At 38.9% G+C, this 114,267-nt stretch overlaps 1 protein-coding gene and 1 pseudogene across 1 annotated transcript; both read left to right on the plus strand.

Annotated features, from left to right (window-relative positions):
• The first annotated feature begins 14,871 nt into the window (after positions 1 to 14,871).
• Positions 14,872 to 87,182, plus strand: LOC108698661. The gene is made up of 19 exons (XM_018230317.2): positions 14,872 to 15,365; positions 37,690 to 37,763; positions 40,302 to 40,738; positions 61,793 to 61,893; positions 65,380 to 65,446; positions 66,250 to 66,296; positions 67,491 to 67,641; positions 67,929 to 68,060; positions 68,372 to 68,554; positions 69,640 to 69,732; positions 70,310 to 70,396; positions 71,590 to 71,623; positions 72,255 to 72,344; positions 73,251 to 73,352; positions 73,615 to 73,653; positions 75,032 to 75,048; positions 75,345 to 75,623; positions 81,312 to 82,617; positions 83,801 to 87,182. The coding sequence occupies exons 1-19, from the start codon at positions 15,280 to 15,282 to the stop codon at positions 86,443 to 86,445; spliced, it is 5,970 nt and encodes a 1,989-aa protein (XP_018085806.1). The 5' UTR covers positions 14,872 to 15,279; the 3' UTR covers positions 86,446 to 87,182.
• An 18,642-nt stretch (positions 87,183 to 105,824) lies between these two features.
• LOC108698662 lies at positions 105,825 to 111,703 on the plus strand (annotated as a pseudogene).
• The last annotated feature ends 2,564 nt before the right edge of the window (positions 111,704 to 114,267 follow it).

A 114,267-nucleotide genomic window follows, 5' to 3' on the forward strand; every position in this document is an offset into this window, starting at 1 on the left:
TTGCCCATGGTCTTTAATTGGCCCTGACTGTCCATCATTTAAATCATTTGCTGCCCATGTGAAGCTTACAGTCTAGGGTTCCAATCACATTCACACACTATGGTGGCAGGGACCAAATAACCTGCCTGAACTTTTTTTTATAGTGTGAGAGGAAACTGGTGTGCCCAAAAAAAAAAAGAAACCCACATAGAGGGTAGAACATACAAACTTATTTCTATATATTGTACCTATATAACCAGCTGCAAGAATTAAGTCCAAAAATTAGTTTTGGTAGTGAATAATTAATAACTATAATAGAAACAATTATTCATTTATTTAGCTGGTACACTTCACTTGGCAATGTGGTAGTGTTTTTGCACCCAAGATAACCAGTACAGATAAATAAAAAGTAGGTAGTGTTCACCCTCTCCTGTAATCTTGCAGAACACAGAATCCATATATTATCTTGGCTCATTACAGGTAGGCAACACAGTCACTGTTTGGGAACATCATTGTCCTAAGATATGCACAAACTGACTAGACATGCACTTGGGTTGCTTGGCTTTGCAGATAATTGTTTGCTAATGACAGTGTAAGTTTCACCACTTGGCCTGAAACTTTCTCTTATCCACACAGTGATTGCACACAACAATAGCTTCTCATATTACCTGCTCTGCCTTATGCTTGCATGTGTCTTTTACCCTTGTCTCTTCCTCTTGTCACTGTCCTTTGGTCCCTCCATTATAATCTTCAGCCCTATTCTCTATTCATTTCTATGCATTTCCTTTCCAGCTGCTCCGTAAGAATCTGACACAGAATGACTACAGCAGCTGGAGGTAAAGTTATTCCAAAATTTCCATGAAGCTGATAATATCCGTCTGTCTCCTTCCACATTGCAAGCATACTATGGGCAATACTAGAAAGTACAGGGCTCTAAATACACACTCTGCCCTTACAAGACATTGCCTAACTGACTGAAACATGATCAAATCCAAAATGACACAAGGATTTTGCTGCCATAGTTCTCAATTGTCTAAAACAAAAAACGGTGAAGAGAACATTGCAGTTATTACACATCATTTCAAGAGGATACATAGTCCAAGTCATAGTCATTTTCATCAAGTACACAAGAAAGTAGGCATTAAGATTTTGAGGTTTTGTCCTTTCTTGTTCTACTGGTGACTGGCTGGTCCTCTGTAATTGTTTTTTCTTAAAATTTTGCTGCCAGAGGTATGTTCTGTGCTGTATTGGGCAAATCTCTCTCGTTATAGTCAAAGTAGAAATGCATTTGCTGTGCAGCTATTCTGTTCACTATACAAAGTACACTCAGGTTATTAGCTTTATCATCTGCACTGCCCTTCCCAATGCTTTCCTGACTCAGTTTACTCCCAACCCTCTTTTAGCCTAAATTTATCTATACTAGGTCTGTATATGTTGCTAGTGGCTGTCAATTAACTGAATGAAAAGCATTTAAAAAGCTAAAGAGCCTCTATTCTTTGGAAGATGCGTCATGCCTGACAGCACTCAACCCTATCCTCCTGGTGGCGAGAATGGGGTTGAGTGCTAGGCGTGTCACTGTGGTAGAGCATACAGTGTTTCTTATGTAACTGTGGCCATTTAAACATCATAAAGTGTATAGGACTGGCAGTGCACCAGTTGAGGGCATATGACTGTGAATGAGCATTCAGACACAGTAACCATGTACATTATACTGTGAATCTACTATACTGTATTCAAACTGGACATGGTTGGCTATGTAAGTTTCAGTATATAGATTTGGCAGTGCATGGGGGGCTGGTAGAATAACTTTTACTAATAACTTTTGCACTGCCAGTCCTATACAGTAAACTGTAGCTGACTATAAAAGCTATAAAATGTTCTTCTCACACTCCATAACATGAAATGAGCTAGAAGTTACTTTAAAAATGTTTAAGGTGCCAACATTTCAAAATCTCAAGTTCTGCCTCTTAATACTGCTAAATACACTGTTAAACTGTTAAAATTAAACCTCCCTTTCAAATGATAACATGCAGCTACTAAATATCTTGGTGTTAAAGGAGAAAGAAAGGTTAAAATTAAGTAAGCCTTATCAGAAAGGTCCATCTAAATATACCAGTAAACCCTCAAAGTACTGTTGCTCTGAGTCCTCTGTCAAAAGAAACACTGCATTTCTTTCCTGTCTGCAGCTGAAACCTCCTTGCCCCGTGTGTGAGCATGCTCAGTTTGCTCCTCTCCCCCCCCTTTCTCTGCTGTAATCTGAGCCCAGAGCCAGGACCGCCATCAGAAATCGCAGCCCCCATTCGACAAAATTTCCTGGGCCCCCTGGGCTGCACCCACCGCAAGCCCCACCTACAGGTCCGCCCTCCCCACCCCACAGGTCCGCCCCCACCACACAGTAAAAAAACAAAAAAAATATTGGTGGCTAGGGTTCCCACATGTTAATAAAAAATAAAAATATATTGGAGGTCAGGGCCCCCCATAAAAAAACATTTGTGGCCAGGGCCCCCCCATTAAAAAATATTGGTGGCTAGGACCCCACATGAGAAAAGAAAAATTGGTGGCCAGGGCCCCCCCCCATTATGAGAAAATTGGTGGCCAGGGCCCCTTAAACGTCCATGCCTTCCCGAAATCAGCAGCTCTCAGAAAGATGGGGGGCCCGGCTAATCAAGTAAGTGTGGCGTGTCAGGGCCCCCCTTACCCTTGGGCTGTCTACAACTCTCCCCCCTGTCCCCCCTGATGGCTGCCCTGCCCAGAGCTATAAGTGAGCAGGGAGAGACTCAGGCAGGAAGTGATGTCACACCAGGCTAATACTGCAGCTGATATTCTAAACAAACAGAGAACTTCTAGAGCTTTTTACTTTAGGTATGGTAAAACATTCTACAGAATTCTACAGAGTAAATATAGCATTCTAGCTTGCACTATTGTAGCTAATCTATTAGCAATAAAATGCCTCTGTAGCTTTCCTTCTCCTTTAATGTAATGACTTTATATTCAACTTTGTACAAAGGAAACTCTTAAACATATTCAAAACTGGTCAAATAAGTTTATTCCAATTATTCCAGACAAATTTACTTATTTTAGCTTGAAGATAATTGATATGCTTTACATGAACTGCTGTGAGTAAGGTACAGAACAGATACAGGATCATTGCAGTAAGACCAAGGGCAGATGGAGTATTGGCTGCACTCCTCTCAGACTGCATATTTTTCAGGCTGAGAGAAGTGGATACTCTCCGTGCCCCATCTTCATTGATTTGAATAGGAACCACTTGCATGCAGTCACACGCAGCAGAGTAGAGGTCGGCCTTTATAAGCGAAAGCAGGCATTTTCAGGCTGACCTCCACTCTGCTGCTTGTGACTGCATGCCAGTAGATGTTATTCAAATCAATTAAGATGGCGAACGGAGTGATCTGCATTTTTAAGCCTGATAAAAAATATACAGGCTGAGAGAAGCTAAGCCAATGCTCCATCTACCCTTGGCCTTACTGCAAGGATCCTATATCTGTTCTGTACCTTACTCCTAGCAGTTAATGTAAAGCACACAAATAATCTTCACACAAAAACAAGTAAATTTGTCTGGAATAACAAGCCTCCCCATATCAACAAACTTACAATGTACAACACTCAGATTAATAGAGGCATTCTGAAATGAATCACTTACTATAAAGCAGCGTGACTCTCCCAGACCACATGATGGCATTTACCCAAGATTGAAAGCATGTGGGTACTAGAGCACTTTTGGCTCAACCCACTTACTTAACAACTTTCTTGTGAATGGACAAATCTAAACATAAATTGCTTAATATTACCAGCTTGGTTTTAGCCCATACCAAACAACCATGGCAAGATAAATGCAAAATTCAACTGTAGTCCTAGCTTGATTCCTTTACATTGAAATTCCAATTTCCACACTTACTCTCCCCTACTTGGATCTTTTTATTTCATTCTGGAAATCTGCTTACAGTGCACCTAGCAAACAGTTGCATCAGTATACAACTCTTATGGGTAGGAGTCTCCAAAATCTCCCATTAAAGAATCAGCATTTAAAGTTATATCACCCTCAAAGAAGAAAAATAAATTAAATCTTTCCTTTCACCTGACATATTTCCAAGGTTGTATAGAATTGGGAAGCTTTATACATGTTTGGTGAAACTGCTATGGGGACCTTCCCCATAGGCTAACATTGATGCTCGGTTGGTTTTAGGTGGCGAAGTAGGGGGTCGAAGTTTTTTTAAAGAGACAGTACTTCGACTATCGAATGGTCGAATAGACGAACGATTTTTAGTTCGAATCGATTCGAAGTCTTAGTCGAAGGTCAAAGTAGCCAATTCGATGGTCGAAGTAGCCAAATAAACACCTCGAAATTCAAAGTTTTTTTTATTCTATTCCTTCACTCGAGCTAAGTAAATGTGCCCCTTACTGTTCCCTACCCTTTAAATGTTAATATTCTCTGCAGTATTTGTTAGCAATACGGAATACTGATGGATGATCAAAGATACTGTATGGGGCTTATTGTGTTAACCTTTTAAAAATGAATTAAAAGAAGAAAAAAAAAGAACCCCTCTTCCACCAGTGTTGAAATTTCACAATGTTATCTAAAAAATTACTGAATAAGGTACCACTCTTATTTAGGATAAATGCCACTCCCAACTTAATCTCAGTATTGTGATTAGCCCATTTTTGTATTAAAGTGCTAATGCATTTGTATTGATGAATATATAAAAAACGAACTGGAGCATATTTGATAGTACCTTAAAAAACTATGTACATAACAGTGCTGGGTATAATGAAATATGACCCGTTAATTGATGAGTTCAGACAATTAATGATTTATAAAGTGCAGTGCTTTTAGTTAAATCAATTCATAAATTTTCAATAAATCAATCAATTCCGTAATAGTTTAGATTAATAGATGAATAAATGCAATGCTAATAAATAATTGTCCCATATGATAGTGATTTAATAAATAGTAAAATTCATTGTGACCAATTAAGTATTTCAGGATAAATTCCTGAAAAAAAAATTGTTCGACTATTCGACCATTTGATAGTCAAAGTACTGTCTCTTTAAAAAAAACTTCAACTCCCCTGCTTCGCCAACTAAAACCTGCCGAACATCAATGTCCCCCAAAGGTCCCCATAGGCTTTCTAACAAATTTCTGATCGAAGGAAAATCGTTCGATCGATGGATTAAAATCCTTCGAATCGTTCGAATCGAAGGATTTAATCGTTCGATCGAAAGATTATTCCTTCGATCGTTCAATCGAACGAATTGCGCTAAATCCTTCGACTTCGATATTCAAAGTTGAAGGATTTAACTTCGACAGTCAAATATTGAGGGTTAATTAACCCTCGATATTCGACCCTAAGTAAATGTGCCCCTTAGTGTCCTGAAATATGGTCACCATATAGAGTATGTCTCCCTCTCTTTCATTTATTGCTTTAATATTTTAAAGTGCTGTCATTTGCAGCATTACGTTCCAGCTTTTGATATCATACTTGAGCTGTTATTATAACCCATTCGCCCATTCCAATTTCTCCATGGTTTTCATATTTAGTATATTGGGACACTTACTTGTATATATAGCCAGCTTGCTCCTGTTGACAAATAAATTATGCTTGTGCATGTCAAACATTAGAAACAGTTCCTTGTATATGTATTATTTAAGGATCGGTAATGTAGGATGATGTGAAGGTTAGAGCAGGACAAACATGGTAAGCAGGTGCTAAGTGTCAGGACAGACTTGGTAAGATGCCTTGAATGTCAAAGCTGGTCAAATGTGGCAAGAAGAATTCCTGTTAAGAAAAAGGTCATTGCAGGATGTATAGGGGGTGGGTGAGGCCTTTTACATGGGCAGTGTTGGAAGCTTGCTGATGTTTAAAATGAAAGAATGTTGGGTTTAAATACAAACATTAATGTACTTTTAGAAGACAAATGTGATGCCTGTTTTTCATAGGAAGACGCCTACAGAGTTCACAGAAACCATATTACTCATCCTAGATGTTTTCTGAAAACAGATTTAATACAACAGGCTATTTCTAATGCAAAATGGCAGTTATGCCAGAGATCCTGTGGTGCCCCTCTCTTCTTATGAATTGTGCAAAAGGCGCTACTCTGTTATACATTCTGCAGTGAGATATTTGCTGCCAGTTCCTTTGCTGTTTCTTGTAGTAAATAAATATTATCCTTGTTTTATTGTTCACTGGTATGCTATGGTATTAGAAGTCTGTGGGTGTATGCTCACTTAACAGTGCTGCTTCCTATAAAATACAAGCAGCTAACTTGGTATAAATATGTTGTATTATAGCCTTGATGTGCCACTCCTTTTGTTTTGTATTTCTGTTCTTGCTTCCAAATGCTTCCAATGTTCAGCCTGATGTTCTTTGCCTGCAAATATCTTTCTGTGGCTTTGGAAAGTCTATCCTTAGTGTAGTGAAATCTGAGTGGCTGACAGTTCTCATTGCAAGTGGGGGGGGGAGCGTGTACATTCATTTGGACCTTGTGTTCATGAGGCATAGTTACTGTGCAGAGCACTGCTGGGTTGTGTGTATAGGGAATGTATAAATAGTAGATGGTGTAGGCATATGTCATGGAACTGGTTTGCGAGTCTCCTATATGGAAATGTAGACAACTGCGATAGGGGAATGCAATAGGTTTTGTTAGCGATAAAAAAGTTTGCAAAGACCATTGTAAATGTTAATACTAACCTTTATTTAGCGATGTATTATTTTCCAGCAAATGATTTTACATAGGGGCAAATTCACCAACCTTCAAAAATTCGTCAGTACTGGCTTTGTGCACATCGCAACACGATGCTAATTCACGAAGATCCAAAGTTGCGCACAGGGTACTGCTCAGCAGTTCGAAGTTACGCTAGCGGTGATACAATGTCCGTATATGCTGCAGCAAATACATTACACAAGGCCAGGGAACCTTAATAAAATCGTATAAATTTGTTATAATGCCCTACACATGTGCCCACAGTATAGTTTAGGTGCCATATGTTAGCAAATGTAGGTGGGAAAGGAGTGTATCCCCAAAAAAAAAATTACGATCTTTTTCAGTCTATCACCCTTTAAATAGGAAAAAATGCCAGCGTTTTTTGGGACTTAGAAAAATTTTCAACCATTGTAGAGGAACTCCTATCTACTCTATTGCACTTCGCCTGTTCTGATGTGGCGAAGGCAAGTCTGGCGATAGAGGTAACGGTCAGTAAAATCAAAAACGTAGTGAATTTGCGTAGTAACGCTCTTTCCCCAGACCAAAAATTCGCCTGGGGTTAGAGTGCGAAGTTGCGCCAGAGTCTATCTCCTTGGGAAATTACACCAGCTACCGTTAGTAAATCAGCGAAGTGCTGAAATGATGTCACGCTGGCGAATTCTCACCAGCATTTGTCACTTCGCCCTTTAGTAAATTTCTCCCATTGTGAGTAGTGCTAAATATTCGAAAAACATAATTGTAAACATTGCTTGCAATTTTTTAATTACATTCCCCCTTTAGACTCTGATTCCCAGGCTTTTGGCTAAACCAAATGTCAGCATGCTTAGGTTTAATGAAATACTAGAAGAGCATGACAAGTGCATATACCATTAGGGTTGCTGAAACTCTGACCTTAAGCGAGAGCTGCTGAGCTGAAAGCCTTGTGTTATCAAATATCAGTCTAAAACTGACAGTATAGAAAGTTAATATAAATTGTAAAGTACTCTGAACAGTGTGCGGGGGGCAGGAAGGGGTTGTGTGAAAATTTCTTTCCCCAGCCACCCGACAGCATCAACTCCTCGAACTGTGGATCTGAATTCTGAGGGGCCATGGACCCCTTGGCCCCCCTGGTTCCAACACACAACTAATCAATGACAGACTAGCTATCAGTATCAGAAACTGCTGCCTTAAGGGACTTGCCTTGTTGTCATTTAAAAGAACATTTGGATGAGATGTTAAAAAAAGAAGATGGGACGGAAATGGTGAAAGCTGTCCTTTTTTTGTACTTTGTGGTGCATGCAGACATATGGTAAATATGAGTTCTGTGTGCAAATGATGTGTGCTCAGATAAAGCAGAGTGGTGTTTTTGCTTTGAGAAATGCTCAGTTGAATCAGATGGCATTGAAGTGGGTATTTGGGGAAAACATGTGACCATGCATCTCCTCCTGTTGCCTACACTTGTTAAATATTTACATAGGTGTTTCTGCTTCCTTGCAAAAATCTGGGTCCATTATGTTTGTAGTCTCTGTTCAGTCTAGATTTGTAAAGTGATTCAATTTACTTGGTTTGCTATTCAGTTGTATTTGGTTCACTAATATGTATCATGTGATTTTGTGCTCCTCCAAGTCCCAAACTAAATACCTGAAATCATAAAGAAGATGACTGCTCATAGAGCCAAGGAACTTCCATCTCTTCTCCTTCATTAGCCTGTTCTATCTTCATCATACCTGCACTCTCAACACCAGATCATAAATTCTGCCTTAACCACCTTGATTTTACATTCCTGAATCATATACAGTATTTTTCCAAAATATATGGTAACGGCTCAGTGTGTAAAGTGCGATTTTGGTAGCAAGTCACTGTACTTTTTACCCACAATGCAACATTTCCCCCCAACAGTAATTGCCATCATGAGGGGGTGAGGCATCTGTTGTAATTGTATGTAAAACTTAGGTTAGAGTCACACAGGGCTGAAATCAGCTATCTGAAATAGGCTGGCTGATTTCTGTCCCTACTGTGAGTAGTAGCCTCCTCTCTTTTTCAGGAGTGGCTTGGCGTGAACAGCACAACCACAACTCATTCAACACTTCTGTGGAAAAAGACACTAGGCTACTGCTCGCAGTAGGGGCTGAAATCAGTCAGCGTATTTCAGATAGCTGATTTTAGCCCTGTGTGGCTGTAGCCTAAACACATGTAATTGAACATGAATTTCAATGGCAATAGGATGCAATTGTGCAGAAAACCACCAGTATCAGGATTTTGGCGAAATAATGTCTGCATCCTATTCGTACAAGTACGCTTCTATTTTGCACAACTGCAGCCATGTTTGTGATCCCTTATATTTTAAGGTCCCAGAAAACCAAAATTCATTAAACTGCAGCTTTCTGCAATTTTGCATTACATTTACTGTATTCCCCTGAGAACAATAAAAATCAGAGTTTAACTGTACATACAAGATTTATAGTTTCCATTTTCGTTTGAACAGATGTCTCTTTTAACTTAAGACCATACACTGGCTCCAGTATCACACTCCATGATCTCACCCATTGGTCAAATGGACAGATACCATATACTGTAAGTGATCATACTGTACATGTATATGGATGCATTTACCAGGCTGTGCTATTCATACTAATGGTCATAATATTAAACTAGAAGATCACCTGGTATACAGGTCATTCTTAGTGGACTTATACAAATGTCAGCCAGCAGAAATGCAATAAGCTTGTCCTGGGAGTCCAGATCCAGACTGGGATTCAATATAGGCCCTGGCATTTCAAGTACACAGAGGCTCAAACAGCCCGTACAAGCCCAATAAATAATGACTGACTATAACATATTTGGCCTATGGCACTTGCCAGAACTCACAGAATTTAGCCACATAATATAAAGATATAAGAGGTCACATTGTGCAATGTCAAACACTTTGAAGGTATACAAACACATACAGATGCTGCAGCATCTCTCTTTAGAACTGCTTATACAAAATTTCTTGTATTATTCACACATGACAACAGTGGCCAATGCTGGCTGGATTTCCCAAGTAAGTAACAACCACCATTACATTCTCAATTATAAATAGCAGCTTGTTTATCTGTAATATTCTTTCCAACCTATTTTTTACCAGAACACCCATACAGATTAGCAGTGTATCTAGCAGTGAATTATTTTTAAACATAAAGCATGGGAAAGTAAGCCAGACTAGAGAGATGAACTAAAATATGTTAATCATGAGAGTGGGACTTCATATGTGCATATTACTCAAATTTAGCTCTATTAGTGTTTCTACCTTCCCTCCACCAGTGGGGTTGTGTCTCTCAGTTGTATTGGTTGATCACAAACATGCCTCTTATGAGCTTGTCATTTTATAGGTGCAAAAAGAATGTCTGTAGGTACAAGGTGTGATCCCTGTACTCCAGCAGGTGTTACGGTAATTACAGGACTAACTGATACTCCACAGTGCTGTATTCTGTGCCTTGGACTACATGTGCTAATACAGGTACAACCTGCCTGGGGTAGACTGTAGAGGAGGATCCTTTTAAAAGGGTTGTTCACCTTCCAAATATTGTTTTTCATTTCAGTTGTCTTCAGATTGTTTACAAGAAGAAGAAAACAATTTTCAATTGCTTACCGTTTTTAATTTTTTTACTGTTTTTCCAAAATTGAAGTTGAAAGTTGAATGTTCTTGTCTCTTGTGTTTGAGTCTGGCAGTTTGTTGATCCAGGTACAGATTCTGAACTGGTACAATTTGCAATATTAGTTGATACATTTCTCAGCCGTACCTGTGGAATATTAGCAACTATTGAATCAATTATAAAAGCTGCCATTAATGAAACACAGGGATTCTGCTTAGCAGGGACAAAGACAAGAAATATATCAACTAAATGTATCAATTTAGAACAATTACTGTGATCCCCCCTACCCAGAGCTGTTGTTACAACTCAACCTGGTAGTCTAGTGGGGGGATGGCAGGGACGCCTGCCGCCCCCTCGGCGGAGACGCCCGCCGCGTCCAACATCTGTGCCGCAGGCTCCTTTTCCCTAGGGCGCGCGAGCCTCCTTGTGACCTAAAGGCGCGCTGGTGTCATCAATGGCGCAAAATTTAAAAGGTACTTAAAGAGACAGTTTCTTTTGACACACTGCCCGTTATAGGAGTTTGTTCCTGGTGCTATTTTGAGCTTGTGCTAATCTGTTTTGAACCTGTTTGATTCCTGTTGTGACCCCTGCCTGGCTTTTGACTATTCTGACCTCTGGATTCTGACCCTTGCCTGATTACCGACTACCTCTTCTGCTAAATCCCTTCTGATTGATCTTCCGGTTTTGACCCTTGCCTGCCTGACTACGCTTATTCTCTTTTTGTGCTGATACGCTTATTCTCTGCCTGCCTCGACCCAGCCTGTCCTGACTACGATTCTGTCTTACATCTTGTACCACGACCTTCTACCCAAAAGACTTTACTTACAGTTGTGCCCCTTCGCTTGTTTAGAACCTTTCGCCTTGCACCTCTCATTTTAAGACCTGGCGGCATCTGAGTAGCTGAGGGCTCCTCCCGAGGCCAAAGGCAGCTGCTACAGGCGGAAGCACGAGCCGAGACCAGGGTGCTTGGCATTGGTTCTAGATTCAGGGTGCCAACCGTTACAGCTGCTTTAGAAAGGCATAAGAATGTGAAAAATGAAGCTTTATACTTCAATATAAAAAAACAGAAATAGAAAAATAGCAAGTAATTGAAATAAAATATTTATTTCTGGTGAACTATTTAAAAACAACTGAACTGAAAAAAAGTTTTGGAAGGTGAACAACCCCTTTAAAAGACAACAAAAACCATTGGTTGAGCACCCACCAGTGAACCTCGGAGTGCTTTATTGTAGTGCTCCAGCACTGTTTGTCTCCTTCTCATATAGATATCCCTTGTACCACCCTGGGCTGGATTCATGCACAGTATAGTACATTTGGTGAGTCTTTTGTATTGCACATATACCCACCTTTAATCACGAAAGGGATAACTGGAGACCAGTCCAAGCATGGGGTGGGAACTACACAAAAGTGGCGATGTTACAATGCATCAGGGGTATGGCGAGTTGTGCGTATGGGGCTCCACTATTCCTGATGGCAATTCTATGTATTTATACATGTTTAATATATTTAGGCGTATAGAGGCATAGAGGTTGTGAAAAATACTTACACATATAATTATATTAATATTATATATTGGTGTATTTCAGTGCTGTTTTTACACAGTTTCAGAACTATGACCAATGGTGTTAGGTTGGCCATATACGCACAGATTTTGTGACCGCCCTTATCGGCTTTAATGAACAGACAACCCATCATTGGGTAACAATATGTGAGGAGACTTATGGCGTATCTTTGTATCTTTATATTAACAGATGGCTGTCTGTCCCTTTATTTACTTTTGCATTAAACCCAACCCTGCTATGCATTGTGAATATTTGTTTACAGATGATTATCTAACTGTACCATCCGCTGCATGATTTCATTGTTCCGTGACAAAAATTTTAAACTTGTTTGATCGGCTGTTGGGACGATGTTCATTAAATGATTGTAAATGTTACAGTTGTTTGCACCCCATCAATGTAATGATAAGTAGAACATTTTATTGGATCATCCTGGCATCTGTCATTTCACGTGATGAAATCTGCCAATATATGACCACCTTAACTTGACATCCATAAGTCCCCATACAAACCTCCCCACCATGCTCCCTCTGAAAGTATACATATTTGCATGGTCATAGAGGAAGAAACCCAATGTGAGTATTTTACTTGGCTTCCTCTCAACCTGGGGCCCCAGAGCTGGGGGTCTGCTAACCTTTTGTTATGCCACTGAATATGCCCCTTTGTGTCAGTTTTTAAAAACTATACATTTCAATTAAAAAATGCTGCAAAAGTATATAAGTGGATAATTATGTATTTCCCATGAAAACATATAATACACTTTAACTCTTTCATTTTAAAAAAAAAGATCTGTTTTTATGAATTGTTTTTTGTTTTCTGGCACATATATGTGTGCTGGGCAGCAAGGCTGTAATTGTATTCATTTTAGGGGATCCTGGCTTTAGGCTGCTATTGTTTGTTTGTCTTTACCTCTGATTTATTGTACAGAGCTGCTTTGTGGAAAATGTTGGTGCTTTATAAATAAACTAAAATAATTGATGGAAAATGTTATATTGACCCTATGCTGTGGTAAGACAGGATGTCATTGTATCCATTTACTGCAGTTAGCTAAGCGGCACAGAATGCAACAATGGGCAGCTAGCAGCCCTCCAGATGTTGTACCAGGGAACACCCAGGGAATTTTAGTTCAGCAACATCCAGATGTGCTTCGGTAATAAATATGATTGATAGACATTGAACAGTACATACAAGATCGGTATTTAAATCAGTTATTCTAAGTGTCCTTTAATATGCCAGTGAATGAAAGTGACCCTCTTATGAGCCCAGCTGCTACTGAGATGCACATTGTACAATGCATTGTTTCCCTTTATACTGTGAGCCAAATTTCTATAGAACCAGCTGACCCAGGTTGAAACTTATAATGATAGGTACCAACTGCATGCAGGGCTGGTGTGAGACTACTCAGATACTGTGGTCAGACTGGGGGGTGGGGGACATTGTTACTTTCTACATTCCTGTGAGAAGTTTATTTGCTTTCTGTTTAATAGCTGGTCTGCAGTTCAGCATGTCTGACCCTGCACTGTAGGTTGCATAATACACATAGAGGGCTTTGCTTGTTGCACCAAACTTGGATTGGGACTTTGTAGATTCTGGCAAATGCCAGGAAAGGGCTGGATTTAGGGGTAGACAGCAAAGGTCGCTGCCTAGGGCACCAAAGGGTAGGAGGAACATTTCTAATGAAGAGAATGAACAAAGGATTGGGTTGGTGAGCAGGAGTACTTCTTTTGGCACACCTACTTCTTGGCCTGGTTCTGCCAGAGGAGCTTCTGTAAGATGCCATAAACAGTGACATTTTATTTGGCCTGTAGGGGACTGTTTGGAATTCCAGGGCATGTTTTAAATCTCAGTCTGAACCTGTGTGACACAAATCAATTTGTCTTGCCTGGGGCCAATCCTGCCATGAGGCAAGGTGAGAACCTCAGGAGGCAGTAAGGGTCCAGTTTCCAAGGGCAACAAATCCACACTCAGCACTAGCGATGTGTGTCCCCCAGGTCCGGACTGGCAATCTGTGGGTTCTGGCAAATGCCAGAGGGGCTGCTGTAAGTTGCCATAGACAGTCACTATATATAGGGCTGGTGGGGGCTGTTTGGGCTGCTGTGTGGCCTGTTTGGGCCTCTGTGTACCTGAAATGCCAGGGCCTGTTTTGAATCTCAGTCCAGGCCTGTGTCCCCCTAACCTTTTCTGATGCGAAAGTTTTAGGGTTTAGGAAAGTCCATATTGTATTGGGCCATATACAAGTGCCTCAGCTAATAAATGTGATCCCACATTCAGGGTTGCCAACCTTGCCAAGGGGCGATCTTGGTCCCTCCATTGCCTGAGGCAGCTTGCTGCTGCCCCCCTACCCCTGCCCGCTCACCTTTTTGCACCAGAGGCGGTTGAGGGGAGGTCCACAATGTCGTCAGAGCGGTTCAGGACACAATTTTGCTCTCTGAGCTAGAAGAGCCAAATTTCCTTTATATTTTTCTTAAAGTTACATGGAGCAGCATCTCCCCTGGTAACTAGTGGGGTGCTGACTCATTGGTACAGCTCCCCTGGCCTTGCTGACCCTTTTTATGAGAATGGACAGATAGGTAGTATTCTGACTGAGATGTTATTATGCAGAAGCATTACTCAAATAGGGAGTTGTGGCTAAGCCAAAAGGAAGGGGGATATGGAAATGGTATGGATATGAGAAGTAGGGCACTGAATGTTCACACTGTTTGTATTATAGTAGTGAATATTTCACTGACCTCTGTTTTCCTGACCTACAGGCATGAAAACTGCTTTATAATGTGTTGATGCTGAGAAGGCAGATAAATTTGTAGAAGTGGCTGTGTCTCCCTAGGAGACAGTATCCTATACCCATCTCCACAGTAATCAAATCAATGAAAGAAATAATTTAAAAATGACTGTGGTCAGTAGTTGTACTACAATTCCCTTTTTATTAGGGTACTTCCATAAAATATAGTTTTAACTACTGCCGACTGTCCTTTTCTATCTCTTTTATTTCATTGGTCTGAACAGGCAGATGACTTAAGGTATGTGGGCTTGCAGGCTACTGGAGGTGGCTGCTCTGGCATTGGAGTGGTTAAGAACAGCAGGAAACTTTCCACTTTCCCCTCCTGTTTCAGGCCAGTCTCACCCTCTCAGCTGTTTCTCCCTCCCCTCACTGCTCCCCTCTCTCCCTCCCCCTCTCTACTTCTCTTTCTTTCTCCCCTCCCTGCCTGATTGCACAGCCCCGGCCCCTGATTTCCTCTGATTTTGGACTGTTCCTTTCTTATTGCACAGACACCAGTCCCCTTCCACTGTGCACAAAGGGAAGATGTCCCCCCTGTCAATTATAAGGTTTGGGATGTGGAAGCTGGATTAGTGGAACAGGTCACTTATTACCTGACAGTGGAATTTGGAAAACACTTGAAAAAAGTTGGATGTGCTTTGTGTCAAAGGATGTAACTTTGGGCATCTCTCAGACAGGGGACTTTCCTGCTTGGGCATTAGGTGCTGCACAGATTGGGTAAGTACAGCACTGTACATACAGTACAACATTGAACAGTTTGATTAGGGTTCCATCCCACATACAGAGACACAGAGATGTTCATGTTTGGAGACATAACTGTTGGGAAGCTGGCAGGACTTTTAGTCAGGGCTTGGCATCTTGTTACTGGCGCTTGGCAGTGAGACACAATGTGGAGACAAGGCAGGACAATCCTATGGTCCAGAGTGAATGGCCTTGAGCGCTCATCACATCTTAAACTAATCTCATGGAGTGTAGTCGCATTGCTTCATTGCTTGTTCTATATTTGCTAGGTCCCTTACCTGCCCATTGGTCTGGCTATTTGGCAAGGCTGTTTGGTACCATGAGATAGCGAAGTACCAATGTACCCAGTTTATTGGCTGCGATTATTTTTTGTGTTGGTCTCTGCATCCGATGTGTACTTGCAATACAGGTGAGGTGTTAAATATTTTCAGTGTATATTTCAGGGGTGTCCAACCTGTAACCCCCAGTTGCTGGGGGATGCTAGGATTTGTAGTTTAACTACAGCTGCAGACTAGACTAAGTCAGCTAATGCATGTATTCCTCCTACCTCAGTATTGGGTCTCAGTCTTCCAGGATTTCCAGGGGCACCACTTCTCCAAACTAGCTTGTGGAGTTTGGCTAGAGAGGGAACGGGTGTCCACCTGGTGGCACCCAGCTGTGGCACTGTAACTGTCAACTGCAATGGATTGTTGGGAGCTGTAGTTCAGTAATACCTGGTCTGTTTGAACACACTGGATTGGACAGCATAGAACTAGTGCTCAACCTTTCTATTTGCTTTCACTGGTTTTATGCAAAAGTCTTATTTTAATGTGCCCTGTGTCTCCTTATATAAACTTTGTGCATGCAGTCTTCCTCCATCCATTGTTCTCTCACCGGCCCTGTAACTTTGGCGAGTGCCCTCCCATCCTCCCATACAAGTCTTTGTACTAACAGCAGGGGAATGGAAAAAGTTATATCTGCTCTTCCCCTCCACTTCAGACATTTCACTCTCTAGTCTAGAGCTTGGATTTTTCACTGGTTCTTAGATATTATTTACCATTTGTTGCTAGTAATCGCTTGATGTTATCAATATCATTTTAATAATTATAGCCTTTCTTAGTAAGAAGTGAAGGGTCTCTTTCCTAGTAGCCTAGTCTCTTTCCATAGCCGTCCATTCTAGCCTGTGTAAAAAAAACAGTGAGTTCATAAGGCTAGCCCTGTAAGCATCCAAGGCTCAGTCCACATGAAATACATCAGAGACAGACACACATGTTCTCAGTGGGGGGACATAGCCCGTTAACCTATAAGGCTAACACCATAGCACCCCGATTCACCCTATCCAGAACAAAAATAATTCTCAGATACAGAACTAATATTAAAAGCTGAAAGTGAGACTTAACTTTGTTTTCTTTTAGTAAAATATATGAACTATGAACTGTATCATTGTAGGAGGAGCTTTTAATTAATTTAAAGGGGGTTATGGTAAAACAACTTAAACAGCATTGTGACCCAATTCTGAGTTCTGACCATATTTTAGAAACACCCAAATCCACCCATCATACCTATTGTTGGCTTCAATTGTCATCACATAGCAAAAGAAACACTATAATGACAGTTTTAAAATATGTAATTTTTTTTTAAAAAAAGTGTTTCTTTAAAGGAAAACTATACCCCCCAAACAATGTAGGTCTCTATGAAAAGATAATGAGTAAAACAGCTCATGTGTAAAACCCTGATTCATGTAAATGAACCATTATCATAATAATATACTTTTTTAGTAGTATGTGCCATTGGGTAATCATAAATAGAAAATTGCCATTTTAAAAAATAAGGGCCGCCCCCTGAGATCGTACGATTCACTGTGCACACATACAAACCACATGTAAGGTCACATGAGCCAATTAACAGACAGAGTTCTGCCTTTTGCTTCCTCACTTCTTCCTGTTACAGCTATTGTTGTAGTATTTCTGGTCAGGTGATCTCTGAGGCAGCACAGATAGAGTCACGAAATGGTGGTTCAAGGCAAGAGATGTAAAAGGGCAATATTTATGTAAATATATATTCCAGTTTGGTAAGATTCTTTAATATGTCATTCAATTTGATATAAACTATCTGTTGCTTAAGTATTCTTTTTGGGGCTATAGTGTTCCTTTAAAAACTAACAAAAAAACCCATAAATGCCTGGTACATTATTGTGATGATAGTTTGCTTCACTGAGTATGCCTAATATTATGGAGTTCATTTTCCGGAAACCTGTTATCCAGAAAGCTCAGAAATGCCGGATGGTTGTCTTCCAAAGACTCCATTTTATCCCAATATTCCAATTTTTTAGAAATAATTTCCTTTTTCTCATTAATAATAAAACAGTACCTTGCAGTTGATTCAAACTAATCCTTATTAATCCTTATGGTCAAGGCACACAGGCAGATTCGGGGAGATTAGTTGCGCGGTGATTAATCTCCTCTTCTTTGGGGCGAATAATCTCCCCGAACTGCCTCCCCTGCCTTTCCACTGGCTAATCACCGGCGGGATTGTACTCGGACCGATTTATTTTCCGAAGTTGCCCGAAGTTTCCTCGTGAGGCAACTGAATGGGGATTTGGAGTTTCTAATATTATGTACCCTAAATATTCTAAACTGCATACCTCCCAACATTTTGGAAATGGAAAGAGGGACAAAAAGATTTGGTGCGCGTACCGCGGCAAAATCTTTGACCATGCCCATGTTGTGGCCATACCCTCTAATTACCATGTTTATTTTACAAAATTTGACAGGTTATAAAAGTTTGAACACATGTCTGTGGTTTTTATGTTTTATTACAGTTTTGCTAATGAAGGAGAATTGCCCTTTAAGCTGCAAGTCACCATTTCCCCAAGAGACCTGCCTATCTTAAATTGTTACAATTGTTTTTTTGTTTATCTTAAATTGTTATAAAAGTATCCAAGTGCACCTGGCACATATTCTGGGCTCTCTGCCAAAAGCCAATTAAGTTATAAACATTGTATCTTTTTCTGGCTGTTCAGTGTGGAGATTAAAGCAAAGTTGCAACATTTCAGTAAGAAACTGGAACTGTGGGCTGAGCTGTCAAAATCGGGACTGTCCTCGGAAAAAAGGGACAGTTGGGAGTTATGAAACTGTCTTATATGAAAATGTGTAGTTTATGATAATTTGTGCGTGTGAGGAGAAAATAGAATACTGCCCTAGAGACCTGACAATCTAAATGAGAATGTGTGCTAAGGAGTTTCTTAAATAAAAGGCCCTGGGTCGGTGCTTGGCGGATGTTGAGAGGTCGTGCATTCCTAAGGAGTGGGATAATCAATGAAAATGTTTGTAGCCGTGAACGGACCATAAAAGTATGCCAGTGGGGAAACAGAAGACAAGTGTGGAGCGAGAAGAGACCAGAAAAGGCGGAGGAGCGGGGTTTTCCCATTCTTATTCCCCAACAATCTACCAATATTTTTTCACTTATTGGAGCCAGACTGAATGTAAGGGAAAAGTCTGCTCCATAACAGTACTTAGATGTTCTGCAGCCAATGTTACTGCTATATGGGATTTCAAGGAAAAGTAACTTTTGGTTTTACCTCTCTAGGGGCCTAGGAGAGCCCTGAACTGGACAAGGTTACAAGGTCACTGTGTAGCACTGACAGCAATTAGCAATTTGAAACCCTTGAGACACAAGGAGATTTTGTTTTAAGTAGGTAAAAGTTCAGCATCAGCAGCATGGCTGTATGTAAATGCAACAGTAGGAGGGAGAAGTATTTAGGTGCTTCCCAGTTTATGGGGTCTATGTACCTATAGGGATGAAAACATAAGTGTTGGGACATGCCAGTCTTATAGCAGCCATTTGTGATTTGGGACTAAACTGGAATGGATTTGTACTAGAGAAAATATCAATACTAAAAAGAGAACATTTTTGGTTTGCCATTAAAATCAGTGGCTGCTTGCACAGCAGTATCAGTATCAGAGGAGAAAATTAAATTTGTGGCATTAGTCTTAGGCCCATGGTAAATTGGTATTTTGAACACTGCTGTCTTAGTGACAGCATTTCCCCCGTCACAGGACAGTGACAGGTGAACCTTAAGTGTATTTTAAGATTTATGTATCATGGGCAGGGACATCTAATACTTAATTCTATAACTCCTGCTTGTGCCGTAGCTTTTCCATGAGAAAAGCTGCAGCATTCAAATTATCTTGTGAGACATTCATTGGTGCTCTAGAAGGAAACACTCATAAAATTAGTGCTATTAAAAATATTTATATTGGGTCTGTGCTAACCAATCTCACTGTTTATGGGGTCTTTTCCTTCCTCAACTAACGGCTTCTCTTTTTTTGTGTGTAATATCCTCAGCCCCAGCTGCATGTGTTTGGAAAGCATTGATATTACTTACACATTCCATGGGAAGACAGAAGCCACTTTGGGGTAAACTTCAGACTTGTATAATTGTTATGTCTATACAGTCCCTGTTCAGCTTGTGTAAGTCAGCAGACAGATACAGTAACCGCATACTGGCCGCCTGAGGTGGCAAAATTTTGCTGTGCTTGGGGTACACACAGGGCTGCTATCAGAAATCACAGGGCCTCATAGGACGTTTCCTGGGCCCCTCCCACCACAGGTCCCACCCAACACCACAGTAAGAAGGCCACACAGACAGTAAACCAGTAAAAAATACTTTTGGTCAAAGGTCAAAGGTCTCCTACACAAGTTTAAAAAATGGCCAGGGTCCCTTCCTAAAAGTTAAAAAAAAAAAAACAATGGTGGGCAGGCCCCCCTACAAGTTGAAAAAAATCATTGGTGGCCAGGGACCCCACATAATATTAAAAAATCATTGGTGAACAGTGTCGCCCCTACAAGTTAAAAAAAAAAACCTTGTTGGTCATGCCATCCCCCACAAGTTAAAAGAAACATTGGTAGCCAGACCCCCCCTACAAGCTAAAAAAAGACTTCATAAAAACATTATTAAAAAAAACATTTATTAAAAAAATTGTGGGCAGATCTCCCCATTAAAGTTTCTTTAAAAAAAAAAATTAAAAAGAAAATTGGTGTTCAGTGGAACTTACCTTTAAAATATGGCAGATGGTCTTCTTCTTCCTTTGCAATGTCTTCTCCCTCTTCAGTTAGTGGTCTTTTTATTCACCTCTTCTTCTGTGGATTCAAGGGGGGCCCTGCTACTCAGAGAAGCAGGGTCAGACTGGGAAGCCCACTGGGGCTACTGTCTCAGTGCCCCATGCCACAACTTTAAACCCCCCGCCTTCCCATCCCCGCTGCACTGCACGCACTGTGTTTTTTGCCGCGACCGTTGCGGATAACAGAACGGAGGTCTGCGGCTTAGTGCAGGGAGTGGGACTGAGCCAATGAGAGTTGGGGCCCACTGTTTTTTTCCAGTATCCCGCCAGCCCAGTCCAACCCTACAGAGAAGTGCAGTAAAGCTCCTTAAAACTTGAAAGCTACAGGGCTCAGGACAACTGTGCCTCGCTGATGGTGGCCCAGGGTACACATAATAATAGTGTATATTGCTTCTAATATTCTATGAAAATGTGGGGCACAAAGAGCTGTGCAAAGATAACAGTCACAATCAATGAAAAATGCAGTAGATAAATTCAGTAATTCAGGTTTTTACCATTTTTTCTCAAGAGACTCTGGTTTAGAACCAATTGCGTTTTACATTCTACGGTGGATGTCACAGACAAAGTTAAAAATGATAGCAATAAACGAGTGGTTACATTACTTTGCGCATCCACCTAAAATAGTATGACTTTCCCAGGAATCAAAATTTGTAAGATAAATAGCAAATGTAAAGCAGATGTATGTATGGAGTAAATGAACATTTTCATAAAACGTTACAGCAGAATTCCCTCACTGCTAATCTTTCCCTTGGCCCCAAGATGGGAGAATGATGATATAGGAGTTGATATTTCCAATGGAACATGCATTAAAACATGGTAGTTACTTTCATGGATTTCCAGGTTTTGTTTTACCTTGTTCTAAAACTGGGGACTCTCATTCATCCCTTTTTTGTTGTGTTACTTGTATTGGTCTCAAAGAAATATTAAGAGATATAGATTTACCGGTGTTCACATTGCAAAATCTCCCTTTGCTTTTTATAAATGTGTCACCACTGGCACACATAGACCAATGTTGACCATACCTAATTTTGTCCGTATGCAATATGACCCGTGTACACCAATGGCTAATTTCCATTTAACCATTACAAATGCCATATGGTATATATTAAATGCATAATGTTCCATATAACCCAAGACTTCATATATTATTACATAATAACAATAAGAGGGCCTAACAAGGGACAACTGCAATAAACAATTTAAATATCAATAATAAATATTGAAAGCAGTATCTGTATGTATTATACTAATTCCACTGCTGTTTGTCTGACTACAGAAACAGTATTTCAGAAATCAGTTCTTGTAAACCATTTGACATATTTATCAAAGAGTGATACTAGAGCTCGCCACAGTGCACCACTCTCTGTTCATTTCTATGGGATCTTAGAGGTGTATTCACAAGAATTAATTTTGATAAGTCAGCCCCTAAGAGACAGCGATTACAGTCAACAGTATGTTTTCTTTTATTATGCAAATAAATTTGGGTGGACATCCCATTTAAGGCCTATGGCACACTGGACATTTGAGTAGTGGCACAGCCTTCTATGTTATTTCTCTTTTGCCAAAAGAAATGTGTTTGACATCTATCCAAAAACGGTGTATAACATTTAAGAAAATAGGGAGCTGTTGTGATGAACAGATAGGCTGTATATTTCTGTGATCTCCCTTACTGGCTTCACAACTGTCCTAAATTTCTGTTCACTAGCTTGTGGGCATTGCCAGCTAACAAAGCATGCTGAAATGGCACCTTGACGTTGGCAATTGACGTTCAACATTATAGTTCCCTAATGTATACTGTAACTTAGTGAACTCTCATTAGGTCTAATTCACTAACAGGTGTAGAGGACAATTCACTAGCGAACGAGACCATCCCTATTGTACGTTTGCATCCTATCACCAGGTGACTTTTCTTTTATTGAACGTTACCTGTTTCACCAGAGATACTTCGCCACCTCAGACCAGGTGAACTGATAAAATGAAGCTACATCTTCCTCAATCTTGAGATGATCAATTATGTCTTTATTATGGTTCCTTGGACATTTGTAATAAAAAGTGGCCACTTCAAGCATTTGCAAAAACATCTCTAATAAAGACGTCCATGCGACTTTTATGTACCAGCCCTATTCAATTGACCTAAGCGTAAGGGGACTAACAAAGTTTTGCTAGGCAGAAATGAGCACTAGCGAAACTTCACTAGGAAATGCTTGTACTGCCGAAGTAACGCTAGCAAAAAGTCGCCAGCGTTCGGCTGCTGAGATGCAACTTCGCATTTTAGTGAATTAGTGTAGTGGTAACTAACCAAGAGTGCTGATAAATAGACCATTTTCTAATTGAACAAGTGTTTGTGTAGCTCTGCCTGGCTTTTTGCTTTTTAATATGTTTGGTGGGCAAGTATATCAATATTTCTACTGATGATACTAAATTGGGCAAAGCAATACATTCTATGCAGGATGGTGTTGTTTTGCAGAGAAATTTGACTAAGTGGCCCGTTTAAGATTTAATTTTTAACAAAGAAAAACTTCAGAAGCTTTTAGGTACCAGAGTTTCTCTTTGTTCCAAAATCCTGTTTGGGAAACTTACGAAGATTTACAAGCTGTTTTAACACAAAACCCAGCATGAGTTAGGAAGCTCATGCAGGGTTTCAGATTGCACTTACCGAAAAGGACAAGCAATCTTGAATGGGTCCCTAAATATTGATAAATGTAGGGTTATACACTTCAGGAGAAATAACACAAATGCTAGTTTAACGCTAAAATGGCAGTGTGTTGGGGGCCTCCTCAATTCAGAAGCATTTGGAGATTTTTGTGGATAACAAACTGTTTAGGTAGTGACCCTCAGTGGCTACTAAAACAAATAAAGTGCCGTCTTGCATAAAAAAGGCCATTAATATGAGAGCATCTTTATAAGTCCCAGTTAATGAGGTTGATATAGTGCAGAGAGGTGCAACTAATCTGGTAACAGGTATAGAAGAATTAAACTGCTAGGGTTCTTTTCTTTGGAGAAAAGGCACTTGCAAGGGGACATGATTTCTCTTTACAAGCACATTAAAAGCCATTATAGACAGATAAAGGAGATCTCTTTTCATGTAAACAAAGGACAAAATGTTGCCCCTTTCAACGGGAGAATAGAACTTTCATTTGAAGCAGTGAGATGGTTTTTCACTGTGAGGTAAAATTGTGGAATAACTAGCTTGGTGATGTTGTAATGGCAGAGTTTATTAAAGTGACTTGGAGGACTCTTTGAAATAGCATAATATCCAGGGCCGGATTTCCGTGCCTGGCGCCCCTAGGCTGGCAGGTCGTATCGCCCTATGTGGCCTCGCGACCTATGTGGCCTCGCCACAAATCCGGACCTGATAATATCGAGGTTATTTTAATTTGCTTTTTATCTGTACCGTCTTCATTTTGTAATTTGCTCCCATGGCTGTAGCACACATTGGCATCATATATACCATGCAGACTATTTCTTCACTGCCTACCATGTTATATTGAAGTTCATTGGGGTATTCAGTGTTCTCCCTAGAAAAATAATAAGAATTGGTTGGGAAAAATATATAAAAATGTAATAGGCCTGTATATGAATATGTATATATTTATGCATTTGGAGGGGTTGAACGTGATGGACTTTTGTCTTTTTCTAATCCAAATAAACTATGTAACTATGTTAATGGGATCCTGTCATTGGAAAACATGTTTTTTTTCTGGCAGCCTGCCAGAAAGCATTTCTCTCCAAAAGTGCAGGCACAAGTCACATGACTTGGGGCAGCTGGGAAATTGACAATATGTCTAGCCCCATGTCCGATTTCAAAATTGAATATAAAAAATCTGTTTGCTCTTTTGAGAAATGGATTTCAGTGCAGAATTCTGCTGGAGCAGTACTATTAACTGATTCATTTTGGGGGAAAAAAATTTTCCCATGACATTATCCCTTTAAATGCTTTGATAACTGAGCTAATTTGAATTTTGGCGAAAAGTCATAAATGTGAAACAATACTTGTTAAAATCAAAATCTTAAGGGGAAAAACTATTTGAACTTTGTTGAATCTCAAATGTTTTCCAGAGCAGTCACTGATGAGCAGCATTGTGTGTTGGATATTAAAGGGTAATAAGCGCTGCAATGCACTCGCATTGCATATGGAATGAAGGTATGGCAGTCAGTAATAGTAAACCATGTTCAGTCTTCTTTACGAAGCTTGGAATGCTAATAAATATGTGAAGCATAATGTTAGGAATTGTAGTTAAGAGCAGCATGACATTGGCATCCCTGTATAAACCAGAAATAGCAATCCACAAATTACAATCCTCCATGTCTGAACCCAGTGCAAATGCTGCAGGGCCCTTTGCTTTGTTCCTCATTTATGCTGGAGTTACGTTTATTTGTGTAACAAACTCTAGTTGTAACTCAAGTAACATCAAGTTATGCAGCTGGAAGAAAACTGTTGCAGAATGGGAGCATTAAATGTAACAGTACGAATATGTATTATTTTATGGCAAGTAGCATAGTAACAGACCACTTAACTACACAGCACTATTCATGTCAATATAATGATACAATTGGAAATCAGTTTAAAGGGGTTGTTCACCTTACTACACATTTTTCAGTACAGTTGGTTTCAGATCATCAATGCTGTAAACTGTTCTGAATTGCTACATCAGTTGATATTTTTCTTTTCTTTGTCCCTGTTTTTCAGATTTCCTAAGTTTCATTAAAGGCAGCTGTTATAATTGATACAATAGTTGCTTAGATTTCACAGATGCTGCTAAAAAATGCATCTGCTAATGTAGCAAATTGTAACTGTTTGGAATCAGTCCTCGATTACTGAGTTGCCAGACTCAAACACCAGACACAGAAACATTAAACTTAAATTTTGGGAAAACTGAAAAAACAAAAGATTGAAGGTGAACAACATCATTAACATTGTGGTGATAATTTATTAATCCTAAACTCAACAAGATTAGGGGGCAGGTACTTGAACCAGTGCAGTGCACAATCATTCATGTTTAAGATGTGGATCAAGCAGACTAGCAGCTTTTTGCCACCCCCAAGAATTGAATAGTGGAGCAAGCAGGGATGTAAATTTGAGGGCCTGGCCTGATTTTGCTCCTGTTGCAGGTCAGCCATGGGCCCCTTCACAAAAAAAAGGGTGACTACCCAGGAAGTAGATTTCCACATGGCCCCCTGCACCTCCGGGCAACTTCACAGACACAGGGTCTGCTTCCTCGGTAGCTACTCCACTGGCTGCAAGTCAGAAATGCTACAAACCAAGCCACAATTCACCTCAGGAGGTTTATACTGGGGAATGTTGTTATAGGACTGATATTCAGATTCCCTGACTAAAATCAGCATATACACTGGCACTCAGGTGGTCTCCTGCAGATTATTTATACTTTACATTAAGTTTAATATAAACTGTTTCATTATAGCTTACACCTGGGAATAGAAAGTGAGCAGTTTCTCCCTTCTTGCCACATTATATTCAGTATATTGCAGTGAGTGTATTTTTTTTTTTTACTAAACTCCTCTCTCACAGGCAGTAAAACAGGCAGTGATTGATTCTTTTGACTGTGTAAATAAGTTGGTTAATATATCTGCCATATGTATGGAATTATGTGCGAGTGAATGGGCACCTATTGGAGTTAGCTTTTACTCCACTAGAGGCTTTCCCCACAAACATTTTAACAGAGGTTTTTATGATATCTGATCTCAGAAGTATTTTTGGAAACATATCAGATTTTTTGAACACAGTCTAATTGTTACCATATATGGTTGGGTCAGAGAGCATGATCTTAATTTTTGTGTAGAAAAGAAGGTTCTGTGTAATGAAGGCCAAGGTGACTGTGTGTGCTGCACAGCTCTGTGTTTTGGGGCCCATTGCAATTGTGTGTTTTGTTTGTTTTGAAACTGTGTTTCGGGTGTGGGAGGTTTAATGGTGACTGAAATGGTACTAAATTGGGAGGCCTTCAGAAAAACACTTAACAATGTTGGTAATGTTGAAAATAATAAAAACAATAATCCAGTTTATCTTGTATCCAGACACACACATTTATGCTTCTGGGCCAATTAACTGTATTCAAAGTAAACTGCAGCTTTAACAGTACAGATATAGGAATGCTTTTAGTGAGTCTAAAGTTGCTGTAATCAGGCCTGGATTTGTGGAAAGGCCACCAAGTCCCGGGCCTAGGGTGGCAGAATTTTAGGGGGCAGCATTCTGCCCAAACCACACCCACATTGGTTTAGAAGCAATGGGGTTGCACAGGTGATACAATTTTTAAACTTCCTGTGCGCCAATCCTCATTGCTCCAAATTTTTGCATCAATAAAGGGGAAGGGATGGAGGCGACGAACGACAGCTGCCCTAGGGGCACCCGCTATGTAAATCTGGCCCTGGCTGTAATGCCCTTTTTTTATGTTGTGCATGTTTAGGAGCCACTAAGTCAGGCTGATTTACTAAGTTACAAGTACAAAACATGGGCAAATAAACATATTTTTGTTACCCGAGTACCCCCCATTATAATGTTTACTGCAATCCTGCACAAATCCTTGATCTCCCAGTTACAATGACCTTTGAACATTCTGCCATAAAGGGTACAAATCAACACAACGTGCACCCATCATCATGGTTAGGTCCATGGGAAACCCTTGAGTGTACATTTGCAGAATTAATAGTGCCCTATTAGTGTAATAGTGACAATAGTGACTAGCAAATGATCTCTGTGCTGTAGAAAACAAGATGCAAAAGATAAAAATAACTTTGTATTCTGAAATCCAATGCAGATGAGTTGTGACATACATGTCCTGGGACATAAGATGCATGAGTAATGCACAGCTCTGTGTCTTTTGTAATCTCACACCATTCGTTCTTTTGGGATAGACATTGTAGCATGGTGATCGGTTTAAAGCTGAATGCTGCATTTCTGGAACATATGAAGATAATATTTCACCTAACAGGTCACATGTTGCAGCTGTGTTCCTCTAGCATGCAGCTTAGAGACAGAAAATAATGTATGGCATGTGCATAAATGCCACACACACAGTAACTACACTCAATGCTAGATGTTAACTAGAACTGTAAAGTAAGGTACTGTACAGGGCGCTGATCAGTTCAGTAGGTGCCATGAGATCTTCAGCATTAGTTAACAATGCTCACAGAATTTAACAATGAGTCTGACCATTCTGTTATATTTATAATTATCATAGCCCATTGATTTGAATCCAATCAGCCATTGTGCGCCCACATACAGTGGAGCTGGAGCTGAGGTCAACCCGGAGGCTTCAGCTCTGTGTGTGTGTGAGTGCACATAGGCTGATTGGATTCAAATCAATGGAGCAGGGCACTGAGCAGATCTGCTTCTCTCAGTCTGCAAAAATACACAGACTGACAACAGCCAGAGCCATCAGCCTGTTTGCCCATAGCCTTATGCAGCACTTTCCAGAAACTGTTTATTGTTTACCTCCAGTCTGGAATGACACTACTCTTAATGGATAATACGAGACAATAGGATTCATGGTTTAGTCACAGAATAGGTGCTGATAAGGAGCAAGGAAATGTATATAGTATGTGTCATGGAAAAATCTATACCATAAAGGAAAAATTCATAATATAAACTAGTGGAAAAAAAAGACGACAGCAGATTAAAACCAATTGGTTCATCTTATCTACCCTTTTTTTTCTTTAGTAATGTCTGGAATTTAACTTACTCACAGGAAAGCCATGTTTATCCAAAGCATTTTTACCACCCTTTCAGTAATGCTTTGTATTAGCACTATTTCACTTTTAATCTTTCCAGATTTTTGGCATGGCTCCTTGTTCTTTTTCTCTGCTTGCTCAGTCTCAGTACCCCTCTAACTATAATAGTTTGTCATAATAATTAAATGTATTTTCTCACCTTGTGTCTCAACCATTTCTCCTTTTAGATTTTAAGCTTTTTCGGGCAGGGTCCTTTTGTATCGGTTATTGGTTGCTTTGTATATAATTCTGTATGTTCAATGCATACACCCATTTATTCATTAAAGTCCAGATAGGGGAATTGGGTAGAGGCTCTGGCCTAGCCACTCGCTCTGGCCTAGCCACTCGCCAGTGAAATAGTCAAAAATAAATGGAAAGCCAATACCTTGTCTGCTACAAACGGGTGAATCCCAAACTTTATTCCATGGTGCTCACAACACTTCAATGTTCAAACGTTTCGGGACTGCATGGCCCTTCCTCCTCGTCACTGAGGAAGGGCCATGCGGTCCCGAAACGTTTGAACATTGAAGTGTTGTGAGCACCATGGAATAAAGTTTGGGATTCACCCGTTTGTAGCAGACAAGGTATTGGCTTTCCATTTACACCCATTTATTGTACAGTGCTGCAGAATATGATGGTGTTTTATAAATATGTTTTTATGTAAAACAAGCATTTAAGATTTGATAGGTATATTGTATTGCCACTTATCACACAAGGTTGCAATTGTCTGTTGCAATGACATGTTAGCACCAAGCACTCAAGGCACATGCATGGGTCTCATCACTTGCCCCAAATGCACATGGGTCAAATTATTTCAAATTATTTTTCAGGCCCCCAAAGTGTCTAGATGTTGACCTGTTTTACCAACACTTAGGGGCAGATGTATCAAGGGTCGAATATCGAGGGTTAATTAACCGAATATCGAAGTCGAAGGATTTTGCGCAATTCGTTCGATCGAACGATTCGAAGGATTTTAATCCATCGATCGAAGGATTATCCTTCAATCATAAAATTGTTAGCAAGCCTATGGGGACCTTCCCTAACATTGGCCTCGGTAGGTTTTAGGTGGCAAACTAGGGGGTCGAAGAAATTTTTAAAGAGACAGTACTTCGACTATCGAATAGTCGAATAGTCGAACAATTTATAGTTTGAATCGTTCAATTCGAAGTCAAAGGTCGTAGTCGAAGGTCGAAGTAGCCAATACGATGGTCGAAGTAGCCAAAAAAAACATTCGAAATTCGAACTATTTTTCCTTCACTCGAACTTAGTGAATGGGCCGCTTATTGAAATTCTATACGAATTAGGACCTCATGTGGCCCCCGGCAGCCGCAGGGTCTGCTTCTTCTGTAGTTACGCCCCTGGTGAGGAGCATTACCAGCAGCACAGATTTATTTAGCCCAAAAACATACCAGATAAGGCAACATTTTGGGCTTACAAGGCTCTTGATATGGCTTGACAGAGCTTGATTAAGGGCCTTAGGCCTGAAACATTGCCTTATCCTGTATGTTTTTGGGCAAAATCAATCTGTTTTTCACCACTACAATTTACACAGTGTGCTGCTGGTAATTCTCGTTTGCATATGGCTATGGCTCCGTGGCAGGCATGGGTCCTCCTGTACAGCACCTGACACCACAATAAATGTATTGAGCTCTGCAGGCCTTAGGCCTGAAACATTGCCTTATCCTGTATGTTTTTGGGCAAAATCAATCTGTTTTTCACCACTACAATTTACACAGTGTGCTGCTGGTAATTCTCGTTTGCATATGGCTATGGCTCCGTGGCAGGCATGGGTCCTCCTGTACAGCACCTGACACCACAATAAATGTATTGAGCTCTGCACAAAACTTGTGTTGATCACACCGAGATATGCCAATACAGAGATGCAAACCTGCAAGAAGTACAATTTGGGATGACTTGTGGCACGCGCAGCGCACTGCTGAAAATTTGTGGCCTCAATGATGACATTATGCATGTGTATGGCCCCTCCATGGTGCTGAAAGCTCTCTGCGTATATACACTTCCAAAAGCCATGGGAATGGCATTGTGATTGGAGGCTGGGGAGGGGCCTAAAACCAGATAAATCCCTGGAAAACCAAGGGGGTTGATATGCTGTATTTTTCCTGAATTCTGCTGGGGACTTGCTACCAGTTTAGCCAATCAGCAGGTTGTAGCTACTGGTGACCTGTTTAAAAGCAAACATCTTATTGGTTACTATGGGTTATACATGGGCAAATCTGTGGCTTTTATTACATGTGGGTATGTATTTTAATATTTTGTTAATAGGGGGGTGAAATGTAATAAGAATAGTTAGGGAAAGGCAAATAAAGGTAGTGCAAATAGTTTTGCTTTTTGCCAACCAATATTTTCCGTGGAATGCTACAAAAATAAGTAGGAAATAAACAGAAAGTTTGAAAGTTTGTCCTTTTTACATTTTTGCATATATATATATATATACACACACACACACACACATATGCTGGGGCACCATCATTTTCTAACTAGCGCCCCAAGAAAGCTTTGTAAATTGTATTAGCCTACATGTGATTTATGTCCCTCGTTTGCCTGTAATTATACAAACATTAGGAAGCCAGTGGTGCAGATCAGACAGTAGTAGACCTTAATTCAGAAAACAGAGTTACTTCTTTGTCTGGACATGTATGCTTATTTATTTAGTGACATATTTAAACACTAGGGATGAAAAACTCATGAATGAAAGTAGCTTAACAGACCAGTATAGGACAGGAATTTCCATAAACCTTTGGAAGTGAAAAACAGTACCTTTGGAATACAATATTCACTTAAATGGGAGATATACCTTACCATGTGTAATAAACTGAGAAATTTAGGTCATTTAGGATATTTATCCACCCTGCCCAACTCCCCAGTCAGTATTTTCCCATATATAATAATACACTATCCTATCTAAATAGGGAGATTTGGGGTTATGTATATGTTGAGTATATCAGCAAATTACACGCTAATATAAATTGGGATCCTATTGTACATTTCCATCTTTGTATTATGAAAGTACTATAAATGTTATTTGCATTAGAGACTTTTAATTGAAAAACATATATTTGTCTTTTCTTACATACAGTATTACTTGTTTGCTTGAGTCAGCTGGATTCCTCAATATAAAAGTAATATAAGGTGCACGTACCATCAGTGGTCCATCCTCCACCATTGATCCAAAAAAGAGGTTTTCGTACAGCACCAATCAATTTAAAATGCCTTTATTGGTACATTTTATGGCAAACAGCCTGGCCTGCGACGTTTCAGGCCTTCAGGCCTTTTATCAAGCTCTTATAGCTTGATAAAAGGCCTGAAGGCCTGAAACGTCGCAGACCAGGCTGTTTGCCATAAAATGTACCAATAAAGGCATTTTAAATTGATTGGTGCTGTACGAAAACCTCTTTTTTCTTACATACAGTACCATTTGCTTTTTAAGTAAGCTGTTCAGTTAGGTTGTATTTTTCTTATTGTGTGTGTTTGTGGAGAGATAGTGTGCTTGTTTTCCTGTGGTATTTGGTTAATGTGGTGTTATTGTTGGGCCAAATATACCAGCAGATTATCATCGATAAGGGGAAGAGCATTGTCTGTTCTCAGTCTTCAAAAATCAATGACAGGAAGAGCTTCCTTCCCAGTCTGGCTCAGTTTTACAGTGTAATCTGCCTATTTCCAATCAAGCACCCAGCATGCTTCCTTCTGAAATCAAATATACAAACAATTTGAAGTGTATAAACACAGGCCTAGTTTACACAAGGGCATATCCTACTGTTCCCCCTATGATGATACACAGTTGCATCTGTGACACCTATAGACATGTTCATAACACAAACTCACTGTATGGGGCAAATTCACTATTGGCCGAAAATACGCTAGTGACGGCTTTGCCTCACTTCGGCAGGCGTAATTTCGCCAGGGCTGCGCAAATTTATGAAGATCTGAAGTTGCGCACAGGTTACTGAACGGTTGCAAAGTTGCACTAGCGATAATAAGATAAGCAGTCCGAAGTTACGCTAGCGATGCCTAATTAGCATCAGTGTGTGCAGTTAAAGTACAATGGACGTATATGCTGCAGCAACTACATTACACTACACAAGGCCAGGGAAACTTAATAAAATTAAATAGAGGTCTTATATCGCCCCCTACACATGTTCCCACTGTATAGTTTAGGTGCCAAATGTAGGGGGAAGGAGGGTACCCCAAAAAAAAATTACGTTCTTTTTCAGCCTATCACCCAGTAAAAAGTCAAAAATGTTTTTTGGGACTTTCAACTTTTTTTTGACAAACTCCTATCTACTCTATTGCACTTTGCCTGGTCTGAGCTGGTGAAGTAAAGTCTGGCGCAAGAGGTAACATTCAGTAAAATCCGCAAGTTAGTGAATTAGCGTAGTTACATCCCTTCGTCAGAGCGAAACCTCGCCTGGCGTATGGGTGCGAAGTAACGATAGAGTAGGTCTACTTCGCTAGCGAATTTATGCCAGCACCCGTTAGTAAATCGGCGAAGTGGCAAAATGACGTCACGCTGGCGAATTTTCGCTAGCATTAGCCAGTTCGCCCTTTAGTAAATTTGCCCCTAAGTCACTTTTCAGCTCAGTTTAAATACATATTTATTATTTATATAGTGCCGACACATTTATGTAGTGCTTTACAAAATGTATACATGATTCACATAAGTCCCTGCCCTAGTGGAGCTTACAATCTGAGGCCCTTATCATAATTATTTTCTTGAGTCAACTCAGGCTGAAGTGCTACCCACTGAGTAACTAGAACACACAGTGGCGTAACTAGATGTTGCTGGGCCCTACAGCAAATTAATTTTAGGGCCTCCAACATATCCAGTGTTTGTCCTGTTTTACCAATATATGTTGAAATTGCTCATCATTAAGAGCCTCATGGGTCCCCCTGTACCTCCTGGGCCCTCCTGCAGCCGCAGGGTCTGCTTCCTCTGTAGTTACGCCCCTGAGAACACATAAGTAAGTGTTTCACTATGCAGTGTTAAATTTATAACTCTAAACAGTCTCTTGTTCTGAGAGAAGAAGATATCCAGGAGAATGAGAATAGAGAAGTGTCCTTTGGCATTGGCAGTGTGGAGATCCCTGGATAATCCCTGTGCTTTAGGTCAATCAATGGCACATCTGCACAAGTGTTCACACTTTAGTGCTCACTACAGAAACACCTGCACCCAGGGAAGCTGCACTTTGCTCTTCATCCCAGCTTAAAAACCCAGCAGGAGGAGCAGTTTCATACTTAAAAGACAACATTTAGTTTAACAAGGTAGCATATAAAACAAAATTTGAATCAAAAGTATCATTATAGTTTATAGTATAAACAGAGTTATGTGCTTATGTGCCTATAACTCTGTAAGTTACAAAAAATGAAGTGCATATATGCACAAATAGGCTTTGACATGCCCCTACCTTCCAAATCATTTAGGACACACATGGCACAACTGGCAGGTATTAAATATAGGGCTCTCTTCCACCTTCCATGTAAATTTGTTCCTCTTAGCACTCAAGTACTTGTACTTATTGTAAATGAGCTGTAGCATCTTTTTCTCATACACACAGACACAGACCCAAACCAACATTCAAACACACACACTTTTCCCTCTCTCATAAACCTACAGTTGCAAACATATTGTATAACGTCAGAGCCTTCATTATGCAAAGACATACAGTAGTGCAAACACATAATAATTTCTCAATAAGCTGTTTATAGAGCCACAATTGTGAAATTTTATCTGCTGCTCAGTGAGACCTTTGCTTTATAATGGAGAGGGAGGGAATAGAATTTGTCGTCAGAGAGGAAGCCAGAGGTCTTCAACCCCATGAAGTACAGAATGAGAAGAAGGGATCTAAACGAGTTATTTAGAAGATTTATACAAGGAAGAAGGAGGTGAAGGGGCATGAGACTGTGGCTGCGAAGTGCATCACTTACCCGTGTTAACTATAATATTTATTTCACAGTAATACGCTGCGCCACATATTTGTTCAAACCACAGAAAACTGCAAAACCTTTTGTCAATACCTTATGTTTTTGTAATGACAACTTGCAAAGAAAACATCTGACAGAAGACAGGGAACTGCAGAAACGCAAAGTATAACATGGACAAGAAACAAAAGGAAATTGAGACAAGCAGAAGCAGATAAAGAAACAACCGGGAAGACAGGAGCATTAGACAAGACAGAGAAGGCAAAGCTAGAAATGCTCCATATCCTGAGCTTAGTTCAGGATTTGGCCAAATCTAAGCCCCTCCCCCTTTTTTGTAGAATTGAGCTTTAGCAGAATCTGAGTGCCTTGTTAAACCACATTGGAACTCTAATTGGCACATTGCTTTCTAAATTATCTATTTAATTATCATTAAGTGACTTTAGATCAGAAGTCAGTTCCTTTTGGGTATTGCTAATTTGCATATGCAAATTAGGGTTAGGATTTGGTTCTGTATTTGACCTAATTTTATGTGATGGATTCAGTTATTTGTCTGAATCCAAAAAAATGGGCAGATGACAAAAAAGAACGATGACCAGTAGAACAAGCAAAGTAGGGATATAGTTGGGATTGTGATTCAATATCTAGTCCTTCTATTTGGGCTCAGGCATAATGTTCATTAACCAGTGCTTTCTTGGTGTGATGAAAAGGGCAACGTTTTTGAAACATTTGAGAACTATTGTATTTCTGGCCAGGGAGAAGTGTCTGTCTCGTACAGGTAAATGTTTAATGGGAATTAGTAAGGGCCTCAATCATACCCAAGACACAAATATTGGGAGGGTACAGACATACAGGATAGAGAGCAAAGTCCAGTAGGCAGCTAATTTTAGTTTACTTAGTTTATTTTTTTCTCTGATATAGCATCAGCGTGGTAATCATGGGCCTGTAAGTCTGACACCTGTTGTTGGGCAATTGCTGTTGTTGACGGTCTGTTAACAGATCAGATTACTGGCTATGTTCTGGAGAATAAGTCGTTATCAGCATGGCTTTATAAAGGTCAGATCATGTCAAACAAATGTATATGCCTTTTTATTACATATATCAAGTACAAAGTACTAAGTGGAGTTACTGCAGATGTGATCTACTTGAATGTATCTACTTGATAGTTGCCCGAAGTTTCCTCACGAGGCAACTTCGGGCGACTTCGGAAAATGAATCGCCGCGTGTGATTAGTGCCAGCGATTTTTCATTTTAGCCAGCGCAGAGTGAGGGAAGGCGTTTGGGGAGATTGGTCGCCGCAAAGACGAGCCGATTTGTCGCCAGGCGTCTAAATCTCCCCAAAACGTCCAGTGTGGCCTTACCCATAAGGTCTGTTGGTCTTGGTGATGTTTTTTCTACATTGATAGAGATCTGGCTTGCGCAGAAAGTAGTTGACAATGTTATGCTTTCAGATTGGACTGGTGGAATGTTGTAGGGTTCTCTATTGTATCCATTTAAACTTAGTTTGTTTATAACTTGAATGAGATCAGTAGAGATGTAAAAATATGAAGGCTATATTTAACCTTAGCACAAGGACACAAGTGGCGTTTTGTTGTGACAGCAAAATGCTTTAATAAAACCAAAATACTCGAGTTGCACCATCACATGAAATAAACAAAAATACAAAGGCTGTTGAGTGTTTTGTCTGCAGTGACAAAACAACATGTATTATTGCCCTTAACACAAGTTAGTTATATCCTTATAGAGAAGGACCTAGGGGTACTTGTGGACAATTACTGTACCAAGCAATGCAAATTAGAAGACTGTACTGCACATGTGTCCAAAGGGGATGAGAGATGGAGAGGTCCAGTGCCAGGCTGCCAGGAACTGGTCTGAATTTTTCCTCCTCAGAGGTAAACTGGAGAAGTAATCAGTAGTTAGTTAGCTTCACTTGGCAAAAAATGATAAAGCTAGTGGCATGCTGAGTGCGCTACTAGCCTCATTCACTATGTAACTATAGACAGTAATGGTATTTTTGGAGAAAGGAGGCTGTGTAGCATTTTGCAAGACTGCTTTGTGTGGAAGTTACTATATCTGTGTATGCTACTGGAGAAAAATAAATCCTGATTGCACAGCGTGTTTTAAAAGAGGGGGTTGTGAGGTCTTTACACCAAGAGCCATAGATGGGAAGAGGAGATAGTGAGGACATCATTACTCTAGAAGCCATCTCTAAGCAGGGGAAAGCAGGAGCAGTGATGTGTTTACAGTAAACAGATGATGAATCATTAATGAATTATCTTTCTCCAATCTCACACAGTGAATCTATCACCAGATGTTGATAGTTTCGGGGGAGGGACAGCTTCTTCTCTCAGAAATGCCGAACACTTTTTCCGAGGGTCTACAGGACATTCACCCATGGACACACACTAGCAATGTTTTTTTATTTTCCTGGATTGCAAAGGGGTAGGGTTGCTATCTCTCGATAATGCAACAGCTGCTTTTGGGTCAGTGTATGATTAATGCAGCATTCCTCTGAACAGACACCCAGCCTCCCCTAAACATCCCCTTCCCATTTCTGCTCTTCAGTTAACCCCTCCATTGTTGTTTGGACCATGTTTACAGATTTAGTGGAAGCTCAATATGTATGCAGTTACTCAATGTTAAAATAATAAATGGTAGCAAAGCTTTCCCTGTATTTCTTTATTCTTCCTCTGTTATGTCTTAGAGCTATATTTTTTTTCTTACTTTGGTATATTTATCTTAGTTATTATTATTAATATTAACACATATTAGAGCTCCAAAATATTCTGCAGTGCTTTACAATAAATGGGTGTAAATTATGAACATACCTACAAAAATCAACTGATAATTGTATAGACGGCCCTGCCCAAAAGAGCTTATGTAAAAGAAGAATTGGTAGGAGACATGAGAGTGAGGCACCCTTAGTTCTTAAAATCTATTATTTAATGACTGGGGCACCGTAGGATAAAGTGACTAGTCTGAAATCAGGAATTTAATACGGCCTCCCAGGTTTAGAGACAGGGTTGTTGCTCATGTTCATTTGCTGTGTTTATTTCCACATTTCCCCTAAGCCTTTACTGGGATGAGACAGACCCCCTGGGATAAACTCTACAGCCATCAGTGGCTTAGCTGAGGGAGCGATTTCCTCTCCACATAGGCACTGAGCTTTGTATATATATCTTATTGCATGTATCCCACAGCTGGATAAGAAGGGTGACTGACAACAGATATCCGGCCACAATTCCTAATAATGACTCACGGTCTATTCACAGATTTGGGGCTTGCTTGTTAGTGGGGTAGTAACTTATTGCAGCTTTCATATCTGTCTCATGATGTCATGAAGGTAATGATTTTACAAGTCACAAAGAAGTGAGGTAATTGTAAAAAGGAAGATATCAGCAGCAAGATGTACTGTAGTTTGAAAAACTGTGTGAGATCAAGATGTTATTGTAAATGCTGTTCTTCCCCTATTCAACTTATAATAACCATTCTTTGTATTTGCATCCAGCATTACAATCTCCTTTCTTTCTGTTTAACAGGGCCGGGTTACATTATAAGGTCACCATGCCGGAAGGAGTCTCCAGGGGCAGCAGTAAAAGAGCATGTAAACAAGGTGTGTCCATTGTATCAATAGTATGAACCCCAACAGCTTCACACTATCTGATTTTATTGTGTTATAATTACTAGCAAACTGCAAAGCAGAGCTTGAAGATAATTTCTAGAAATTATTTCATATATTGAACCCAAAAGTCTTTCTTATCACTAGGTGGCTCAATGAAAAATGGCACTGGCATTCATTTACTAAGAGTGGCCGAAGTACAAAAGTTTGGGCAGTTTGCTATTTTGTTCCACAATGTTACATTTTTCCCAGTATTCAATCATCATTGTACTCAGTTGCCCACCACAAAATTCTACCACCAAAGCTAGCTGAAAGCACTGGGTTAATATAGTTTTATCTTGTTTAATCACTTGTAAGATTGTCAACTTGTTGGTTCCATGTCATTTTGGGCAGGTCACCCAGGTTTGGGCTCGGTTCACCCAAATCACAATTAATAGGTGCAGTGGCATGTGCGTGCTAAGAGCAGATATTTGAAACTCCTGTTGAATTCAGATGGAACTTCTGAGTGTGCTGGAGCACTTATAGCAACACTGTGGTGTATCCAGGATTTAAACCTCTGCTTAAGTAGGTGCCTGATACTGAGACGTACTGAAAAGCAAACCCTAGTTACCTTACTGACATTTGTTAAACAGCAACAAGGAATACAGGATCCAGGATTTTGCTTTGTACTCATGGGTATATGCAGCATCAGGAGGCCATCAAGGTGGTGCAGAGGATCCTTTGTGAAAGTGGAGACAGTGAAGAAGCATAATATAAAGCTGTGCTGATGATCAGATCTACAGTATATGGGCACCTAAGCAGACCTGTCAGACAAGGACCACATTAATGAGCCAATGCTTTAGCAGATGTCTGATTGATATCTAGACAATTTTTATTAGGGATGCACCGAATCCACTTTTTTGGATTCGGCCGAACCCACGAATCCTTTGTGAAAGATTTGGCCGAATACTGAACCGAAACCGAACCCTAATTTGCATATGCAAATTAGGGGTGGGAAGGGGAAAACATTTTTTACTTTCTTGTTATCTGACAAAAAGTCAAGCAATTTCCCTCTTGCCCCTAATTTGCATATGTAAATTAGGATTCGGATTCGGTTCGGCCAGGCCGAATCCTGCTGAAAAAGGCTGAATCCTGGCCGAAACCTGAACCGAATTCTAGATTCGGTGCATCCCTAATTTTTATCCAAGTATCGGTCAGATTGGCCATCGGTTTGGTACGATGTACATAGCAGAAGTAGAAATAACACAGATGTTAAATACATATAAACTCACCAGTAGAAACATTGGGTTTGATTGCCAAGTCCCCAAACATACAACCTAAGGGACCAGAATTAAACCAATAACAAAACATGAGCAGGCACTTAAAAAATACCAACATACAAACCAAATGAAGTAAAACTGTCTTTATTAAGTTTACATGTGTTTAAAAAAAGCCTTACGTGTTTCGTGCTGCAAGCCACTTAGTCATAGGCGCCATATACATGTCAATAAACTGACTCAAGAGGCTGAGATGGCAGCTTATGTCTGGATTGTAGTACATCTACAATGTTTCAAATAAAACTCATTGAACTGACTGGTGGCTATAAAATCATTTAAAGGACCACATCCAATCCATTGTCCTCAAGCTGGCAACCCTTCTGTACATGATATACAGTATTTGAACACTGTTTGCATTACACTCAAAATAGTACTTTGGAATCAGTACAATAATTTTATTTTGTTTTCAAACATTAAACTTAAAAATTTCTGGCTATGTATTTTTCTGTGTAGGTGATGAAAAATGAATTTGATAACAATACACATATCACTTACTGTTACTGTAACTCTGAGTGGTGATGTTTCTAATGAGGTGAGACAATGATAAGCTTGTCAGGCAGTGACAGAAAGAGTTTGACAAACCCCTGCTCTAAAATGTAGAAAAAAACGGAAGCTTATTAGGAACATTTACACCGACAAATGAAAGTGTTTTGATAATGTACTGTTAGCATGCACTGGTATATCTGGGGTGTTTGCTTTAGAAAGACTACAAAGTTTATATAAGTAAGTTGCTTTGTAGCCATGGGGTAGTCATTCAACAATGAAAAAGGAGAAAATACACTGATATATGCATATAAGCACTGTAGAATACAATTGGATTCAACCAAATGTTTCTGTTATCTACTATGTAACCTGTGCCTTTTCCAGTTTGGCACCTCAAAGAAAAAAAGGAAAAAAAATATTTTACTATGTATCACTATGCTGTTAACTATATTCTTGCCTGAAAGCCATACAAAAACATAAAAGGTTAAACAGTGTAACAATTATGCACAAAATTGTTTGCTTATTTTGCCATCTAATTAAAAGGAAGTATGGAAATGAGAAATCACTGGCAACAACCCATCCTCTATATTTGTCTGTCTTTCTCTACCATGTAGAATGCTGTGCAAATCATAATTCTGACTAAAATGATATACCCAAAAGTGGTAATTTTCTTCTTTGTGTTCATGTTTGGAGTTGTGGATTAATACATTTTAATTTTTCTTCTTTCTTCTAGCTGCCCCCAGACCCACATCAGTAAGTTCTTTGAGTGGAATTGTAGACGGGATGTCAGGTAGTTGTACCTCTGTGAACACTGTGTGCTCAGACAGTGACCGGCCAGTCAGCCTTAGCTCTTCAACGTCTTCGGCTTCTTTGCAGGACAGCCATAGTTCATTTGGAAGCAGTGGAGCTCTTGTGTCCTCACAAAGCACTGGCTCTTGCTACCCTCAGCAAAATGGTAGTGACATCAGCCTTGACTTAACTCCTGTGGCATTTTTAGAAGGGGAATCAGAAAGAAGTACCATGGATAGAACTTTTCCTGGCTACACATGTTCTCCAATTCTACGCAAGGCTAGAGATCCAAAGATCAAATTATCTCATGTTGATAGAGTCTTACTTGAGATTCTAGAGACTGAGCAGGCGTACGTCAGGGATCTCAAAAGCATTGTGGAGGTAAGGTTGAATTGCTGGTATTGACTTGGGTTAACAATCATCTCTTTAACCTTCTTTCTACATGTGTTATTTGCTATTTTTATACTTTATAAAGGCAACAATGTAGCTCCTATTTAGTGATGTGCGGGTCAGGAAAAACTTACCCGCAACCAACCCTAACCCACAAAATGTTGCCGTTGTAGGACCCATACCAGACCTGTACCCATGTCTTTTTGCTGGTTCCAAAACAGGGAATCTTCAGGAACAGAGGAGGAATGTACGTCCCCAGTCTGACCCAACCCTAACCTGCAATGGTTGGCCAAATTTCTACCCAAACTTTCAGGATGACACTCACATCATTGTAAAATTTAAGGGTATTAGAAGCCACAGAGCTGTCTTTTTCCAGTGAGGTTTACAGTATACATTTTCTGCCCAATCTATATTTGTTCTGGTAGAGTCTAGATATTCCATGACAATGATAGGGCAGAGCCTACAGAGCGTTGCCAGATTGGGGCATGGTCGGAGCAGACCAGACATATGTCAAAGATTCAGCAAATAGGATGCTCACTATAGTATTCGAACTACTGCATATCAATAAGAGCTACAAGTAGAAAATGAATATCTCAATATAAAGACTATTCAGCCTTAAGGGGAGATCACAGCACATTGCTAAAATCAATAATTGCACAGATTTCTACAGTTTACAGATTTTGTAAATTGTAGTGGTATATCCAAGTAGTAATATATCCAAAAGAAAAGAGAGGCTTGTTTGTATGAGAGTCTGTAATATGCATATGTACAACATTCTGTTTAATGTAATACTTAAGTAAAATAAATAGAAGTGCATATTAAACAAGCATGTTTATATCTGCTTGGGTGTGTCCATTTCATTTTTTTTATGCATATTTAACATGAGCTTGATGTATATTTCATCTAACTGTTTTTTCACCAGCGTGGCTATATACAGTAAGACATTATTGTGGGCAGCTTGCAGCACTTCCCATTGTGAACATCAGGTAATGATCCGTGGTGGTCAGAAGACATTACTTTGATTGGCCATCCTTTTGGAGAAGAATGTACAATATTAGAGATCAAGAGGCAGATTTACTAACGCAGTTGCAAAACTGCACCAATGAAGTTTCCCTTAGCATACAATCAGATCTAGGCTTTACATTTCTAAATAAGTATCATCATTTACTGTTTAGTTGCTGTTGGCAACTGCATTAGCGAGGGACGGGATATGCAGCAGTAGAAAATCAGCTTCCAAACTCTAAGGGGCAAATTCATCAAGGGTCGAATTTCGAGGGGTTAAATCCCTCGAAATTCGACTGGGGAATAGAATCGCATAGAATCGAATAGACAATTCGGGCGAATTTACGCGCTGGCGAATAGTCGAATTGGCGAATATTCGCCAGGCGAATAGGCGCTCGATCGAATATTCGCTCGAAGGATTTTCATTCGATCAAATGCCTTTTTATTCGATCAAAAACTTGGAAAACAAGCCTATGGGACTTTCCCATAGGCTTTTAAAGCAATTCGGTAGGTTTTAGGTGGCGAAGTAGGCAGTCGAAGTATTTTTAAAAGAGACAGTACTTCGACTATCGAATGGCGAATAGTCGCAGCGTTTTTGCGCTCGATCTATTCGAATCATTCTACTCAGGCGAATTTACGCCAATTCGATAGTCGAGGAGCACAAAAATTCGAAGTTTTTTTACTTCGAATCCTTCACTCGAAGTTAGTGAATCGGCCCCCAAGTGTGCCATAGTCTTGTAAATAACTTTAATTGGAATTTCAAAAGAATATCTTATTGCTTTTACAGTTTCCTCTTAGATTGATCATTCCTGCTTTTATACCAAGGGCACAGTCACTCTGGCTTGCTAGAGTACCAGAAGACCTCCCAGTGGGCCCAGACACTAGTGGGTCCCAACGATGGACAATTCCTATCAGTCTATGTATCATCTGTAACATCTGGCACTATGTACATATGCAGTAATTGTTGTGATCCTGGGCCCTGTATTCTAGATTCTCAGGTGGGCTCTAGAAGGCTCAGTCCAACATGAACACCAGATATTATTTTCATGGCAATTGAAATGATGTTGATGATTTCTTGTGTGACTTACTGTATGAAGTGATCAATAATATTCTGTGAGTTGATTTATTATAATGTTTATGGTAAATTAAGACCATAAACTTGGAGACATATGTAAGGAGGCATGCTACTAGACTGAATATGTCTGTTACTGATCTATTACTCTGCAGCCTTGATTAATTAGCAGAGTGATTGGGGTATGAAAAACAAGTTAAGGCAAAGAACCCTGGGCCATTTCTGGGTAAGTTGCTACCTGAGGCAAGTTTGATGTACTGTTATTGCTACTTTTTATTACTCATTCTTCTATTCAGGCCATCTCCTATTCATATTACAGTCAGTAGCGATCCTAGAGGGGGCGGGCCCTGATGCGTGACATGCAGCCGGGCCCCACCCCCCTCCTTAAGGCCGCATTTTCAGCGGCGAACGGACTGCCAGGGGGCCCTGGCCCGCTTGCACCCCCTGCTCCCCCGGTAGTTCCGCCACTGATTACAGTCTCTTATTTAAATCAATGCATGGTTGGTAGTGTAATCTGGGCAATCTTGTTTAAATTGCAATCTGGAGAGCTACTGAATAAATAGTTAAAAAATCAAAAACCACAAATAATAAAAAATCAAAACATTGTAAATTGTCTCATAATACCACTCTCTACATCACACTTAGGGGCAGATTTATTAAGGGTCGAATTTCGAGTTCATGGGAGTTATTTAAAACTCCCATGAACTCTCAGGAACTCAAAATTTGACCAATTGCAAATTATTGAAAAAATAAAATTTTTGGAACTTGGGTGAATAGGATTGCCTTGCAAACTCGAATCAAAAGGGCCAGTGTATGATAAATTTTTCGAAAATCTAATTAGAATTTTTTTTTTAAAAAAAAAATCGAATTTTAATAATTCCCTAGTTGAATGTGACAGTTTTGGCCATAAAAAAATGTCCCTTTTAAAAAAATGAAATGTTGGAAGGCATGCCTAAATGAAACCATCTGTAAACTAGTACTAGTGACAGTTGTGACAAATTAAAGCCTTCTCTTCAAATCCCTTAGAGGCTAATTTACCAATTGCACCCTGACCACTTTTTAATGGTAATGGCCGTCATAGGCCATTTTGTGTGTGCAGAAACAAGTTATGGCACTGGTTTCACACACAGCTGACCAAAGAAGGTGCAGCTGAAACATCACACAATAAAGAATTACACTTGAAAGGGGAATTTTCGTGAAAATGAAAATGTAATCTAAGCATCAGCATACTGAAATAAGAAACTTTGTAAATACAATAAATTAAATATTCTGCATTGTTTCTGAAATAATCAAGTTTATGTTCACTAATACTCTCTCAGCCAGGCCCGGATTTGGCGAGGCCACAAAGGCCCGGGCCTAGGGTGGCAGAATAATAGGGGTGGCATGCCGCCCAGCCGTTTACCGGTGAGTACATCTCCATATATCTTATAGGGGGGCTTCCTTTCCTAGCAGATGAATTAGAGCTCACTCAAATAACTGATTCCAGTACAAAAATAGCTGCCTTTTGCACAAATTCTGCATGTAGAGAGACAGTATTGCTGGTGATTTTAATAGAGTGAACTCTAATACATCTTCTAGGCAAACGAGGCTCCCCTATAGGATATATTAGATCTAACTGTCAATGATTATCTGACTCCTGCATGAAGACAGAATGAAGAGAAACAGATGCTGTTTCAGAAACTGTACAGAATTTTCAATAGATTGTATTCAGAAAGTTTCTTATTTCAGTATACTGAAGCTTAAACAAACATTTTTGCAATAGTTCCCCTTTAAGATATGATTTCCTAGTTCTTGATACTGTACTGTGTGCATGTGCAACCACAGAAGATGTGAGCACCCACCAATTGAAAATGCTTTGAATAAATGTGTGGATTCAGACAACTAACCAGTGCAATAAATTATGGAGTACACTGATTTGTTTTTTTCTGCACATATACATTTCAGTACTTGCCATCATGTTCGGCACACAGTTTGTAAAAAGATTTTCCTGGCTCACAGAAAAATATAGAGTATGCTTCTGTAATGGTACGTCAGTTGTTTCAAGCTCTTACTTACTCTAAGGGGCCGATTCACAAAGGGTCGAATATCGAGGGTTAATTAACCCTCGATATTCAACTGGGAATTAAAATCCTTCGACTTCGAATATCGAAGTTGAAGGATTTTAGCGCAAATAGTGCGATCGAAGGATTATTCCTTCAATCAAAAAAAAGTTAGCCAAGCCTATGGGGACCTTCCCCATAGGCTAACATTGAGTTCAGTAGCTTTTAGATGGCGAACTAGGTGGTCGAAGTTTTTTCTTAAAGAGACAGTACTTCGACTATCGAATGGTCGAGTGGTCGAACGATTTTTAGTTTAAATAGTTCGATTCAAAGTCGTAGTCGTAGTCGAAGGTCGTAGTAGCCCATTCGATGGTCGAAGTAGCCCAAAAAACACTTCGAAATTCGAAGTTTTTTTACTTCGAATCCTTCACTTGAAGTTAGTGAATCGGCCCCTTAGCTTTCATGGGTTTATTATCTTATAGGTTGCAGCTGGGGTAGAACGAAAAGGGTCTGATGATATGGAGGGCTCTTCAGTGGACTGCTGATTTGCCTAGATTGTGCTCATACAACAGGAAGTAAAATGAAACTTTCAATATTTAGTGTGAAAAATAATAAAAACAAAAAATCCTAATTAAAACAATAGGTAGAAAGTATGTTACGCATTTACGGGATAATTAATCTTGATAAGGGGTGGATACTGTCCATTTAAAGGGCAAAATAAATGGGCAAATAAATGAAAATAATTCCTGTGCTTGCCCATATGGTGTTTTGGCATCTGACTAAATAATTAATCTTCTCTATTTTAATATACGTTTTGGATTGTTGCCACAACCATAGGTTTTATCAGGAGTATATTCTATACTGGGCACTTCAGGAACTGCTGGATCTGCTTTCAATAATGTCGCACTCTTGTATTTGAAGATAAGTATTGGTGAGTGATTGAATAAGTGATGAAAAGAATATCAGTCAAAGAACAGGAATAATTAAAGAGGAGACAGATGCAGGGAACATTCATCTGTGTTTTGATCTTTTCTGTATCCAACTATCTTTTATTAAATCTTCCAAGTTCTCTTGTCTATACTATCCATCATATCATCCAGGGTCTCCCCAATGCTTTTCTTCTGTCATGTCCCCTTTTCAGTTGTCTATCTTTCCTCTTCCTCCTTTCCAGCTGTACATCTTACCTTGGCCCTAATTTTTGGTCCACTTTTCGTGTACTTCATATCCTTTTTTTGTCTACCTATTTTCTGTCCCTTACCTCCTCTTGCTGTAGGGCAACACATGGTGCTATTTGTCTCTCAGCAAATTGTGCTATTTGTTGCTGTTAAAACACTCAAATTGTGTAATTGCTCAAATATTCTTGCAAAGGCATTTTTGAGCGATTACACAATATGAGTGTTTTAGCAGAGCCAATTCTCAGTATTGTCTATTGCAATGTATTTTTTGGCATTTTGTAGCCACAACAAAACCATGAGTGACAAAGGACCATGTGTCATTGCTATTACTATTAATGTTTCCTGGCTTTTATTTACTCTTGTTCTACTGTCCATCTTATCTCCACTTCATTTTCTTAATTCAACTATCCAACTACCCTGTTCTTTATCTTCTCTTGCTTTACTGCCCACCAACCTGTCCTATCCCTCAACTGATTTTGTCTTACTCTTCACCTTTTCAGGTGCTTCATTTGTTATTTTCAACTACCTACTTTCCCTGCTTCTTATCTCTACTTGTGCTACATGTTCTGCCCTATCATCCTTTCCTCTCTTCCTCCTATGTTCCTTTTTATTTTCTTAACTTGCCCATTATTATTATGTTAACATTATTAGCTCTGACATATCCTACAACACTTTGCAGAGATTCACACCAGTTCCTTGCCCCAGGTCCCCAGCATTATATTTACTCAACACACCTAATAACCTAATTTTTTTTTGGAGTGTGGAGTGCTCACATTGCACTTATTAATCTTTAAAGGAGTAGTTTATGTTAATTGTTCATAGAATGCTTGCAATTTAATATACAATTTTAAATTACTTACCTTTATGTTCAGGCCATTTTCTGTTGGCCTTCCAATCTGTTTTTAAAACTACCGTCCAGTTGCTAGGGTTAATTGGACCCTAGCAACCAGATACATGCTGAACCTCCAAACTGGAGAGCTGCGGAACAATTTAGTAATTTAGTAATCTAAAAAACACAAAAATAAAAAAACAATTGCACACTGTCTTGTCTACCCCATATAAAAAGTACATTTTATCCCATTCTTCTTTGACAATTATACCTTCTCCATCATTTATACTTTCTCTTTCCTTTATTACCCTTTCTCTTTTACAGTATCTTCCCTGTTCTGTCTCTTTCTTTCTTTCTCTCTCCCTCCCCCATGACGTTCCAGCTGACATTCCAGAACAGAATTCCTGACCTCTCATCCGGTTTGTGAGAAATGCTCTTATTGTAAACACAAATTTAGCTGTAAATCTGCAGGGGTCCTAAGTTACCCATCTATTCATTTACATTAATTGTTTTAAATCTTTTTATGTTACACACTGGGGTTATACATATACACACACACACACACACACATATACACAAACACACATGTCTACACAAGAGAAATATGCTATTTGCAAAATAGTGGCCATGTTAATGCTATATGCAGTAGATACTGTACACATGGTAGTGGCTTACTGCCCTCTGTTAAAGATGTTGGTGTTATCCATGTCAGTGTTATATGCAGATGCATGCGAATAATGTATATGTTGACACTAAATAAATACATAGTGTGTGTTTAGCATAGTGTAGTCTAATTTGTATGGTAGAATAGCATGTTTATTAGGCTGTAAATGTTATACGCTGAGCAGCATGAACCTTAGTGCAAGACAAATAAAACTTGTTATACAGTATTAAAACACGAAGAGTAAAATGGATAACCATTATTATACACTTTTTATCTTTTTCGTTACAGAAATATACAAGCCATTGTCAGGGCATTATAAATTAGCTTTATGTGTTTGATTCTAAGCTGCACTTGATGCACCTTTTTTTTATGAACCCCAAATGTACCCTAGCTATATTAGACTTTATTTGTATATAAGACTTTCATTTGTTTTGTAGCCCTTTTCTAGCCCATGTATATGATGGTATTTTGTGCTGTGTGTTAGTGATTTTAATGCATTGCAGACACATAACACAAGGGGTTATTTACTAAAACTCGAGTTTATCTAATTTTTTTTATTAAAACAAAGTCAAATTAACTCCCATCCACGAATTTAACTCATTTATCAGAAATTCTTATTAATAAAAAACGATGCAACAAAATCGAGCGTCAATTCAAATCGTGCAACTTTTTCGAAAAGACTCTCTGAAAACACAATTTTATCGAATTGTCGCCACAATGTCAAGAAACATCTTCAGGGACATCTGCCATTAACTTTTACATGACCTCGACAGATTTGAGATGGTGTATTTTCGGATTCTGATTTTTAGCAGCTTTGGGATATAATAAATCTCTAAAAAAATCGAGTTTATTTCTCTCTAATGATTCAAGTTTTTTTCTCAAAAAATTTGAGTTATCCACTTGAAATACTTGACCAGAAAAATTAGAGGTTTAATAAATGGGCCCCATTGTGAAGTAATGCCAGGCTTTCTATCTCTGTTCATATTTTATCTTATTACAAACAGTGGCATCTTGAATAGTTTTTTACCAACTAGGCAATGTGATTTTATTTATTTTTTTTAGTCCGTGGCATGCATGGTATGGTGCTACTCACCCCAGATGGCTTCTTATTCATTTTAATAAGAAGTGCTGAAGGTTCCCTAACCCATTTGGAGACACCAGTCACTGTGCTAGCCTTGAGAGTATATTTATCAAAGAGTGAAGTTAAAGATCGCCACAGTCTGCTAGCCACTCTCCATTAATTTCTATGGGATTTAAAAATCCAATAGAAATGAATGGAAAGTGTCGGAATTTCACTCTAGAGGACTGTGGTGATCTCTAACTTCACTCTTTGATAAATATACCCCTTGGTGTGTGGAGATACATAACAACACAATTGGCCAGGGTGTAGATTCATAAGCACAGTTAAATGTATACAGATTCTGCTGTGATTGTAAATGCATATAAAATACAGCGCCTGTGGTACACTGCATTTATTGCCACGAATTGCAAGAAATGCTTTAATGTTGTTGATACCAATTATAAATGGTCTTGAACTCCATAAAGACTCTCCTAGACTTCTTTTGGGCTACTCCATCCGCTATCCATAGGCACTCACCCGAATCCCTATTTTTTCTCTGCAGCCTCTTTTTCCTTGTGTTACTTAAGGTGATTTGCCTCCAAGGAGTTGTAAGTTCATCTTTGAGCTGAGCTTGCAGATCAGAATGAAGTTTTCCTTTTCAGCTGTGAAAGTTGTGTGTCCTCCCAAAGCTATTTCTCCCCAGCTGTGTGTCTCATCATTGGTATTTGTCTCCAGCAGTGGTGGAGTGGTCTCTTACCCCATATGGTATATCTCCCCAGAAGTGTATGTTGTTTCTCTCTGCAGTGGTGTGTCACTTTAGTGTTATTTATCCCCAACAATGTGATAAATGTATGTAGCAGCATATACTTCTGACGTATTTCCACCCAGCAATGTCAGGGTTTTTTCCACTGTGGTATGTCTTCCTGAATTATTTCTCCTTAAAAAGCTATTTTTTTTTTCTTGGTGGTGTTTTCATTAGTGGTATCTCTCCACAGAAGTGTGTAAATTCCCAGAGGTATTGCCCCCCCCCCCATCAATGTTGGTGGGTTTTCTTCACAGTGGGGTCTGTGGAAAAGTATTTTCCATATATATATATATATATATATATATATATATATATATATATATATATATATATATATATATATATATATATATATATATATATATACACGTGTCCAAGAAATCATCCAAGTCACTCTTGAAGGCATTAATGGAATCTGCCATCACAACATCACCCAGCAGGGTATTCCACAGCCTTACATGTAGAACTATTTTTTGCTGCTTCAATTGAATGTTCCGTTCCTCAAGTTTAAAGGGGTTGCCATTGGTTATTTGATCTTTTTCTGCTCCAGCCAGGTATTCCTGCATGACCCCTGATCGTGGCCGCAAGCAAAAGAAAAGTGGTGCAGACGGGGTGGGGGTTAGGTGTAGGCTGGCGAGTTGAATCCTATTTGCCAGGTTGTTTCTCACCAGCGTTGTTATTAGCCTTTATTTATATAGCACTGACACATTAACCCAGAACTTTACAGTGACTGCCCGTCATTTACATCAGTACCAATTCAAGTGGGCAAAAGCCCCGACAGGTCTGTTTGGTTTAATAACCAGTGCTCCAGATTGAAATTACCAAGGGTGGCAAAAATCTATCCCTGAAAACTTTTAAGAGACATCATTTCCTATTTTTTGTGTGTTCTCTTTACTAGTAAAGCAGCAGGGGTGGAATTGGGTCAGCCGCCTCAGATGGCATTTGGGCCAGGAACTGTTTTTTTCCACTGGAACTTAAGATGTTACATAGTGATGATCTTCCTCAGAAATTCATAAAAAAAGAAACCACTGGTATTTTTAAATGATACTATCATGGTTTCTACAAGGATACAGAATTTTTGAAAGTACAAGCAAAGATACAAACAGTAAGAATAAATATCACTTGAAAGACTATACAAACACCTATACAAACACCTAAAAATACAGCTGGTGCGATACACCGTTGGGCAGACAAAATACATACACATGCATACACTACATCGCTTAGAACAAATATCACTATGAAGACACATTAAGGGGTTAATTTACTAAACCTCAAATGTATCTGGTTGGGCTTTTTGTGTCAAAAGTCGAATTTTTGGTGTAAAAAAAACCTAAGATTTATTGAGTTATCATGGTCTACGCTGGGTTTAGCCTGAAAATCCGATGTTTTTTCGCTCAATTTTAATCGAGTTTTTCATGGTCCAATTAAATCAAGTTTTTTTATTGATAAATTAGCTAAAATCTGGCATGGGAGTTTGGTCACTTTTCTTAATATTATAGATAAATTTGGATTTTAGTATATGCATTTATGGTACACTGGCACTAATGTAATTATCTCCCAATGCTGTGAATGCAGTGTTCCCTAGAGGTTTGTCTTTCTAATTGTATTGCTCCCCAGCAGTGTAAAACTTGTCTTTCTTTCCAGGGCTCTGTCTACATAGTGATATTTCTTCTTAGCTATGTGTGTGTGTATATATATGTGTGTGTGTGTGTGTCTGTGTGTGCGTGTGCGTGTGTGTGTATGTATGTATGTAAATATTGTCTCCCCAAAGGTGTATCACACCAGTGGTATTTTTGCTTAGAAGTATTTGTATAGTCTGTCTTTCAAGTGATATTTCATCTTACTGTTTGTATCTGTATGTATGTGTGTGCAGATTGTCTTCCCAGAGTTGTGTCACGCCAATGGTATTTCTTCCCATCAGTGTTTGTATAGTCTGTCTGCCCAGAGCTGTATTGCTGCAGTGAAATTTTCAGCTTAGTGTGTGCATATTGTCTCCCAGGTGGTGTTTCACACCAGTGATATTTCTTCTCGGCCATATGTGTGTGCACATTGTCGCCCCAGAGGTATGTGTGGTGTCTCCCATGAGCTGTCTGTCATGTTTCTCAGTGATATTTGTGCAGGTTGTGTTCCCAGATGTGTTTTTCTAGTGGTTGCATTCTGCATTAGTTTAAGGGTTTTCCTGGCAATGTTCTTTCTGCAGTATTTATTTCTAGTGTATTTTTCTCTCTAGTGATGTGAATTGGATCTTTTTCCTTCCATTATTCTTTTTTCAAGTTTTTATAAAAGGTAAAAAAAGTACAAAACAAAACAGTATGAACGCTTGTATATAAGGATATCAATAAAGTATAGATCAGTTCTAACAACTTCCATGTATTATGTCTCATTATTTGTGATGGGGGGAGGGTCAAGAAGGGATGCTAGGAACGGGTAGGAAAAAGGATAAGGTGGGAATGGTATAGTTCAGGGTCTGTCTCTTACAGATGCATTAGGCTATAGACACACGTGCAGAGATCTGCCATGTTTTCAGCACGGTACGCGCCACAGTTTTTTAGAAAAAGCAGACGCTTATCGGTTTAAGCTTAGGCAATAATAACTTCTGCTAGCATATCTACACGGCAGTCCGCTTTTTCAAAAACTGAACCGAAAACGCGACGGATCTCCGCATGTGTGTCCGTGCCCTTACCTCATGTATGGTGTAATTTACAAATTAACATGGATAATGGATCTTTCTGTAATTTAGATCGTCATACCTTAAGTCTACTAGAAAATCATTTAAACATTAAATAAACCCAGTAGGCTTGTTTTGCTTCCTATAAGGGTTAACTAAATCTTCATTTGGATCCAGTACAAGGTACTGTTTTATCATTACAGCAAATCATTTTTAAAACTTTGGATTATTTAGATAAAATGGAGTCTATGGGAGACAACCTTTCCATAATTCATAGCTTTCTGGACAACGGGTTTCTGGTTAATGGATTCCATACCTGTATTATTGTGTCTTTAAGCAGTATGTATGTACCTCCTTCAATATGTCCTTGAATCAGCATTCAACAGTATGTATATCAAACAGTGTCTAACCAACACTACAGGGGTTCTAAAATGGGCAATTTTTTCCTGGGCAAGTACTGCACACCAACGAACAAGCAGTAACCATAAATCAGACATTTTAGTTTCCCTAATTTGTTACTTGTTTTTACCTTAACTGTTTTAAGTACCAATCAGTTGAGTCAATATTATATAGAGTATAATACAAAATTTCAGGTGTTTCAATGCTCTTCCATTTCTTAGTCACTGATTGACAGCATAGTCATGAGTGGATGTTAAATGCAGACATTATCTTACAATGAAATAACAAACAAGAGTAAAAATGAAATAAGAGGGTCCTACAAGAGCTTACAGTTTAAAGGGCAGGGGCCTTTCCTCAAAAACTGTGAATTGGGATATAGATTTTTTTTTTTGGACAATGTTATGGTAGTGACTAGATGAAAAACACTTCTTTATTTCTGCAGAAATGCCTGTTACATATCCCTCAAAAGGGCAGCACTAAAATCCTGGCTTAGAGTCTTCAGTTGAAACCTTATGCTATGCAGCCAGTATGGCTAGACACAAACCTGGCTTGGATCATTTTGTGCTAATCAGCTTTTTTTTTGTTTGGAAATCCAACATTTTTTTAGCCTTCAGACTGCGAGGGTTTAACCACCATGGAATCATCGCTCCAACTGGGCCTGTGTAAAATGTGTGCAACCAGCTGCTGCACTGAGTCAGCCACAAGAAAACAATCAATCAGAGAGTAGCTGAAATGTGATTGGTGTGTGGGTTTGCATGTGACGGTATGCCGCTGTGTGTGTCTGTATGCATACTTACCAACATCTGGTTTTCTCCACCTCTGTGTATCGTATAGCTGGAAAGCCATATGTCCTTCTGTTTTCTCAGGGGGGGGTGTCACATATGACCCGTAACACATTTACTTTGCTGAAGATATCTGACCTTGTGCAGAATTCATTGTAATAAAAATGACCTCCTGCATTGTCTGAAACTCTATGTTATGGGTAAGGGTAGAGAGCTCGGAGGATTCCTAAATGTGGCATTCAGGTGCTGTACATCCCTGGGATCCCCCTTCTGGAGTCTCTCATAGCTACTGAAATGTATAGCTGGCAGCTTCTCAGTAATGCATAGCTTAGTTCAATCAAGGACAGTGTTACACCATTCCATGGGAAGGCTGCACTATATGAATACACACTAGGGCATATTTATTTATGTGGGAATTTTCTCTTCGGGAAACTTCACCATACTTTATCAAAATGCGAAAATGCCGGCAAGAGAACACTAGCGTACTCGTTAGCGCGACAGCTTCTTAGCGAATTTTCTCTAGCATTACTTTTTTTCTAGTAAAACTTCATTAACATATTTACAGTTATGTCAATTTAAATATGGCTGGTAAATAAAGGTCATATGTATGCATTTATTAGTGATTGTTGGTGAAATTGCTGGAAGTGACAACTTATTATTAAAAATATCCAAGGAAGTAAAATAAAGACAAAAGAGATCCTTTATTGTCCTAGACATGAACCCACCCTAAAACAAATGTGACATGAGCTTCATGGACTGGTTAAAAAAGTTTAAATAACATATAGTTAACAGTTACAACTTGTAAACATAATCCCGCATTAAAATATGAAAAAATGCCAGCGCTTTATCTTTTTTTATGACTTTTTTGGAATACATTATTTAATGTCACTGACATATTAATGTTGAGGATGTAGCTTCATCTTGTTAATTTGCCAGGAAGAACCGGGTGAAATAGACTTTGGCTTAATGTTTATCAAATAGAAAATTTCACACTTTGATAAATTTGCGGATTAACAATTGTTTGCCTGAATAAAAATTTTGCCTAGCGAAACGGTGTGAAACTCCTCTAGCGCTGAGCTTTTTTGGTAGCAAAATGTGTTATTCGCCTTTAAGTAAATTGACGATGTTCTTGAGAATTGTCATTTTGGCGAATTTTTGCTAAAAAACGTGCTTTGCTCTTTAGTAGATATGCCCCATAAACTCAACCCTGTAGGAAATGCCCACATGATACACTGTAGATTTGTAACTGTTTTTTTTTTTTTTAATTCTTTATTTATATAAATTTTAGGGAAGGGAACAGAAAAAAAAGGGGGGGGGAAGAAAATGGGTAAAAGGGGTATCTGAGCATAATATTCAGCTAATGATATCATCAAAATTACAATACAAATAGAAACAAAAACAAGCTAATCCTCTATTTCGATCATACCTTAAACCTTAACAGAGTTTTCAGAGTTTACTGTTTTCATGTAATGTTTTAATGTAATTCTCCCAAGGTGACCATATTTCCCAGTATTTTTGACTTTGGTTATGTATTAACAATGCGATCATCTGTCTTATTTCCTCTGTTTTTATCAGCCACTCTCTAAATGTAGGTGGGTCCTCTGATTTCCATCGTTTGGGGATTAATGCCTTTGCGGCTCGTAATAATTGCAGAGTGAGTGATAGAATTATATCACTGGGATTATCTATTTTAATCTTATTCTTTGTTAGATTTGTAACTGTTAATCCTGCCAAGAGGACATCGGATTGGTTCAACAACAGCTTCTGTTTTAATACTAACATTGTAATAAAAATAGTACTCGTGCAATTACACTTACAAAATACCATTGAAATATTAGTTTGAACCCATCATTGCCTCATATGCAATTCTTTGGGGGCCAGAGGTACAAGGCAAACATATTTGCTTAAAAGTTGTTTAGTAAGAGAGTTTCCACATAGCTGGGACTGGAAAACGGTGGCTTTGAAATATTAACATATTTATCAAGTTGTTTCACATTGTTTCGAATTTTGTCATCCTTCCCCAAGTTTCAAGGAACGACTAAACTGTATCAGCCACTATTGCACAACCAAGTTAGGTTGTTGTGTTTAGGATTAAATCAGACTGTCCTGTTTTATTAGAGATTTTATATCACTGTCACATTGTTTCTAATTTTATAAAGGTGGCCATACATGCAGAGATCCACTTGTTTGGTGAGGTTGCCAAAGAATGGATTGCTCCCTGTTTTGCCCACCTTGAGGTGGGCAATATCAGGCTGATCCAATCTTGGGCCCTAAGGCCCATTGATCGAATCACGATCAGAATACAGGCGGTCGGACTGCATCAATGAACCAATGTGGTCCTCGATCTGATGGAGTTTTGAAACCTGGCCGATCAACATCTTGCTGATTTTTTGTCCAGATACCAATCGGGGGAAGCCCGTCGGAGGGCCCCATACAATGCCCAATAAACTACCCGCTTAGTCTGTCAGCAGCTTTTATCGACCCGTGTATGGCCACCTTAAGAGAGTTCTATTCCATTCTTTTGTATCAAATTGTGTGGGTTCAATTTCAAGACCAGCCTACAACAGAACATGCTACATTTTGTACCAGATATTTTCTGTAGGAAATAATGGTATCCCATTATGACTTTTAAGTTCGTTAACTACAAAGCATTCTGCATGTAATAATAACATTTATCATTGTTGTCCTTAATGTAACAAGATAACCAAGGCTCAATAAATACATATGCATTTGCATTTGCATTCTGATGCTTAAGATTGATTAAGTCTGTTGTGTACATGAGCTCAGAGCAGGCCTCTAGGCACCAGCTTTCTCATGCATGCATACATCTTTTCTATTGGCTAACCTTGTGGGGTGGTTCACCTTTAAGTTACATTTAAGTATGTTCTAGAATGGCTAATTCTAAGATACTTTTCAATTGTTCTTCATTTTTTCTTTTTATAGGTTTTTGAATGATTTGCTTTCTTCTTCTGACTCTTTCCAGTTTTCAAATGGGAGTCACTGACCCCATCTTAAAAACAAATGCTCAGTAAGGCTACAAACATGTTATTGCTACCTTTTATCACTCATCTTTCTATTCAGGCCCTTTCCTCTTATTCAAATCAGTGCATGGTTGCTATAGCATAAAGACAGATTATTTATAGATTATATATAACCTAAAGAGGAGGCCTTTGTTACATATAAAGCTCTCCTTGTGTATTGCCACCTTGTGCTGACAGATATATATTCTGAAAAACAATATATTATAAAGGCTGCCTTACAGGAATTTAGTGAACTAAGATACCTTGTTTAGAGGTAATATGCTGGCATGGCTAAGCAAGATTCTCAAATTTTCATGTTAATTTCATTTATTTTGCCTTGGCAGATGAAGCAATATGGCTGCTTCCCAACTCATATAGAATAATAATAGGCCCTGTATTCCTCAGTCTGCTTAGCATTTGTAGTCCAGAATTTGGCTCATTCGTTTTGATGTTTGGTGCCTACCCTGCCCTTCAGTTATTTCCTAGATTGGTTGTTAGGTTGTGTCTACCGTTTTTTTTTTTTTTGTAGCTTTTCAGAAGACTTTTCCTTTGTGCATCACTTCCCTGATGCAATCTGTATTCTTTTAAGTGCTTCCATTTTCCCATTTCCTGCAGTAGAAAAGCTTTAGTATATTTGAATTCATGGGAAATGTATACTTTGCAGTGGGAGGGCAGGTCCATTTCTTAAATATTCACTTTAGAGCAATTCCTTTTTCCTTTGTATCATAGTTACCATCTGAAAATAATTTCCAGGACACTTTTCTGAGGGCGGGTGCATTGCATGAGATTTACTCTAAAAGGGGCATGGGGCACTATGCTTACCATTTATTACTGGTTGTATGGCAGTAATTCTTACAAATCTGTTGTGTGTTAACTGTTCCTTTTCATTACTGAAAGAGCCAAGGTAGAGCTTTATTCTGGTAACAAAAGCTTTGAATTACTTCTTTGCAGCCGGACACTTTTATAACCTGCTACTTTATAGCAGATATTGGATATATGGAATTATTCTAATGATGTTTATGTTTCATTTTTGGCTTCATCCATACCTATGGGTACGATTAATGGCTTTGAATGAGAACAAAGAGCATTATAAAGTGCGGTAATTATTTTAACAAAAATTAAAATAGGTAAGTATAAGCCAATGTATGCAATTTTTATAGCAACAAGATTGAATCTCCATAGGGGAAATACTTTCCTTTTTAATATTGGATCTGACTCGTTGCATTGGAATCGATCGGCTTGGAATGTTTATGTTTTTCAAAGGAGATAAATGGAGAGGCAGTTGCCTTACTGTCTTATGGATTATGGTGAAGTTGTGGTAAACTGCATTTCCTTCTAATAGGTACAGTTTCATAATTTGGACAAGGTATTTTGCATATGAATAGAACAGAAAATAATGCTTTCATAACACTTAAGCTTCAGGCACCCTGTTAACCAATGTGATTTTGTTACCATCCTTTCTCCATTTTCTGTATGTGGTCTTTATTCCCTCCCTAAATAGTCATCATGGCCAAAACATCCACAGGTTGGAAACTCTCAGGAAACACTCAGGAATGTGTTGAAAGTGATGCAAGTATATAAACACCTGTGGTTAGCATCTCTCAAGTAGCACTTGGAACGTTTGAAGAGAGATTCGGAGCTGCATTGTTTGTTCAGGACGCAGAGGGTATAATATTCTCTTTGCACTGCATTTTGCTCTGTGCTGCATTTCTTTTAGGTCTGCTGATTTTGTTTTTTGTGTAATGGTTTCGCAGTTTTCTGCCAGAGTGGAATAGTTGGTTATTTTAGGGAATTTTGTGGTTTGTAGGAGGTTTTAGGGTTATTTTATATGCTCTAGTGTTTAGGCATATGCATATTATATAGTTTATTGGCAGAATCTTATACCTTGCTGGTAACTGAGATCAACTTTGCTTCCCTGGCCCTTTCACCATCTCACTGTCTAAATTCCTCTGTAAAAGTTGTCTGTGGAGAATAAACCCTTTCCCACAATACTCAAAATGGCCTCTAAGATGCTGCTTAGATTTCAGCTGTTTGCCATTGAGACCAGTCTTGACATTTAGGTGTGAAAAAGAAACACAGCTCTTTATTTGTGACATCTTTATTTGTGTCTATAATTATGTTTGTGAGACATTTTTTGAAGGAATGTGGATGGCACAGGCTCATTTTTATCTGTAATTTCTTTGTTTACTTTGTTTACTAAGTGAATTGGAGTATAGTGTTTGCTTCACAGTGTCATGATACTAGTATTTGGATTTCACATCAGTACTCCCACTTTCCCAAGTGTCTGTATTTTTTTTTAATAGTTATCCCATTTCCAAGGGTAAGGTAGGAAGAATAAATCACCTGCCCTCCAGTAGTGCTAATAGTCTAGCAAAGGCAATGACTAAGCAGCTGGAAAACAGCAGACTGTATTCATTGGGGTGTGTAAAGTAGAAACTAGCCAGAAGCAAAGTAGAACTAGCTGGTCACCTATTAGCGATGGAGTGCATATCTGATTGATTATCATACTGTAGGTTAATAGACCTGGTGCAGACAGTGTGACTTTAATTACATTTCCCCAAAAGCCTGGTTAGACTGAACTGATTTGTAGAACACCATGTAATGCAGACCTAACAAAATAAAGCAATATGGTCCATTAAAACGATTACAAGAGCATTAGGAATGTAATTATTTGCAGTTGACTTGTTTGGCCAAATGTTTAATTTGATTAGTGCCCTTAAGATTTGTTATTACAAAAATTAATCAACAAACCTGGAAACATGATTGTAAAATATCATAACGTCAAGCCAACAAGAATTCAAAATAAACAACAAAAGCTTTTAAATACCAGACAACTGCTGGCAATATATAAAAATAAAAAAGTCCTCTTCAGACAATGACCTACTAGTTTCATCCAGCCCTTGAGATTAAGTCTTAAATTGCATTCAGTATTTTTTTCTAGTTTTGTTACTGTGTAAGAATTGAGGGACCCTATAAGCTTTAAAACCCTTTTTTATGAGGTCACCATGAACATGTACCCTTATATCAAGAAGGAGTGCAATCCCACTTTAGCTTCACCCTAACTGCACAGGGGTGTGAGGATGATTTTATTTATGCAAAACTTTCCATTAATCTAATACTCAAATCTCCCTGGAGTGGGTCATGATCTTTGATCCACTATACCCTTGTACGAGATGGTGGATATAGAGCCTAAAATCAAGTACAAAGGAGAATAGTAATATTAGATGTCTCTGAATCATACTATTTTCTTGTCTTGAACTACATGGCAGCAGTTTTGCCTTTTATTTATTGAAATATTGAAAGTTATGTTCTCACTCATATTAAGACTGACCATTAAATTCACATGACTCATTCTCCTCTGTGGATAACACAGCAACCCCCAGCACATGATTAACACCTTGGGCATCCATAACTCCCAGGGGCAGAGCATAGCACACACAGGCAGAGTATGACACAAACACAGTGAGCATAGGGCAGGCAAAGTATGACACACATAGGCAGCATAGGGCAGCCAGAGCATGTCACACACAAGGAGAAAAGGACAAACAGAGTATGGCACATACAGGGAGAATATTGAAGGCAGAATACAGTAGGAGACCAAGACCACTCTAAGATGAACAGTTCATACTGTGCTACATACAGTGACACAATGCTGGTGTACCTCCAGCAATTTGTATGACGTGTGAACAGGTGAAAAATGTGGGCACTTTCAGTCTGGGTCTGAGGTGTAACAAGCTTTACAAATATATAATCAGTATATGCTGTAGACATGTTGAAAGAGTTTACCACTGTACACGGTGGACCCGAGTGCACACGCCCCAGACCTTCAGCAAGGGGAGCAAATTACCAGGAAACTTCAAAAGAGGCTGGCACAAGCCTGGAACCCACAAAGTAGTAAAGCCAGAGTCAGATAGTAAAAGGTTAAAAAAGCTTACATTTAATTTTTCCAAAAATTAAGAAGGCCTGATGCGTTCCGTGTCTACCAGGGACACTTAGCCATAGGCTGAACATTGCATACACACTATTTAAAAGAAAAATAGTCAATGGGAAGCAAGTGGGCAGTGTTGTTAAATGTGTCACTCAGAGTGACACATTTAACAGTACTGCCCCCTTGCTTGACGTGGTTCTTAATTTTTGGAAAAATAAAATGTAACCTTTTTTAACCTTTTACTATCTAACTCCGCTTTACTACTTCATGGGTTCCAGGCTTGTGCCAGCCTCTTTTGAAGTTTCCTGAGGTGTAACCATCACAAGGCTTTAGGGGAGTGTACAATTGAGGTATCACAGGTGTGAACAATGCAGGGGGGATTAAAGGTGTGAACAATGCAGGGGAGATTACTGTCAGAATTTGAAGTGGAAACAATGCAGGGGTCAGTTAATCTCAGTTCTGATACCTTTTAAACCTTACACAAAGTCAGGCAGCAGGCAAACCTTCATGTGGGGTACCACACAAGGGGGATTGTGGACTGGATGCGGCCCATAGGACGCCAGTTGCACAGCACTACTTTATGGGATATTTCTCAATCCTTCCCAAGTGGTATAAATTGCCCCAGTGTGAATAATGTACATTGCCCAATGTACATTATGTCTTAATTCTTATTATCTTATTTTTCACAGACCCACGGTAGGGGTTGTGGTAGGTCATATAAGTGGATGGTACTCTTGGGGTATTATCAAAATTGTCTTGCAAACATTGTTCACATTGGCTATAAAGTACTAGCACTCACCACATTCACAAGCCTACCCGAACTGCAGTCTATTATAGTATAATAAAGATGGAGTCATACAGATTCTTTGGTCTGAAAATTGTTGGAAGTTAAGATTAAATACTGAAATTTGCTTAAAGTAGTTACCGTATTAGGTTGCCTAGATGTTCCTATTATATCAGATTGTACCACATTCTTTCAGAGTATGCCACACATTGCATTTAGCATTGCCTAAACCACCCAGGACATGCTGTATCTGTTTGTGGCACATTGCACCAAATGGAGGATGATTTATCAGATTGCGAGGAAACTTCAGACGACTTTGGAAATCCAAAGAGATTTGTATGCCTTCCTGCTGGCGATTCGTATTCTTGCTGGCAGGAAGGCAATTTGGGGGGAGATAAGTCTTCCACAGTAGATAAGATTTGTAGCTGGGCAACTAATCTCCCCATGTGCCACCACCCTTAAAGGCTGTATTATATTGTGCCACATTGCAACAAACTGAGGAGGATTTATCAGATTGTGTGTAATGTTGTACAACCCATGCAGGCTGTATCACATTGCACCATCCACAGCAGGATTTCTTAGATTGTGTCACATTGTTCCATATGTGCTATCACATTCCCTCTTATGGACATCTTAGTTTGAAACAGACTTTGAAACAGACTACCAGCTGTCCAGCGCTGTGCCCAACAATGTTTTGAAAATTTCAAATGTTCCTCTTTGAACCTTATTACATTATGCATTGCCACTAATAAACACTTAACAGTGTATCAGATTGTGTATGTCTGTGCTAAAGTCAGATTGTTTTCTAACTGCAGGATTACCTGGGCTGTATCATAGACTGTGGGCACCTTCCTCTTAAACCTGAGCAAGTCAGCACTTTATTCTGCAATATTGAAGATATTTATGAGTTCAACAGGTAAGTTGGATACTTCTATTATGCCCCCCATGGTGTCTTCTTCATGAATGTACATATTTTGATAAACTAGTCGATAAAATAAGTAAATCCCCCAGCCCATTCCAGTGCATCTGCAGGCTGACCTCTCCACCCCCTCTCCCTTTTACAAACATGTTGGCTCTGGTTTCACAAGGAGTTTTAATAAGATACAGAGCTGGGGGTTTAAAAATAACTCCAGGCTCTTTCAGTCTGCGGTGTGGGGCGGTGTGGGCTTTTCTCTTGTGCCTGCCACATCTGGGATAGGTTTATTATGCCGTGAAAGCCAAGGTTCCCAGCACATCAACAATGTGTGACATCAGCTCAAGAACTCCTCATGTGTATGTGCCAAAGTACTGCCTGCCCCACGTATGCTCTTTGGGGCATATAGAAATATTGTCGTAGGGCTGAGGGGATCCAGAAAATGAAAGAATTATTTCTACAGAGCAGGAGAGATCAATTACAATGAGGCCCAGGGCTTCAGGGGATGTAGAATCATTATTAATGTAGTACTAATTCCACAAAAAGAGTGTAACATCCTGCCTGAATTTGAACCAGGGACCTGCAGTTTACTATGTGGTCTGCAATACCTCTGCTTTATATGAGCAGAGGTCTATGGTTCCTTGAGTTTTCAGGTAGGCTTAAGGTGGCCATACACATGCTGATGCACTGTTTAGTGAGGTCACTGAATGAATGGATTGTTGCCTGGTTTAGCCATCTATATTCTAGGCCAGATGGGGTGAAATGATTTTTTGGCCCCAGGCTAATAGAAGGATCACAATAAATAGGTTCTGTTCAGGCCTGTAAGAGAGGATCGCATCAACATGTACAATAGATATCTAGCCCATATTTGGGAGGCAATTGTGGAGGGCCCATACACAGACTGATAAGCTGCCGACACAGTCTGAAGTGGTTAAATTGGCAGCTAAAATTTGGCCATGTATGGTCTACCTATGTTGTTATTAAACTGGCCACAGGTGCTCAGACTTTATCAGATCTAGGTTAATTCCCTTCCAATTGTAGGCCAAGTTTGCTTGTGCCAGGGTGCTTTAATTTGCTTCCTGTTTCCTGAATCCCGCATCTGTTACTGTTTGCCTTACATTGGAAGTTATCTAGTTCTGACCCAGTCCATCTGACAACAGCAAGGGCCTTTTTCCTGAGTTCTGCAGCACTCAAATAGTTGAGGGCCAGACCAAAAGACAGAGGTGGCTGTTATAGGCAGAAGGTGGAGAGAAGGAAATGCTGCTGTATTAAAAAACAATCACAATCCTATGGTATGTTATAAAGCCATATACATAAAGGACTATGCCCTGAAAGGCAAATCATATGTAGTGGCCAGTTCATGAATAGACACAGAGGTCTTACATTGTGCAAAGTTCTGTGTAAGCAGTCAAATGAGCTTTCTTGGGTTATTTTATATATTTGTGGTGATTGATGAGGTACATAGTGATGCACAAGTCCCTTGTCAATGAACATCAGGAGTAAATGGGTGCTAGATGCAGCAAGGACTAATAGGTAGTTGCTGGCAATGAAAGTAGGAAACACTTCACCAAACAAGTCTTACAGTGCCCAAGAATTGCCTTACAGTGCCCAAGAATTGCACAGTACCCGAGAATTGCCTACAGCACAGCCTGATTTTAGATACGATGTGTAGTGTGTGACGAGATATTTCCTGCCTACAAAGCTAACTTTTAAACTCTCATCTGTAAACCATTAAATTTCCGGATGCTGGCTTCAGGGGAATGGATAATGCACATAATGCACATTTCGACAATTCAGATATTAATGAAACTCAGCACCTCGTTATCTGCCCTGTGCTCCAACGAACACAGAGGATAACATGAAAAGATTAGCTCAGGAAAGGGAGATGTATATGTAGGCAGGGGTTTGTTTGGGCATTTATGTTTGGTGGGTATTTCTACTAAATTAGGTAATGAGAAGGTGGTGAGAAGGGGACACAAATGAAGGACAGTTTAGAAAAAAAGTGAGGAAAGGATAAAGCAGATATGGAACAGAGACAGAGATTTGGGGAGTGTGAAAACACCAAAAAGATGTATAGTAAGAATATATGTAGGGTAGAGGGCAGATACAGGTAAAAGTAAGTGAGATACAAAAAGATACAGGTAAAAGAAAGTGAGATACAAAAAAGTTATTAGAGATAAAGATTAATTACAGAAAAACTCCCAATGCATACTGAGATCAGGACCAGATTGTATGTAAGTTAGTAGCCAATATTTTACTAGCATGTATGTGGCTGCAACTAGTGAAAATGTTGCTGTTCCCCTTGTTGTTTTAGCCATGCAGCAATCACATAGTCAAATATCAGCTGAGGTACTTTCTTATAAATATTATAACCAATACTCTTTGGTCCCTGAGTAAATACTTAAACACCAAACTCTACTATGGCCATATAAGCCAGGATATAACAATGGGGTACCAACAATGGAAAATGCAGAGATAGTTTCAGCTAGAGAAATGTTCTGAAATTCATTACAGGATGTAGGCTAGTGATGGCGATGGGCAATGGGTAAACTGTTTTTCAGACAGTAAGCACAAGCTAAAAAGTACTTTCAAAATATTAGTCATTATTCAAGTACTTTATGAGAATGCATGGGAAAGCTGACTGCTCTGGTGAGAACCATTATGATATTATACTAAATCACACTTTAAAAAAGCCTCCCATGGAAAATGACCTTTGCCTATCAGTATGTCTTCAACTTATATAAGAAACAGAGTCATGTCTTACCCTGAATTCCAACTACCCTTTACTCCCATTAACATAAACCACCTCTGTCTTACTAAGGATTTTTACCTTGCTACTGAAAACTTGTAATACAGTTAATCTGTTTCCTTTTCATTACTGTTTTCTATTTCAGAATGAAATTTCACTGAGCTAAGGGAGATCATTAGGCCCAGTCTAAAAGACAATGAGCATAAAAGGCTCATTTATAAATGTTAGAAAGGTAGAAAAGTGCAAAAACATAGAGGCAAGCAGCCCTATAAAGCAGCTTCTATAATTGATTTGTAAACCAGAAACAGTAATTTTGTACTAGAAAAAAATAATCACCCCAAATTCATGAAGTACCATTTATGAACATTGCCTATACTTTATCTGTTTATACCTTTTATTCTTCTCTCTATATTACGCACTGTTTTATCATGTCTGAGAAATGTTTACAAACAGTCAGCACATTATAAATGCCATTCTTTCTTTAATTATCAATTCCACTTCCCCATGATATTGTAACATACACGCTCATCTGACATGCAGATATGTGTTATACCATTCAAGCATATATGAAAAAGTTCCAAAAACTTTGCATGTGGATACAGTTTATGGGACCTTGTTATCTATAGTTTTTTAGCAATTAGCATTTTGTAGACTGAAAGATATTCTCTACTGAACAGGAATTATGAATTTGCCTTTTCTTTGGTGATTTGAATCTGATTTAAAATTGTTTTTAATTGCAGTGAACTACTGGAGGATCTAGAGAACTGTAACTCTGCCCATGGGATTGCTGAATGCTTTGTCATGAGGGTAAGAGAAACCTAAAGAGTGGTATAACAACAATCAACCATGAAAATTAAGCACTGCAAACAATTTTAAGAGGAGAGGTACAAGGCTTATTCCTGTGGAAGGATGATTGCGGTTACAAAGCGTGGTAGATCAAATACCAAACTTAGGTTTAAGCCCAGATGTAGAAATGTCTGCTTAATATATAAGCATTGACACAGACCTTACTGCTAGATAGGAGTGCTACCATTTCTGCCCCTTGTGGATCTGATACAACCCTTAATGCAAGGGAAAGGGGCATTCCTGTTAAATATATATTGCTGGGGGGGACACAGAATTACACTTATACCTATAAGTTAGGGAAAACAGAAAAATACTGTACAACAGGGATTTAGAGTACCCAGGTGTAATGCAGAAGAAAAGAGAAGTAGTGTAACGTTGGAGATATAAGGCCTACGTTTGGAAAAGGTAAGTTGGGGTGCAGGCCTTACTTCTAATGGGTGATGGAGGGAAAAAAACAGGCTGAAAAGTTCATATGCCAACCTAATTGCTGGGAATAGCAGAGTTCAGTAACTAACTGTAGCAAGAAGGAACAGAGCAGCTGAAGCAGCTTTAGAATCAGATCTTACTGCTGGTGATATGGTTAGCACTGATAAAGGCTTTACATTTAGACTGTGGCTAGACTCACATATTATCATTAATCATTAAACATTGTTCTTTTAAATGTATCTTCTCAATGCTGTAAATAGTTAGTAGGATTTGGCTTTTTTTGGAGCCATGGATATATTTTAACTGTCCCTAATTGCATTGTATATTTATTATTGCAGAGTGAAGATTTTGATATTTATACATTGTATTGCATGAACTATCCCAAGTAAGTCTCTTTTGTTCTGCCAGTTCATACTCGCTGTCATTTTTTATATCAACCAGGAAGGATTTAGGTGAAATACATGCCTTATTATAATGGGGTTTTGAACTGTACTGAAACTTTACATTAATTTATACTCCTTTATAACTTCCTATATTATCATATACAATAATTTTTTAATTATTTACCCACTGATCTCCCTTTAACAATAAATTTAAAGGGATACTGTCATGGGAAAAAATCTTTTTTTCAAAATGAGTCAGTTTCAGTCATGTGACTTGTGCTCTGATAAACTTCAATCACTCTTTACTGCTGTACTGCAAGTTGGAGTGATATCACCTCCCTCCCTTCCCCCCCCCCAGCAGCCAAACAAAAGAACAATGGTAAGGTAACCAGATAACAGCTCCCTAACACAAGATAACAGCTGCCTGGTAGATCTGAGAATAACACTCAATAGTAAAAACCCATGTCCCACTGAGACACATTCAGTTACATTGAGAAGGAAAAAATAGCAGCCTGACAGAAAGCATTTCTCTCCTAAAGTGCAGGCACACATCACATGACCAGGGGCAGCTGGGAAATTGACAAAATGTCTAGCCCCATGTCCGATTTCAAAATTGAATATAAAAAAATCTGTTTGCTCTTTTGAGAAATGGATTTCAGTGCAGAATTCTGCTGGAGTACCACTATTAACTGATGCGTTTTGAAAAAAACATGTTTTCTGATGACAGGATCCCTTTAAGGTTTTTTCTTAATACACAATGGCCCAGATTCAATACAATGAAAAAAAGGTTTATCACGTGAAAACTCATGGACAAGATTGAATTTGAGATGCAATTCAATTCCGAAATACGTATCTGGCTGTTTATCATGTGAAAACTCTATGGAAGTCTATGGGAAAAACTGGTACTGAATTTGGAGAAAAGTGAAAATAAATAATTTTCGTACAATGCCAATATGGACCTCTCTCAATTTGTTTATCTTATTTATCTTAATTATTCAGCTAAAGGTAAAATAATAACGGAATGAATATACTATACAACAGTACAGGTATTCTTGTCTCCATAATGTTAAGTGATGGGTAAATGTTTGATTACTACAACTTTCTATGACTTAGTATTGCCTAAAACACTCAGATAAGTGGGCACCTGCTCACTGTTCTTCGTATTATTTTCTTAACTTTCCCTTATCTCTGTCCAGCTCAGTGTCTGTCCTCCGTGAATGCATGAAGAGTGAGGAACTGGTACAATTCTTCAGAGAACGCCAAGCTAGCTTATCACACTCACTTCCACTAGAGACATATCTCCTTAAACCTGTGCAGCGTATAATGAAGTATCACCTTTTGCTACAGGTGAGGCTGTGTCTATGGTTTGCCATCCCCAACTTGTAATTGGTTTCTTGGGGTTATAGAAAAGAATTCTAAGAATTTCCCAGTACAGGTTTGTGAGGGGTTCAACTGTAGATAAATACTTTATTTGGCTTGAAGCACACCTAGCATCACTTTTCATACCTAAAATGTATTTATTAAGAAAGTCAACTTAAGTTTGCCATATATTAATCAGTCACATAACCTGAATTATATATTTGCCATATGCATAAGCTGTGCTATATTTATTTTTTAAACCTTTTCCTTCACAGGAACTAGCCAAACACTTTGATAAAAATGCTCCAGGGTACGAGGTAGTGGAGGAAGCCATTATTACAATGACTGCAGTGGCCTGGTACATCAATGACATGAAGAGGAAACAGGAGCATGCAGTCAGATTGCAGGTATACAGAGATGGTCAGGAACTAAAGATGGTCAAGTAAGGGGTGAAAAAAAGCGAAGAGGGAACAAAATTAATTGTTAAAAGAAATAGAATAGTGACAGAGTATGGGGTGGATCATGAGTGAGAGAGAATGATAGCAGCACCCATGAAGAGCTATAAAAACATGGACTATTTACTGATTCTTGAGGGTAATTTGTGAAAGGGGATTGTTGTTCAGCATTTACTATTATGAAATGATAAATATAAGAAAGAAAGAAGAAACTGGAGCGATTGCAAACAGATGCTATTTTATTGTCTATTTTCTGTGAGCAGGAAATTCAGAGCCAGTTGGTTAACTGGCAGGGCCCTGACCTCAGTGCCTTTGGGGAGCTAGTCCTGGAGGGGACATTCCGGGTGCAACGCATGAAGAAGGAACGAGCATTCTTCTTATTCAGTAAGATGCTGCTCATTGCAAAGAAGCGAATGGACCTCTTCATTTACAAGATGCATATTTTTGTAAGTTACTTAATAACCTATCCTGTACACTTATTATTGATTCCTAGCTGGCCAGTAGTAGGGCTAACACGTGAAAGGACCTTATATAAATGAGCATGGAGAATTTTCATGGTTAAATATTTACTTCACTTCAAAACAAATCCTGTATGACAAGATTATCAAGCAACATTTCCATGACTATTATCTATATAACATGTTGTACAGCGACACTTCACAGAGCTTGTCCATGCATTGCTTCAGTCCCTTTCCCTCAGGGCAACTCACATTCTAAGGTCCTTATCATCACATTCATACACACTAGGGTCATAGTCACATTTAATGAAGATTTGTGGGGGGGGGGGGTAAGCCTACCCAATTCAACACCTATGCATTTCCTACATCAAACAGGACAAAATTATTATACATAGAATTGGTATAATATTTAAGTTAGTATGGAATGTATATACTGTAAATTAAAATAAAACTGTAATTATCTTGTCATGTCTTCTGTGATGTATTGTATATGAGACTGGTTCATTGTTCTGGGATACTATACATGAAACGGACCCAGCATTTATCCTGACATGGTTCAGGGGTATTATACACGGATTTAGCTCTGTAATACCATGAAGGAAGCTGTGCAGAACACGTAACACAAAAATTCAAAAATATACAGACAAGTTCATTTGTTGAGAGTGGGAGAAAACCCGAGTACTTAGAGGAAACCCACACAAGCACAGTAAGGACATAAAAACCCTATGTAGTTTATGTCCTGGTCAGCATTGAATCCAAGACCCCTGCATTCCAAGGCACTAGACTAACCATTATTATTATTTGTATTTATACAGAGCCAACATTATCTGCACCACTGTTCATAAGGGTACATAGTATACAAATAAATAGATATATTAGGTAATTAGGACCCTTCCCACTGGCTTACAATCTATAGGGGTGGGGATGGTTGATACATAAGGTATAAAAAAAAGTATTACATTTGTAGAAATCATTAGAAGTTTATTTCCTTTATTTAGTTAGAAATGATGCAGGAAGTGGGTGGTTAGTCTATCAAAAACAAAACTAACAGTTGTCTGTTACCTTTGTTCCAGTGCTGTAACCTCTCCCTTACTGAGCATTTAAAGGATGGATTGAGTTTCCGAGTGTCTGATCTGACTATCCCAAAGCACCAGCAAGTGATCCAGGTAATTTTCATGGATCAGCTTCTTTGGACATCTTCTTAAGAGCAATCAATGTGCTAGGGTTAGGGCAGAATGCAAGTGTACAAAATATGGTTTGGTTTTAGTCAGAAAGAATATTAAAGGCATTAACTTATAAAAATGCACTCAGATGGAGTAAGACACCAAATTCTGCCAGATGGCTGAAGGAAAGAAGTTGCAACATTCACCTTTTGACTGTTTTTAGGGTCGTTATTTGCAAGGGAAGCATTATATTTCTATTTCTATTATATATCTTTTTTTGGCTGGTTTACAATCCTTCTTTATTTATATATTGTAAAAGATGTGTCTTATATTGAATGCTTTTCCCCCTTTCAATAAACGTACATTTACGTGCTGCATTTGAGTTAAACCACATAAGTTGGTCCTTAATGCTTTAAGATTAATTATTAAAGGAGCACAATTTAATATTAATTCTATTGTCGTAATCTGTAGTAATCATTAGAAGAGCTAAATGGTAGAGCCAAAAGTGCATGGAATTCCCCCTTTTTTCCCCCCCAAATTCCATCATAATAGCAGCCTGATCCTCTCCTTTATATCGTAGGCCAGAAACCAGGAAGAAAAACGACATTGGGTCCATTCAATCAAACGACTTATTGTGGAAAACCACCCAGCATCTATCCCTCAAAAGGTAACTCATTTACATTCACATTTATGCCCCTGAAATGCATTATATTTTCTGCACACATAGTAATGTACATTAATATTGGCCTGCACAGCTGTCAGGGTGGTATTATTATGTTAATTTATGCTATTATTACATATTTAGAAAGCACCAACATATTCCACAGCCCTGTACAATAGGGGGCACATTCAGAAATGTGTGGCCTTTTTGTCTTCAGCAACTTCAAATCTATCTGTAGCCAGCAGCCTGATCACAGATGTATGTATCACTATTAGAATATAAGCTCTTTTGCTTAAATGGTCCTCTCTACCTCCTGTATCAGTTATTGGTTGCTTTATATGTAAATCTGTATGTTCTATGTATACACCTAGGGGCATATTTAGAAACATTGGAGACAAACATCACTGGTGCTGTTGCCCATAGCAACCAATCAGCAATTAGATTTGAACAGTCACCTACAAGCTCGAAAACAAAAGCAAAGATCTGATTGGTTGCTATTGGCAAAATCACCTGTGATTTTAGTCTCCAATGTTTATAAATACGCCCCTAGGTGTATACATAGAACATACAGATTTACATACAAAGCAACCAATTACTGATACAGGGGGTAGAGAAGGTAATTTAAGCAAAAGAGCTTACATTCTAATAGTGATACGTACATCTGTCATCAGGCTGCTGGCTACAGATAGATTTGAAGTTGCTGAAGACCCAAAGGCCACACATTTCTGTACACAATACTGTTTGTGATCACTTATGTATATAAATTTCTCCTCACTTACTAGTCTATGCAAAAAAACTGGTCTATGCAAAAAACAGTAATAACAATCAAAAAAGGTAGCCTTTTTTTATAGGTATTATTGTTTTTCCCCCTGATAAAGACCACCTAGTGGTCGAAACGTGTAGGGACCCTTTTGTACTATGTTATTTTTTTTAGAACATTTTTTTTTTCATTTCAGTGTGGAATCCTCTTTTGTAATTTTTATTATTTCTTAGCAGTCTTATTGGGCAGTCTTTGCTAGATTTGCACCTCATGATTAATTATATGGGTGTGCGCCATCTAACCAATGCTTACATTGTTAAACTGTTAGCACTGGCATTCAAAGTCATCCAGAATTCTAGCCCATCCTGCGTTTCTAACCATTCATGCTCTGCTGATAACTTCTTTCTCATTGCAATGAAATTTCTTTTTTTTTATGCAGGCGAAGCAAGTTCTTCTGGAAAACAGCTTCCAGTGTAAGTGACACAACGGTTGTTTTGGGTCAGGGAGATTTGTATTACCACCCATATCCAGTGTATATCGATGTGTAAAATGCATTATTATATTGGGTGGCAGGGAAAGTTGCCCTCTGCATGCTAAACACCAAGTGTAAAAGGCACTTCTGGTTGTGAGACAATTTAACACCTGCCCCTACAACACACCTGTTTTTAATCACATACAGGTAAAAGACCCATGCCAACTGTAATATAATTGGTCTGCCTGTCACCCCCTGCAGCCATGCCTCCCCTCTCTTATACAGTTGGAGAGGTAGCTTTCCCGTTATTAACATTTGCCGTTGACACTGAAACTTGAGGCAGAAGGCACTTTTCAGCAATAATGCTGGATGTAAAGTGTTTTAAGTGTGCCATTGCCCTAAGAGAACATGAATTTATTTAGGTGTTAAATTGCGCCTGTGTGGTCGCGAATAGCAAAAAAATCAATAGAATGTTTTGATTCATCATCATCAACTTAGGATAAAAAGCAATTATTTCATAACAGATGTCCATAAGAAAAATATTTTTAGGGTTATTGCAAAAAATCTCTTTACAGTGAGAAATTTGCTGGCCTTATAATATAGTAAGCTAAGACTGTTGTCACTTTTTCCAGATTCCCCTGATGTACGCCTCAGCCCAGAACCTTTGAAGTCCCCGCGATTAGATGAGTTGTGGGCATTCTCCCGAAGCAGGAGGCAATCAGGTAATCATTTTAGGAAGAGTATGCCAAGCTTTGGAGCTACCCTACATGGGAAGGCCCAAAATAGTTAAATGTCATTTAGGATGGGATTTGGAGGTAATTCTATGTCAAGGTAATGGTAACGAAATTTTATATATTTCAATGAACAAATGTTGGATCACAGGAAGGGGATGTTAAACTAAAAATGTTGAAAAAGTATTATAAAGAAAGATTTAGCACATGTGTGCAAACATAATTCAGCGCATGTTAATTCTCACCCACCATTATAATCTAAAAGCTGTTTGAATTTGCTTAGAGAAAATTCTGTGCACACAGCCATCAAGAAATAATAGCTGTCAGACTTACTTACATACTCACTGCTCGCTGCAATACTTGAGACACTTTCTGGCACCACACCAAGCCAAGCAGTTCAGAAAAGTTAAGACAACTGAACACTTTAAGGTAGGGATGCACCGAATCCACTTTTTTGGATTTGCCAAACCCCCGAATCCTTAGCGAAAGATTCAGAATCCGAATTTGCATATGCAAATTAGGGGTGGGAAGGGGAAAACATTTTTTACTTCCTTGTTTTGTGACAAAAAGTCACGCAATTTTCCTCCCACCCCTAATATGCAATTTGCATATGCAAATTAGTATTCGGATTCAGCTCGGCTGGACAGACAGCCGAATTGGAATCCTGCTGAAAAAGGCCGAATCCTGGCCGAATCCCAAACTGAATCCTGGATTCGGTGCATCCCTACTTTAAGGTGCTGAAGAGAGAACTGCCAGCACACTAATACACATGCAGCCAATATATAGAAGGGCATTGTTTCACTTGTACTATTATCCTCAGTTACAGAATATGAAGCAGGTTAAGAGCCAGAAATTTTATATTAGGAATTTTTAAGACAGACTTTATTTTTCTTCCAGAGCTGCCACAGCTCATGTGCAGCCCAGAGAGGTCCAAAAAACTGTTCCCAACACTAAGCATGGACAGTGGCTCCCAGCACCGCCGTGGACGCAGACTGTCTGGTAAGTGGCAGAGTAAGTTAGTAGAGTGGTGTATTGGTGTACTATTGTATTTTCACCAAAAGTGATTTAGCCATGATAACTATTGCCAAATTAACTTCGCATTGGTGAACACATCTTTTGGCCAGGTGAAATGACTTCAGCTCAAAATTTCGAATATGTTTTTAAACCTTTCATAACACACTGAACACTAGTAATTATATTTCTCCCACTTTTCCATCTCCAATGACATGTCCCAGATTAATATGTATTTTTACTTTAACAGAACCAGCAAAAGAAATTCAGGCTGCATTTGAAAACAGTGGTGAGTCTGATTCTCCTAATAGTTATTTTGGAGATTTTATGTTAAATCTGTTTATGCAGTCCTTTACAGAGTATCAGTGTAATCCATACTACTCAAGGCTTTGCATATTTCCTGCATAATCTACCCTGTGAAAGGCTCTGTACATTCCCTGGGTAACACATCATGCACTGGTGTCTGTAGATTCCCTGTGCAATCTATCTTACATAAGGCTCTGCAGATTCCTTGTGCAATATATCCTGCACAAAACTCTGCAGATTCCATGTTTAATCCTACGTGCACAAGGCTCGATTTGACAACGCAGATGCAAATTAGCCTCCGCTTTGCTAAATCGCATTCATTGTTTTCTGGCATCAATTGATCATTTCTGGAGTAGTGATCACACCAGAAACAGTGTTAGCATTTGTTCCACTAGTTGCAAGTCTGTTGTGTGTATAGGTGCAACATACACAGGGTGCCCATACAAGGCAATGTTAATTTAATGGCTCCCTTGTATCCATATGCTCTGTACACACTTGCACCTTATTGAACAAAGTGCAATTAACTGACATTTTGATGCAAGGTGCAAGAACAGAGGTGCGTGTACTGTATCATAAACGAGACACTCTCTGACTTCAAGTGAAATAATATTGTGACTGTCACTTTGTAACCTAGGGAATTCGGTTTAGTATCAAGCATGTATGTAAACACTGTATGGATCTTTTGGACCACCCTGTTTCTTATGACTGGAGTCCACTATCCCATGACAACTGGGGAAAATAACATTTGAAAAATTGTTCAGCCTACCTTATGCTTTCAGTTTTTCAAAAACCAAAGTGCAGGGGCCTTATTTATAATAAACCATGCCCCCAGCCCTTCCAAAGAATGAGTGGAGTGTGCCAGATACTTGGTGTACAGGAAGTGATCAGCATGTGTTTATCTATGTCCAGTCATTTTTCACAAGCACTGATACATTCTGGGCAAGGCACCCACTTATAGGCACCACTAAATCACCCATTTTAATAGGTACTGGCAGAGAACCAAACATTTGGATATGCGTGTAGTTGATTCAAAATCAGCAAAGTGGCTTATTATTTATGGATTACTGTTTATTATATAAATAATGATAAATTCAAACATTTCAATACTTTGCAATATTTACAACACTTTCGTACAAAAACTCCCTTGTAAGCTATCTTTGTGGGCATATGTTTTAAGCATTGTGTAAGCACATCCCTAAATTGTACAAACTACTCATAGCTGTGCATGTGATTTGAATGTAATGTATTTGCCTCATATCTTTTCAACTGATATGAACAGCAATAGTAACTAGAATTCTTCCTGCTCTCTGTCTCATACTTTCTCCCTCATACATTCATCGTTTTTTCTTTTCTTACTACAGATTTGGTGCCAATAAAGGTCAGTAAATAATTTTTTCTCATTGCAATAGCGTTAGATTACATTTAATTGGCCGTTGATTCATTTGGCACAATTTTTTTACTTATAGATATTGTTCATTTAAACAATAGGAATTCTCTCATTGTATTTATTGTTAGAGTTTTTATGGGTACTGTTAATACATCCTGAAGAACCATTTGAGCTACTTTATCTTCCTTGGATAACTTCATAACTACAATGTCTGACCAATTTTGTTTTAACTAAAAAGCATTTTTATTAGCATTCCTTCCCTAGTGATGTGATCTTTCCCTCCCCAGCACGCCGGCAGTGAAGGAGAACTTTTCCCATCCTCTGGGTCTCTCAGGTCATCAGACAGTGTGTGCACTTTAGAGTCCAGTATCCTAGAGGTGGCTGATGAGGTATACGAGGAAGATAACTCTTTCAGCTTGCCTGAGGAAGCTCTGTCAGGGAGTCTGTCCATAACTGAGGAGATTCTGGAACTTTTGAATAAGAGAGGACTGCAAGCTGACCTGGGCATCGTGGAGAAGAGTGAGAGTCTTGAATTAACAGGGAGCAACACAGAGCCAGATGAGCAGGTATTGTGTCAGTAAGAGATGTTGTCGTAAGTAAGTGTAAGCGACATGTATCTATTCCCCATAGTGCTTCTTACATCTGGCAGTGTCTAGATCAGTTAGGGGCACATTTACTAAGGGTCGAATTTCGAAGTGCTAAAACTTGAAAAATTCTATAGTTTTTTTGTTTAAATTTAGCTGTTTCCAATCGAATTCCATTCGTTAATTCGTTCGATCCTAGAAATCGTTCGAATTGTTCGAGCGATCGAGTGATTTTAAAAAAAAAAAACTTTGACTTCTAAAAACTTAGCCAAATGTTGCCTATAGGTTCTAGAGAGTCCCCATAGGCTAACATAGCAATTCGGCAGGTTTAAGGTGGCGAAGTGTCAAAGTCCAATATTCAAAGTATTTTCAATTCGAATCAAAGTCGAATTTGGCCTATTCAATGGTCGAAGTACCCAAAAATTACTTCGAAATTTGAAGTTTTTAAATTCGAAAAGTCACTTCGAATTCACATCTACCCTTAGTAAATGTGCCCCTTAGTGATGGAAGTGTAGTGGAGATGATCCGCTGAGCAGTTCTTACCGCACTTTGGAGACCTTTTTAAGGCATGTGCAGTGTGTAAACCTAAGAATTTGATGCTCTCGACCTGCTCAATTTTGGCATCTTCAATTTGTAGAGGTTCATGTTGACATGGTCGTTTTCTGAAATCCATGATCATCTCTTTAGTTTTTGCTGTAGGTCATGTTTTCTGCTGTACTTAATAATGTCACACGCCAGCTGTCTGTATTCCTTTTTATCCTCATTCTGAATGAGGCCAAGCATGTCATCTGCAAACTGATGGTGATGGCGCATTCAGCTGTCCCTGCAGTGGGCAAAGCCGCAGGAAAGGACTGAGGACTAATGCAGGCCCGTAGGGGGATCGCAACTCCCCTCCATTCAGCAGGCAGCTTTCAGGAGTCTGCCATCTAGGAGAGTGCACCTGCGTCTCCCGATGACTCTTGCTGAGCTGCTGACACTACTGGCTGCGCGTGTGGAACGAGCCCCGCCTCTGTCGCGATTAACATGCCCTGCCACTGTCCCATGTCTGGCCACTTCCCCTACAATTATCAATAAATGTATATAAGGTACCTGAAAGGGTTATATCACAAGACAATGTCACTGATATACAAAACAGGCAAATGGCATAAATCTGGACCTAGGGATTCGCTTTCTCAACACTGTCCTCGCACACTGTGTCCATTACACCATAATACTACCCCCTATAATTACCATTTAGCTATTTTACTCAGTATGTATTAGATGCTGTTTTTTACAACCACAATTGTATGATGTTTTTAATAAATTTTAACTTGAGATGACAATTGGCTTTGTAGTGGAGAACTTTCAAGTTTATTGTATAATTGCCCTCTGTATTACTTGTATATGTATAGGAAATGTAGATCAGGCTCACCTACTTATTACATATTATGGGCAAAGTATCTGTCACAGGCCAGATTATATTTTAATTACTTCATACAAAGAAGTCTCAAGAGGCCTTCCCATATGCAGGCCCAGTATCTTTTTTGTCCACACCTAGCCCACAGGCCTTTGGTTCTCCAGCTGTTGTTGTACAGCAGCTTCTTGTCTGTTGTGCTGGGGGTTTAGGCCAGTTCAAACAGAAAAGTTCAATGGGCCCAAGTTGAGCCACGCTGAATAAGACAGAAGGTGTGCAGATGTTGCCCAGTCTATAAGATCATAGGTAACTGGACGGCTGTAGGTTAGATCTCAGTGATTTAAAGAGATGTGTGGGAAGTGCTTCAGTTGCTATTAGTTTCGAGCATAGGTTTACAGTCTTATTATTTTTTTAACTTTAACATTTTTTAGATTTTTTGGGATTTCCCAGATTGAGTTTGAACAGCCCAAACCATAGTTTCTTGTGGGAAAACTTGAGATAATTAAGTGGAAATGAGGTCAATCTCTATGCCTGATTTGGAATCTTTTGTATCTGATGGCTTTACAAAATTGACTTAATGGTCTGAGTTTTTTTGTTAAATACAATAAACTGGCACCAAACTTATAATGGCTTCCATATGTTTCCCCTGGTAAGCCTGCAGTTATTTGTTCCAGACCAAATAGGATGCTTGTATGTTAGATATCTGAATTAATATCTCTTTATGTAAAACCCTTTATGGGAAGCTTTTCTAACTTTAATTATTAGCAGAACTCTTTTGCTGTGAGTTAAAATTATAGCTCTGAAGAAAAATAATTGATTAAAAATATACATATAAAGAAAAAAAAATACAGTTCCCATTTAATATTTTACAAATGTAAGAGATATTTATTTAATAACACAGTAGAAAAAGTGTCTGCCAAGCCTACCATTTAGCCATTGAAGGGGTGGATCCAGGCCTGGATTTGTGGAAAGGCCACCAAGGCCCAGGCCTAGGACCGCAGGATTTTAGGGGGCGGCATTTTGCCCAACCACACCCACATTTGTTCAGAAACCCAGAGAATGCGCAGCAGATACAATAGTTTTATAAATTTCCTGTGCGCCTATCCCCATTGCTTCATCCCGATGAAAATTTGCTTAAATAAAAGGTAGGAGGCAAGACAGACGAACGGCACATGTAAATCTGGCCCTGGGTGGATCACAATTAATGAGATGCAGACAACAGGAATTATCTATTACATTGTCTTTACATGCTATTTACGATTTTGCAATAAAGGTATTTGCCTGATGCTTTTACATTACATTATCTGATCCCCCTTATGAGCGAACTGCCATATTTGTGCAGCAATAGTCCGTTGGCATAAGAAACTCTGCCAGGCTGAGAATGGACATTCAGGTTGGCAAAACAATTAGGTTTAGGAACTTCAAATAAAAATTACAAAAGCAGCCCTATCTGTAAAAAAGAATTAAAAGTTCATATAGGTAACATTTAGGGGCAGATTTATCAAGGGTCAAATTTCGAGGGCTAAAAAACCCTCGAATTCAACCCTCGAAGTAAAATCCTTTGAATTCGAAGGATTTTAGCGCAAATACTTTGATCGAACGATAAAATCCTTCGAATCAAACGATTTTAATCGAACGATCAAAGGATTTTTATTCGACCAGAAAAAACTTAGAAAAGTGCTGGGGAAGGTCCTCATAGGCTTACATGGCACCTCGATAGGTTTAAAGTGGCGAAGTATGAAGTCAAAGTATTTTTTAAAGAGACAGTACTTAGATTATCGAATGGTCGAATAGTCGAACGATGTTTACTTCGAATCATTCGATTCGATCGAATTCGATCTAATATGACCAATTCGATGGTCGAAGTACTTTGAAATTCGAATTTTTTTTCATTCAAATTCTTCACTCGAGCTTAGTAAATCTGCCCCTTAATGTACATTAATATTTTCAGCAGTAGTTTTTTAGTGTCAGTATTATTTTAAAATAACTTTTTGCATGATATAGAATAGCATATTCCTAGCAAATTTGCAATTGGTTTTCAGTATTTATTTTTATAGAACTATTTGCCTGCTTCTTCTGCCCCTTTTTCCAGCTTTCACTGGTCTCTGGTCACGCTGTGGCACTGTGAGGCTACAATTTTATTGCTATTGTTACTTTTTATTACTTATCTTTATATTCAGGCTTTCTCCTTTTCATATTCCTGCCTCTCATTCAAACCACTGCCTGGTTGCTACGATAAATAATGCCATATCAACCAGATAGCTGCTGAAATACCAACTGGACAGCTACTAAAATGAAAACCAATTGTTTAAGAATATCTATATCAATATATTATAGTAAAATTTAATTCAAAGGTTGAAGAACACACAAATTTCTAGGTGCAACCCCTGTTCCATTAGGAACTCCTGTTCCTCAAGTGCAGCCCATGTATGCCCATCTTAACCTGGCACAGATTCTAGACATACTATACTGTATATAGTATATAGATAGTACTATTATAGTATCTATAGTACTATAGATAAAGATAATATCAGAGCCATGCTCCCACAAAGCAGGATCATTACATTCGAGAATATAATGTTGCCTAATGAAATAAAATGTGATTTGAGGCAACATTCCAGTATACAATAATTTTTCCAAATTTTGCAAATGGTTGTTTTAAAGCTATTTGCAAATGTAATTGAAAGCAGTATCTGTTGTTCTGGTTTTGCCTCTGGAAACAGCAACCAAGTCAGCTCTAGTGGCTTCTGTTACATTGTTGTTGAAAGTCAGAACCACCAAGGTTGAGAATAGCAAGGGACAGACAGACAGAAACTGCGGATACATTTAAAAACAGGGATTCTGTCATGACTTTTATGGTGTAGTTTTTATTTCTAAATAACACTGTTTACACTGCAAGTAATTCACTCTACCGTGTAAAATGTCATTCCTGAACCAACAAGTATATTTTTTAGTAGTAATATTGGTGTAGGCAGCCATCTCAGGCCATTTTGCAACTTCAGTCTACTACGCGATGCATATGTTTTACCACCGGCCAAACCAGGTTAAGAATTGCTTCTTTGGTAACTTTGCAAAACAAGCAAATCTTAGTGTATGTCCAGTTAAAACTGCAAAAATCCTATTAGTTGATATACTGAAATGTTTGTAGTCAGTGGCGTAACTACAAGAAGCAGACCCCACAGTTGCTGGGGTCTGCTTACTCTATAGCTAATAAAAAAACCCTCCTCCCCAGTCGCTCTCTTACTTGCGGCTAGGAAGGGGACGCAAGTCGGGCGGAGGCAAGCGTGGGTGGAGGCATTTCGGGAAGTGGGCACTAGTATGGGGATCAGAGTGCACCGAGGCCCCTCTGAAATTTTTTTTTGCAGGGAGGGCCAGGTGCACGCCACTGTTTGTAGTAGATCTAAGTTTATTCAAATTACAGAAAGATCCCTAATATAGAAAACCCCAAGTCTCAAGCATTCTGGATAATAGATCTGTGTCCTGTGGAAAATGTTGGCCCTTAAAAATATATACACATATACATTGTAAACCATTAAAAACTGAACAACAATTTCTACAGCTTGTGTAAAAAAATGGTTAGTATATAAAGACAGAATCCCTTTAATTTTGTTTGGTAAAGATAGTATAGAAATTGATTTCACTGCTCCACCTACTGGTAGAAAATCAGAATGAATACCAGGTTTCATGCTATAGGCTGCTCTGAATAATATCTGACTTTCATTTATCTTCCTGTGTGAGAACCAAACCCATTGTATTCAACACAGTTTAGCTATTATATGCTGTGTAAATATGAGCCTTTTAGCCCTATTTAGCTTCATAGGCTGCCCTTATAGTTTCACAGTAGCTTGTTTAAATAAACTGTAGTAGTGTTTCTGAATAGTGAATAGCGAATTTATTCGGCAGGCACGAATTTGCGGCAAATTTGCGCAATTCGCCGCCCGCAAATAAATTTGAAGTTTCGCAAATTTTTCACAGTTTCGCGAATTTCACGCGAAATTCGCAAATTTTTCGTCGAAGCAAATTCGCCCATCACTATTTCTGAAGCAATCATACACTTTTAACCACTACAGTGAATTATATTTAAATATAACATTTGTATTTTTGGTATCACTGGTCCTTTAACACCATGCACTAAACAATGCAATTGTGAGCACTAATACAGTCCATCCTTTAGGAGACACAGGGGCAATATGCTGTGAACATTTAGGCACTTATACTTTATGTGTTAATGCTTGGTATACTTTAATATGTGTTTTTTTTTTCCTTTGATTTAACAGCTACTAAATTGTGAACCAGTAGAGGTGAAAACAGCTGAAACGGAGCCAGAAAATGATCTGCAACTGGTGAAACAAGCACATGTATGCCATGGCCCTGAAGTCCTCACTGATTCCATGGATCCTCTCCAATATCCCACCAAAGCTTCCGTTTGCCAAGGGCATCTTAACAGTGAGTCATCGGAAGAAGAAGAGCCAAAGGGGGATTCTAGAGAATCACCCCTCCATATGTTGGAAGAGCTACAACAGGAGGAAACATCAGGTTTAGGCAACAGAGACATTCTTGAGCATGAAGAGATCCAGGACACAATTTGTTTAAATGAACTGAAAAATTCAGCACTTAGTGGCAGTGTTCAATCTGAGAATTCTGTACATGATGCAGGTGCATGTCAGGAACTGGCCAAATTAGAACCTATGCCAGAGAAGAATGAGAAAAGCCTCAAGACAAAGAGGGATTCAAACCTAACACAAGATGACCGGCTGCTGATTGAGAGGATTAAAAATTATTATGAAACATCAGAAGCAGGAGTATCATACTTAAGCAAAGAAGACAGCATTTCGTACATTCCAACAGGGGTGGTGAAGGACTCTATTTTGAGATTCAATTACATTGTGCAGCAAGAGGTCAAAAAAGACAAAGAGAGGAGTATATTTGGAAATACTGGATGTGTAGACAGAGGTAAGCAAGTATGCTCTTCTAGAAAACCATGGTCTCGATTAGATAAGGATAGCCAGCCCCCTGTTCCCCTAATGGAAAACAGGAGCCCAATTACACTGCCTTTAGAACAAGAGTCAGAATATATGTCATGTGCCGAGATCCGCAAAGCCTGGAAAGAAAAGGAAAAGCCAATTGCAACACCAAGAAGAGGAAAATTGTGTAGGAAAAGGATGGGAACACAAGAAGACGTGCTAGTTATTATGGAAGAATGTGATGTAGAAGTGCCTCAGGCATCAAAAGAAATTCCTCTGAAAGTGGATGCAAGGAAGGAACATAAAAAACAGAGCATAGAGGACCAAGCCACCAGACAGAACAACCACCATAAGATAGGTGATAATGGGGAAAGCAAAGAAATATGCTGTCCTGCAGGTCTGAGCCTATATGAGACAGAGGACAGCTATTTAATTGAGAACTCTGAAAAGATCATTAACAAGGTGCAACTGTTGGCCAAAATGTATAGCGAGAAGATTGGCAGGATGAAGACACAAAGAAAGAATGGAGACAACAAAAGACAAATAGTTCTATGTAAAGCTATGGTGGAGACTATCCAAGAGATCATTGAAGAAAAGACTGGAGACAAGAGTGTAACAGGTAAAGTATGTATGTATAATAGCAAACAGTAAACATGTGACTGACAGACTGCAGTTAAGCACAGTGTATTTTGGGGCATGCACATGCTTTTAACATGCTACAAAATTCTGAACTTGGCAGCCATCAGAAACTAAACTGTGTCCTGAGTGAACAAGAGTCTGAATTTAGAAGGGCAAGTATCATAGAGACAGAATCAAGACTACCAAAACTTGGACAGAGCTGTACCAGAAAGTCTCAGAAAGAACCTATAGGGCTAATTTACAACAGATTGCAGGAAGAAGTGCAAATCACTAAAGATTTCTGTAACCTACAGTGAAGCATTTGACCTGCAGCCTAGTACATTTATATTTTTACATATTTTACAATAGGGCACATATTAAAATGCAAATATATCAGATAAACTAAATACCATTCCAATATTTACCCATACATGGGCAGAGCTTCATATAACAGGAATTATCTGAGTGATGGGTTGCACTTACATGCAGTTGTAAATCTTTTGTGAAAACCTTAGCTCTTCAGAAAAGCAATAATGTAATTTTCTAAAACCACAAAGAAAACCTCTAACTTTTAAAATAAAACAATTTATATTCATCAATCCCTTGCAGAAATGGATGAACTGTATTGTCAGTAAGGGCAGTTGGGATAATACAAATGTGATTTGCTAGAAGATGAACATCTATTTTAAGGGGTTGTTCACCTTAAATTAACTTTTAGCATGAAGTAGAGAGTTATATCTTTAGACAATTTGGTTTTGATGTTTTATTATTTGTGGTTTTGGAGTTATTTAGCTTTTTATTCAGCAGATCTTCAGATTAGAATTCCAGTAACTATCTGGTTGCTAGGGCCCAACCTACCCTAGTAGCCACGCATAATTTAAATGAGAGGATGGAAGATGAATAGGAGAGGCCTGAATAGAAAGATGAGTTATAAAAAGTATCAATAACAATAAAATTGTAGCCTCACACAGTATTTGTAATATAGTTGTCAGGGTCAGTGACCCCTCATTTGAAAGCTGGAAAGAGTCAGAAGAAGAAGGCAAACAATTCAAAAATTATTTTTAAAAAAATGCTTTGAATTAGCCATTCTATAACATAAATGTTAACTGAAAGCTGAAATGCCCCTTTACTATTGTGACGTGTTGCATACAGTCAAGCTAATCACATTTATTTTCTGTCCACAGAGCCTCATCCTTATGGTCATCTGCTGATTCATGAAACACGTTTGCATATTAATTGTATTCAAGAGAACAGTCTCATTTTATCTGCAGCTCGAGAGATGGCTGGAGACCTCTACACAGAGGATTTAAATAAAGTGGATTACTCCACCACCCAGCACTTGTTAAGTGAAGAAATACTTACAGAGCGGCTACCAGAACATGAGCTTCAGATTCCCTTTACTGAGGAACCAGTTATTGAGATCATGAATAAGCTTTCAATTGAAAGCAATGAAGAACAAGAAGTAACAATACCCTCAGATGAATACAAGTTGGCAGAGGTTGCAGTGGTTCAGTGTGAAACACCTTGCTCTGTTCAGGGATCTTCCCAAATATGTAATGAGGTAGTTGTTAGTAAGACTGTGCCTGATGGATTACTGCCTGTTGGATATAAAACAGAGGAAAAACTGGAACAACAGCTTGCAGTTAATTTGGGTGAGATACATGAAAAATACAACTTAATGGATTTTGATCAATTATCAATTAATCAATCAAATCTTCAGGATAGTTTTGCTGGGTGTCACGAAAATGAAAATTCTCTGCATGGAAATATGCTTCTTAAAGAACCAGAGCCACATTCACCCAACCAAAGAAATACATACACTGAAAATGAGGACAAAACACATGTGGATTTCAAGGAATCAGAAGCAGTCAATAGTCCCGAATCTTCTAAAATACAAACAAAAGAACAGGCAAAAGATATTCCTAATGAAAAACAAGCAAAAATGAATCTCGAAAACATGAAAGATGAGGACAAGGCAGCGGATGAAAAGTATTTAGAAAATAGGAAAATACCAGAGGAGACTGCACAAGACACACATTCATCAGTGAGAGACCACAATGTTAAGGTAGATACTGTTCTATCACCATCATTACAAGTTTCTGAAAATGGGACACAAACTCACTCTGACGATCATGTTATCCCTTCATCTAAAAGCACATCAGCTAAACAGCATGACACCCACAAAGATAATAAAAACAGAGGTGTCTCCCCATCTGTACTTGATGTCATGCAGAGGCTTCAGTTGGACTCCTCATTTTCTATTGCTTCCAGAAATAGCCTGAACAACTCAAACAAGCGCAATCTGGCAACTCGCTCCTCTTCTTTCAAAAGCAAGACTTCAACTGCTCAGGAGTTCCAGAGTATGGATAAAACATTGTTAAATCCACACAAAATGCAGATAGATGAATCTAAGACAGTCCCCAACATTCTCAATCCCTCTGCTTTACAAAGGAAACTGTCCAGTGCTATGACTCTATCTAAGTATCTATCAACATCACATGCAGGGCAAGGTTATATGAAAAGAAGACCATTTACCATGTCTAAAAGCTCAGACAGTGAAATAAACACTCAAGAAACACTACTGAAAAATCCTTGCCCTTCTCCAGTCATTGCAAAACCTTTGAATGGTTGTTCATCATACATAAATCCAGAATCAACTGAAAATGGCTTTAAAACAAGAAGCATGAAACAAGCATGTCAAAGGGATGAGAGAAAAGAAGAAAAACACATACTAGGTGACTTAACCCCAACGCAAAAACTTTCTAGAAATCAAGGCATTCAAAGTTCAGCCTGTTCCACCAGTAACTGTCAGGAAATAAACTTCAGAGATAAAGAAGGAAAAGAATTAGATAACCCTGTATGCCTATCCCCGGGTTCTGCTGTTCTCATTGCTTTCCCCTATCCTCCTACAATAAAAACAACACCTACTTCAACTGCATCTGAGCCAAATTCACGTGTACAGTCCCCGCTGCCGCTCCACACTCGAATGTGCTCTCCTCCTCCAAGGTCTACTTTAAAGTCCTTTCGCATGCCCTCCTTCTCTAATACTAGGTCTTGCTCTTTCACACCACTATCTTTCAGCCAGGTAGAGAAATCATCATCATCTTCTGCAAATTCTACACCAACCTGCACAAGCCCCTCTTTCATGCCTAATTCGCCTGACCCAGGACATGGATTTCCTTTCCACACCAGAAAGTCTTCAGGAAACTGCTTTCCATCTGGAAGAGACAGAGTTGTCAGTCCTAGGAGTTCACTAAACTGTCCTCTTGGGTCAACTGATGAAGAAACCCAATTCTGGAGCAGCAGTGGATTGCCACCATGCCTCAGCCCTGATACCCATTCAGTGCCAAGTGGTATTAGCTCTCATGAACTAACCAGTATACACTGGCCAGATGTACGCGAGCTACGCTCAAAGTATGGACCATTTAAAGTTCAAAAGTCCACCAATCACCAGAACAGAGTTGATAAAAACTCAGTGAGTTTGGTGAATCCAACTGGTTATCCACCTGAAGGGTCTAAAAGAAGCCCAAAAAGAATGGCATCACTTGATTCAACAGCCCCACACACACATGTTATTCAGCGCTCAAAAAGTACTGTAGGAGTTGTAAATGGAGACAAATGGGACTCATCTAATGGAAAAGAGAAAGCCAACTTGAAGGCAAGCTATTCTACAACAGTAAATATACAGATTGGGGGCAGTGGCAGAATAGCATCATTTACCAATGCACAAGTCATTCTCACACACCCATTGCTCCAGGCCCCTGAATCTCAGACAATGAGGAAAATTAACATAAATGGAAGCACCTTAGACCCACTGCAAAAATCATGATGCCTTCTAGTCTAGTGAAAAAAAAGGACATTTTGTAGCATAACAGGTCACATTTGGAGACTGTTTTAAATTTCAAATGTCCTGCTGTGAAGTCAGACATTTTCAGTAGTTTAAAAACATCAAGGATGTGAAAAGGGACAACCAGATAAATCAAAAACATTTTAATCATACTACAGACAAATGACAATATGCCAGTTTGCACATTTTTATATGCAAGAAGGACTGCTTAAAACTTTTTTTTACAGTATTCAAAGTGGATCAACACTGTGCAGGACTTATCTTGAGCCTCGTTGAATTTTGCACTTAGAAATTACAAATGGTTTGTTAAGAGTGTATTAAAAACACACACTGAAGGAAACCAAAGATCAGAAGATTAGTCAGTTAAACACTTTCCGGTCTCCTCCATGTGTAGAATGAACTGAACTATGTTTTTATGCTGGAGGGTGCCATTCACTTTGATAAATCGATGGTGCTGTTGGCTGTTACCTGTTAGTACAACACATGTACTTGTATCCGCATGTGGTGATTCCTTACAGGAATCAGTATAAGGGATGGAACACAAACTCAGTTTTGTTACGATGCAAAGAAATCAAGAAAAATGTTTCCTCTTGAAATGACTCTCTCCCCCATAATCAATTTGCTAAGAACATTACATCAACATCAAGCAGGCCAACTACAGATGAAGCCACTTGGATTTGTGAGTTAAATGCGTCATGACTCAGAGTTAATTGAAGAAACTGTGTTATCTAAAGTTATCTTAACTCATTTAATGCATTTAACCTTTTCATTAGCATACCAAAGCACCATTGTTCACAATGGTGAATGCTTTAATTAGATGGGATGTTGTGTCACAGTTTTCTGTGTTAAATGAGATAAATGGGATATCTGTGTTTAGTTATTCTGTGTCAAACAGACAAACCAAAGTGGCTGCATCTGTACTTCAAAGTCATCCCTGGTCTGAGGGTTAAACCTAACCAGTACCCCTTTGTCATATATAATACAATTTTCAATAGTGTATAACTAATATCCAAAATAAAACTGTCAACATAATGTTTTATGTTTAAAAGCCATGAATTCTAAAAGGTGTGCCTTCAGTTTAATCATTTTAGGGTCACCAGTAGTGCAGCAGCACAAGCTTAACCCTTCAGACATTTACATTAAATGACCGTTGTCAGCATCCTATGTTCTCTTATATTATATTCTGTACTATGTGGGTTTGATTCACATAGGAAGCATATTTCAACGACAACATCACCAATACAAATAATAGTTTTTTTAGGCCTGTTCAATCACTGGATACACTATTGAGACAGAAGCCGCGCAAAAACAACATGGTAGTTTTCAAATGCCTACAAATAAGTAAGCAAAGCCATAGAAATATTAAATACATGATTATTACTTTTTTTAAATACCAGCTGAAAATTAACAGCTGCTCGTACACCAAACACATACAGAGGAATATGATAAAATTATTTTAAAATATAAATTGTTGTACAGTTCTGGGATCTGTTATCCAGAATGCTCTTTCTGTAATTTGGATCTCCATACCATAAAAAATAATTTGAACATTAATGAAACCCAATAGTATTGTTTTGCCTTATATCTTCGTTTGGATCAAGTACAAGGTACTTTTTTATTACAGAGAAAAAATAAAAAATGTTTAAAAATGTGAATTATTTGATTAAAATGGAGTCTATGGGAGGTGGCCTTACTGTAATAATGGGTTTCCGGATAACGAATCCCATACCTGTATATTCTAGATACATAGCGGGACTATACATGAAAGGGAACTAAATGACAAATAGAGGATAGATTGTAGTCTACCCATCAGATAGAGAGCAACTTCCCTGGTGAAATATTGAGGAAAACTAGGGAGAATTTTGCACATATAGCTACACTTCTCCACTTAGGCAGTCGAATGAGATGCCCCAACACAATAATAACCAAATTATGATCTATATTTGTATTATTTATGGAGACTAAAGGAAGGTGGTGTAAATATTTTATTATTTTGATAACAACACAGAAAACACAACAATAAAATGTCATAACCTCAAAGAAGATGGGCCCAAATAAGCTCAGTGGTTCCTATGTATGGAAGACAGAATAGGACAACACAGCGTTGGGGTAGAGTTCTGTAAGTTAAGTTGGCCACATGCCCAGAATTGCAGTTCAATTTTTCAATACAATTTATAACCAGACCTTCAGTGCTGTTGCAACTCAGCTGATCAGCCAAACTAAAGCAGTGGACTAACGGATGACCAAAATCTGTACATTTATTCAGTTCTGGTCGGTTTGTTTTTTATTCCAGCAAATCCTTTCTGGTGTGATGGCACACTGGCTTTTTGGTGATCAAATTCCTCAGGCCATTAAATTAGTGCAGTATAGTCATGTATTTGTATGGCTTTGCATATCAATAAATATGGTCCATGTGTAACCATCATTAGAGATGGAAAATAAGAAGTATGTTAGGAAGCAAAGGTCAAGTTAGGAGGCAATCCCTGTATCCATCTATAAAATAAAAGCCTGTATTTTGCTGTATTCTGTGCAATGAAAGAAAATGTAACTCTAAGCAACTTTCCAGTTCAGTCTGTTAAGTAATTGATATTAGTTATCTGTAAATGTAATTGCTATTAAATCAATACCTGTCTCTCCTTAACTATTCTCTTTACTGCTGGTTCTGACTACAGGTACACTGGAAATAACGTTGCAGTATTCACCTCCTGTGCTGCAATCATGTACATCAAGTCAGTGCAGAGAATAACAAAGAACAGACATTTTCTTTTTGTCAGTTACATTTTCAAATGACTTCAATCGAGGTTTCAATTATAGTGTACTGGAAAGCTGCTTATTTTATGCAGAATATTTTTTTCATTATACAGAATTTTGTTTGAGTTTATAGGAAGAGGAAATGGGAAGTATGTGAATGTGGTCACCCACCCCTAGGTAACACTCCTTCCAGTAAAAGATTGGGCCGGTTTATAGGAAATGGCAGCTTAGGGAAGTGACAGTAATGTAGCAGAAGATACAACAAAGGTAAATAATGTAAATTGTACCTTCTGTAGAATGTGGTAAATATTGAAGGGCTATATATTAGACACAGTCTGTTGTCTCCATTTGCAGATGTAATTTACTCTTTCTTTAATCTTCATACAAAGGTAACATCCCTATGTGTAATATTTTTCACATACTGCAACGCAATGTCTTCTTGTGGAACATAATCCGTATCCTTGGGGGATTCAGACACTACAGATTCTTCACAGCCAAACTGTTTATAGAAACCCATTGTTATGTGTTTTTCTGTACATATTTATTATTTGTATGTATGTATCACTTGGGGGGTAGGCACATGTACAGTATATATATTATATGTATAAACTTCTGTGTGAATCACACAAAATGGTACACTGCAAGACAGTATGACTGTATCTTGCACATAAAGATACCTTTGTGTTCAGGCAACTTTATGGTACACTATATCACACATTCCTATGCTGTTCAGGATGTCAGACTGCTTTCCTCAGGTTTTGGGCTAATTGTTCAATCATCCAGGTTGCCGTTTATTTTTTACAACCTGTGACCTGTCTGCATTCTATGAATAGCCGGGACATCATATCTAATCTTCTGATTAGTTCTTAATAAGCACACCACTGGTCAGTGAAATACACAGATATTAACTACCCTCTTTTATTATCCTGGCTTATCTTGGACACCTCAGCACCGTGAATGTCTCCTCTTCCACTTTGACCTGGGAAGTGGATAATGCTGAATGGTGAAAGGTAAACTATGCTCTTAATATAGAGAGCAGCATTAATATTCCATGTTACCTGTGGCTTATATATATATATATAACTGTACATTAAGTATATGTAAACTCTTTCTATTGCTGGGTTTTTAAGGTAATGTTAAAACCACATAAATAAAAACATGTTATAAATATGTCTGTTGTGTTGTCTTATACAAATAAAAGTACCAGAACCAGTACCAGAACTTGGTTGGGAAGCTCCATCAGTGCTTACACTTTTGACTATTTCTTGGACCCAACAGGAAACCATTTTTAGGGACCCCCCCCCCCCAACCTTGAACCTTTGCATTATTCAGGACCCTAATGACCCTTTATAATTTGGGGTCCCTAGCAGTCATGGGTTCTGTTTATTATGCCTCTGGCTTTGTAGGACGAGATACAGTATATGGCAAAAAGTATGCAGACACCCTTCTAATCATTGGAATAGGCTATTTAAACAACATCATACTATACATGTCATTCTTGATCATTTTGCGCATTCTATTTGCTACAGTTTGGAAAATGCCATTTTTCAGCTTCAACATGCCTTGCAGCACCATGGTCCTGAGTTTGATTCTACGCAGGGCACTATCTGCAAAGGACTTTGTATTTTCTACCTGTGTCTGCATGGGTCGCATCCAGATACTCCAATTTCCACTCATCCTCCTTGACCCTAGTATGTGTGAATTTGATGTGGACCTTAGACTAAAACCTCTCCTGGAGCAGGGACAGATGTGAATGATGTATAATCTCTGTGAAGTGCTGCAAAAATGTGTTGGTACTATATTAATAAACAATACACCATGCCCAAAGTAAAGTCCATACAGAATTAGTTTGTGGAGATGGAAGAAGTTAAATGGCCTGCAGAGCTCTGACTTCAAATTAACTGAATACCTGTAGCATGAATTGGAAGGCCAATGGGAACCAGAATAAATTACCAAGTAACAGTAAGAATGGAAGCAAATCCCACCAGCAATGTTCCACGATGTAGTAGGAAATTTTTCCAAAACAGTAGAGGGTAAAGGGCATTTCAGCAGAGAGGACCAACTTCACTTTAATACACTTGGCTTTAGAATAAGATGTTGGACAGGTGTCTTTATACTTTTGGCCATATTGTGTATACAGTGCATTAGCCCCAGTTTTAACACACAGAAGTTTCAAGCTTTCATTTGTTGTTGGACCCCAATTATATTTGTTTTTGCTGTTACTCATTATACAAATTATATAAAATTATATAAAAAAAAACAAAACAATGGGTCTGTTAGGGGCAGATTTATCAAGGGTCGAATTTCGATTTAAAAAACTTCAAAATTCGAATTGAAAAAGACCAACCGAAATGTATTAAAAGAAAAAATCGCTTTTTTTTGCAGGTGAATAGTCCGTATTCGTTCGAATTCGGGTAAATTTGAATCGTACGCATCGAAGTATAGGCTAAAACAGTAATTTGGCAGGTTTTAGATGGCAAATGGTCGAAGTCGAATTTTTAAAAAGAAAGTACATGATAAATTTTGATATTTGAATTTGCAAATCTTTTTCAAATTTAATTTAGACTATTCCTTAGTCGAAGTACAGAAAAATTAGGTTGAAATTAAAAAAATTAAAATTTGAATTTTCACTTCGACATTTGATAAAACTGCCCCATACTGTATTGGTTTAATGCACAGTGTTGATTACATGAATAGCCTATTACCAATAAAAATATACATAAACAAATATATATAGTGAACAAATATAGGGCAAAGTTAGGATTGGACTAAAGTGCTAAAAAGGAAGCGTTTCAAAGGAGTGGCCTTCATAATGTGTTATAGAAAACAAGTTGGCATTTTAATAGCACTTAATGCTCTTTCAATGCACAATGCAACTAATTATAAAGTTGTCCTAAACTATGTCTAAAATAAAAAACTAGTAATGAGATACATGTCTATATGCTAGGAGTATGCATGGTACTCTACAGAAGATCAGTCATGACACCTTTAGGAAATTATTGGAATCGGTTTTTTTTTCGGTACAGAAATGACACTTGGTTCTTCTGCGTTTCTGAGTTAAGAATCATTTATAAGCGGGCTTGGACTAGCAATCTGTGGATCACATACCTCCTAACTGTCCCTTTTTTCGGAGGGACAGTCCATCTTTTCACAGCTCAACCTGCAGTCCCTCATTTGTACTGGAAAGTCCCTATTTTCTCTGCACTGAACAGCCAGAAAAAGAAACAAAGTTTCTAACTTAATTGGCTTTTGGCAGAGAGCCCAGAACAGGTAACAGGTGCAAATAAGATACTTTGTAACAATTCTGAAACACAAAAAAAAAGTATAGATAAAGAGAAATATTTTCAAACGTTCATAACCTGACAAATGTTGTAAAATGAACATAGTAATTAGGGGGTGTGGCCACAGAAAGGGCGTGGTCAAAAAAATCGTTGTTCTATGTACGAAAAAAAATTCTATCCCTTTTTTTTTTACTTCCAAAATGTTGGGAGGTATGGGATCAGAGCAAATCCCAGAGGGGCTTCAGTAAGACACCATAGACATAGTCATTATTTAGTGAGCTGATATGGGGCTGTTTGGGCCTCTGCCCTGCAACAACCGCCAATCTGACAAGATGTAGCATTTGCTAATCCAGATCCAGACAGCTATGTGACACTTTATAAGGTATAGGATAGGGCTAGTCAAATTAAGCAGCTATCATATTAAGGACAGATTTATTTTTTTTAAAAAACAGAAGTCGTCCCGCAATCAGAAATCCTTGTGGACATCCTTACGTCACATGATCTGATAGCAAGGACCATCCCTACAATGCCTGACAGGGTTGTGGAACTGGAACTAAGCATCGTCCAATAGTGTGAGGGAGTGCGGAGAACCGCGTTCTGGAAGTGCAAGCGAAACAGGAAATGGTGGGAGGGATCCGGAAGATATCGGAAGCCAGTGGAAAGGAGGAGTTCGGAAATAGAGGCAGAAGTCTGATTGGAAAGCGTAAACGGTGTATAAGGGAGAAGGGTGGCTCTCTTTTTTCCTTCAAATCCGGCAGCTCGGGGTTGTATGTGAAGCTGTGCTGGCTAGTGTGACGCTCACGTAGCTTTATATGACTTTATATATGGCTGCTTGTATAGGCAGTGCTGTGACAGGTAGCTGCTATGTGCTTATCTACCTTATGTTTTGCTTTTTTTCTCTTGTTCTATAACTATTACAGCTTACTGGCTGACAAACATGAGAAAACTTTTTATTACATCTGGGAGGGGAAGGTCAGTTGATTGTGCCATAGTACCAGCACATACAATCACAGACTGTTTATATGAAACTGATCTTATGTAGACATCTGTTTGGATGCTGCATGCAGGGCAGCCATCAGTGGGGAGAGTTGTAGGGGGCCCTGAAGGTAAGTAGGGCCCTGCCACACCACACTTACTTGATTAGCCGGGCCCCCCATCTTTCTGAGAGCTGCTGACTTCGGGAAGGCTTGGACGTTTAAGGGGCCCTGGCCACCAATTTTCTTATAATGGGGGGGGTGGGGGCCTGGCCACCAATTTTTTTTTCTCATGTGGGGTCCTAGCCACAAATATTTTATAATGGGGGGGGGACCTGGCCACAAATGTTTTTTTATGGGGGGGCCCTGACCACCAATATCTTTTTATTTTTTATTAACATGTGGGAACCCTAGCCACCAATATTTTTTTTTGTTTTTTTACTGTGTGGTGGGGGGCGGACCTGTGGGGTGGGGAGGGCGGACCTGTAGGTGGGGCTTGCGGTGGGCGCAGCCCAGGGGGCCCAGGAAATTTTGTTGTATGGGGCCTTGCGATTTCTGATGGCGGTCCTGGCTGTATGCTTTATATATTTGCCACTAAATCCACATGGGCTCTCGTTATTGTTTGTATACATATGCACCCAATCTATGTAGTGTTTAACCACATTACAATTTCCTGCATGTTAGGAATGAGCAGTAAAATATGATGAAGGACCCAGACCATGTCTTGTTCATCACACTTCCAGGACTAAGCATATGAACAGCACAGCAAAAATCAGAACATGCCAGACTTTAAAAGCAGCAGAAGACTAGATAAGTTGGGTCAAAAAGCAAGCTCTATCACCATATTATAAAATGCAGGGGATAGTTGTACCTTCTTAACAGTCCAGTTGTACCGCTTAACATCCATAAACACACTGAGAAACCGTAGTGTAGAGGCATAACATGAAAACGAGCAGCAGGAACAAGATGTTATTTCTGTTAATTGTGCAGTTTAGAAAAAGTTTGGCACTGTATGCTTTTTACAGAGCACTGGGCTGCTGGACTATTAAGCAGGTACAACTATCTCCTGCATTTTATAATATGGTGATAGTGCTTCCTTTTTGACCCAACTTATCTAGTCTTCTGCTGCTTTTAAAGTCTGGCATGTTCTGATTTTCGCTGTGCTGTTCATATGCTTAGTCCTGCCTGGACTCGGGCCTGATAAATCCTTCATATTTTGATTGTAAATGAGTATTAGTAAGCAAACCAGCATACCATAGCTTTTGGACAACACTAGAGGGGCAGTGCATGTATGTTGTTTAATAGCATGAATGCAAAAAACAAGCGATCATAAGTACCTCTAGGTTCTTTTAGTCTTGGGATCATTTAAACACATACGTACATGCGTATGACAGTTGTTGAAGAATTGATTCTTTTAATTGTGATGCTTATTTATTTTTCTCCCTCCATGTTTCACAGGCTTTGAAAGAAAGAAATAGGTGACAATGTCAGACAGTGAAGACAGCAACTTCTCTGAAGAGGAGAGCGAGAAGAGTAGCGAGGCTGAAGAGGTGGAGTAAAATGAGGGAAACAAGTGTAAAGTGAGGGATTAAAAATACCTTCCTAATTTCTTGTATAACATTTTCTTTACTAGTAGTTTTGTACACCACATTGCTGTCACAATATATGGAATATTGTTCTAATGTAAACAAAAGATGTGTTAACCATGTGACTCAATGAGCCTCTGTTCTCTCAGCCTTTCCTAAGTGTGTTTGCCATTAGTTAATTTTACTGGCATGTTCTTATATCCATGGAGCTCTGGTTTGTGATTAATTGAAGCATGAAAGATACACTTGGGGTTTACCCATATTAAAAAACATTATAGAAAGCTTTTTAGCAGTTGAAGCATAAACATGTAACACTGGCTAATTATAACAGGTGTGTGTTTTCAAATAAGGTCTTGGTACATGGGTTAGTATTTATGTGCTTATTCTTGTGAAAATAAAAATATATAATATTCCACTCTGTGCTGTTGCCTGTTGTTTTGTATCAAATGTGGCAATGGGAAATTGCATTTAGAATTCATATGCCTGTGCTCTTAAAAAATTTAGAACATTTTTTGGAAATACATGTGCTAGCAACATTTTGTTTATGTGTTTTTCTTGAATGTTCTCTGCTGCTACAGGAGGTGGAGGAGGAGAGAGCCAGTGCTGCTGGCAGTGAGAAAGGGGAAGAAGACAAGGTAGAGGAAGAAGATGAGGAGGAATATGAAGAGGAGGAAGAAGAGGAATATGATGACAGACCTAGAAAGAAAAGATTTTCTAGAGAGTTTATCATTGATGAGGCTGGTAGGCAACTGTGAATGCAAATAAGTCTTCATATTTGCAACACCAAATGAATGCCATATCTATGCTCCTATTAATACAGCTCAAGACCTTATTTGCCCTTGATGCTGCTGACTGGCATTGTTTACTACAGCCAAGTTTATCATCTACAAGGACTCCAAGGTCCATTTCCATATTAAATTTGCCAAGTGCAGTACCATTAAGGGTATAACTGGCTTGGATATTTTTACATCCCAGGCGCACGACTTTACATTTATCAACATTGAATCTCATTTGCCACTTAGCTGCCCACATTGCCAGTTTGTCAAGATCCTGTTGCAAGGATGCCACATCCTGGATGGAATTAATTGGGATGGATAGTTTTGTGTCATCTGCAAACACTGATACATTACTTACAACACCCTTCCCTAAGTCATTAATGAACAAGTTAAATAAAAGTGGACCCAATACCGAGCCCTGGGGGACCCCACTAAGAACCTTACTCCAAGTAGAGAATGTACCATTAACAACCACCCTCTGTACCCGATCCTGTAGCCAGTTTCCTATCCATGTGCAAACAACTTTACTAAGCCCAACAGACCTTAGTTTAGAAAGCAGTCGTTTGTGGGGCACGGTATCAAACACTTTGGCAAAATCCAAATAGATCACATCTACTGCCCCCCCACTGTCCAGCATCTTACTTACCTCGTCATAAAATGCAATCAAATTTGTCTGACATGACCTATCCTAAGCCATGCTGATTGCTGCTCATAATGCCATTCACTAGGAAAAAAATTTGAATGAGATCCCTTAGCAAGCCTCCAAATCATTTGCCCACCACAGATGTCAAACTTACTGGCCTATAATTGCCAGGCTGAGATCGTAATTGCTTTTTTTAAATATTGGAATGACATCAGCTTTTCTCCAATCCATAGCTGAGAAACTGAGAAAATCAGAAATAGGGTCCGGTCTAAAACTGAACTAAGCTCTCTTAAAACCCAGGGGTGTATGCCTTCAGGCCCTGGAGCCTTGTTTACATTAATTTTTATTAAAGGAAAACTAAACCCCCAAAATGAATACCTAAGCAACAGATATATTATTATGAAAATGGTTTATTAACACGAAGCAGGGTTTTACATATGAGCTGTTTTATGCAATATCATTTTATAGAGACCTACATTGTTTGGGGGGTATAGTTTTCCTTTAAATCTTTATGTATAATATCCTGAGTCAGCCACTAACCATGTCTCCTTAATTGCGTTCATTACATTACATTAATTTCACACCTAAATGGGTCACTACAAAATGATAAATACATTAATATTCATATTAGTTTGGTAAATAATTATTAAAACCAAAATCCACTCTTATTTGATTTTGACCTTTATAAAATTTAGCCCACGTTCCATACATTTAATGCATATTGTGACTGTGTATATGTTCTTTGCAGGGACCCTAATCTGTGGACAGTAAAATGTAAGGTGAGTAGACTTGAGTGTTTGCTGTATGTAATCACATTTGCTTATCTAGTCAACCCTATGATGCTGGATTACTTTGTAGCTAAGAGTTATAGAGCACAGGTTGTTTTGACCTCCGTGGTTGTCACTAAAAGAACAGTGGCAATTTATTATCCTTTCCCACCTGCAGTCAATTTTCATTCAAATGAATGCTGGTGTTGTTAGGTAAAGATTGCCAAGAAATTCACAAGCATCGGCGCTTCCCAAGATTGCCGCATTTCCCACCTGCGGCATCTTCTCTTTAGTGTGAACAGAAGTAACACCTCACAGTCACCTCAGCAGCTCCCTGGCAAGCCATAGGGCAGTCCTGTAAAGACAACATCTCACAAGAGCAGCGCACTTCTCTGCTGACGGCCTACAGCTCCATTCCTAGCACCTTCTCTTGGCAGAAGGTAGGACAGGGGGGCTATTAACCCGGGGAGGAGGAAGAGGAGCTGCATCAGCAGCAAAATGCCAATACAAATTTCAGGTGGGCCAAGCACAGCCGTTCTTGCATGCTGGGGGTAGAGACACCACCACCACCCACAGAGTCTCCAATTAACCAAGGGGGACAGGCTGTGTCACCCCCTCAAGAAGGTACTACCCAAAGCTCTACTACTAGGCCAACCTTTTATGGTTTCTACTCCAATTTGTTTGTGATTCCAAAGAAAGAGGGGACGTTCTGGCCGGTTCTGGATCTCAAAGACCTGAACAAATTTATCAGAGCAATAAGATTCAAGATGGAGACGTTGCGGTCAGTCATCCGGGGTATGGAACCGAATCAACTACTCATGTCCTTTAGACATCAAGGACGCATACCTACATGTCCCGATCTGGCCAACACATCAACGCAACCTGAGATTAGCATTCCGCAATCAACACTACCAGTTTGTGGCACTTCCCTTCGGCCTGTCATTAGCCCCAAGGGTATTCACAAAGTTAATGGCAGTCACAGCGGCGACAATGAGACTCATCATGCAACCGTTACAGTCAGACATACTACGATGGTGCCCTAAAAGAAGCCGAAAGGATTATCCATTGGGCGGAGCGAAACTTCGAAACAGTTATCGGCAATTCACATACTGGGTGTATCGAACTTTCAGGCAGATTTCCTCAGCCGACACCAAATAGACTCGGGGGAATGGGAGATTTACCCCGAAGTGTTCGAGACAATGACTCAAAAATGGGGAATCCTGCAGATAGACCTCATGGCATCCAGAACAAATCGCAAAGACCACAGATTCTTTGCTCGGTACAGAGATCCGCTGGCAGACGAGATCGACCCCATGACCCAGTCTTGGAGTTTCAACTTGGCATACGTTTTCCCACCGATTCCCATGCTATCCAGGGTTCTCATGAAGATACGTCAATCGGATCTTCTGCTGATCATAATAGCCCCCTTCTGACGGCATGGCTATTGAAGAGTCCATCTTGAAAAGGAATGGATTTTCCGAGGAAGTGATTGCTACCTTAATTCAGAGAAAACCAGTCTCAGTCAGAATTTATCTGGAAGAGTTACTGGTCATGGTGTCAAGATAGGAACATCGATTTTCAGACACTCTCTATACCATCCATTCTATCTTTTCTGCAAAAAGGCCTCAATATAGTAGTACAGATTTCAGCACTGTCACTACTGTTTCAGCATAAGATAGCCTGGGACAACACAGTCAAAGAGTTTATTCAGGGAGTGGTTCATATAGTTCCACCACGTCGACGTCCACCACCAACCTGGGACCTAAATGTAGTACTTATAGCACTCCTGGATCCTCCATTTGAACCTTTATCTTCTGTTGATCTTCAATGGCTCACTTGGAATGTTGTGTTCCTATTTGCAGTCTCATCTGCACGAAGACTATCTGGCAGCAGTTTCATGTGACCCCCAACTCCTGGTGTTTCACCAAGTCCTTTTTCTACCCAAAGTAGTATCTTCCTTCCACCTCAATCAAGAGATAGTTGTACCTTCTCTCTGTCCGGATCCCAAGAATCCTAAAGAGGAAAGGCTACATGTCCTGGACATTGTTAGAGCACCGAGGAGTTATTCCAAACGTACTCCAGATATCAGGCGTTCAGATTCACTCTTCATCATTCCATCAGGTCCAAGTGCAGGTCAGCCGGCTTCCAAGAAGACAATATAGAGATGGATTAGAAAAGCCATTGGAAGAGCATACATAGCCAAAGGAAAATCACCACCATTTCAAATCTGAGCACACTCCAGGAGAGCAATGGGGACCTTTCCAGCTTCGGTGGAATAGATCTGCAGAGCAGCAACCTTGTCCACAATTCGCACATTTACAAAATTCTACGGCCTACCTTTACATTGACGGAGGCGGCGTTTGGCTGCAAAGTACTACAATCAGTGGTGCAAGCCTAATGGCAAGCATTCACAACACTTTTGCCCACCCTGCTGTTTGTGGGGCTGCTTTGGTAAGTCGCCATCGGTCTCCTGTGTCCCCCCCGGAGACGTTAGAGAAAATAGGTTTATGTACTCACTATTAAATCCGTTTCTCTGAAGTCAACGGGGGACACAGGAAATCCCACCCGGTTCATGCTTGTTCATAGTTTAAAGTTACAATAGTGTTTCTGTTCTACCTTGTTATGCCTGGTGGCCAGTTTTTCTGTACCAACTGAGGTAAAAGATGAAGTTCTAGGGGTAAAGCTGGAGTCCTGGCACGCCCTCTTTTTGATCTGTTAGTCAAGTGTCCTGCCTCCTGAAGGATGGTGCTTTACCCCATCCATCTCCTGTGTCCCCCTCTCGACTTCAGAGAAACTGATTTAACGATGAGTACATAAATCCTATTTTTGTAAATTTCCATTGCATGCATGTATGGCCCGTGTAATGCTACCGCTTGCCAATCTGGACTAGAGGTGCGCAATATTAAATGTGCTAGGGATATCTGCAGTATTAATGCATGGTTAACTTGATACTGATGCACTTTTGGTATTAATTCTAGTTCTCAGCAACATATACTGTTGAAGGTTCTATGCACATGCGTCATGCTTATTATTATTATTATTATTCTTATTATTCTTATTATCTGTATTATCTGCAGTTCTTTATTTGACTTGCCCCATTATGCAAAGCTGTATAAATAATAACATTACCACACATTTATAAGTGTTCCCAGTTCAATTATTTAAACCAGGATACACATGGAATACATATTTTGTATACATTTTATTTTGAAGAAGAAGAAGTTTGTCTGGTTTCGATGCAGTTGACAATGAAATTGATTTGTCTTTCTTACTAAGGATTAAGTTATATATATACAAATTAGTAATTTCTGCTTTTAGCTGGCTACAACAGGTGTTCACTGTGGTAACTGTGGCTTCTCAGACTTCAACATCTTTTTACCCTACAAAAGTGACTCCTATTTTCTTCCCAAATTTGTATGCACAACCATGTATATCCCATTCTTGCTTGTTACGACACACACAGATTGGTTGTGGTCGATATTGGCATTTTATGCTTTAGGATGTGGTATTGATGTTGCTGTTTATGCTGTATTCGGAGTGCTTCACATTTGAGTTTTATTTAAGTTTACTTGTCCCATTTTCCTCTTGCAGATAGGAGAAGAACGAGCTACAGCTATTGCTCTGATGCGCAAATTTATTGACTACCAATTCACCAATGCAGTAAGTGAGACCAGCTTTGAATTTTCCCTATTGCCATATCCCTTTCTTTTTTTATGGCTTTTACCTTGTTTTCTCTCCTTTATTCTTTTGACTTAACCATATAAATTGGTTGTCTGCTTGATGGCAGTGTCAGAATTGTCTTAACATATAAGCCAAAATGTGTCCAGCTTTAAAATGCATTCCTACTTTATTCTTATTGCATAGTCACAGTTTTTTTTTTTTAACCTTCTCTTTAACATTTTATCCTCATGTATAAGCCCCTCCAGATAAAGTCAGTAGTTTCTCCAGAGCATGTGAAAGGTTACATATATGTGGAGGCTTACAAACAAACACACGTAAAGCAGGCCATTGAAGGCATTGGCAACCTGCGTATGGGCTTCTGGAATCAGCAAATGGTACCCATTAAGGAAATGACAGATGACCTAAAAGTAGTGAAAGAGGTGACCAATCTGAAGGCTGAAGGCTGAAGAAAGGCAGCTTCAAGGATGATATTGCCCAGGTAAGTGCTACATGGGAAAAAAACAAAGACTTAGCTGCTGAAAGGCTTTTACATTTATTGATTGGTATTGTCTCACAAGGCAGTTTGATCAATATGATCAAAAAGAGCGGAAACCGCAATAGTTACTTCTCATCTTAGCGTATATTAGGAATTGTGTTGCTCTGAGCATACCTCTTTAATCAGTCCATTAATATAATGTAAAGCAGCTATTTATAGTTCCATTTCTCGAATTACATTGGTTCTCCCTGAGAATTCTGCAATTATTGTGAGACCTTATTATTCAATTATTCTGAGGAAGTGGCGAGACGCCACGAAACGCGTCAAGTGTGGGGGAGGTCATATCCATACATGTACTGAGGAGTTGATGGTTTTACGCTTGTTTCAATAAAGAAGGTTTGATTTTTCCGAAACCACCATGTGCTCCATATCCTAATTGCCAAATTTATGTCTAATACGTCTGGATCCGGGGACGATTAATATGTTGTAGCACTGGTGTGGATTAGGACCCGTGGATACAAGTGGGTGAGTGCACGCTATTTGAAACTCTCCTTATTATTCAATTAGACTGGAAGATGTATTGCACAATTACACAAGAAAAAAATTGTACAAGAAAAAAATTGTAAGGGCACATGGAAAGTTTTAAGCGCATTCTTACATTTTTATAAAAAAAACATGTTTTCTACATTCTTAGCTAGCTAACCCTGTTTTTTCCCAGGGGAAGGTGTTAAAAAGCTAATAATGCACTTCTCAAAATATCATAAGCTTCTTTAATATGTTGGTTAATGGTGATGAATGTGGATACATTTATTTACAGAAAAGCCTAGAATAACACAAAATGTATCTTTAGAAATGTTGCTGTGATTTTTTTTATTTTTGTTTTTTTTGTATAATTGTTTTTGTAAACGGCAGATTACAGAAGGTGTTAAACCCACCCTCTCAGAATTAGAAAAGTTTGAGGATCAGCCAGAGGGTGTTGATTTGGAAGTGGTGACTGAGGCAACAGGTAATACGTTTCTTTCAAACTGTAGAACTGAATGCTTGACTGAGAATTTTGTAGACAACACTTCTTATTATTACCTCAAAGGCTGTAGTTATTCTCAGTGATTGGTAAATGCACCTACTGGTGATGAATTCATTATGTACATGTATGCTCCTCTTTCTCTGTGCAGGCAAAGATAGAGAGCACAGCTTGCAACCAGGGGACAACGTGGAGGTGTGCGAAGGGGAGTTGATAAACTTACAAGGAAAAATACTCAGTGTGGATGGAAACAAAATCACAATTATGCCTAAACATGAAGACCTTAAGGTATGATGTACTTTTGTGAAGCAAAGTCCATGTTTAATATTACAGAAACCCTGACTTACAGAGCCAACCATCTAAACCTAAAGACTGTTGAGTGATAAAGAAAGGAAATTGAATGGAAGGTGCCTTTTTGGCTTAAAAAAATCAAAGTAGCCACATTAAAATTATAGCCTCCCAGAACAATAGGTTTATTAACTGCCAGGGTCAGTTACCCACAACTGGAATGAGGCAGATAAATAATTCACAAACTATTACAAAGAATGAAGACCAATTGAAAAGTTGCTAACAATAGTTGAAGCTTAACTTAAAGGTGAAATACCTCTTTAAATAAAACGTGCTTTTGGCAATAACAGCCAGGAGGACCAAGATTAGTAACCACAGTTTTTTAGGTATTGTCAGGCATTGTCGTTAGACACTGGGATAATTTTTGTAACTTTTGTGATTTAAGTGTTGAATTTCTTTCAAAAGTGGTCTCCTGACTAATACTTCATCTGCAAACATAAATGGATTTGATTAAAATTCTTATCTGTAGACTGCTTTTTCTCATTAGAAAACAGACTAATTGAGCATATCCAAAGCCAAGTGTAATTTCAAAGGGAGTGCAAACCTTAGTCATAATTCAATCCCTTTAAGTATATCTATTTTGCATAAGTAATTTTGCTTCTGTACATTACCACAATGAATTTTAAATGAAACAACTCAGATGCAGTTGAACTGCAGACTTTCAGCTTTAGCTTTAATTCAGTGGGTTGAACAAAAAGATTGCATAAAAATGTGAGGAACTAAAGCCTTTTTAACACAATCACTTCATTTCAGGGGCTCAAAAATAATTGGACACATTTAAAAACTGAAAATAAAATGTTCATTTCTAATACTTGGTTGAAAACCTGTTGCTGGCAATGACAGCCTGAAGTCTTGAACTCATGGACATCACCAGATTCTGGGTTTCCTTCTTTTTAATGCTATGCCAGGCCTTTACTGCAGTGGCTTTCAGTTGCGGTTTGTTTGTGGGCCTTTCTGTCTGAAGTTTAGTCTTCAACAAGTGAAATGCGTGCTCAATTGGCTTCAGATCAGGTGACTGACTTGGCCATTCAAGAATATTCCACTTCTTTGCTTTAATAAACTCCTGGGTTGCTTTGGCTGTATGTTTTGGGTCATTGTCCATCTGTATTATCAAACGCCTCCCAATCAATTTGACTGCATTTAGCTGGATTTGAGCAGACAGTATGTCTCTGAACACCTCAGAATTCATTTGGCTGCTTCTGTCCTGTGTCACATCATGGATAAACACTAGTCCCAGTGCCACTGGCAGCCATGCACACCCAAGCCATCACACTGCCTCTGCCATGTTTTATAGATGATGTGGTATGCTTTGGATCATGAGCTGTTCCACGCCTTCTCCATACTTTTTTCTTGCCATCATTCTGATAGAGGTTGATCTTGGTTTCATCTGTCCAAAGAATGTTTTTCCAGAACTGTGCTGGCTTTTTTAGATGTTTTTTTTTTTTTTTAGCAAAGTCCAATCTAGCCTTTCTATTCTTGATGCTTATGAGTGGCTTGCACCTTGCAGTGCACCCTCTGTATTTACTTTCATGCAGTCTTCTCTTTATGGTAGACTTGGATATTGAAACACCTACCTCCTGGAGAGTGTTGTTCACTTGTTTGGCTGTTGTGAAGGGGTTTCTCTTCTTCATGGAAATTATTCTGTGATCATGTGTTGTCTTCCATGGACTTCCAGATATTTTTGCGTTCCGGAGTTCACCAGTGCTTTCTTTTCTTTCTCCAGATGTACCAAACTGTACATTTTGCCGCTCCTAATTTTGTAGCAATTTCTCAAATGGATTTTTTCTGTTTTTGCAGCTTAAAGGAATAGTTCAGTGTGAAAATAAAAACTGGGTAAATAGATAGGCTGTGCAAAAAAAAAATGTTTCTGATATAGTTAGTTAGCCAAAAATTCAATGTATAAAGGCTGGAGTGATTGGATGTCTGATAAAACAGCCAGAATCCAACTTCATGCTTTTCAGCTCTATAACTCTGAATTAGTCAGCGACTTGAAGGGGGGCCACATGGTACATTTCTGTTCAGTGAGTTTGTAATTGATCCTCAGCATTCAGCTCAGATTCAAAAGCAACAGATATGACCCATGTGGCCCGCCCTCAAGTCTCTGATTGGTTACTGTCTGGTAACCAGGGTAACCAGTCAGTGTAAACCAAGAGAGCCGAAAAGCAGGAAGTAGTGTTCTGACTGACATGTTATACATAAAATCACTCCAGGCTTTATACATTACATTTTTGGCTAACTAACTATATTAGAAACATTTTTTATTTTGCACAGCCTATCTATTTACCCAGTTTTTATTTTTACACTGAATAATTCCTTTTAGGATGGCTTGTTTCACCTGCACGGAGAGCTCCTTTTACCGCATGTTGTCCGTTCACAGCAAAATCATCCACATACAAGCACCCCCCTAGTATCAACTCCAGGGCTTTTATCTGCACATTCACTGGTCCCCTGTCTCATAAGTAAACTTATCTATTCAAGTGCATGCAATTACAAAAACAGGGGTTTTTAGTTACAAAGTTATGATCATAAAATCAGTAAGCCACCATACCATGTCAACCCCATATGGTGGTCCCTAACTATATAACTGCAGTCATCGTTTTCAAAGGCTTGCTAGGCATTGATTTCAGTCAAAGGGCTTAGTCCTCTTCCGCCATTAGAAGAGAGAGATTACCAAGACCACAGCATTGGTTCCACAGGCTTACTCCTCCCCTGCTTGCAGCTTTTAAAAGAGAGAGACTGCCCATACCAACACCATTTTTAAAGGCATGGTACCACCATTTTAAGGTTTGTGTGTGTTACAACCACATGGAAGCTTGGGCTGCTGCATAACTTCTAGACTTCCAGCAGAATAACTCTGCTACAATACAAAAAAAATGCAAAAAATCTAGTACACTTGTTTGCTCTTTTCATTTTCATCCTTATTCTAGTGCCACAAGTAGGAATGCAACTTTTACATCCTCAACTCGTATATTATTGTGTGTCCCTTAAATGAGTTTGCCTTTTCATACTACAGGATATGCTTGAATTTCCAGCCCAAGAACTTCGTAAGTATTTCTGAATGGGAGACCATGTGAAAGTGATTGCTGGGCGTTATGAAGGGGACACAGGATTGATTGTGCACGTGGAAGAGAACTTTGTTATTCTGTTCTCTGATCTTACTATGCATGAAGTAAGTGCCAAGAAATAAACTTCTACCTCCACCTAAATCCTGATTACCTACTCTCCCTTCATTTACAGAGGTCTTACCTTACAATATAGGATCTCAATAATTGCAATTCATCTCTGCCGCTGTCATTGATCAGATTCATTTTTCCCCAATTCTTTGTTCACACTCCCACTACCTCTTCTGTATCAGCTTCTTTTTTCATGTATATACTCCTACTGTTATAAATTCTTCACATGACTGTGTTTAAATTACAGTTAAAGGTTCTACCTCGAGACTTACAGTTATGTTCAGAAACTGCCTCAGGAGTAGATGTTGGTGGGCAGCATGAATGGGGTGAGCTGGTGCAACTAGATCCACAGACCATGGGAGTCGTGCGTCTGGAAAGAGAGACCTTTCAGGTAGGTGTTCCAGTCCAATAATTTCTGTCTTCTTTCCAGCTCAATTCAATTGCTGTTTTTTTTTCCTCCCCCAAACTCTTTTAAAGGAGAAGGAAAGTTAGTTAGCACTTGGGGCACCCCAAGTGATGGTATTTACTTTACTGACACCCCAGGCCAGTGCTCCTATCAGCAGAAAACTTCACAGAGAGCATCACGGAGCAATATCTTCTTGCTTCTTCTATCTTCTCATGGCTGCGCATGTGTAGTAGAGCGAAAAGTCAAACTTTAATGTAAAACCCGGATATTTCATTCTACTGTGCATGCGTCTGCCTGGGAAATTTTAAGTGAAGAAGCAGGAAGAGGATCGCTCCATGGTGTTCACTGGAAGAATCCTGAGCCGATTTCAGTTTTCCTTCTCCTTTTACAGATGTGTGTGCACATTCTGTGTCTTCTAACCATCTTACTTTGCATTTTAATTTTTTATAATTCAACTTTTTATTGATCTTCACTTCCAAGGAAAGATAACAGGTACAACAATGGTGTAAGAAATTATTCAGTTGACTATATCAGATGCTACACAGCAAAACATAACTCTTCAATTAGCTCAATCAACACTTATGCATCAAATCCTGAAAATGTATATTGCAATAACGAAATATTGAGTCCTCATCGAAGTGAAAGAAGTTTTTGTATGTTTGTTTAAGAAACAAGAGAAATAGAAAAGTAGACAGGTCTGACTAGGTCTGGGGATGTAGTAAATTCAGATCAGTGCACGGTACCTCTAAGCTGCAAAGTCTCCAGATGTTGAGCCCACGGATATGCATTTTAATTTATAATGTCTTGCATGTCCTGAACATTCATGGTAAAGTGGTCACTGTCAGACACCAAGCTGTGAACAGGAAGAAGGACAATCGTTTTGCTGTGGCCCTTGACTCTGAGGATAATAATATTCATGTGAAGGATATTGTAAAAGTCATAGATGGTCCACATTCGGTTAGAAAATATTTCTAGTATTCATATTGCAGCCTTCTTAATATTTTTGCCTATTAGGTGTTTACATCTCTTGCTTTCTTTGTTCTTACTACTACTTCTTTTTTTAGGGTCGTGAGGGAGAAATCCGCCATCTGTTCCGAAATTATGCCTTCCTGCACTGTAAGAAACTGGTTGAGAATGGCGGCATGTTTGTGTGCAAAACACGTTACGTAGTTCTAGCAGGAGGTTCCAAGGTAGATATTGGTTCAACATTAGTTTGAGTTGCCAGCAGTTGGAGTCCACTGCTGAAAAAATAATTTTTAAAAACTCTACCTTTTCAGCCACGAGATGTCACAAACTTCACAGTTGGAGAATTTGCTCCAATGAGTCCTCGGATCAGCAGTCCAATGCATCCTAGTGGTGGAGGACCAAGAGGAGGTGGAGGTGCTGGTAGAGGACGGGGCCGGAGAGACAATGATTTGATTGGTCAGACTTTAAGAATCTTGCAAGGTCCCTATAAAGGTAACATCCAAGTACTTGAAGTGTACACTGGGACATAGACTGACTGCCTATGTTTTGTCAGGTTGTCATCTCAACCTAGAATTTGTATAGAGTCTAACATGACCACATTTGTGTATCCTGTCTATCCTTTTTTATAGGCTACATTGCGGTTGTAAAGGATGCTACTGAGTCAACAGCTAGAGTAGAACTTCATTCCACATGCCAAACAATGTCTGTTGACCGACAGCGCCTCACCATTGTGTCAGTAATTCTAATTTTGTCTAGCTGGGAATAGCTGGGTAGTACTGTACATGCAAGTAAAAATGTACCTATTGTTTACCCTCTTTCCTTTAAAAAGTCTGTATTTAATTTGGGCCCAAAAAGAGTCTTTAATTAAATTCCCTTTAGTCAGTAGTATGAACACCAACTTTCAATGTGAAGCATTAAGGTGTGATATTGAGAATAGACAATACAACATTATGGATACACTACACAATAATTAAGTATTACCAAAACTAAATTTGCAACAGTTTTATTAATTATCATTGCCTTGCTTCTCTTTGCAGTGGTGCTCGTCGTGGAGGAATGACCTCTACACATGTTCGCACTCCTATATACGGCTCTCAGACTCCTATGTATGGTACAGGTTCCAGGACACCTACCGTATGTATGGATCACAGACTCCGTTGCATGATGGTGGGTCTCTGGCTCCTTTAGTTCTTGTTTCATTTCTGTCTGTTCACATCCTGAGCAGCCACCACTGCTTTTCTGCCACTTCTAATTTTTTAATCACATTCATGTTAGCATGAGTCCTACCTGCTCAGTATTGAGAATAACTGTTTGTATTTTTTATCCTATCCCAGAAACTCCACACGGTTTCTCTTCTATCTTTATTCATGTGAGCTCTTTGCTCAATCCTCTTTTTGCTTCCACGCAGTGTTTTAGTCTATGCTTAAACTTTTTTTGTGACTTTTTTATCTCTATGTAATGAGCATTATTTATCTTCCTGATAAAAGAACGGAATGCCCTTTAGAATACCCACAAGTATCTTAGTGTACATTGTGCATTACACAAGCATCTCATTCTGGCGCAGAAGAACAAAGCGCTGTTTTGCAATGTATCCAATAAGTACACTGATCCTGTAACCTTTCACTACAACTATGTGAAAATGGCACCTGCGGTCTCTGTTAAAACTGTAACAGCGCTGTCCTTGTTTTTATTGGGGATTGTCAAGTGATTTACAACAAAAATTTACAATTTTAAAGAGAAAACATAAGATGCTTAGATCACATAAATTCATAGCTAGAAAGGGTTAAGTATACAGTATGGGAACAGTGCTTTACGTTGAGAATGCTTACAGTGAATAACATAAACAGTGGAAAAATACAAAAAATCGATGAATGTGATACACAGTGGAAATGTTTATTAATACAAAATGCCATAATAAACATTCCACGATATGTCCCAAATGGAAAGAATTGCATCATCCAATTAGTAGCTTGTGGTGGAGTAATTAAAAAAAAACTAATTCTTCCACTCACCTTTGGGTTTTTTTTGTCTTTACTACACCTGCACTGCATAAGTCAAAGTGAAATGTTCATATGTTCCCCTTGGAAATGGCCTACACTGGTATATTAACTTTTTTTTTGTGTGTGGAGTAATTAAAAATCTTTTTAAGATTGTGGCTGCTAACCACAATTGTCCATTATGTTTAGCGCACAAGCAGAAAATAGCCAAAAGGTGATTGCTGAGCATTGGTAAACACTGATTTTTTTTCCCCACTTATTGGTCCATTACAAACATAAACAAGCTGCTGTATAGACATGGGGACAGCCATTCAAGTTGAAATAGGGATAAACGACATAACATACACACAACAGATAAGCTCTGTAGCATACAATAGATTTAGATTCCTGTATAAGAATTAAACCCATTGTATTCTACGCATTTTATCTGCTGGTAGTTTTTTCAGACGAATAAATACCACTTTGGCCAAACGGCTTATTTACATACCGTAATTTATAGCAGTGTTTTTTCCCCATTCAACCTCTACGTTTGTTTTGGCATTCTTCAGGTCCTGCATTCCAAAATTTGAATAATATGGCAGAGGCCATGCAGGGTACATATGACATGTCCTGTTTCTCTTATGCTTGTTTTTTGCTATGCACTATCTCTGTTCTCCCTTTTTTCTTTTAATTTTTTTTTGTCCCTACCCACAGATTTTCATTTGTTATATTTCTGACTTTTTATATCTTCCTGTTAAAGATATTTTTTCTGTATCCACATTGCTGATATTTTTGATTTACAGGAAGCTGCACACCACATTATGGATCTCAAACCCCTCTGCACGATGGGAGCAGAACTCCAGCTCAGAGTGGTGCTTGGGACCCCAACAATCCCAACACACCGTCCAGGTAAGCACATGTATTTGATGTTTTCCACCTAGTCCAGTGTTAAATTGTGCTTTCTTTACCATCTCGTATTAATTTCCCCCTTTACTCACAGGGCCGATGAAGAATATGATTATAGATATGATGATGAGCCTTCCCCGTCACCACAGGGTTATGGTGGAACACCCAATCCTCAGACTCCAGGGTATCCCGATGTTCCCTCCCCACAGGTCAATGCGCCTTATAATCCTCAGACTCCTGGTACTCCTGCAATGTGAGTGGCATCCAAGGGCAACAATCTCATATTTTCTCCCTTTCCCAACAATATGTTTTTGTCCTGCACAATACCCTCACCTCCATCTTTCTAGCATCATTGTTCTCTTTCTCGCATTAACCTGTCTGCACAGCTATCTTCTGTTTTTTTCATCCAACCCTCCTTCAACATGGTATGTTTATTCAGCTTGAACCCTTACGGCATGTCTGGACAGAGATTCATAAAAGTATTTAAGTACACAATGACCCAAACAGCCCCACTGATTCCTAATACAAAGTCCAGGTCTGTCCTCCAGACTCTCTTTGTTTGCCAGCTGCCAATATCCAACTCACTTCTCTTTTCTTAAAGCACAGCTAGCCTCTTTTGTCTATCACATATCCCATATATAATATCTATGTCTATAGCAAAATACATGTTCTCGCACATGTCTTATATCTACTGCTCCATCCCTGTAACCTTTCTTTGCAAAACAAACACTGTGAGGGACCATTGAATCTTTGCTCTCTACTTTTCTAACCTAAATATTAAATCCTCTGCTTGATAATCTTGGATTTGTTTTTTTATGTCCTTTCTAGGTATAACACAGACCAGTTCTCACCATATGCTGCATCTTCACCTCAAGGATCTTACCAGCCCAGCCCTAGTCCAAAGAGTTATCACCAAGTGGCCCCTAGTCCTGTGGGCTACCAAAATACCCAATCACCAGCCAGCTACCATCCAACACCATCACCAATGGCATACCAGGTAATGAATCCTTACAGTGTGTTTTTCCTTGAGAATATTTATATCTGTGTAATGTTGGTTTCTTTTGTTTCCAGGCAAGTCCTAGTCCAAGCCCCATGGGTTATAGTCCAATGACACTGGTGCTCCCTCTCCGGGTGGGTACAATCCTCATACCCCTAGCTCATCCATAGAGCAGATTTCCAGTGACTGGGTGACTACGGACATTCAAGTTAAAGTCAGAGACACTTTCCAGGATAGCCAGGTGATAGGCCAGACTGGGATTATTCGCAGTGTAACAGTAAGTGCTTTTTTGTCACTAACCTTAAAGTTCATTTGTTGGAACTTGGGCTCATTATTTATTTGGGACATTCACTCTTAACTGATTCATGCCAGAAACAGATATTTGTTTCCTGTTTGTCATTTCTGCATATAATAGATTGCTTTTATGAACAAACAATGCCAATGACTGGCAGCTTTTCATTAAAGGGATACTGTCATGGGGAAAAAAATTTTTTTCAAAATGAATCAGTTAATAGTGCTGCTCCAGCAGAATTCTGCACTGAAATCCATTTCTCAAAAGAGCAAACAGATTTTTTTTATATTTTGAAATCTGACATGGGGCTAGACATTTTGTCAATTTCCCAGCTGCCCCTGGTCATGTGACTTGTGCCTGCACTTTAGGAGAGAAATGCTTTCTGGCAGGCTGCTGTTTTTCCTTTACAATGTAACTGAATGTGTCTCAGTGAGACATGGGTTTTTACTATTGAGTGCTGTTCTTAGATCTACCAGGCAGCTGTTATCTTGTGTTAGGGAGCTGTTATCTGGTTACCTTCCCATTGTTCTTTTGTTTGGCTGCTGGGGGGGGAATATATATATATATATATATATATACACTCTTAGAAGAAGCTAGCATATAAACTACATGGTCAGTTGGCAGTCACTGAAGATAGAAACTGCTACTATTAATACCAAGCCAATATAACTACAAATTTGGTTAGCACCTGTACATGCCAATACAATGTCATTAGTATTGCCTGGTACTCTCCACAATTGTGCAGAAAGCGGTAAAATGGCCCTGTAGCTGTTAAAGCTCCTGGGGGATCTTACTGTATTGTCATTTAGTGGATGTGAACGTGTTGGTCTTTTTAATTTTTGCCACCTATTTTACTCAGAACTTTCACTGTGTAAAATTTATATGGTGTAGTCAATAAAAGAGAGAGATGGCACTGTGGGTTTCATTGTTTGTCAGTTTGTGGCCCAAGCTACATGCTGCTTTGCTGTCTAAAAGTACCAAATCATACCCAAAGAAGTCCTAATATTTAATGTAAAACTTCTAGGCACCTTTCTTCTTAATATTTTTATGGAAAATTCCTCCCTGCAGGCTAAAAATACCCTCTCAATGCCCTGTATACTCCGTAACCACCAATTCCTATGCACACAAGTCTAAAAAGGCTTAGACAATATTAATATATTTGTTTAATTTGAAATATCTCAAATGTGTTCACATCAGAGTTCCTCAAGGCTCCTAGATGCAGTGTAAATAATAAGATACCATTTTTTTTTAATAGTGGTTAATACTGATTTTATATATTTTCATTTTTACCCTAATCTAAGGTATCATTGCAATACAAAATATGCATATGGCTTTAGAATAATGTGTAATGGTTAAGGAGAATGGTCCCTACACAGTTATAACTTTATTGTACAGGTGGTCTATACATACTTGTTTTTTCTCATTTCATATAGTACAACTGTACATGGCAGCAGCGCTTTCATGCTTTATGGATGATTCCAACTATCATTATAACAAAGTATTCCTTCACAAAAAGTACACATGGTTTGCACTTAAATTGCTTTAATGGATAAGCAGAATTGAGCCACACCTGATCCCTTTGTTATGATCGTCTCCCCTAGGATCTAGGATATGGGTTATGTGGGATATTCAAAGAAAGAAGAGAAATATTCTTTGTGTTGATTTGTTAACTGATTCACTAGAATTGTCAACTAAAAGCATGGTATATTCAATTAATAGGCTGTCCATTTACCCTGGCACCTGGAATGTACATAAACCTAGCTAAATAAAAATAACTGCGTAATGCTGCTTCTGCCACAGTGGAACAAATACGTCTTGCTGAAGAGAAAGGTACTGACCAACACTGTTTTTGTCATTCATTTACTTTTGTTTACTTTTGTTTTTGGCCCTTTAGCCTTTTTCATGGTTTGCTTTTGTGTTTTTCTGTAGTCAGAGAGACAGATGTTCTTCTGTCCCTGGCTGCTCTATCTAGCTGTATATAGTCCTATGTTTAGTATAAAATACTAAACCATGAATTGCAAACATGCAATGGTTAGAATATTTATTTGATTATAAGCTGAACTTTGTATGGTATGTTTGTAAATATGCAAGCCATAAATAAAAAAATAAATAAATTTGATTTAGGGATGCACCGAATCCAGGATTCGGATCTGGATTCGGCCTTTGTAAGTAGGATTTGGCCAAATCCTTCTGCCCTGCCGAAGCGAATTATAATTTGTATATGCAAATTAGGGGCGAGAAATGAAATCTCGTGACTTTTTGTCACAAGACAAGGAAGTTAAAAATGTTTTCCCCTTCACACCCCTAATTTTCATATGAAAATTTGGTTTGGTATTCGGCCAAATCTTTCGCAAAGTATTCGGGGGGTCGACCGAATCCAAAATAGTGGATTCAGAGCATCCCTAATTTGATTTATGTAGGGTTAACTAAAAAACACGACTGCAAATGTGGAGAACTAAAATGGGCACACAATTGTACACTTAGGTAAAATGTACTTGCACCATGCATGCTGCTTGCACTTCAGAATACTGAAGCACCAATGCGCCCGCCACAAGTGAATATATTCATGGTGCTAAAGGATTCCACAAGCAGGTTCTGCTTGCTGGTACCAAGTGAGTGACATGCTAATGCTATTATCAATGCCACACCAAAGTGATCAGGTGCAACTGTGTAAGCATGAGTGAACTGATACTGGGAGTGGGCTGGGTAAAAAAATGGTGATTTCTATCCAAAACTGCACCACTGGCGTAACTATACAGGAAGTAGACCCCGCAGGCAGGGCAGG

The sequence above is a fragment of the Xenopus laevis genome, chromosome 8L (genome assembly GCF_017654675.1).
Source record: "Xenopus laevis strain J_2021 chromosome 8L, Xenopus_laevis_v10.1, whole genome shotgun sequence".
Classification (NCBI taxonomy): domain Eukaryota; kingdom Metazoa; phylum Chordata; class Amphibia; order Anura; family Pipidae; genus Xenopus; species Xenopus laevis.

Bases quoted from the DNA above. Each gene is read 5' to 3' on its own strand.
- LOC108698661 (XM_018230317.2), top strand. From the start codon at position 15,280: ATGTGCTTTGTGTCAAAGGATGTAACTTTGGGCATCTCTCAGACAGGG. The intron at 37,764-40,301 runs GTGTGTCCATTG...TCTTTCTTCTAG, and splicing joins TAAAAGAGCATGTAAACAAG to CTGCCCCCAGACCCACATCA. The intron at 61,894-65,379 runs GTAAGTTGGATA...TTTTAATTGCAG, and splicing joins GATATTTATGAGTTCAACAG to TGAACTACTGGAGGATCTAG.